The sequence below is a fragment of the Ptychodera flava genome, chromosome 17, assembly GCF_041260155.1.
Source record: "Ptychodera flava strain L36383 chromosome 17, AS_Pfla_20210202, whole genome shotgun sequence".
In the NCBI taxonomy this organism is placed as follows: domain Eukaryota; kingdom Metazoa; phylum Hemichordata; class Enteropneusta; family Ptychoderidae; genus Ptychodera; species Ptychodera flava.
Window position 1 is genome coordinate 21189174 of NC_091944.1, and position 144179 is coordinate 21333352.

At 37.8% G+C, this 144179-nt stretch overlaps 1 protein-coding gene across 2 annotated transcripts; it reads left to right on the plus strand.

Moving 5' to 3' along the window:
- The first annotated feature begins 23434 nt into the window (after positions 1-23434).
- LOC139115755 (prolactin-releasing peptide receptor-like) lies at positions 23435-114113 on the plus strand. 2 transcript variants are annotated; one of them, XR_011548181.1, is made up of 4 exons: positions 23435-23550; positions 108773-109174; positions 111919-112134; positions 113037-113574. XR_011548181.1 is itself a non-coding variant. In XM_070678086.1 (4 exons), the coding sequence occupies exons 1-4, from the start codon at positions 71223-71225 to the stop codon at positions 113187-113189; spliced, it is 1119 nt and encodes a 372-aa protein (XP_070534187.1). In that variant the 5' UTR covers positions 71214-71222; the 3' UTR covers positions 113190-114113. The 2 variants fall into 2 exon arrangements, 1 of the variants encoding a protein (XP_070534187.1); XM_070678086.1 differs by lacking the exon at positions 23435-23550 and adding an exon at positions 71214-71570 and having other exon boundaries at positions 113037-114113.
- Positions 114114-144179: the final 30066 nt, after the last annotated feature.

A 144179-nucleotide genomic window follows, 5' to 3' on the forward strand; every position in this document is an offset into this window, starting at 1 on the left:
ACTCGATGAACAACCATAAAATTATTGGGTTCTGAAATTCATGTTGACCTTCATGAGGCCATTGGAAGAAAAATCTTCGTTTGTCGTTCTTGGATTGTTGTAAAACCTACTAGCCAGCCAGGGAAACGAACAAACACGGACAAAAAAACACAAGTGTATTAACATAAGCCCTTTTTAATTCGGTTTCTTAAGGAAAAATAATATTTTTATTTGTAATAGTGTTATTAGTCTTAATAGTGTTTGTTGTCTTAACATTTCCTGGAAACATACCAGCACGCGGACGGCAAACACAAAATTTTATTTAAAGCGCCTAAAAATAAAGTAAATGAGGCATTTTTGCGAAATTACCGCAATATTATTGCGCATGGGTTCTCTCTTCTTTAATGTGTCATGCAGACTTCAAAAAATATGCCAGTTGGATACCTACTTGTCTTACAATTGACCAAATAACTGTGGCTTTTGAAACGTTAGGCTTATTCGTATTTCAATTTCGTGAATAATCATGTTGTTTTTAGAAAGCGTTCCAAAATGTTGTTGAATTGCGTGGTAAGTGCTTGTAAAGACTCAAGTGTGCTTTGTTATCGGTACTATTTATTTCGTCATTGAAAAGGCGGAAGCAAAGCCCTTTCACCGCTCCTTCGCCAATTACCAAATGTAGTGTTGGATTAACTCATGTCTCCATGTGCACTGTTACCGGTACTAGTTATTTCGTGAAACACGTGACGAACGTACAGACAGCGCTGACACCGTCACTTGGGGTATATAATCTTGCTAAATTGAGTAGACCAAGAAAACTGGTGTTGATACGTATAACATGATGACTCGAAAAAAATTCAGGGCCAGGGGGTCTAAAAACCCTGACGGGCTTTCTCAAGATGCCATCGTTCCTCTCTAGGGAAATCAAGAATAAATTGTAATAAGCAAAGATTTATAACGTACTCATAAATTCAAAGAAGTAGAAATTACAGAATTTATTTTCATGAATGCAGTGGACTCTCCCATCCATCTTTGCAATAATATTTATGAAACTTACCCAATGTCACCGAAGGGAGTTATGACCCGCGGTGTACTGTAAAATAGATTACGCATTATTGTGCTGTAAGATGAAGTTGACTGTCAAACGCAATATGAGAGTGTTCACTCACGAAAAGTTAAAAGCCAGGAATCTTGCAGCACATTTCCTAGAATGTTGCAGGAACAAGAAAATTAAGGGAGTATATTGTTTTGCCACGTGACCCATTGTGAACTCGGAATCGAAGAACGCTCGACTGCACATGTATTTTCCGTCCATTGCTTTCCCCCAAAAAACATATCAGATAATGGTGCTCCTTTAAGAAGCTTTGCTTGAAAGATGTCCTTCTTTTCTGGTTCGCCAGTCGAAGAATATTTGATCGCCTTAAAAGCAAATACACTTAATATGAAATATCAAGCATATTTGCATGAGAGTCATTTTTTTGCAAAATATGTTGAGAGTTATTAGCCACCTATAACGTCGGCAGTGGGGTTCAAGATTATCTTTTGTGACTTGACGATATCTAAGGGTTCTCATACTTGGAAAAAAAAGCTATATGATCACATTCTGCATCGTAGTCACTACATCTTTGGCAACAACAGAATGACCCGTAGTTAAATTTACGACAGACAAACACTTAATATATATTTCCCTATGAAATATACATATTAAATATATAATTTCCATAAGTGCACTGCATACAATTAAATGTTAAATTTACAATGGACAAACACTATATATACCTTATAAAATATAAATATTAAATAAATATTTTTTCAAAAGTTCACTACATATGTAAACATTTAAAATATAAGACTTTTTATATATTTCTAAGCCGCCCTACTGTTATGGTGCAGTGTTTTCATATCGAAATGAGTTCTGTCTGTAAAATGTCACGTATTATTGTTTATAAGTTAATCTAAGCCCGGAGTAACCTGATCATGGTATTGTATACTGTACAAAATGCATTACAGTGGGTATGAATAATACTGGGTATTTCAATATGCTTAGGGAAAAAATAGTAGGAAAATACACATCTTGTTGTATAAAACAAAAATGGTGAAAATATAACACTATACGCATTTTTAAATATACATCAAGAGAAGAGACATCCACAATAACCACATATATCAAATCACATAATTCTAAACATCTCACATTTAGAGACAAACCAACCAGTGGTGTGTCAATCGATTCTACGAAAATATTAGAAATTCCTCTTCCAGTACCACAGAAGATCACCTAAGTACTTTTTGCTTTTGTTGAAGCGCGGTACCTTCACTACACGCTGTTGTACGACCGTCCTGATAGTTTCCTTTTGACGCGCAAGATATGCCTGGCAGAAACAGAATCCGGTCTGTATAATTTGCATCTGCAATTCTTGGTCCCTACTCTATTTTTTTCTGGAATGTCCTTGATCGTCGCCCGCTGTCTTAATAAAACGACATTTCTCCGTACTGTTTCAAATTTCGCTCTATCGCTCTACTAGCCTCGGAGACGCTCTTCGCTCTGTTTCAAACTTCTGTCTACAGTTAAATATTTTTAATAGTAGAGCGAAATTTGAAACAGTAGAGAAATTTTAACAGTAGCGCGAAATTTAAACTGTACTGAGAGTTGTTGTTTTCGTCCACGGTACTTACTAGCTAGAAAAATCGAACTCAGCTAGGTCACGCATCGCGTCAAATTAGTTTTCCGTATCTTCAGCGATGCCCTTGAGAATTCGTCAAACCGTTTTGCTCCCTTCTCGTATAAACCAGTGTCGCTCCATTTGATCTCCCGGATGTTGTAGTCAGACTTCGCACACTCAACGTTCCAGAGCGTGAGCGCCGTCGTGTATACGAAGCACCACTTACGTCATCACTTTCCCTTCTTCCAAGTCGCAGGCAGGTTATCCTTAAACGTTCGACTTCTCTCTGCAAAATACATGTACCCAATATTTTAAAGCACAACAATAACAACAACAACATCAACAACAACAACAACAACAACAACTATTATGATAATAATACTGTCATTCCCAGGCAAAACATACTTGATTTGAATGTAGCTGACCTGCCTTTGGTAATGGCGGACGCAGTGCCTTCAGAAACTGGATCAAGACCACTAATTAACTTCCGGATTCGTTACCCTATAGTTCGGGTAAAAAGTAGTGCGGACCTTAAAGTTTTGATACCTGCATGGATTCTTGTTTGGTTTGAACTTTAATTGCAGTATTTTGTAACGACAATTACCTGCTTGAATCAAAATGTAGATTGTTGTGAAAGATGGCTTTAGCATTCTGTTATAAGGCCCATGGAAATCATAACAATGAGCCTGAATTTGGCCAAAAACACCACTGAGGGCGCTTTTTTCATCATCAACTAAAATGTCCATGGACTTGCCCACACATTGACCTAACACTTGTCAAGACGGGTCGTGTCGCTGAATGTTTTAAAGGAGGAAAACTGAGCTCAACGCTACTGTGGTGGCCTATAGGAAATTAATAAGTGGTCTATGTTCCGCAACTGCAGCAACTGTGCCTGATTTGAAGTCCATATTCAGTGTCATTACTCAATGGTCGGTACATTTTACTAACAGTGAAATCAGATGAATAGTCCCTTCACACCTTTGTTAACTTCATTAATGCGATATATTTTAGCCAAGCTGAATTGTTACTGCACCTCGAATGAATATAAATCGACTGAAACAAATCGCCTGATTGAATGGACAGTCGCTTTCTAGCCTAGGCACACTGACTTCACCGTAACGCAACATAACTGCTACTACCCCAGTTATTGATTCAAACAACCGAAGGAATAGTAACTTCCCTGGCAAACGCTCTCGATTTGAACTGATCTGATTCGCCTTCATCAATGGCGGGCGCTGCCTTCAGACACTTAACAACTGCATGGTGATTGAACAGGTATGTATGCATTTATCGGAGTCGATATATTTCACAGATTGTGACAGCAACAAACTATAACTAGTAATTTTTTACACTACACTCATATCTCTCCCCGCGGCGCATTCAATACAGTTTCAGGCAGAGCCTATGAGTTCTGGAAAAGATTGGAAATTCCATTTTAAAGTGCAGGGAAACTTTTCACGGTCGATGTTATGATGTACAGTTTTGATAATTTCTGAGCGTCTGGTTATATGGCTTCGTCACATCACGGGGGCTGGGGGGGGGTATATCTACCTGAAATACTGCATTACAATGAGGGCGCCCGTACATCTCTTATCTTATCTCGTCAACTTCGCCGCCGCGCACATAGTGCAAAAACGGCAACCCTTGACTCAATACGCATGAGTCGACCAATCAGCGAAAAGACAAATAAACAGGAATGGATGAGTTTAATTGCCTTCACAAAGGTTTTATATTTTCTAGGTCAGAGTTACAAGGAGTGTCAATATGAACAAGCGTTACACATTAAGACAACGCAAGATGGTCGGTAAATGCCAGTACAAGAAAGTAACGATAACACATTTTCACCAGTTGAACTTCCAAGCCACCTACCATCAAAACGGTATAAGACGAATTCATTTGAAATGAAATCAACCCGAAGATCGTATTAATGCGCGAAACTCAAGTAATTGACTTTCCGACTACCGAGAAGGAGCTCTTAATGAATAGGGCGAAATTTTACGTTCACTTAGCACAGAAAGTGGAAGAACTCGGCCGATAACAACGATTCTAGTAAAACAAGGTTGTCATGTGGAATGTCGACGAGTGTGTTGCACAGCTGTATATTAAGGTAGTATGGGCCTCGATTGTGAAAGACTTAAACTTTTGCACGAACTTTCCTCGAGGACTCTTTCGAAAATTCTCTTTCAAAATGAAGAATAAAGATCGGGGTTCATCATGAAAATTTTGGTAGTGGAGGAATAAATTACCCAAGATTTACCGATATTTGAAATTCAAAATGGCTGCCATCCCTGTGTTGACTGTATAGGGAAAAAATTTCGATTTTGGAAGAAGTAAGACTGTAAAAAGCTACAGTTTTCTTACACAGAGAGCTTTCAAATGAACCCCCACGAATGGTATATCAGAAAAGAATTGTAAAGGTTTGAGGGGTCAATTTCTGTCCCCCAGGCGCATTCTACCTTAAGATATTGTGTCCTTGACGACCGCAATAAGAGCTTGTCAAGCGAACACGTTTCAAGATATGTTGTTGCAGTGAGTACTTGAAAGTGCAATCATGGCGTTAAATCAGCACGACCACGTGATGTGTAATAAAAGAAATATTTCTTGACCTGTATTCGGACTATAGCAACGGCCCGTTTTATTACCACTGTAGATGTGAGGTAGGTCTACTTGAAAGAGATCGGTGTTTCCGACAGCTGCGGGCCGAAGGAAATAAAATGTTTGGTAACAGCGGTTACAGCCCCCATGACAAGGCAATACTAGTTTGTTTATCACCCCGTCGTATTTTGAACAAATGCCCGCCAAAAGTTGAAGAAATATGGTCGTGAGCAGTTCTTACCGCAAATCTATCACTCAGAAACATGTACACGAAGGGGTTAATGACCGCATCAGACAAGACGATCCATATGAACAAACAGGCACGCAAGGTCATGGTCAGCTGCTGGCGGGTTTTGAAGAAACTGCTTTTGTAGGAAATCAACACGAGGTTGTACAAGTTGCTTGGCAACCAGCACACTGCAAACAGGATGATGACGGACACCAAAGTTCTGAAAGCCTACAGGAACGAGTAGAAGGCAAATATAAAATGAAAAATATTATTTAAATTCCCGGATTCAGCTGTTGTTTCATTTACTTATAATATTTTAACCCTGAAATGCAAAAGTTTTATCATATTATACTTTTTTATCTCAGCACATGGGTACTTACAAGAAATGAAAATATAAGCTTTTGCTCATTTGATGATAATGTTTAGTCTAGAAAACTCTACAACATGGCTACCCTTTGTTCGTCTCTACTATGATTCGAAATTTACAATTTCTCTAAAGGGCCTTTCAGAAATAAATTTCTGAGTGAAATTTACATACCGAATGACTAACAATAATGTCAAATATCCAGATATTCATCGGAAGATGAAACAGATTGATGTTTCTGACAGCTGCGGGCCGAAGGAAATAAAATATATATATTTATTCCCAGAATCAAAAGCAAAACAAATACAAACAAACACTTTGTGACAAAACATTGAGAAAAGGGGAAAAGGAGAAAGGAAAATAGTTGTCTAGCAACTAGTCAAGTCCATCTCCTTATACAAAAGAAAACAATTATATTCTTAATAATATTCTGGGCAAAACTGTTCACTAAATGTAATACAGAAACGTAATCATTACAAATAAATCAAATTATATTAATATAAAATTATCAAAAGAATTCTGCTTCAGGAATTATCGTTACAAATAAAGATATCAATTGGTAACAGAAGAGAAAGAAAAATAACCTGGAAATAACATCACAATTTTCGAGAGAAACAGAAAAAACTATCACCGAAAATAAAGTTAACTTAGAATGAACATGAAAACAATGCATGACTGGCTAATTTGATGACTGGAGATACATTTTATATTGCCGTTTAAATTGATGTCTATTTTTTATGTCTCTTATACTGCAAGGTATGCTGTTCCACAACTTCGTTGCAGCATACTTAACTGTAAATTGACCTGCTTTGTGTCTGACTTTTGGTATGGCTAAGTCTTTCCGAACATTTTGCCTTGTACTGTACACATGTGTGATAGGGGTGAAAAAGTCTAAAAAGGTATCTGGTAGCCTAAAATTCAAAGCATCGTGTACGAAAAGTGCGAGTTGTAATTTATGTTGTTTGAAAATGTCAAGTATACCTAGTTTCTTGAAAAGTGGTGCTGAGTGTGCTGTCCAAGTACTAAAGGTCATGATGCGGACTAGCTTCTTTTGTATTAAAAAAATGTCATTCAAGTATGTGGGACATGTGTTTCCCCATACCTCTAGACCATACATAATGTGAGGAAGGACAAAGGCATTATATAATAGTACAAGGGTAGACTGTGGCACAGTATGGCGTAGTTTCAAAAACACACCTGTCAGTTTGCTAATTTTCGTTCGTACATGTGTAATATGGTGTTTCCAAGAGAGATTACTGTCCACAATTACCCCTACAAATGACGCACAATCAACTTTATCGATTATTTGATCCTTCAAAACGAGGGACCCATTACATGACAGGTTTTTTCTACTACTTTTTATAATTGTGAAGTTCGTTTTTGTGGAGTTTATGGTCAGTTTGTTAGCATCACACCAGTTAGTCACATTTGCTAAATTTCCATTAACATCGGTTAAATTAATGAGATTGGACTTGTGTCTAATTGTGTGGAAGAGATTTGAATCGTCTGCATACAGTCTGAAATCAAAATTGTCAGACGACTTGGGGATATCATTTATGTAAATGAGAAAAAGAGTTGGCCCTAAAATCGAACCTTGGGGAACACCGCAATTTATATTCATATTATGAGACTGTACACCGTTGATGCTAACAAACTGACTCCTGGAAGACAAATAACTTTGAATCCATTGACGAGGTAAACCTCTGACACCGTAATACTCTAATTTGGAGAGCAAAATACTGTGATTTATAGTGTCAAAGGCTTTTGAGAAGTCTATAAATAAACCTAAGGTGGGATTTCCTTTGTCAATTTCATCAAGGAGATACTGGGATAGGCTGATTAGTGAAAGTTTAGTACTATAACGTGTACGGAAACCATACTGGTGATCATATATTATGTTATGTTTATCAAGAAAATACAGAATCTGTTTATTAACGATTTTTTCTAAAACTTTACTAAAAACTGGTAGAATTGAAATAGGTCTGTAATTTCCCAAATCTTCCACATGACCCTTTTGTAAATAGGCAAAACCTTAGCTATTTTTAACTCGTCAGGAAATTGTCCCCGCGAGAAAGACAAATTTATGATATGACATAACGGCAATGAAATTTCGTTCATGGCATCTTTTACAAATCTAACATTAATATTGTCATGACCAGTTGCCTTCCCAATATCAAGTGAAGCAATCGTGTTCCTAACATCATTTTCAGTTACAGGGCGAAGAAAAAAAGAATATGGGTTGGGACTCTTCAAATAGGTTTTAAAATCTGCCATGGGTTTCGTCGTGGCATCTATCTTGCTAGCAAGGTTTTCACCTATGTGGACAAAAAAATTATTAAATTGTTCGGCTATGTCATGTAAATGAGAATATGTTAATGTTTGATCACCTGAAACAACTTTAATTTGGTGTGGGATGTTCAATTTCTTACATTTCTGTTTACCTAAAATTTCATTAATCACTTCCCACATCTCTTTACTATTACTTTGATTAGCCCTAAGAAGATTTGTGTAGTAATATTTTTTGGCCTTTTTAAGAATATTAGTCAGGATGTTTCTATACTTTTTATAATGACTCAATAACGGTTCTTTAAATTCATTTTTAATCAATTTATTATACATTTTGTGTTTTATATTTATTGATTTTCTAATACCAGATGTGATCCAAGGTTTGCGTTTTGTTTTCTTAACTTTGTGACTAGACTTTAAAGGTGCATGTTTTGAAACAACATTGAGAAATTTTGTACTAAAAATTTGATATGCGTCATTGACGTCCCCATGGCAGACTAGAACATCTTCCCATGTTTCTGCTTTAAGATCATTACTAAAGGCGTCTTTGTTGTACTTTGATAAATCCCTGGAAAAATTATTATTGCCGTCCGATGTCGGCGTACAGAAATTATTAAAAAATACAAAAACTGGAAAATGATCAGACATGTCGGCAACAATTATAACTCCAGCATCAATACGTCTGTCACATAAATTTGTGTAAATATGGTCAATAATAGTTTGGGAGGTACGGGTGACACGAGTTGGGTGTTTAACAACTTGTGTATAATTTAAACAAGTAAGAGTGTCCAAAAGCTTGTGAGAAATGTTAGAACACTGACATATATCGATGTTGAAGTCGCCAACTAAGATACAACCATGATATTTACGATTGATATTACACAATACATTCTCAAGTCCATCAATAAATGAGACTTCATTATCACTAGGTGGCCTATAAATAATACCAAGAACATACTCTTTTCCTTTCTCAACAAATTTTAACCATAGTGACTCGGCATTTGGGACAGAAAAATCATCAAGTACAGTATACTGCAAGGAAGAGTGCACATACACTCCCACCCCGCCACCTCTACCATGATCTCTGCATCTCAATTCCAAGGCATAGTCTTGGATATTGTACATGTCCTTGTTATGGATTTGCCAAACTTCAGTCAGGGCTATAACCTTAAATTTGTTATTAATACTATCTTCAAATACGTAACGGAAATCATCAAAGTTTTTACTCAAGGATCTAATATTTACATGTGAAACTGAAAGTACGCGGTTTCTATTTGAGAATTTGTCATTGAAATCTGAAATATTGTAGGTGCCACTAGATACTTCAAAAAACATTTGTGTCTGGTAACTGCATGGTTGATTATCGAAGTAAAATGGAGGATGGGATTAAAAACCATTTTAATTTTTATAACTTACTTTATTTTGATCAAATCTGTTTCATTTCTGATGACAATTGAAACCGCATCTTGTTCTTTTTTAACATAAATGTTACCATTATATGTCCACAGGTATTTATAATGCAGAGTCTTTGTTTGGTAACTCATGCATATCCTGTCGAGTTAATGAATGGTGGCTACAGCCCTATGTATGCTATTTACAATCATAGATAATTTGAGTTATCCCAAGGAATTTTTCTCTGTAAATTTCTATAGTCTTACTTTAAGAGTGCGTTCGTTTCTATAATAGCAACAACTTTTTACTGACATTTGGTCTTTTGAAGGAGCGTGGAAATCTTTCAAATACCTTTCGTTTAGCTCGCCTTTGCAGTGTATTTCGTCTTTCGTCCGCTAACCCAGGAATTTCGTCTCTTAGCAACTTCATACCCATCCTTAGATAACATCCGAACAGAGTTACCATAGGTACGACATAGGTCACAATGAACAAAGCCCAGATGTATATTAACTTGAAGTCGAGGCTCTCCGCTGCCGGCCAGACCTCCGTGCAGAAGTGCAACAGCTCTCCGTTCACAGGCAGGTCGACAGTCTTCATGAACTTCAACTTGGGGCAGGCAATGAGGAAGGCCAGCGACCATATCAGCAAAACTGCGCAGACTTTCTTCAGCGTTGAGATCTCGGAGACCCAGGGATGCATTACGGCGCGATTCCTGTCTATCCAAATTGCCATCAAACTGAATACACTTGCGATCTGTGAAACCTGATTTGAAATTTACAGGGAGCATGATGAGTTCCAGCTTTCTCGAAAACTACTTAAAATAAAAGGGATTGTCATTTTCTTTGTAACAGTAGAACATATCAGATAAGATGAATGATGGGAAATTGATGTGGTGATCGTTTACTTATATCGAGATTCCATGGAAGTAAGGATACCCTACCCTTCAATTTTATGTCGTTAATTTTATTCGTCTTCGAAGAATTATAAAGCTGTGATTTGTTCACTGTCATTTGGATTGGGCACATAAGCTTATTTCTAAAACGTAAAACGGTTGACTGGCTATTAAGTAATGAAGAGACAGATATCGTTGTAACATTAACGGAGTATATGACACAGAATGAATGCCTAGTCGTAAAGAATATAGGAATGTGGATGTAATCAGCTATTGTTGCCATGGGGATTACAGTACGTTACGGGAGACGCGCTCGCATGGACAGACGTTCATAACTGACTTCATACGCGCAAACGAGCACTGCGCAACAGAAACTCAGTGGAAGTAATATTGTATCTTCTTCCTCATGGATGTTGACATCACACTCAAAACCAAATCGGAAAAATAATAAGCTCGGGCAATGTGAACTTTCTGTTTGGAGCTGTTAGACTGATGGTTACAAAATATTACATTTTCAATGAGAATTTATCGCTACTAGAATGATCGTTCTAAACTGTATCCACCTTAAGGTAGAACGCGCCTCGGAGACAGACATTCGGACTCTTAAACTTTTACAATTCTTTTCTGATGTAGCACTTGTGAGGGTTCATTTTAAAGCTTTTGGTGTAAGAAAACTTTTAACCGTCTTATATTTTCAGGAAATTTTATTTTTCCCATAGAGTTAACACAGGGATGGCGGCCATTTTGAATTAAATATCGGTAAATCTTGGGTTATTTGTTTCTCTAGTACCAAAATTTGCACGGTGGCCCCTGATTTTTATTTTTGATTTAGTAAGAGAATGGCTGAAAGTTTCATTGAGGAAAGTCTGAGCACAAGTTTAAGTCTTTCACTTTCGAAGCGCATACCTACCTTAAGTCAATGAAGACATTAAAGTTTTCAGCGTGGCATTGCACTTACTGATACGGATAAAACAAAAATATGGCACATTGCAACGGATTAATCAAGGAAACGGGCCACTCGAAAGGTTTTATATAACTTTTAAAATCAACCTCGTACTATCTCGAAGGAATCTATAAAAATATACTTATTCTTTTATGGTCAAGAATTTTAATCAGGGGTCATATTCGGGTAACAGTGTTTGTTTTTCCTCAGGCCCGAGAGTCACCCCAAGAACAGGCCATATCCCTCGGCCTACTGCCTGATGAAACAAACTGGTTAGGGCTTACTCTCAGGCCCTCGGGCAATATTCATATGTTTTTACCCTCAAGCAAGTCAATATGTGCACCACAGCTCTTGCGCATGTTCAAGTTTGTCAACTTTGTTTTCTTAGTTTACGCAAAACGATTCCACTTTCTGCAACGGCATAATTTATCAAGACGGTTTTGTGACCAGTCTGTAGTCTGTGATACCAAACAACCCCCCCAAAAAACCCCAGATATGAACTGAAAATGCTCATGTGTTTCATTATATTGCAGTTATGTGTAAATTTGAACCTTTGCCACATGTTTGCAACTTCATTGAAAGTGTTATGATCAACATAATGAATAATATTCACCACAGATTAATTCTAAAGCTAGGTATATATCCCCAATCAGGAAAGTTCATTAAAATATGCAAATTAGAAATTGACTGAAATGTTCTCATTAAATATGCAAGTTAGGAATTGGCTGAAGTAAAAATGTTAAATGACTTTAAATAATGTGGTATCATAGTATCTTTAGTGTAAAAAGCAATTCGTCAACTTTGGTCTAGTCAAGACAGATAAATATCCTTAATTAGGAAAGTTCATTAAATTTGCAAATAAGGAATTGACTAAAGTAAAAATGCTTAATGACTTTCAATGTTGTATCATAGTATCTTTAATGTACATAGCAAGTTTCGTCAAATTTGGTCTAGTCAATACAGATAAATATCCCTAATTAGGAAAGTTCATTAAATATGCAAATTAGGAATTGGCTGAAATAAAAAAGTTTAATGACTTTCAATAATGTTGTTTTATAGTATCTTCAATATATGTAGCAAGATTCATGAACTTCAGTCTAGTCAATTCAGATATATATCCCTAATTAGTGAAGTTCATTAAATATGTAAATAAGGAATTGGCTGAAGTGAAACTGCTTAATGACTTTCAATAATCTTATATCATAGTATCTTCAATGTACATAGCAAGTTTCATCAACTTTGGTCAAGTCAATTCAGATATATATATCTAATTAGGAAAGTTTATCAAATATTTAAATAAGTATTTGGCTGAAGTAAAAATGCTTAATGACTTTCAAAAATGTTATATCATAGTATCTTTAATGTACATAGCAAGTCTCATCAAGTTTGTTTAACTCAATTCAAATAAATATCCCTAATTTCAAAAGTTCATTAAATATGCAAATTAAGAGTTTGATGGAGTAAAAATGCTTAATGACTTTCAATCATGTCAAATCATAATATTTTCAATATACATACCAAGTATTGTCAATTTTGATCAAGTCAAATCAGATACATATCCCTAATAAAAAGTTCATTAAATATGCAAATTATCTATTATTTTTTATGTCACCCCTTAATATCTTTCAGAGCTGATATATCTTCGTGTGATCAACATTTGTAGCGAATCTCATCAAATTGTGTGCAGCTGTTGTCAATATATATCCGTTTTTTCTACAATCATTACTTATGCAAATGAGCAAAAAGTAAGCAAGCCACACCCACCAAAAACTAATCAATTCTTCCCATTTGCAAACTAAATCTATGTACCAGAATTGGTTCTGATCTGATGAACCGTTTTTGAGATATTGAGTACACAGACAGACAGATAGACAGACGGACAGACGGACAGACAGACAGTCAGACAGACAGAAAGACAGACAGACAGACAGACATCGCTGCGACACACACGTGAGCAAAAAAACGGATCGTATATGAAACGAATACTATTTCGAGTTTTTTAGAAAACATTACAGGTTTAGCCACAAGATTGCTATCTGTCAGTGGAAGCTAATTCAGAAATATTTGAAATAAAATTGGTACCTTGTTGTACTTTGTTTAACATCACAACTTGATTGAAATCCCTGAGTTACATTACTAGCCAGTTTTAACGGTTGATGATACTAGCCAGTTTTAACGGTTGATTATAGAATTTCTTGTATTGATGACGTATAACATTTACATGACATCCAGAATTCGGCAGATTTAGGGAAAAAATCATCCCCTGTAGTAGTGAGGCTGCTAACCCAAAATTTTTGTTAGAATTGTGCACTTTGGGTTAAAAGAATGAAATTTGGCGCATTACTATTTCGACTTATTCTGTACATTTTTTGATATGGACCAAATCGGAAGCGCCCTCTAACTGATACGTGCACTGTTGTAACAGCTTTCAGTAACATGCAAAATTACCACTGTTGATTGCTGTTTTTATTAGAAGTGACAATAATTGATGTTTATTCGAATTTCATGCAATCTCTTTCCAAATGATGTAAACTTGCAAACTTTCATAGTGATCTGTGAAATCTTATTTGCAAATCAACCTAACAGCAGATCAAAACCATTTCGTGAGCAGTATTTACAACAGATGTTCATAAGTGTTCTTTCTTACAGGTAAATAATTTATCAGTATTTTTATGAGAAGCCGACAGAAGGCGCAATTAGGCGGCTCTAACAACATTTTGGGCCGGCTGGGATTTTGTAGAAATATTATTGCAAGCAAGAAAATTGACGACGACTTCACGATTTTCACAAGATAGCAATGCAGCATAACAAACAATATTATACGTTAAGGCTAAAAATCATAGCAATTTTTTATTGTGTTCTCGACAACATCACTCCATATGAGGCCAGCTGCATGCAAAGCCACAGCATATATTTAGCTTAGGCTGAATGTACGCCAAACCTTGTAAAAGACAATCTGAATGGACATAATATCTTGCCATTATCCTTTGTATGTGTATGCCATCATGGAGCTACCAAAGGAGTGTGATGACTCCATGATGCCATGATGTGGAGACTATAGATCATATGTAATGCTGAACGAAACATGTTTACACGCTGATAACAGTTTTCTTCTCACTGCTTTAACAGAACTAAAATTCGCTTTGTCCGTCAATGATACTGTTGATATTACATGTATCAATGCTACACCGATATATGCGAAAGACGTAATATATTATCCGTCAGTCCGATAGGTACATGTATGTTTCGGTGAAAAACTAGTTTGGTCAAGGCAAATATTGGGTTTGTTGTTGTTGTAGTTGTTGTTGTTGTTGTTGTTGTTTAAGAACTACGTGAAACCGACGAATTTCTGTGCATGCTTAACGCAACTCAGAGAAATTTCTCAGAAAAATTTCTTCCAAATGTCTTCGGTAAATAAGACAGCAGTGAGAGTTAGCTCTTGGACCGAACAAGGCGTTCGTGAATCGGGCAAGAACTATACTAACTCCAAAGATGTGAAAACCAAGACTATCCAATGCAACAGCGAAGACCTTTCAAACTTTATTAGATTTCATAGTGTGGCAAAATCCTTGAGATATTTATTCCAGAAAAAGGTAAGACCTTATTTGCTAATATTTTGAAAAGTTTGATATTAAAATTGACAGACCTGTCATTTTTAACCAATTTGGGTGCCGGTGCTTTTTCTCAAATTGACAAATTTTTGAAAAATGATCCCAGTTTTCAACACCTACGCTAAACTGACTCCAACCCCTGGCAACGTCCCCCAATAAGCTTATGACCCCCCCCCTCCGCATTCGGGCATTAAAAATACAATTACATAGATGGTATGGTTGGCTTTGTGAATACCCACATTCAATGAGAGTCATCACAAAACTGTCGACATACCATACACGTCAACTACAGCTTTTAACGTAGTAAGCGCCTCGAAAGTGAAAGTCTTAAACTTTTAATCAAACTTTCCTAAAGGAATATTTCAATCATTCTATTTCGAAATCAAGAATAAAAATCAGGGATCACCTTGCAAATTTAGGCACTAGAGAAACAAATTGACCAAGATTTACGAATATTCAGAAATTCAAAATGGCCGCCATTCCTGTGTTAACTCTATGGGAAAAATAAAATTTTCAATTTTCGAAAAACTAAGCCGGTGAAAAGTTTTCTTTCATCAAGAGCTTCAAAACGAGCCCCCTCTCAAGTGCTAGATCAGACAAAAATATTAAAAATTGGAGAGTACGAATATCTGTCCCCGAGGCGCATTCTACCTTAAATGGAAAAAAAGGTTTGGCTTTTACTATTCTTAGAACCACTGTACCATTGCTGCCACAAACCAACGAATTAAAGGAGACTGTGTTGAGCAGGTCTTCAAAGCTAGACTCAGTGCTGCTTTCAGTTCAGTGGTACCACTGGTCTTTGTGCAATATATTCCTACTTTTTGCACAACTTGCCCTCCTTGATGATGTGTATAATAAACAAAATCATTTTGTGTTCCTAATACATCGCCAAATTGTTAATGCTAAGAAGGGAAATAATTGGTTCCATTAAAAAATGTACGGACATTTGTATTCACTCTTTGTTAGGAATATAGATTTTAATCACGTACGAATCTTTCTTCCTTTTTCTGTTGTTGGCATATTTGACATTTTAGTGGTATTTGAGCTGGATTATCAAACACCTCTTGAGGGGAGGGGTGGGGGGAGAATGGGAGATCTTAAAAAAGTTCTCCGATTTTTTCGAATTCCCCCTGACAAACTCATAATGTGCTCAAGTCCCCCTTCTTGCTTGCTATAATTTTGAAGTCCCCCTTCAAAGGAAGGCAAAATGTGGCCGATATAGTGCTTCGTCCAAAAATATCAAATCTTAATACAAGGGAGTCTATATTGGGCAAATTATTAACGTTTTCCTATAAAACAAGCTACATCTGTACATTTATGTAAGCTTAATGTTCGATAATTCACGTAAGTGTTAAAAGTGCATGTGTGTACCAAAAAATTCGATTTTTGGATTTCATCGATAATGTTGATTCACTCTACATGGTAGTCTATGAGAACGCGTATTTTTCAATATAAATTAGCAATATCTATTCATCTATAGACATTTGATAACTGATATAAATGTACCTGATTATCATGGGGTGTTTACAAGTGCACGTGTGTACAAGAAATGTAATTTGGGAATTTCCCTGAAAATGTTGATCCATTTTACATTATACATTATAGTCTATGGGGAAACTATGAATATTTTTTTACAATAGAAAACCAGCTAAATCTGTATTTACAGATGTTTGATAATTGATGTAATGTACTTGATTAGACCAAGGTGGTTACAAGTGCATGTGTGTGCAAGAAATTTGATTTTGGAATTTCACTGAAAATATTGATTCACTATACATTATAGTTTATGAGGAAACTACGAAATACACATACCTATTATCTCTCAAATTGTTATTCAAAGGTTGTTTGATCTGAAGCTCGCAGTTGTTATTTATGACACTATATAGTTTGTATTCTGTCAAAGTCCTCGAAATATGAAATGTAAATACGGCGAAATGAGCGTTTGACACTGACTTAGACCCAATGTATTGTCAATGGCAGAATGTTATCAAATAAGTTATCTCCCTAATTGTCATTGAAAGGTTAAGTTAAAACTGTTAGTCATTAAGGGGGACAGTTTTGCACAACATAGGGGTTAGGTAAGCAGAAATCATAACATACTAAATCTTTTGCCTCAAGGCGGCTGCTTGGATTATTAATAAATCGTTCAATATACCCTAAAACTTGTGCTAGAAGGGCGCTGAAAATGGAAATGGCAGGAAATGAAAGTGCCAGAAGGTAATTGAAAAGGAATTCGATATTCAATGAATTTCCAAGTCCCCCTTTGAAATGTCATTTTTTCAGATCTCCCCTGGCATGTTGTAATTTTTTTCAAGTCTGTCCCTGAAATCTCCCGTCCCCCTTCAGAGGCGGTTGTGAATGCAGCCTTAAAGGTATACAGTCACCTGTAATCTAAAAATGCCCATATGTGGTCAAAGGGGCGTTCCTTGATTTTCAAAATGCCAATGTGAGGGCGCTGTTTTTAAAAAGCGGCCACCCGCTTAAAATCTGTGATTGATTAGATTTTCTCTTTCCATGGTAACTGTGGCAAAATTGGAGCAGGTTACAGTATACCTTTATCCTTCTTAGATTTTGTCGGTTCTATTTAACTAGGTACGGTTCTAATCAGCCTTTGTGAAGGGGAACTGCTGCACGAGCAGTTCGCATGGTATGCAGTTAAACTTTGCATTTATGCAACTTATAGTTCTTTCATTGCTCGAAAGGGGCTAGATCAAAAGTTTAAGACTTTCAATATTCACGACATTAATTGCTCAGCTCTAATACATCAAGGTATACGTAGCAAAAAAGTCTTCATTGGCATTGAGGGATTTGCGATCTGGAGGGCGATTAAGTAGTCGCAAGGGACGTCATGTACTTGGACTGAATGAGTAACATGGTGCATTATTCCAAGAAGTACTGTCATAAGATTAACCTGGCCTAAGAGAAGTGATCGTTTTTGCTTACAGCTTGTTGAAAGCCTTAAGATAGTACGCACCTGCACCTCGAAAGTGAAAAGATTAAACATTTGCTGAAAATTTCCCAAAGGAAACTTTCAACAATTCGCTTACGACATCAAAGGTTAAACCCGGGGTCAAATTTGCGGACTTGAGAAACAAATAACCAAACATTTAACAATATTTGAAAAAAATAAATTTTGGATTTTCGAAAAGTTACGACGATTAAAATATTTCTTTCTCCGAGAGCTTTAAAATGAGCCCAAACAAGTGGTAGATCAGAAAAGAATTGTAGAAAATCGAGAATCCGAATATTTGTCCCCGGGAAGCGTTCTACCTTACGTCAGTTGTCAAGTCATCCGCTGTTAAATGAGTAGAAAGACACCATAACACAATCAGCAATGTTCGAATGTGCCCTATTAGAACGTTACATATTGGTTATCGTGACTGCCATCAAGCCGACAGGTTTCGTGCAGCTGACGCATTTTCACACAGATTTTCTCGAACAAAATCGCTCGCGTCGATCGTTGTCAGTGCGACGCCATATCGATGCAATTGATGCCGATGAAGACAGCAGAAATAAATTTATCATCATAATATCAATACCGAACATTCGCAAAATTTAATATATATGTTACACCTTACAAAATTCATTACTATTGTTAAAATGTCCGGGGAAATTTTAATGTAAGAGCATCTAAACGCTTATGACAGCGTATCTAGTGAACGGGTTTTTTGTTCTTGCAAGAGATGCGGTCCTACCTTCAATATCAAGGGCACGGCAGTGCACATGACCTCGCCGAATTTCCATTCCACAGTCAGAGTCGACTCGAAGAGAAACGGGAGACAGATGGTGCTCAGGGTCCAGTCAGAAATCGTCAGATTGAACAGGAATACATTGAAAGACCGCGACTTGTGGTTGCCTAGGATGATCACACAGGCAACAACGACGTTGCTGACGGCAGACAGGAAAACACCGGCTGCAAAAACAATGCTTAGAGAAAGAACAGTTCCACGTGGTAATGTTGGTAGTTCCACATTTTCGTCTGAATCGTTGGCTGCCACTGTGTAATTTTGAATGAATACATCGGCACAGCTCGTCTCGTTCTTGTACATCTTGCCAAAGAGTTTGCGTGAGCAGGTTGCAACCAACGTGTCTTAAATGTGTGTGGGCACGCCGTGTGCATTATATATATAGAAATATGCTAAATATCCAGGCGGTTAAATGAACATCGCATCGTCAAAGTTGTCAGACCAATAGCGTTCGGCCGCACATATCATCGTTGTCGATGGAACATCAGCGAGCAAACGTTCTGGAAAACGAAGTTTTGAATAAGTCAAGTACATCAGGATTTATGACTTCATTTATTCGGAAGCTGAGTTTGTCACGTGCACGTCGTATCAGTGAGGGACATCTGGAAAGGCGTAAGTTTCTGAGCGTCGGACCTTTGAGACAAAAGTTATCCAGTAACTTTAGGCAATTGTGCATGGATGTATTAAATTATTTCAATTCCAGTTCCGTTTCTTTTAACTTTCAATGCACTTTCCACAATTTTCGTTGTTTTATGATACAGTTTCCTTCCCACTCTATTAAAAATCATCTTAAGGTAGTATGCGCCTCGAAAATGAAAGACTTAAACTATTGCTCAAACTTTCCTAAAGGAATCTTTCAACCATTCTCTTTCAAAATCAGTTTTCAAAATTGTTTTACAGATCTTATCTTCCGACGAATGTTTCCGTTGCTAGGATAAGATTAGTTGAACAATTCGTCTCATGATCGCTACAGAGGACGAATGTCGTAGCCTGAAACTGAGTAACGCCCAAATTCTGATTTCAACTTGTCATCAATTTTTACAGTAAAATGCTCTGCCAAAACAGGTATTGAGCACTATTTAACCCCGTGAAGATTTTCAAAGTTTATCGGCGGGGGGGGGGAGAGAGAGAGAGGAGAGAGAGAGAGAGAAGAGGAGAGAGAGAGGAGGAGAGAGAGAGAGAGAGAGAGAGAGAGAGAGAGAGAGAGAGAGAGAGAGAGAGAGAGAGAGAGAGAGAGAGACTGTCATTACCATTTGTCACAAGAGGCAGAACTCTGTGACGGTGTTAGAAGCTTTCTTTTACCTAAAGGATTAGCGCAGGATTGACTTCTATAAGCTTTCAGACCCGCAGGCCACAAAAGTGGTCAGCAACATTAAATACAGGATATGGGTAGTATTCCCTGTGGAGAACACAGTTTAGAGAATTAGGTCTTAATTCGCATCCATTAGTACTCTGACATATACTTACTCTGACTCATCTGGCAAGGACAGATTGTACGTCAAGGCATAGGGTGTTGTAGAAATGACCGTCCCCAGGGGCAGGGGCGGGGTTGGGGTGTCTTGGTCTCTGCACAGGTTTCTTCTTGCTATGGTTTATTTTAATACGTTTGACAATGATATGTATTGCCAATAAACATTATACTGCCAACCTTTGGTGTCTTGGTCTTATAGCACTGGTTTTGTAACGATTTCTTTTTCTCCGACAGCGTCACTTTGTCACATATTTGTCCTTTTACAATCGTAAGCGAAGTTTATGCTGCATCTATTATCTGATGCGTTTGATTGCCTAATTCGCCAAAGCAAGCAATGGTAAATTACTAATCTGTGGACGCTGTCACCAGATTATCACCGGATTAACTTTGAAAAGGTCAACAACAAACGCACCAGTAAGGTATACCTTATGTTATTATTAGCAATATATGTACCGAATGTCATCAAAATTTTGACTAAGCAACCGTTGATACACAGAGTTATTTAAAAATATCTTTAATTGTGCAAATAGCGGCCGACAGGAATCGCTAAATAACTTTAACTACAGTGATATCTTTGTATCATCAACATTTATGGCAAGTTTCATAACTTTTTGTCAAGTCGTCACACAGAGTTATATCCTTTACAAAAAAGTGAACATTTAACCTTAACATTTACCATCTATAATATTTGACGTTAAAAATGACCGCTATCTCTGTTAAAAAATAATGAAATTTTCGATAAGCACTAAATTAAGACTTTGCTTACTTAAAAATCTTTAAAATGAACCATTAAAAGTGGCAGATCGGAAAATTATTGTAAAAATTTGAGAGACCGAACATCTGTTTCCGAGGCGTATTCCACCTTAAAAGTAGAATAGCAAACGTCTGGTTATACTTAAAGGGAAACAGTCGTGGGAACTGCGCCTGTGCGAGTTTCTTGTTTATAAAGAATGTTATTTCGTGCTCGATATCTAGATGCACCTCATCATCATAGCTGGCAACATACGATGTACTTATGACAGACTTGTAACCTCCACAAATGTAATAATCTCCACAAATGTAATATCAACCACAATTGTAATAAAATGCACCACAAATGTAATATCGCCCATAAATGTAACAAAAATCAACCATAAATGTAATAAAAACACCAACCACAAATGTAATAAATGGTAACCATAAATGTAATAAAAAAATCACCCATAAATGTAATACTTGTCAACCATAAATGTAATAAATCTATTTTGTCGTTGCAATTGAGGAATTAGCCCTTAAATATTTATCTATGTAATAAGGAAAGCAACTCCACACATTATTCATTTCTTAATTGTTTGCGTTTAGTGTGTTTTGCATATTTGAAAGTGTATTTTACGTTTCCCTGTTTTGTGTACAGAACTGATTGGTCATGGCGAGACACAGCTGTAATCTGAACGTCAGTGCAGTCTCTACTCCAGAGTGGGGAAGACTGTATAACACTACGATCCTTTAACGCCGTTTTTTCGAAAATTGCCGTACTTTCTAAATCAATTGCCTCAAATTCGTCTTCAGTGGATAAATTGTGTAGAATAATCGATAGATTGTCTGTATTCCTATGTTGTCCCACTTGAAGTTTGTTCCTTCACTAGGGATGCCAGGATGTCTAATTTTGTTCTACTGTGTTCAAGGTAGTGTTCGTATTGTTTTTTACTAGATTGAAATATATGTTCTCGTCAACATGTTTTGTGTCGTAAGTTTCTGTTATAAGGTTTTATATTTCTCTGTTATTTGTTATGAGTCATCTGTCATAAACTTTGTGTGGTATCACTGGTTGACGAGTTATTTTGACGCTTCCTTATTATGTAATTATCAGTGTCTAGAACTGCTGTTCCACTTCCATTATCTAACGGTTTGATCAGTACCTCGCCGTTTTCTGATAGCGTTCTCAAAGTATTCTATTCTGTGTTTCAGAAAGGAAACCTAGTTTCAGGAAAGTATGCAATAACATTACACTAGTCTTATTAAAGTTATTATTTACTCAGGGCATTGATAAACAAATGATCACATATGCAAGTTCAAGTTTATTACATTTATGGTTGAGTTTTATTACATTTATGGTTAATTTGTTTATACATTTGTGGTTTGCGGGTTGTTACATTTATGGTTGACTATTTTATTACATTTGTGGTTGATTTTATTACAATTGTGGTTGATATTACATTTGTGGAGATTATTACATTTGTGGAGGTTACAAGACTTGTTTTAACTTTCATCATCCACCATCGTACCTTGGATACAGTGTTTACATCGGTCGTATGGTCCCATACGACCTTTGAGCGCAGTTCCGAAGACTGTATCCCTTTAAGGTTGAATGCGCCTCGGGGACAGACGTTCGGACTCTCAAACTTTGACAGTTTTGACGTAGTACTTATGGGGGCCCATTTTAAATCTCTTGGTGTAAGAAAACTTTTCACCACATTTGTTTTTCGAAAATCGAAAATTTTATTTTTCTCCATAGAGTTAACACAGGGATGGCGGCCATTTTGAATTTCAAATATCTGTAAATCTTGGGTAATTTGTTTCTCTAGTACCAAAATTTGCAGTGTGAGGCCAAAAAAATAAATTGTGCTGTTCCGATAACATGGCTTTCAAAAATAGGGTAGGTAAGTCGGCAGTATTTTTTCCAAAATATTTCACAACATTTCCAGAAAAAATGTATCATACATATAAAAGGAATAAAAACATAAACGACATCCTCGTTCAAGTGAAAATCAAATGCTAAGTAACGAACGCGTGATCTTACGGGTTTTTTCTTCTTTTTTCCGTATTTAGGTAGCTCTAAAAAGTTTAGGGTCGGCAGGTAAAGAATAGGGTAGATCGGGTTATCGGAACAGCACAGTTATTTTGTTCGGCCTGACCCCCGAGTTTTAGACCTAATTTTGAAAGAGAATGGTTGAAATGTTCCCTAAGCAAAGTTTGAGAAAAAATTAAGACTTTCACTTTCGCGACTCATACTACCTTAATTTACTTTATTTCGTGCTGATTAGATATCGTCATCTATTTCGACAACAAATAATAACCCTTAGGAATAATCTCTCTCTCTCTCTCTCTCTCTCTCTCTCTCTCAAACCAGACTCCTCTGTGCATGAAAATCATTCCAGTAATTGAAGTAAACTAATACTGATTCATTCAGAATACATTGGTTCGAATTTCATAACATCAAGTGAAAATGTATGAACGCGCTTACGTCATCGGTATTCATAGGTATTTGCATAAGAGGTTCGGGAAGCAATGATATTGCCGTCGCTGAAGCAAGTTGCCCACATTAGGACATTCAAACGATGGCGAGTTCAAGATCCGGACAAGACCGACCAACTGAAACCTCCAGATCTGAAATCGGAAGAAGGTGAGCAGAGACCCTGACTTGACCTGGTAATTTCTATAAGACTCTTCTTTTATTTGACTTACAGTAATGCGGTGGTTACTAACCGCCTGTTGGATGATATAACAAGTATAGAATGATGGAAAATCATGATATAGTCTTACTTACGTACCTAGACGTACGTAAATAGACTCTGAAGCGAGACTCAAGGGTCTATGCTTAATGTAGTATGCGCCTCGAAAGTGAAAGACTTAAACTTTTGCTCAAACGTTCCTCAAGGAATATTTCAGCCACTCTCTTTGAAATCAAAAATATGTTAGATCAACCCGAAGGAAGGCGGCTTATGGAGGGAATACATCTCGCGAGGCCAGAACTCGAGTGATAGCAACATGATTGGATCCGATCAAAGTTGCTGTATTATCATCCATGACATCAAATTCTCATTCAATAATTGGGTTATCACCATAATTTACCAAAACGTGTCACCTCTAACGGACATTGTAACCGTAGGGGTCTGATTTGATTGAAAATAGTGCAGTGCACGTGCTGGTGTTTTAGCTGATCGATGGCATTTGCCCTACATATTTCACGCTGTTTCTGTTCTAGTTATTACCATTACTTGCTGAGTACAACTTGTGGTTTCCCTGTTTCGGGAATTCACAGAATCACTCTCCAGTCGTGACAGAGTACCTTGACAAACACACGTAATTGAAGCCATCAATCCGCGCAAATGAGCGTCTTTGAAAAAAACACACCGCAAACATGCTGTGCGTTTATCACGAACCGACTCCGAGATCGGAACGCTCTCTTACTCCATCAAAATGTCCATGACTCTATCAAAGCATGATAATTCTTTCGTGTTCTTGTTCGCTCACTATGTAGCAAACTATAATCGCCCAATGCCCATTGTGGTAGTTTCAATGATATCTTTAAACTTTGATGTTAGGAGAAATGTATTCTTTTTGATGTTCGTAGCTACAAATTGTGAAAATATAGTTTGAGATTACTGACAGCTAAAGATAGTTACAGCGTTCTATATAAATAACTTTCGATGACTTTTCCAATGAAACGATGAAAACTTAGATTTATTTTGTTTCTCTGGTCACGTTTTTTATCAAAAAACAAATTAGCTTCAATTACATATGCTTCTCTTAGGTCGATGCCTGCAAGACACTCTCCCTTTTCTTCGTTTGAAATTCGTTCGGGATTTTAACTGAAGAAATCAAATCTGAAAATAACCCCCTCGGTTGTTATTCTTGTGCCTTTGCCCGTCATGCGCTGCGACAAAAGTCATAAATTATGGTGCTGAACGTATATGGTGACTATAGAGTAAGCCCGTAAATGTTAGTATGTATTACCGTCAAAAAGATATTGCGGCGATGGCAACAAAATGGACACGTCCAGTGATAGAGACAAACAAAACAAGTATGCATGATTTTAAAACACTGAATAAAGAGACATAATGAAATTATACGGCATCTTTAAATCATAACCACATATGTGTGTATGTATGTATGTATGTATGTATGTATGTATGTATGTATGTATGTATGTATGTATGTATGTATGTATGTATGTATGTATGTATGTATGTATGTATGTATGTATGTATGTATGCATGCATGTATGTATGTATGTATGTATGTATGTATGTATGTATATATGTATGTATGTATGTATCTATGTATGTATCTATGTATGTATTTATGTACTTACGTACCTATGTACTCAGGTCTGTGAATATAGCCTATATAATAGTTAAGAAACGAATGCAAAAATATTTCAGGTTATTAAGGCCGAGATGGCTGACCTTAAAATTGTGTGTCGTAGCAATGTCATATGAAATATGTTTACTCTTCGTAACTCTTCGTAACTTGACGTCTACTGGAGAAAACCAAACAATGATTTCTAGGCTTCCCCGAACACTGAGAGTACACGACATTGGGTGATCAACGATTCGGAATGGCGAGTGCTTCGATCAGACTACCCTAGTTTTCTCTTTAGGATTCTGGGAGCAGTTGCCAAAGACTGGAGACAGGATAGCCAAAGGGACTGTTGTTGAAAGAGTTCGGAATTGCCATGAGTTCGTTCCGCATAATATTAAAAATATAGGTCTTGCTGTGAAATTTACGCCACAGCTTAGGGTTAGCATGCGCCTCGTGAATGTGAAAGACTTAAACATTTGCTCAAACTTTCCTCAAGGAATATTTCAGCCATTCTATTTGAAATCAAGAATAAAAATAGGGGGTCACCGAGCGAATTTTGGTACTAGTTCACCACTAGAGAGACAAATTACCCAAGATTTATCGACGTTTGAAACAAAAATGGCCGCCATCCTTGTATTAACTCTATGGAGAAAAATATTATTTTAGGAAAACTAAGAAAGTTAAAAGTTTTCTTACACCAAGAGGTTTAAAATGAACCCCCACAAGTAGTAGATCAGAAAAGAATTGTAAAGGTTTGAGAGTCCGAATATCTTTCCCCGTGGCGCGTTCTAATTTTTGTTCAAAGTTCAAATTTTTGTCTTACGTTTTCTCATGCAGAGCCCGTTATAACGAAAAACCAAAAAAACCCCAAATTTAATTAGTACGAAGAACCATTTGGGGTTCAACCTTCTACGATTTGATATAGAATGTGACCATTGCAATACATAAACGCGGTTGTTTCGTCATTATTAGATGTTGCATAGGCAAGCATTGAGTAAAGCGATTAGTTAAGATAAATTTTCTTTTATAAAAATCAGTAATTGAATAGAAAGCGACCATACCAAATGTAAAAAAAGGTTGCGATTCGAGAATTGCGTAAGTAACTGTAAAATTTAATTATAATTTATTTCCCCTGACAATATCAGATGCAAGCAGTCGGTCCTTACCGTACATCAATGTGACCGTTTCTAAAAGTTCATTTCATCATGGGATCTTTAATTAAAGTCTTTCATGCTTCGATACCTCGAAGCAAAATATATCACGGATGTTTCCAAGCGAGCCTACCTTGGGGCATACTGTGATTAAATTACGTGCGATTGCCGACTTTTACAGGACTGCTAATCCGTTGCAATCACGGTAGAGCTACTTAGGAGTACCCGTATTGCGACACAAATCGAAAGACAAATTTTCGTTTTCTTCCTTGTCATTCACAGTCTGTTCGTTTTTGAAGAAAATGACGACCGAGTGTCAATTATAACATTTGTAGTCCAAGTCAAAAATTTAAAAAAATATTGCGTGATGCGATTACCCAAACACAGTTCCATCTCGTTTACATTCAGTGCATGTTGCAAAGATTGTATGTAAGCAGTATACTTGTATAGACAAGGAAGCTTGCGAGAGATGAAGGCTACAAGGGATAATAAACCTGGTGCTATAGCGCAAATAAGACAAAATGATAGGTGTTCTAGGACAAACCAAATGTTTACATTGTTATGGCTTTTGATGATTTGTGCACGATGTACTCGCTGTACCACAGGGGACTCGTACTCCTTGTTTATTTGTGTTTGTGTTTGTTTATTAAATTTTGTTATTTTTAATAAAATAACAGCGAAAAGCTGTTTTGTTAATATATGTCAATAAAGAGCAGTTTATTTATTTATTTGTTTGTTTGTTTGTTTGTTTGTTTGTTTGTCGATATGTATTTCCGATGGTTAGGGTTAGGGTTAGGCTTAAGTTAGGGTTAGGGTTAGGCTTAGGGTTAGACTTATTCACTCCCTCTATATATTCAGACAAGGGGAGCAACTGGGATTTCAACATCTGTATTTTCAAGTCAAGAAAAACACACCAAATAAATGCCAGACAATTGAAATATTGGGTTTGTGGCAGCATCATGTCCTGTACTTACCACATCTATCCTTTAATTCGATGGAAAGGGCAAAAATCGACGATATTTAGGATCTTTCTCCTTTGATTCGTACAGTTTATACGGCAAAATTTAAGTGTCACACTTTGGCGGGTTAGTACGTCAGTGAAATTCAATTTGGACCAATCAGATAGCTTGTTAGCCCTGCCTTGGCCCGAACTGGGGACGTTACCGTTGTGGGGCTCGAACCAGGATGAATTTACTTTGGCGCATTTTGCCATGTTCTTTTCCCTTAACGAATCGGTTCACGACAACTTTGTATGCCGCAACATTCACTTTTGACTTATGAGAAGAAGGTTCCACTAGAGTCCTTAAACTATACATCTGTGCGGAACGCACTCATTTCCAATCAGTTCGTGAGATATACGAGCCTATGGTGGTAAATGCAAAAACATGAGCGTAAACCCGGAAGTAAACAAATACAGAGAGACTGTCGCCACGGTTGAATTTCCGCGGCTGGAAAAGTTGTTCTTGGTATTGGTTCAATTCTGATAGTTTTCTAGCTATCGAAAGTAAACTACGGGCAGTAACCTTCCAACTACGAACAATACCGTACTCGTCCGAGTATACTATAAGCCCCCGGTTCGGCAACACTGAACGGCGGTAAACTAGGGGAGGGGCTCTAGCAACCCAATTTTTTCTGCCACGGACGCTTAATTTATGCTAATTTTATACACGATTTTTTCAACACCTCTGGATGTTTCTATCACTTTCCAAATCGACTTTATCAAAAGAAACTGATTACACAATCTCTGAATACAGAAGTGACATTTTGGTGAAATTTCAGCATCGAAAAAAAACCCCAAACTTGAAACAAAGACGTCATGTACATGTATGCTGCTGATCTGAGCATGGATGTGAACTGGCATGGCATGCATATTGCCTACACGGAAAGGCAACTCAATATTCCCGTATCAAAGTGTATACATCTTGTGAAAACAACAACATAGCAGTGATTGTAATAGTCACCAGGAAAAAAGGCTTCACAAATGAAAGGATAATTGCTTCAAACAAAAGCAACTGCATGTTCAGAGGATGAAAACATCGATCGTGGCCGTCAATGAAAATAAATCATGGCAGACGTGAGTGAGACTATTCTATTTAGGCAACGGGGTGAGCAGGGTCAAAGAATCAAGAAAGTACTGGAAAAACGTGTCATTTTCCTTACGTTGCTGTCAAAGAAACTCGAGTTTCCCATTGTTTTAACATCTTTTAATGGTTTCTTTATTATTTTAAAGTATGATCTGTTGTCATGAACAGTGACTCAACGACTCTTTTGTTGCATTCTCGATATCTGCGAACACGTATTAGTCACAGGCATGACTGCATCTTGCTGTGGTATAGTATCTTGAGAACTGGCGTATTGTTGTGAGTCTAAGCTATCTGATTGGTCCAAATTGAATTTCACTGACGTACTAACCCGCCAAAGTGTGACACTTAAATTTTGCCGTATAAACTGTACGAATCAAAGGAGAAAGATCCTAAATATCGCCGATTTTTGCCCTTTCCATCGAATTAAAGGATAGATGTGGTAAGTACAGGACATGATGCTGCCACAAACCCAATATTTCAATTGTCTGGCATTTATTTGGTGTGTTTTTCTTGACTTGAAAATACAGATGTTGAAATCCCAGTTGCTCCCCTTGTCTGAATATATAGAGGGAGTGAATAAGTCTAACCCTAACCCTAACCCTAACTTAAGCCTAACCCTAAGCCTAACCATCGGAAATACATATCGACAAACAAACAAACAAACAAACAAACAAACAAACAAACAAATAAATAAATAAACTGCTCTTTATTGACATATACTAACAAAACAGCTTTTCACTGTTATTTTATTAAAAATAACAAATAAACAAACACAAACACATACACAGAAACAAACAGACACAAATAAACAAGAAGTACGAGTCCCCTGTGGCTGTACGATAAGTTCGCCACGTCACACGGTGCAGTGATCACGGCTCGATGGACATTAAAAGCAACGATAGCAAATATTGTGGCGTCTTCAGCTGCATGCACTTGAACTTTGTTATCGATAAGTTCTTCAGTGCAAAGTTTCTCTCGCTCATCTTGCTATGACCATCTAAGTCTGTTCAAATTCGCAGACGACAGCTCGTTTCTGGTCACATGAGCGGGAACTTTATCATGCAGACACTAGTTCAGGACACTAGTTCCCTCCTACGTCAGATTTTCTCTATCAAGTGCCTTATTGATGTGACTTGGGAGGGGTCACCGCCCTCATCTATTGTCCCGTCATCTTGCTCGTTCTGCATGAGTATGTGGCATTTAATTACGGCCAGTACAACACACCAAATATTCATAGTGTCATGTTAATCGCCAGAACACATCACTTGACGAGAAGAGAACTGAGAAGATAGCTAATAGCGCCACCGGCTCGAACAGTGACGTCAGAGGGGTATTTTAACGCTGGTTTCTCTAGCAAATTGCTTCTTTAAAAGTGACCATGCGCATTGTGTTTTCTGCAGCTTTGCAACGACAGTAGGTCAGGGTAAGTTCACGATCAGCGACGAGCCAAGATTCTGCATTCCAACGGCAAAAAAACTTGAGCTCGTCAAGGACAACAAAGATTCAAATGAAACGCAGGGCGTCAATCTGAATACAAAGAATATTTTGCTACTTTCTATCACAGAGTACCATGGACAGAGTGGCAACACTTGCATGCCTTTTGTTCCATGGTCGTCTCGGTAGACTGTTGGCTTTTCATATTAAAATGAGCTTCAAAGGTGTTAAACTTTTTGGAGGCTTTGTTTGTGGTTGATAATTACACGAGATTATGCGAAAAATACGACGAGATGGCATCGTACTGCCAGTCGCGTAGCAACCATAGTTACTTTGTGAGCTCTCAGGCCAGAAACACTGCTTCACGCCAATCAAAACATAACACGCCAGCAGTTTCATAAACATGTCCTTTCTTGACGCACGTGTAAAAGAGGGTATAACTGACCGTAAACCATTGAGTAAAACCAGACAGTATCGATAAAAGACTTTCAAATTTGGTTCAAACACACTCATTATATATTCATAAAAATATGAGAGGAATTTTTAAAACGGTAAAACCCACTTTCCTGAAGCTCAAAACACTCCCGTTTTTGCCAGCACATCAATTCCGATCAGCACCACACGACAAGAACAACACAAACTTTGTCGAACATACTTTCGCTTAACAATTGGTGAAAATCCGAAAATTACCGAAGGGTGCATGGTCGGCACTCTTCGGAAAAGAGAGCCAAGAGCTTCGTGAGGCGAGGCAAACATGGATTGCTTACGTAACCGCTTTACGCCATAAACAATAGCTGTTGCCACTCTGTCTATGATGTTACTCTGTTTCTATGAACGAAGTTGCACCTCTTTGACTGCTTCGTACAATTCACCCAGTAAACTTCGCACAAGGCATTGCGGGTTGCGTCCTTGTTAGCATATAAATCGACAGAATGCCCGCCTGCGAATAGAAACACATATTATATTGCATCATTTTTTAGTGTTTTAGACGTAGCTTTAACATCCAGAAGGAAAAAGCAGAATAAAAATTTTAGCGACAGTCATTGAACAAAATTCAAGCACCTGGAACCAACTTGACGAGAGTATTAGAGGTATACGTCTATTGCCCAGGCGACAAAAATCAAAATGAGAATACGCATGGTGGAGCGGGAGCTAGATGCTTTTAATAAGGCAGTTCTACAAGGAACATTTGTAAACGTTCACTAAACTTTGAATTATCCCCATGTATTTATTCATTCTGTAATTGTTGTAATGCCGATTTTTCCTGCTGTCTAAACGCTTTTCGTCTCCCATTCCATTGAGTCAATTGACAACAAAGATTCAAGTTAAACCGAGGACATCATTCTGTATGGTCCGGTGATTTTTTTGTTTTTTTTGTCAACAAAGTGGCACCGTTGTGACGCTGTGTACAACTCGATCGGCACACCTCTGTGTGTTCTGTTGCAGTGCATGTACCAAAACAATAACAATTACAAGGAACACCATGAGCATCTGGAGAGTTACAATACACCTATTACCTCGTCCTTATTCTGAATATAACGTCCGTTTATTACCCCCTTCTTGCCGTGCGTTGCCAGAAACAGATCGCAATTTCCAAGGCCGTATATAATAAACGGGCGCTATATCTCTCAGGTGAGGACAGACATATATGTTCAAGAGAAAAAAAAAACGGAACCCTATGTTGGTCTTCTTTGACATTCAGCGACAGTAGGCTTTAGGAGAACATAAAATTCGAAAGATTTTGGAGTGTTACCGATCAAATAGCACACACCGGTTTCTTAGATCAACAGAAAAACGCATGCGTCGGCGAAAAATACGAGAAACCGTAACGGTGTGATTGAAGAAAAATGAAAGTCTTGTTCATTTTAACGGGCTTTAGAGTTAAAGCACTGTACAGGAAAAGGTCTCGAAATCAAGGAATTACAGGGTAATCACTTACGATAGGTCTTTGGTCATTTGAAGCTGTCAGGCGCCGTAATTGATACTGCAATATCATAGAACCTAGGTAATATACGAAACAATATTCCCTTGCGTTTCTTTCCATATGACCTTTGACTTTGTTTAAAACTCATGGGTTGTCGATTGATGAGGGCAAAATTGTGGCTATTTTTGCTCTGCCTGTCATATATTTGAGTGTCAAAAAAGCATGTCATTGTACATGCACATAAAACATTACGACTTGGGTTATGTACCTGCACGGTAAGAACGCATTTAGATGAGTGTCATTCCAGACTTCGAGTGATGCAGCAAGGCTGACAAGAGGCCATCTATTAGCCAAACCGCATTTCAGCTGTAAGGCCAGAGAAAAAAAAATCTTGTTCATCGGATTTTTTGGACCAAGTCCCAGGAGCGGCGAGCGAAATTTTTTTTTTTTTTTTTTTTTTTAGGCCGAAGGTAAACGCGGTGGCATTTTTGCACCGATGCAGACAAAACAAGATAATTGTTTCCCTTTTTATCAGAAATATCTCAGACAAGAAACACTGATGCTGGTAACTGAATTCAATACTATATTTCCCAACAATAACATAGGCCATTACATTCACAGTTAGTGTTTGCACAACATATTCTGAGCATTTCAACATTCTCTCAGAGTAAAACTGAAATGTACAGCAAATCACCGAAATTCAACAATTCAGTATTGTCCTTTAATATTGTCCTGGTGGGACCTAGCATCTGAGTTTTTTCATTTTACTTTGGCCCCATGTTTTGGCCTCTTTACCACTGTCTATATATACACATTTTACATAATGGTCTAACAACACTGTACTGTGATCGGAGTGAAGTTGTATAGTCATCATTCAGATCGTACTTTAACATCGACGCAACCATGTGTTTTGTCATTGCCGTAAATGTTTATACTTTCGATGCAATTTTCATTCAATCGGATGCACAGTCCACCTGCTGTCACGATTTTGTTGAACAAATCGCCGAACGTAATATCAGGACAAACACTGCACTGAATAGCATCTCTGGAACTGTTGGCCATCACGTCGAATGTTGGCGATCAAATTAATACTCATGTGACATGTACTAACCTTTACAAAACGAGCAAATTTCTGGCCAAATCGACCCACTTTGCGTCGTGATTCGCCAAATTCAGACGTAACAACAACGTGTCTGCGGTCAACTAAGTCCGAACACGAATGAAGTTTCATTCAGAATCCCGTGCCCACAAAAACCCGACACAGTGTAGGGCGCCACCAGCGGCAGTACTAAAAATATTTGTAATGCGGAAGTAAGAATTTGCCGCGATCAAAAAAAAAAAAAAATTCCAAATATGCCAAAGTAGAAGCGGCGATTCCGATGAACAATTTATTTTTTCTTCCTGGCCTAAAGTCTATATTTATTGAATGAATCTCCGTGCAATTTGATATGTCTGTGGATGTGGACGAAATAATAACAGTGCATAAATTCGAAGGGGTTTAAAGGCCGATGAGCTGCCACTCTGAGAAATTTGTCCATCGTCAAGGTCCCTCCGATTTCCTCAGATATTAATTGCAATCTGCAAATTGAACGATATAGTCATTAACTATGTATACCTCAACAACATTTGCATATGGCAGAATAGGCAAGAAATTGAACAGATTTTTGTTCATTTTAAATTTGTCGCCATTTTCAAAATCTTACCATGTTATGTAAAAAACGGAAATTTTTTTGTCAAAGTGGAGTGAATCCCTTTCCCGTCCTTTCAGTGGGTTGCCATTTACGCTGTTTATCATGTAGTTGTATGGAGGCGGCCATATTTGGGTGCTGCAGCCGTTTATTATTTGTCTCACTGAAACCTCCCCATGCGATCACACTCTGTTGGTAAAGATCTTTGAGTGAGAACACTATTATGAACTAATTTTAATCTAAATATAAAATCATGAAAATAATGTCAAAAGTTGCAGCTCATGTGCCTTTAAGTACGAATCAATGAAGACTACGTCATTATAACTATATGTCTTTCTCACCAGTCTTTTGACAAAAGCGAACAACAACAAAGTAAATGAAAAGCTTTATAATTGCCAGACTACATCATATGCCACCTACATAATGCTTGAAATACTTCAGTGTACTCTCTCTTTCTCTTTCTCTCTCTCTCTCTCTCTCTCTCTCTCTCTCTCTCTCTCTCTCTCTCTCTCTCTCTCTCTCTCCGGTATTAAGCATATTATATTTATTAAAACTATTGAATCTGAAAGAATTTGTCATGAAAGTAGCGGTTTAGTACCAACATGAAGCCAAGGCAAGGCTGGAGAAGACCAACGATTGTGTATTATTTTCATAATCTACACCTGCACAAAATCATACACAACGTTAATCTGCTGATTGTTCGCAGTTTTACCCGAATGCACTAACTTGACTGTAAAATCAATCAAAGTAGATTAAGTTTTGTATCTGGGAGATTAGAATTGAGCTCGGCAGAACGAGCTAAAATAGCTACGATAATTGGCAGCAAAATATGGGCAGAATTTAGAAATGTTCCCGTCCTGTTATCAGATTGACGTCGCTCCTTGTATGACTACACGAATCAGCTCCAAAATCGATTGTCCGCTCTCGCTTTCAATCTGAAAAGGACACACGGAAACGAGGAAAAGCAATGGCGCCACCAATAATCATTTTCAAAAAACTGGAGCCGCAGGCATGACTCCATGAACCAGCTCCTTCGAAACGTAAATTTCCCACCGTAAATGGATAAATGTAACCGTCGTTTGCATGGCATAAATATCCTTCGAATACGTAATAATACTTGTGACAAATTGAAAGTTACTGGCCCACCTGTGTAATAGCGACGGCGGTACACCATCAAGCGTGGCACTGGGTGACCAGTCACGGTGGTGAAGCGCTGTCAAGAATCATTTCTTCAAACTAAAACACCCAGAGCGTTATTCAATTAGGAATGTGAAAAAAATTATCTATGGGCTTGTTTACTGAAGTTTCTTTCCCTAACCCTTTTTAATATATAGATGTTGCATTTTCGCAAAAAAGTACTGTTCTCATCTAGCACGCTTTTGACCTGGGCAGTTTGAAGGAACGAATAAAGCTAATCATGTAACTACATACGACGTTGGCGTTCGTTTCGTTGGCCTGGGTTGCGCCGTGATCGTTTTAAGCGCTTTCGGCTAAATGTATTCATATCGTAATCTGAAAAATCTTTCGGGTTGAACATCTTCCATCGAAAAGTACGGTCATTGAATGAAGTGATTCGAAGTGATTAATGAATGCAAGCTTCCGCTCTGCTGAAGTTAAACCACAGGGGAACCAGGAAAAATCAAATAAACAAGCATACCAACAAGCAAAAAACCAGATGTGAACTGAATATGCTCACGTGTTTTACAACAGGTTCATTAATACACAGAGAAACATAGACAGAGTCGCAACGGGTATTGTTTAAGGCGTGAAGCGGTTACGTGTTGTTGTTGTCGTGAGGTGCTGAGCGGAATTGACGAGCTGGTTTTATCAACTTCGCACAGTACTCTCAGAGTTTAATCACTGATTACAAAACTTTATTTAATATGCAAATGAGCTGTTAATTAACTTGACACTGCTCAATGCTTCATGGGACAATTAGATATCCATCAGATCAACATTTGTAGCACGTTTCATTAAATTTAATTCTGTAATTTTAGAGTAATATCACTAATTACAAAGTTCATTAAATATGCAAATGAGCCCTAAATTAACTTGACACTGTTCAATGTTTCATAGCACAATTAAATATTTATCAGATCAATATCTGTAGCAGGTTTCACCAAATTTGGTGCCGTAATTTCAGAGTTATATACCTAATTACAAAGTTTATTAAATATGCAAATGAACCCTTAATTAACTTCACACTACTAAATGCTTTACAACACAGTCAGATATCTGTCGGATCAGTATATGAAGCAGTTTTCATCACATTTGATGCAGTTATTTCGGAGTTATATGACTAATTATAAAACTTCATAAAATATGCAAATGAGTTATTTATTAACTTGACACTGCTCAATGCTTCTCAATACAATTGGATATCTATCAGATCAACATCTGTAGCAAGTTTCATCAAATTTAATGCTATAATTGTAGAGTAATATCACTAATTACAAAGTTCATTAAATATGCAAATGCAACCTTAATTAACTCCACACAACTAAATGCTTTACACCACAATTAGATATCTGTCGGATCAGTATCTGCAGCAGATTTCATCACATTTGATGCAGTTATTTCGGAGTTATATGACTAATTATAAAACTTCATGAAATATGCAAATGAGCTATTTATTAACTTGACACTGCTCAATGCTTCTCAGTACAATTGAATATTTATCAGATCAACATCTGTAGCAAGTTTCATCAAATTTAATGCTGTAATTTTAGAGTAATATCACTAATTACAAAGTTCATTAAATATGCAAATGAACCCTTAATTAACTCCCCACAACTAAATGCTTTACACCACAATTAGATATCTGTCGGATCAGTATCTGCAGCAGATTTCATCACATTTGGTGCAGTTATTTTGGAGTTATATGACTAATTACAAAACTTCATAAAATATGCAAATGACCTATTTGTTAACTTGACACTGCCAAATGCTTCTCAGTACAATTAGATATTTATCAGAACAATATCTGTACCTGATTTCACTGACTTGCGTGCCGTAATTTCAGAGTTATATACCTAATTACAAAGTTCATTAAATATGCAAATGAACCCTTAATTAACTTCACACTACTAAATGCTTTACACCACAGTTAGATATCAGTCGGATCAGTATCTGCAGCAGATTTCATCACATTTGGTGCAGTTATGTCGGAGTTATATGACTAATTACAAAACTTCATAAAATATGCAAATGAGCTATTTATTAACTTGACACTGCCAATGCTTCTAAGTATAATTAGATATATATCAGATCACAATTGTTGCAAGTATCATCAAGTTCGGTGCAGGAATTTCAGAATTATCTCACCAATAACAAAAAAATATGCAAATGAGCATATAATTGACATGACACTCACAATATCACGATAATGTTCTGAGATTGTCATCTGTGAAAAATTTCATGAAATTTGTGTAGTATTGTAGTATTCTTGATATATGTCTACACTGTTATTACCGTCTCCGTAGGGCAACCATTGTACGGAAAAAATGATATTGCATAACTTCATTAATTTGCAAGCCACACTAACCAAAATCTAATCAGTTGTTGCAATTAGCATATGGTACCTGTGTACCAAATCTGACTTGAATCCGTTCAGGCGTTTTTGAGTTATCGTGTAAACAGACAGACAGACAGACAGACACACACACTCACTCACACACACATACTGAGAGACAGACAGACATTGCTATGACATTAGCCCACGTGTTCACACACGTAAGCTAATAAACAAACAAACAAACAAACAAAAATCGACAAATATACGAACAAGCATACAAATACATAATAATAAACAAACAGACATACATATCACAAAACGTTGAATACATAACAAACATGCAAACAAACAAACAAATGTATACACATACATGCATGTACATACTATTTTACCAAATGAAACCAAATGAAAATTGAGCTTATGTTAATTCACTTGTGTTTTTTGTCTGTGTTTATTGTTTTCCCTAGCTGGCTGGAAGGTTTTTAAAAATCCAATGACGGCAAACAAAGAATTTTCTTTAAATGACCTTAGTGTATCATTCACCGTCCAGGGTCAGCGTCTTCTAGTTCAGAATTTAAACCCTATAGCTTCAACCAATCACATGGCGTGGATTCAGAATATTATAATAACCCTTAAAAATTACACCGATTGCTTACTGAACTGACGTGTAGTCAGTGGAAAACAAATCCCAGCTATAAAGTTGTCAAGGGTATCTGGCGTAACTCGTCAGCAGTAATCACGTCGGCGCGCCAACAGCATCGATGCTGGAAATGATGTTAGGACTAAGCCGTCGTCAACGAGCATAAAAGAGTCGGTTTTACATCAAAGGAATGTTCAATCTCCACTGAAGTAGAGAAAAGACAATCTTACAGTTTACTTGACAAATGGGCACTTCATTCTTAACACTGTTGTTCGATATTTGACCTCCCTTCTCTTCAGGGCAAACTGTACTGGCTATTTTTGTTTGTTTTACTTTTCTTGGTTATTTGTATCATGAAAGACATTCCAGTAATTGTTTAGTCGCTTTCGTTAGCTTGTTTTTCTATCTGAAAGAGTAATTCATTATAGAAACTGTTGCTATTGATTCTACCACCAACACAATTGGAACTAATTTGGGAGAATGGGATCTTTATAATTTTCAAATTTCTAAAAAAGTGTTGTGTGCTCTTTACTGTTGCAATATTACAAATCCTCATAAAAACAAGTGCATTGTTTAATGAGAAAAGCAGATGAGCTTATATTTGCAGATTAAACAGACATTAATACAATATCCAATTATCCCAAATTAGTTCCAATCGTGTTCACCCTAGACATTGTCGTACTTAGATATTTCGATGGCATTACCCAATTACTATGAATCAAGTATATTTGTTTATGATTATAATATTTACACATTTGTGCACTTAATGAGCATATTGAGTTCTCTTAATTTGCTAGACAGTGCTGATGCCCTCCCCCCACCATATACATCGCTTTCAACTTCATCGAATGTACAGAAGAATGAAAGTCCGCCACGTTTGCTCCGTTGATCTAATGCTCAAAGCGCGACATTACAGAGATTTGTTTTAATTCAACAGTTTATTGTGTTTGATTCCTGTACAGCCAACAGATGGATGAGCGCTTTCCATTCTGAGTCTGTAATACATCTTTTGGCAAGTCGTGGACAGACGTTACCAATTTAAGGTTGCACGCGCCTCGGAAGTGAAAGATTTTAACTTTTGCCCCAAACTTTCCTCAGTGAAACTTTAATCGCCCTCTTACCAAAATCAAGCATAAAAATTAGGGGTCACCGTGCAAATTTTGGTACTAGAAAAACAAATTGCCTGACATTTATCGATATTTGACATATAGATGGCCGCCATCCCAGAGTTACCCTGTGGGGGAAAGACGGTGAAAATTTTGCTTACTTTTAAAGCTTTAAAACGACCCCCCCCCCATCAAGAGGGGATCATTAAAGAATTGTAAAAAAATGAGGTTCCTTTAAATTTAGCTCTTTTGTCAATGTAGATAAAGGATATCATATTATATCATATCATGTTGCCATACACCATTCTGATTGGACGAGAGCTCATTCCACCGATGCTAAAATACTATTTTAGCACTGCCCTAAACTAGCATATTCGAAAATTGCCTAGTCAGTGCATTTGAACGTACCTGTCTAAACTTTATCTGAAACATTCCGCTTTGTTTCAAAGACCGAAGTCTGAATTTCGATACGGAGTATGGGTTTGTAACTCATCTCTTTGTGAAAATAAGTTGAAGTCGATGGTGACAGAATCTCCGAAGCAAATCATTGCATTAGGGGCAACAGCACCGTGCACTTTGCTTTATTCAGCCGGAGTCGAGACGCAACACATATAATACCGCTCATTAAAGTTCGTTCATACTCAAGCTGTTATTCGTCATACTCAAATAGATGTGAAGTTGCGAGGAGTAGTTCGCCAGCTACTTCAAAAAAAACCAAAAACCAAAATATAAACGAACTACATGTAATATTTGGTGTCTGTAATTTACGATATCGATAGCTGTAAGAAAATCTGTTCGCATCTGATTCTTAGCGAGACACAACGCCCTCTTGCAGTCACTGAGCCGAGATTATTCCGACTGACAGTTGAGAAAAAATGGGTGCTCACGTTAACGTTGTTATTTTTGACGAAGTATGGATGTAAAAAAATGATTGAATGTACTGCCTTCACCTTCTGATATACTCCTCCCGTCTTGAGTTGTTCCAAAACAACTTTAATTGGATTTGGCCAGCGTTATGGGAATCGAGATGTGCATATTTTCAACGACGGCATCTGTTACACACGTCATTACTTTCCCCCAGTGTAATCAAACGATTATCCAGCCGTCGACTGTGAAATTTTTCTTTATGGATATCCAGTCTCAGAGGTGATCAGTGCGCTAGCTTTGGGCTACAATCTGCAGTTACGTATTGCGAATGTAATTTAAAGTCATGGAATATTGGTCCAATACAATCTTTCAAAGTCAATGTCGATTGATTTGTTTTCTGTTTTGGCAAGAAGTGGCGCTCCGTTCGGTCTTTGGCCACTGGCATTTTGCTCGCGTTTGAATATGTTAGTACAGCCTTAGGGTTGAATGTCCTACCCAGTTATCGATCGAAAAATATTTCTTCGGCACAGTAACCGGTTTACGGTTTGGTCAATATGATATGATGATCGTTCGTCGCCTTAACTTTCTGTGCTTCACAGAATGGCTCAATGAAGCGAAGGTATATTTTGTGACGGAGGGATCTCATCGTTTGCCTCGTATTATCATTCGCACAATAGACACATGACCGACCAAATTCAACCTTCCTAAGTTTGAAGTTCAACCCAGTGGTGGTGTACATCTTTAACACATGGCAAGCTGGCCTAATTCTGCAGCTTTCGAGGTTCATGATGTTGCTAGAGTCATTCAGTACGCATGCACAGCTTACAATAGAATGTTGTGTACCGTATGCACGTACTACAGCCCTGTAGACCACATTGACTTAAAATTCTGTTCTTAAGGTAGTATGCGCCTAAAAAGTGAAGACTTTAACTTTTGCTTAAAATTTCCTCAAGGAATCTTTCAATTATTCTCTTTCTAAATCAACAATAAAAATCGGGGTAACCATGCAGGGTTTGATACTAGAGAAATAAATTACCCAAGATTTACCGATATTTAAAATTCAAAATGGCCGCAATCCCTTTTCTAAAACTATGGAGAAAAATAATATTTTTGAATTTCGATAAATCCAGTGAAAAGATTTTTTTCACACCAAGAGCTTTAAAATGAGCCCCCATAAGTGGTAGATCAGAAAAGAATTGTAAAAGTTTGAGAGTCCGAACATCTGTCCCCGAGGCTTGTTCTACCTTAATTGTGCCCCAGGAAAAAAAATGTTATAATTTTGTTACAGCAAAAAGGAAATGTCGATGTTCGTCGTGACATGAACAATCTTCGCAACATAAATCATGAATTCAAATTGATCGTTTATAAAATTAAAACAAAAACCCACGCTGTTTCGTACGTGACGGCCGGCTGTTTCAGAAAGTCGTTAATTTATTTATTGCCGATAAATACCATAAATTATTTTACCACTTCCTATATTCGTCCGTCCTTTAAGGTAGTTCGCGCCTCGAAACTGAAAGACTTAAACTTTTACTCAAATTTTCCTCAAGAAGTCGTTCAACCATTCTCTTTCAAAATCAAGAATAAAAATTTGGGGTCACCGCGCAAAATTTAGTACAAGAGAAACAAAGTACTCGATTTACCGTTATTTGAAATTCAAACAGTGACAAGGTTGTGTTTTTTTTTGCACCAAGAGCTTTAAAATGAACCCTCACAAGTGGTATATCAGAAAAAGAATTGTAAAAGTTTGAGAGTCCGAATATCTGTCCCCGAGGCACATTCTACCTTAAGTAGGGCTGGGGGTATCTATTCTGTATTCTGCGACAAAGGCTGGAATTACTGTACTTTATCTTTGGTCAAATCACTAGGTTTACTTGAGGTCAGTGCTTTTGGTATTTGAGTCTAACAGCAAGTCAGCATACACAGGACTTAGCACCACAACTTGTGTCGTTCTTTTCCACTTATTGAGGTTTGTAGAAATGTATTAATTATCACTTAAAGTTGGTAAATTTGTCATGAGTAAAACAAAATATTATTCTGAAACAATTTTTGTCATCATCCAGACACCATGAGATAATCATGGCCTTTATGTCTCAGGAACCTTTGAAGAGTTCATCTTGAAAAGATTTAAGCAGGACGGTAAATATGATAAGGCATAGATTTTGATTTCTCAATCGTGTAATTTCATCCATAAATTTGATAAAGATCGACACACAAGGTCTTGGGATAGTAAACATCTGATTTTGGAACAAATATGAAGGCTCGTTTGGAAAAATCCTGATGATCAGTGTTGCGTAACAGTGTGTCGCAAGATCGATATTTGCGATTAAAAAAATTGCATACCATGAAAATAATAATATTATAAATTTATAATATAAAATGTTCGCTTTCTTTGATTGCAAGTTATCTTACCCATTCTTCCGATCAAAGTACCATTCTCGATTGTATCCAGTGAATTCAAACACGCTCCCCTCCTTGTTCTGACAGTAATTGACCAATGATCGTCACGTGATTTTATCGCCCGTTTCAATGATCACTTCCGCGATGCATCACGTCGTGAATTTTTTCTGATGCCTTAGCATCGGTTTGGAAAATGGGTATCACACAGGGACATGTTATTGATAATGCGCTTCTTGGTAAATACGTAGTCGAGAGATAACATGGTCAGTTCAAGATTGATCGAAAATGAGTACTTATGAAATTCATGTTCACTGCCATCCTTGACTGATTATTGTCATTTACACAAGCCAGAGATTGTGAGATCATCACATTAACATAGTAAATATCTGAACGGTTATCCGATGTCATGTGAAACCTACTAAGTTCGATCGCTTCATTCACTCTAGAGGTCGCTAATTCTCTTCATTTTTAGTCACCAACCGTCACGTGGTTTAAATTCAACATCGATGAATCAAAACACTTTACAGACGTGCGGCGCGTATTGAGTTATCGACATCAATTTAGGTTCGGCGGTCATCATCCATCGCACTGGAAGACCGTCAAAATTAACGAACCCTGCTCCGTAAATTTTATCTGCATTCAGGCATGACGGAAATGCGAAAGCTAGCGTGTTCCGTGTGCGCTCCATCGCGCGCGAATTCTCACACTTCAAAAGACAAAGGCCGAACACCTCTTCGCAGGCGTACTACACCAATACGTATGGTAATAAATATGATCATACTATAGCATTCCTTAAGGTTTCCTCGAATATTACGATCAACAGTCTCCTTCTATGCACATGCAAATAGTACATCCATTATTGAAATGTTTCAACTGATCGCGAGTTCGCAGAAGATAGCCAATCACAGCGATCGACACACTTTCAAGTTTACAGTAGAGGTAGACAGAAATATATCTCTTCCTTTGATGGGCTCGACCGAAAATCGCACCCAAAAGTAATGCTTGGAAGATCGATTTTGATGCAAACAAGATAGCAGGAGGGAATTTAGAAGTCATCCATGCTGGTGTATTGAATAAATTGCGCATGTGAAAGGAGTCTCCGACATTGGCGATACATACGCGTCGCCGCGATTTGGTTTCATGACTTTCATTCTTTCTACGTCCAGTGCCCTTAATTATGAAGACTATCATAGTTAGGGCTAGGGCCCATATTTCCTTACAGGGTCGAAAAAGTGACACGTTCGTGAAGTAATCATAACTTCGTAGTTTAAGTTTTTTAATGGTAAATTATCTATATACATATATATATATATATCATCCGTGAAACAGAAAATAAATGAATATCTGAGCCGTGCAGATATCATTTTCGTCTTCGGATTGTCCATGACTTCATACAAACACACTAAGCTGACCTAACTACGTGAGTTTAAAGGGTCTATTCGAGTTTGTTGTATAAAATACACAACGGATTTCGTATGGAGTCGGATGAACTTTAAAGACAGGGCAAGCGAACTGTAATTCTACATTGTTTTTTATGTTCCACAGGCGATCACCCTGAATGATGAACACTATGATTGGAAGTCATGAAGCAATCCATTTTATACAACCAATTTCCGTATATCCAATCAAACAGCAAATGAGGCATTTTCCTCCTAACAAACTCCTAGACCGCATTTCAAATAGCCACGATGCACCAGCTGTACCTGATTTGGTACTTATATTCTATCGAGAGATGTCTTAAATACGTTACATTACTTTTACTTACGTCGGTTCCATAAAAAAGCCTACTTCTCGAAGTTGACATTCACCAGAGAGAGAGAGAGAGAGAGAGAGAGAGAGAGAGAGAGAGATGGATGCAAGTGCCCCGTTTTTCTATAACACAGTTAGAAACTTTGCTAACGTCCCTTGTGTATAACTGTACAATAAAGTCCAATGTTTGAGAAGATGTTAGCCAAGCCGATGAATATAACCTTAGGGTAATTTCTTAGTTGATAACTTACATGTAGGTAAAGGTTGCGCAAATCACACTAAGTGTCATCGTCCACTTATGCTGGTAACATGCGTTATTTGATTATTTAACATATTAAGCTATTACCATATTTAATGAACATGTTTTATTATATTTCGATTGAAATGTCTCCTTATAAATCGTGTAAGCTGTCGCCTAAAGTATGATGGAAGATTCACGTCTTACGCATGGATTTTTTTTTTTAATTCACAATGATCGAACGTGCAGTTTATATATTTGTCCCAGAAACAACGCCCGCGGGCGTTTACTTTGGCGGTTCTCTCGTCCTCAGGGACTTAATCAATTTATAAGGGAAGGGGTTACGAGAGGTCAAGAACACGTTAATTGATAGTCATTAAATAAGTCAAGAGGGATTTTTTCTTCCAAACCGGATTGTGAGGGTTCAAATGGAAACTTGGCTATTCCGTTAATTGACACTGATTAATGAAAATTTTATAAGGCAAGGCACGAAATTGTGGCTTACGCGACTTCAACTCTATTTACAGGCGTAGTTGAACATATCTTGGCCCGTATCTTTATGTACCGAGCCGACGCAGTATGTTGATCTTATCATCATCAGTACGGACAAATCACAATTTCTATCGCAAGTCATGTTAAGGTCGTACGCGTCTCGAAAATGAAAGCCGTAAACTTTTGCTGGAATCTTTTTGTATGGCAACTTTAAATCATTCCCTTTCGAAATTAAGAATAAAAATCAGCGGTCACCGTGTAAACTGTGGTACCAGAGAAACATACCGTATAATACCCAACATATTTTACCGATGATTAAAAGTCAAAATGGCCGCCATCCCTGTGTGTAACTCTATGGGGAAAAATTAAATTTTTGATTTTTACAAAAATTAACCGATAAAACTTAAGTTTATTCCATCAGCTTTCACAATGAGTCCCAAAAAGCAGTAGAAAAGCATTGTATGAGATCGATAATCTGCATAATCCACGAGACACACGCCTCTTTAACATCACAAAATCATCGGATTACTGATGCCTGAAATACGATGTTTCCAATCAGGGTCGAACTCACAACCTACGGTAGTCACCCAGCGGAGAACCGACAGACAGAACCACTCAGCTGAATCCCCACTCTCAAAATAGAGTGGTTCAATAACCGAACAATTTGTTACATATTTCTGACTGCGACCTCGCCATACGTTGTAGAGTTCATGAAACACTCACGCTCACTACACTCACTATCACACATCGCAACAAACTTTATCTCAACAATGAATACATCGCATAAACCGGAAAAAAGACAGCCTCCGGGACAAGATGTGTTTACATAACGCATTTTCTTTGGTATAGCTAGGAATTGATGTGAGTTTTTTCCCAAAAGTAGCGGTCATCTTATTCTCCGAATGTGACACGGAAGCGTAAAATAATGAATTGTAAGATGATGATATAAATCAACGGGACAAATGCTTATCAGTCAATCTAAGAAAATTATCAAAATTTCCGATTATGTTATATTTATTTTTGCTCCCCAGTTGCTGATGGACCAGCGGTACATTCAAGCGTTTTGCGTTTGTTATTTGTTAGTTTTTAATATGACATCATTTCGGAATTCCCCAGTGGCATTGTGGGAGTTAGCGCAACAGTTAAAGAATATCTTTAAAAACACAGTATTGGTGATGTGTTCACACGAAGTATTAAAAAATAAATGGAAACAACCCTTAATTGAATAACAGCCTAGGGAAACAAGTACGTTGATCCGGCGAACGTTTTGTTTCATAAACTACTGTCAATACTTCAATCTTAAATTTGATTGTGATATAATGAAAAAAAATAGTACCGTCGGTTCATCAAAAGGGAAATATTTTCATTTTTGTTCTCAGTGGAGCAAAAGGATATGGACGATTATTTCATGATTGATCGATGGTGGTTTGCAAAAACACTTCTCATCTCCACAAAACACTCAGTGGTACAGCGGTAATATGTGAAAATGATTATTTGTTAGTTTCTATCTTATTCATCAATCACTCATTGTAGTGAAAACATTACTCTCAACAAAGTTCGGCAAAGTTAGACAGGAAGAGTCATTGTTACTCCTTAAAATTAAATTTTTGACCGCGCAAACACGGTTGGGTCACGCTTTGTTAAAACTATTGAACTTTTACATGTGATCAACTTTGTTTATACTGAGAACGTCGATCGCTTCAAAGCCCAAAGTCATTAAGGTCATACCTTGTCAGAAATGAAAGAATGTTTGCGCAATACATGCCTTGAAGCAACTTGGAAACTCGTTGTTTCGGCACCGAGGATTATACTGTACAGGTTTTCCGTTTAGGAGAAACTAACAAAGGAACTTTCCCGAGGTAAAAATTTTCGATATCAAAATTTAATATTGTCACGTTATTCGTAGTTAGAGTATGGCGTCAATTTGTAAATTTTCTTCTCTCAATGGTTGTATTCTATTCGCCGCTATTTAAACCGTGCCCGGTATATGACACCGTCATTTTAATTTTTTATAAAAGCTTCTGTTCAGTGATAAGAATGTATGCAGGATATCATGGCAATGGCAACCTTATGGTTTAAAGACAACTGCGATTTTCATTTTTTTTTGCTTAGAAACGAAGAAGAGGAATGAAATATCATCATCATCATCATCATCATCATCATCATCATCATCCAAATGGCCACTTTGAAATATGTAAGGGCTAGCTTCACCACCTCAGTAATCCACGAGAAAGCAATAAAAGAAAGCATTACTCTCCAGTCAATGTGATGATCTTTTATGCGTTCTAGTGGATAAGGAAAATACATGGTAGGACAGATATGGACGATATAACAAATGACATATATATCAAATGTACATTACAACTGCAGCGATCTCCGGCAATCAAGACAAAGATTTCTACCTTCTACGTAAACCACTAAACCATAATGCAATAAGTGGTGTTGTTTGATTCGACCTAACTTACTAACATTAAAATAAGTTGCAAATTGGCATAGTCAAAAGATCAAAAAATACCAAAATCTTTTAATTTGCCTGAATACCAACATCCATTACATTTAATTATTTCGGCCTAGTATGTATATAATTAAAGTCTGCATGAAAGGTAAAGCAATGTGGATTAGGTGAATAGTCATCAATTCGAAGGCTGCTTTTGTTCTTATCAGTTTGTCATTTTGCGGCAATATCTTCGCCACCCCTTGATGTTGTCGCCTTGAGTGAATATTTTTGAAGTTAAAATTTAACACACTGGTCAAGCGAATGTTAAAAAATTCCTGGAGGTTTTCTCTCTCCAAGTCACGAATAAAATTCGAGGACTATCGCTCGCGCAAATAAAGGAAGTAAATCATGATATGCGTACTGAAATGTGAAATTCACAATGCTACGGTAAGTGTGTGGGTAAACTCGAAGGGAGAATATTGGAAAAAAATAAATACGATCAATACTTGTTTTTAAATTGAGTCCACATAAGCTACAGAGCAGAAAAATAAATTGTGACGGTGGATATTCCTGAGATGCATCCACTTTAAAAATACATCGACTTTTCACCTTGATATCTTTGATGAGTGCATTACTCGTGACATGAAAGACGCCGAAAATGCAGACATGACACCGGGGCGCGCACTCACAGTTGTGTCAAAATACTTCAAACGTCTACGAAAATAATAATGCACGAAATGCTGTCGCCTACAGGTATCGATTGCACTTTGTGAGATCGTCTGACGTTATATTCTCTAGTCAGACCAAGTCGTGTCTCCTCATGACGAAGTTTGTCTCCAAACTATCAGCTGCACATTATGTCTTCTTGCTCTTTGCTAGCATATGCTCTCAAAGCAATGAGACGGAAGCATCACACTTGAAATATTCCGAATGATGATCGCTTTGGAATGGATCGACTATTACAACCGGACTTCTTCGACGCCGTGAATGATGCCTCGACCGTGTTTTTCGGAGCAAACATAACTTAATGACAGCATCATACAAATTCTGCACGCTCTTCAATATGAAAGCTCCACTGAGTTTCAGCTATGTGTTGCATCCTTCGATGACATATACCTATTTACCTCTTTTCTATAATTTAAAAGTGACATGTTTATGAAATAACCTTATTCTTTAGTAGTTTTTGTTCATGTTTTTCGTTATCGTGTACAATTGTGTAAAATCTCTCTCTCTCTCTCTCTCTCTCTCTCTCTCTCTCTCTCTCTCTCTCTTGTATTTTTTCGCGGAGCCGCATATCTTCTCGCCTTCGGCTCGGAAATGTACGGCTCCGAGGAAAACACTGAATCTCGTATACGATGACGTCTAAGAGAGAAAAATACCATGGGATTTATATATATATATATATATATATATATATATATATATATATATATATATATATATATATATATATATATATATATATATATATCACCTGGCAGTTGCCAAAAATTTGTTTAAGATGTGTCAGGTGTAACTATAAGAAAATATCTTGTCAAATGGCATTAAAATCTGTGCCTACTTCGACAATACAGTTGTAATTATTCCCCACTTGGTCCACTGAGATCTCTTAACCCGGTCGCGATAGTTCGCTCAGATTGGTGGTATTTACTTCTAAATTTACAACAGAAAGGTCAAACGGCATGAAAATCTGTGCCTAATTCGACAATTAAAATATTCCCTACTTGATCCACCGAGATCTCTTATCCCGGTCGCGATAGTTCGCTCAGATGGTTGGTTTTTACTTCTAAATTTACAACAGAAAGCAATCTTACAATTATGTCAGTTGGCATAACAGTTCCGCTCCGCCAACAATATTTATTACCCAAGAATAAATCAACGACAACAGCGAGTACTCACAGATACCCCTGTATTGTACAATGATTGACAACTCGCTAACAATTATAGCAAAGACTGACAGTAATACACAAAGAAATTGTTTCCGTGATGTCACAGTTTGATGGAATAACACTGAAAATATCGTAGCTATGTGCTAGTAAGTCTTAATGTCTTCAAACTGGCAATATATATATAGAAATACACCAGTTCTCTGTTCATATGGTGTATACTCACAAAACTCAGTGGTGTGATAGTGACAACTCTATTCTTGGTCACCATGACAACAAAAGGTTGCTACTTCAAAGTAGGAAAACACTGTAGTAAATTTACAATTGTATAGAAAATAATAGTAGCCAGTAGTAGCGAGATTTAACTCAAAACTGATATTTGAACAGTATAACAGTTCAGTAAAATTCGGTACATACTAAACATCAATCTGAAATTAGTCACAAGTTCTACCAAACTGATTCAACAGTATTTCAGTGTCAGACAACTTGTACAAACACTCATACAATTCTAAGCCTTCATGTAGGGAAATAACAATTGCCCACTTTTCAAACCAATTTCGCCCACGATCCAAACTATAAACGTCCCTCCAAGTGGCGAAGAATCACTCATACAAAATTGACTTACACCTGTGTGCGTGTGATATTATTAAACCACGATTTCGATCGAGCCAAAAGTTCGGATTCGTAAGTAAAGTTTCCACAGTTCGGAGGACGAGGACAGAATCCTTGTTATCCTACAGGCATGTATATCTACTTAACCTGGTTGTTACTGATCCTGACGTACGGTTCAGTAGTGCGGCGTAGCGTTGTGGGTGCACAGAAGTTCCATATGGGCCGGTGAGTTCCCATTTGCGCGAAGCTTCCGTTTTGCCCTTTCACTCATAGCTACGTCACTCGCCGACACGTGGTCGGGGCTCGATGGATCGTTCTGCCCGAAATTGTCTCTCTTACTACGTATGAATGCTCTCTAAATGTTCTTGAGTCTCACCCGTACTAAACGGTGTGGTGTTAAGTCAGTTTTGATGTTCACAACGTTCACAACGTCGAAACAGAAAGTTTGCAAATCAACTGTACATAAGTCGCGTCTGGCCCCATGCAGTCTTCCAGCTTCTTCTTCTACGTCACCAGACATGTGACGTATACGTCATAGTCTGCCAATCATTGGCGCTTAGCAGCTCAAACTTTCTAGGCTAGTGTTCTGTTTTCTGGTTACCACGCAAGACCAACAATAAGTTCTTGAATTCACCATCTCCATCCAAATGTACGCAGATTAATAGAGTCTATATCTCCAACAATATAACATTGTGTATCCTCCGAACAATCTGATTATTATTGTGTAACTGTACTGAGTGCACAAAACACATTCACTCAATCATACGGGTAGGAATTGTCTGACAACATGTAAAAGTCACTTTTTCTCATTGATAATAAAAATGAGTGAAATCACACATGTAATACCCTCCCTCCCCAAAGCATGTCATCCCTTATCCTCTATTTCCACTATCGGTCAATAATCGGCTGACTGGGAGTGTAAGGGGGACATGCCAATAACCCTCCCTGGAATTGTCCCTACTTGGAAATACGTACCACACAACTCTTTACAGTGGCTTTGACTACAATAGCTAAACTTCATCTTAATACAGACCTAATATATCATGGTCTAATGAGGATGCATTTGCTCTTCCTTGACAATCTGGAAGTCCTACCTACAAGTAACCCCCTAGTAATAAGGTATACCAGGTAGACCCTCTCAGAGGTGAGGCATAAATACATGTAGTAAAACAGTTACATAATTACGAATGTTCACAGATATGACCAAGGCTCATCCAAGGACAATCCAGGTGGGCACTGTTGGGGTGTCTCCACAACACTACACTGGTAACCCTGCAAGCAAAAGAGATTGAAGCCATATAGGTAATGAATGAGTGGCTCCTCTGCGCAAAGAGTCAGTGCTGACTACACCTAAAACAAATGTTGAAAGAAATGTCTGTTAACATAAAGGAACAAAACAAAACATAGACTTTGGCAAACACGCAGGCTAGCGACATGATAGGTTGCCGCCATCTATATATTTACACTGCACAATACTTGTTTTACCAATGTTCAATACGCCTCCACGTCAACCCATACCAACACGTCTCTGGTACTCTGTCACTGACCCATGCCACAGCAAACTACCTCTCCGCCGGATGTTACATGTCCCCCAGCTTGCTAAGCCATATGAGAGGGATAAATATTCACTCGAAATCTTGCAATTACGCTAAACTCGCAGCAGGACGGGATTCCCACCAGACACACTTGGTGGCAGGACCCTTTATACTTCATTAAACGGGCTCCTCCTTACATAGTACCTATATGGCACACACATACACCTGTAAATGAATTGGCAAGTGGAAGTGCTGTACACATAACTTAAAATTTGTTTGGTAACATCACTCTATAGTCGTCCATTGTTGACTATTGGTAATGGTATATATCGCCTGTCTGATAGACATGGATTGTTTCCCAAAATAGGTGGCTTCAGCTGTGAAGTTGGCATGCGATGAATTTCGTCCCTCTTGCGGACTCCAACATCGCTTGGCTTTGTCTCAGAATTTCTCATTGCAGCCAGCTTTCTTGCAGAAAGCTGATGACTGTACACTTCTCTTTTTGTTACTCCGGGTAATTCTACTTTCATTCTAGTCACTTGGACCAGAGGGTAGCAAGGCCTCTGATGTAATTTGCATGCCTTTAGTTCATTGTTTGGCATAAAAACTGGTGCTTCTGCATTCAACCTATGGTCGACAACATATCTCTCATTACTATAGCCATAATACTGTGGTTTCTGTCGATTTCTAGTTACTTCAATTCCAACCTTCATGCTAGGGGAATCAGTCACATCTTTACCACATTGACTTGATCAGGACGCCTGACTGGTAATGTTCACCACACCCTCTTCACAATGCACGGAACTCACTGCATCATTCTGGGCAGTCGCATTCACAGTTGGATTGCTGATTTTGGTGTCTGACATATCTGTAGACTTAGAACTTTTGTCGTCGTCAGTACCACTTGATATCGCAGCTGCATTGTCTGGTTGAATGTCTGTACCTGCAATTCCCACATTATCATCGGGTGGATTGGGTAGCGTCACCTTGCTATTTAGGTTGTTGTCTAACGATGCTTCACCCAGCTGTGTTGACTGATTTTGTCGTTGATAGTGAGGTGGACTGATGCCTTCTGCGTCACCATCAGGATGTGACTTTTGTTCTGATGAATTGGCTTCTGACATCTGTTCTTCTGTAGGTCCTGTTGGACTGCTTCATCGTACTCTTATTCTCTGAGCCCAATCTTCATCACTGAAAGAACTTTCACTCTCTGTGTCGTAATACTGTAGCTGCTCTATTTGTATGTCTAGTCGGAGTTTGTATGTAGGTATTTGGTCTAGAGGGTTGTTTCCTTGGTATGCGCATACGGCGATCTGGAGGAATTGCTGGTAGGGCGTAGCACAGCATCAGTAAATTACGACGGACTTTCTTACGCTTTCCTCCAAACTCTGGCTTCACTACGTAGACCAGGATGTTAGGGTTCATCCTTTTCACGACTAGGTAGGGACTGTGTTCCCACTTGTCAGCAAGCTTCTGTTTACCTCGGATAGACACATTACGCACCAACACATGATCACCTGGTTCCAATTCAGCTTTTTTTGCATTCTTGTCATACAGGTACTTATTCTTCTGTACCTTGCTAGCCATTCAGCTATCCTGTAGGCCATTTGCAAGTCTCTTCGCAACTTCTCCACGTACTGTTCATATGTCTCCTCTGCATTATCAGTAGGTTCTAACCCAAGGTATAAGTCTATTTTGGGTGTTGTCCATGCATCAAATACCAGCGGGAATAACCTGTGACCTCATGTGTTGTGCAGTTGTATGCATGAGTCAGCATTTTGACTTGTTGAGCCCAATTCTGTTTCTGTTGTGGCTGCAATGCTAATAAGACCATAAGCCACCACTCTCTTAACATTTCCTTCGTGGACCTGGTATAGTGCAACTCTAAGCCCGAGTAGGCTTGCATCTGTGTGCAGCTCGAAAGGCAGTGAGTAATCAGGAAGGACAGGACAGGTGGAAGGACAGGTGGATTGGTGAGACGCTAAACCAAGGTGTCGAATGCCACCTGACACTTCTCTTTCCAAACTTCTGTCGTACCCTCTTTCCGCCCTTCTTCTGTCATACCATCTTTCCGCCCTTTGTCCTGTGTTTTACGTAGATTCCAGTGGTCAAGTCGTTCAGGGGTTTTCAATTTTGGAGAAGCCTATACAAATCTGCTGTAATAGCCACATAATCCAAGGAAAAGCTTGACTTCTTTAGCTCTGGGAGGTACTGGCCTGGTCTTAAGCACTTCAGTCTTCACTGGGTCTGTCTTCACCCCCTCATGCGACACAATGTGTCGCAAGAAGCTGACCTCTTGCCAGGAAAACTGGCCCTTGGAAGCCTTCACCTTCAACCCGTGCTTCTTCAACCGCTTGAGTACCTCATCAAGACGCTGGCAGTGCTCCTCAAACGTTGAAGTGAATATCACAGTATCATCAAGGTAGACTATACACGTGCGGTTAACCAAGTCTCCCAGGCACTTCTCCATTGCTCGTTGAAAACTGCGAGTGCTATTACACAGCCTCATTCATAAATGGAGACACTCATAATGCCCAACTGGAGTCACGAAGGCTGTTTTCTCGATATCATCTTCATGCATCAAAAGTTGCCAGTAGGAGGACTTGAGGTCAAGGGTGGAAAACCAATCAGGTCCCTTCAAGCATTCCTTACTTTCTTTGATCCTTGGAAGGGCATAGGCGTCCCAGATTGTTTTGGTGTTCAGCCGTCTATAATCAATACAAAGCCGGGTTGTCCCATCTCTCTTTCTAACCAAGGCAATCGGCGCTGCGTATTGCGAGTTGGACTCCCTTATGACGCCACAATCCATCATGTCTTGTATCAATGCAGCTCCGCGTACTTTGCTGGCGGCAGTCGACGATGCCTTTCTCATGTTGGTGTGTTGTCTGTGAGTCTAATGCAATGTTTCACTAGGTCACACTTCCCAAGGTCTGTATCACTAGTAGAAAATGTACCCAAATTCCGATGAAACAAATCACGCACCACTCCAAGACATTCCTTTGACAACAATGTCGGGTCTAGGTCGAATTTGACATCCCTTATAGCAGTGCCTTTAATGTCATCATGTGAGTCTCTGTTGTTATCTGCCTGGATACTGTTTATGGTTGCATCTGGTTGACTTATAGGGACACTTTGTACAGTTGTTACTGCATTGATTTTCGCAATAACACTGCCAGGTCTGATTGTTATGTTGTGGTTGTTACCATTGTACAACCTGACAGGAACTGTAGACACTTGGCAACACATTACTATAACAACTGGACTGGCCGTTGCTGCACAGCTAGGTGACACTGCTGGTTCTACGCTGACTACATATTCATCATTCACAGTTGCGCCTGACAATCTGTTGGTCACTATGACACTATCTTCAGGGTGGATTGTGTCTGGTTTCCTCAGAAGGGCACGTGCTGACCCCACGTGGCCATCCTTGCCAGCGAAACAGTATCTTGACTGAATTCTGTCTTCCTGGGATTGACATCCTGTCAACCTTATTGCAATTTGTTTTTCTGATGACTGCTGCAGCTCGTATACATGGTTCTAACACATTCGTGCCCAGTGTTATAGGTATGGACAACTATCACCAGGGCATCCATTGTCTGTTCTATGCCATATATCGCTAATGACAGTCTCACTTGTACTTCCAGAACTCCTAATACTGGAACTACATGGTCACCGGCTCCAAGTATACGCAAATCATCAGCTGACGCTTCCAATTGGAGGTCTGAAAAGTGTTTGTAATAAAACCATTTGCTCAAAGTAGTAACTTGCAAACCTGTATCCATTAGGCAGTGAGCGTCATGGCCATCCACTGCAATCGTCTCTTTGTATGCTGGTCCAACTACTCTGTGGCGTTAATCTGTCTGCATCATCTGCAGGATTTGGCCAATTGTGTCAACATCCCATGGTGTCATGCAGTCTTCTCCGTTTGACGCATGATACCATTTTCTACATTGTAACCTCCTGCGCTGATACCTAGCAGGTTGGTCACGTTCTGGTGGAACATTTTTGGTTTGACTCCTGTCAGACTTACGGGCCCTACCAGATGCCGATGATGTTTGTTTAGAGTCATCTTTGTTTTGAGGACAGTTGCTCGAGAAGTGTCCTTCCTCTCCACAGCCGTAGCATGTCAAGCTCTGTTGCTTAGGGTTTGGACAGTCTCGCACCAGGTGGCCCACATTGCCACATCCAAAACAGTGTCGAGGTGTTTTGGGGTTAGCTTCATGCTGTCTATCAGTTTGTTGCTTCAGTCTGCATTGGTTGCCGTTGCTGGCGGAGCATGAACCCTGTGTGCCATACCCCTAAGTGGAACTTACTTTCGCCTCTAACATATCAAAGCGTTGCATAACAGAAACAAGAAATGGCTCCGATTGTCTGGCAAACTACCTAGCTACCGTCTACGATGTCCTCTTCAGAAAGCAGTGTCCTCTTTGAGTTGTCTGCCATCTGCTCGTCTTAATCGGCAATCATTTGGTGGGAAGCAGCTGATTTGGAATGCGATGTTGAAGGACAGGGCTGTCTCCGCTCATGGACTTCTTCCTCAGCCTCTCGTGCAAGCCCTACCATTTCGTCAAAATCATTGACCTTATTCAATTTTTCCTCAAAGCAGTTAGCGAAGTCAGCTATACTCTCATTGTCCCTTTGAAAACCCTTACTATAAAAGTTCCCCAGCAAGGTTTCCGCTGATTGAACGTTACCATAGCGTTTGCTTATTTTTCTCAACATTTGGTCAAATGTGATTGAGGTCCCATTTCATCAACTAGTCGGCCTGCACCGCCTTTCAATGACGCTCTGATAGTTCATAACATCGACGTGGCAGACTCCTTATTTCCATGTATGTACATCATGACTTCCCCTTCCAATGTCTGGAAGTCTACATCAGACATACGGTTTACATCACCAGAAAATGTACTTAACTTGTGTTTGTCTCCCAAGTACACTGCTGTATAATTACTATCGCTGTCTCTGTAGGTCATAGGGGTAGCGTCAGCAGTTTGCCACTTTTTACCATATGAGCCCATGGTCATCTTTTCTTTCTCTAATGCATTGTCTAAATGAACATCTTCAAACAAGTCTTGACGGGAAGAGGTGGGTATATTTACTCTCCTGTACTTGGCCTTGCTGATCTTGGGTGTGAAGTCCCTCCTGTAGCAGGTATGAAATTGGGCGATCTGGATAGGTCTGGTCGTGTAGGCGTACTCTCTGCAATACAAGCTCCTCCTACCGCACCAACACTGACTCCATAATCAGCATCTCGGTTATCCTCTGCACACCTATACTGTTCTCTGTGCTCCCAATCACAACGTTCATTTTCTCGTCGTCTGTACTTCTCTTCTACTTCTCTCTGAAAATGGACATTTTTCCCATTCTCTTCTGTCCACATTTGACAGCCATCGCTCTTCGGCCTGGTTTAACCGTTCACTCTCTTCGGCTCTCCATCTGTTTTTCTCTTGCTCTAGCCTCAGTGAAATCTCTCTCTCTCTATATATTTGTTTGGGTAAGGTATTTTGGCTCACTAGCTCTCCAACCAACTGCTGTCCCTGCTGATGGGACGGAAGACACTCCCGGCAAGCGCCTCACTCCCCGGCCAACCATGCCCAATGAACGAGGGGTTGTTTCCTCAGATGCCATTCTAGTCGTTGTGCAAATCACAGTCGTGAACACAAGCCACACGCTCAGTAACATACAGAGAACGTGACTTACAGTAAATCACCTTGAAACTTATGCAACACTATACACTTGATAATGCTATGACATGTTAATATTCTCAGCAACAGACAAAGGTGGTTAAATAATTCTTTTACCAACCGTTTACCACCTGATCTGGATACTGGGCACAAGCTCATTCCAGTCAATGCCCCACGTTGGGCGCCATTTATATGTTAGACCTGACGTACAGTTGCCTAAAATTTGTCGAAGTTGTGCCAGGTGTAACTATAAGAAAATATCTTGTCAAACAGCATGAAAATCTGTGCCTAATTCTACAATATAAAATATTCCCCATTTGGTCCACTGAGATCTCTTAACCCGGTCGCGATAGTTTGCTCAGATGGGTGGTATTTACTTTTAAATGTACAACACAAAGGTCAAACGGCATGAAAATCTGTGCCTAGTTCGACAATTAAAATATTCCCCACTTGGTCCACCGAGATCTCTTAACCCAGTCGTGATAGTTCACTCAGATGGGTGGTATTTACTTCTAAATTTACAACAGAAAGCAATCTTGCAATTATGTTAGTGGGCATAACAGTTCCGCCGACAACAATATTTATTACCCAAGAATGAATCAACGACAACAGCGAGTACTCACAGATACCCTGTATTATACAATGATTGACAACTCGCTAACAATTATAGCAAAGACTGACAGTAATACACAAAAAATTGTTTCCGTGATGTCACAATTTGATGGAATAACACTGAAAATATGGTAGCTATGTGCTAGTAAGCCTTAATGTCTTTAAACTGGCTGTACTCACTATGTATATAGAAATACACCAGTTCTCTGTTTATATGGTGTGCACTCACAATACTCAGCAGTCTAATAGAGATAACTCTATTTTGGTAATAGTAGCCTGTAGTAGCGAGGCTTAACTCAAAACTGATATTTGAACAATGTAACAGTTCAGTAAAATTCGGTAAATACTATTTTTTTATTTATTTAGTTTGCACAAAATGATACAGAAAAAACCACAAAATGAACAAAATTGTGCATGGATTACACAGAAAAGTCTAAAGACTTATTTCTACTGTGGTCCATTATTGACAAAAGACTAACAAAACAATGGGAAAAAAATACAAAGTGAGAAATCCGACAACAGAGAGTTAAACAAGGATTTTCAAAAGATAAGTAAAACGGACTAAAACCCTCTGAAAATCACACCAAATATTAAATGAAATCTCTCCTAACACGATCGACATAGGAATCTTGCAAACGTCGTTTTAACTTTTTTTTTAAAATTGTAATTGGAATCAATATTACTTATACTACATGGAAGACAATTCCATAACTGCGAAGCTGAGTACTGAAAACTTGTTTGAAATAATTTAGCTCCTCCTGGGATAAAAACTGAATTATTGCCAGAACGTGTATTATGATTGTGTACATTTTGTCTGGTAATAAAATTTGATGCTTGGTAGGATGGAGCTTGACCCAATATTATTTTATGCATGAGATTCAGTTTTACTAAACGTCAGTCTGAAACTGATTTAACAGTATTTCAGTGTCAGACAACTTGTACAAACACTAATACAATTCTAAGCCTTCTTGTAGGGAAATAACAATCGTCCACTTTTAAAACCAATTTCACCCACGATCCAAACTATAAACGTCCCTCCAAGCGGCGAAGAATCACTCATACAAAATCGACTTACACTTGTGCGTGTGAGATTATTAAAGTACGATTTCGATTCAGCCAAAAGTTCAAATTCGTAAGTACAGTTTCCGGTTCGGTAGCGGCGTAGCGTTGAGGGTGCACAGAAGTTCCATAGAGGCAGGTGAGTTCCCATTCGCGACGAAACTTCCGTTCTCGCCCCTTTCACTCGTAGCTACGTCACTCGCCCACTCATGGTCGGGGCACGATGGATCATTCTGCCAGAAATTGTCATTCTTGCTACATATGAATGCTCTCTAAATGTTCTTGAGTCTCGTCCGTACATAACGATGTGGTGTTTAAATCAGTTCCGACGTTCACAACGTCGAAACGGAAAATTTGCAAATCGACTGTACACAAGTCGCGTCCGGCCCCATGCAGTCTTCCAGCTTCTTCTTCTTCTTCACCAGACACGTGACGTATACGCCATAGTCTGCCAATCATTGGCGCTTAGCAGCTCAAACTTTCTATAAACTAGTGTTCTGTTTGCTGACTACCAAGCAAGACCAACAATAAGTTCTTGACTTCACCATCTCCATCTAAATGTACGCTGATTAATAGAGTCTATATCTCCAACAATATAACATTGTGTATCCTCCGAACAATCTGATTATTATTGTGTAAGTGTACTGAGTGCACAAAACACATTCACTCAATCAGACGTGTAGAAATTTTCTGACAACATGTAAAAGTTACTTTTTCTCATTGATAATAAAATGGGTGAAATCACACATGTGATACGTATATATATATATATATATATATATATATATATATATATATATATATATATATATATATGTATATGTATATATCTTTGACATTTTCGTTTATATAGCATCAATACCGTTGATAATTTAATTATGCAAAGTCGACCAATTTTCTCCGTCAAAACGACGATAAGTTTGTCATCCGGTTTTTTCCTGCTAGTAGTAATCGCTCTCGCTTTAAGGTGAGAAAATTCGAGCGAGTACACCGATTCCATTCACCATACGACTAAGAGCCTTTTAGTTATTCTTGGCTCCGACTATGTGCATTAAGTCTACCGTTTAGCATCTTTTTAGTTACGACGCATTGGACTCATTCAAAGACCGTCTTGGTAGATCGGCCATAGAGCAGTTGAGTGCACACCTGTCACATGTAAATGTATGTTGTTGAAGGAAGTACGAGCCTCAAAAATAAAAAAATATATATATTTACTCATATTTACAGAGGAAACTTTAAACAATTCTCTTTGAGCATCAAGAAATAAAGATAAGTGGTCGCATTGCAAATTTTGGAAGTAGAGAAACAATTATCCAAAATTTACAGATAATATTTTAATATCAAGATAGGTAGTGTTAGCTCTATGCGGGGAAAATCATATTTTGTATTTTCACAAAAGCACATAGACGAAAATGAGTCCAGACAACAGCAAAGTATTTTTAAAAATTGAGAGTCCTAACATCTGTCCCAAGGAAGAATTCTTCATTGAAACTGAAACTGAATGGTTGTTTGGTTTGTTCAGGGAACGTCCGACGAACCCTACTCAGAGATGATATTTGAGTTTTTTTTATATTGACGTCATTTTAATTATATCCGACGAAACAAATCTTGACCATTTTATCATCATGACTTTTATATCATCATCGTCATCATCATCATCATCATCATCATCATCATAATCATCATTATCATCATCATCATCATCATCATCATCATCATCATCATCATCCTCATCATCATCATGATCATCATCATACGAGTTGGAAAACCAAACACTTAATTAAGGTAGTATGTGCCTTGAAAGTGAAAGACTTAAAATTTTGCTCAAATTTTCGTCAAGGAATATTTCAACAATTCACTTTCAAAATCAAGAATTAAAATCGGGGGTCACAATGCCAATTTTGGGACGAAAGAAACAAATAACCGAAGATGTACCGACATTTGAAATTCAAAATGGGGGCAATCCCTGTGTTAACTCTGTGGTAGATCAGGCAAGAATTGTAAAAGTTTGAGAGTCGGAATATCCATCCTCGAGGCTCACTCTACCTTAAGAAAAATTCATCATACTTATGAGTTTGCTTCTTCTCAAATGCATGAGTTTTCTGTATTCGATTCCTAAACTGCAATGCATGTTGGTTGTAGTAATAATGTCTTGTAGGCCCTATACCTTTCACGTAAGGATACCACCATTTATTTTGAACGATCGAGGAAAAGCTATAAAATTTTCAGTCCAAGTTATCGTCCGTAAAATAGAAGTCGATTCCACGGTGATTCTTTATTCGGCATGCAAATTTATCATGAGGTTATGCAGCGGATATAATCTTGTAAGAGCGAGCGGATGCTTTCAAGGACCGGTTCTCGCAACAATTTCATCCCATGGGCTTTAAAGATTTCATCATATATCTCATATAACAAAAACAAAATATCTTCGGTAAAAAAGAAATTGATGAGACGTCAGATTTTTACTACTAATATGCTAAAAGTCCGAAAGAATTTAAGCTGGGTCACCTGCACGATAAAGATTGAATATATATTTCTATTTTACGCTCAAAGTCGAAAGCATAAAGATAGCAATGGGTTTAGTAACGAGCAAAAGTCCATGTTCATGCCTTATTTGAGCATATACAGCCGGATTACAATAGTGGATCGTTCTAACACTAATTTATACGACGAAGAGTTGTTAAAAGTTTGGGTATATGTTACAGAATATATATATATATATATATATATATATATATATATATATATATATATATATATATATATATATATATATATATATATATATATAGTTAGTGCAGGGTACTTAAACTCTGACTTCAAAGGGCAAATAGTCATACGCCATAAGAACATTCTTATCAAATATTGTGTAGGGATGCGAGGGCGGTAACTTGGCTGAATGTAACAATAGCCGCGTAGAAGGTTTCCTGCCGTGTGACTTCTAAAGTGTGCCACTAATTCGAGAACCGTGTGCATTGAAGCTGACGGTTTCTTCACTTTGAACAGAAGGGGAGTAACAACAAAAGCAGAAAGCCGTCAAAGCTTTCAAAACTTCGTTTATACCTTTCATGTTGATTAAGACAGAATGTGCCTCACCAAGTTCTTTTAGCCCATTACTTGTTGGAGATCATTTTTATTGGGTCACATGTTTTCACCAGGTCAGTTTTGCCAAAATCGGGAAAAAGTGTGTCTTTCATTTTTGAGGCGCGAATTACCTTTACTTTCACCTACGTAAAAGTTAGAACAATCTGCATTTAGCATATCCAACGTATGATCGACTGGCTTTTCCGGTATGGAGATTTTTAAACCTATCTGTCTCCCGAATATTGACATCAGATTTGTCATCGGACACTCGAGAAAATGATTATACACAGAAGGTTCAGTGAACGAACTAACGAGACAAACCATTCGCACATGATGATAACTTATGAAGCATGGAAGTGGTCCAAAATTCGAATGGCCTTTGTTTGTTTGTTTGTTTAATTAATCGTTTACTTTTGCTTGACAGCGGTGTGAATGGCCATGAAAATGACATGTAGAAAACGGAACATGGGTTTCGTTTCTTACAGCAAGGGTGACCATTCTTCAGTCTCAAACAACTGAAGGAAAATAAACACTTTGTCGCGGTGAGAAAGAGCAGGTAGTGAATTCCACCTTGAAATGTAATGCAATTGACTTAAACAAACAGACGTCATAGATCTGCCTTAAATATTTGTAATTTTATTACAGCTTTTCTCAAGACCAGTGATTTTTTTGACGTCATCCCCCAGATTATTACTGATAATGTGTCCAATTATCTAGCACCATTGTGGTTTTTTATGTTTTCTACATCTACAAATTCACTGGCATTGCCAAAACTATTAAATAATAGCGATAATGTACCCCCTCCAGGCTCATAATGGACGAAAGCAAACGTTACACTCCCGAAGCCAAGTACGTTGTGTCGGGCAAAGTTTGCTTTCGTCCGTTATGGGCCGCGGGGGAGTACAGTATTGCATAAGTGATGCATACCTGCCTTCGAAATGTTCGGGTAATTGCACTGAACACAAAGAAGCCAACGCGTTCTCTAGCGTATAACGTTTGAAATAGAACAATTCGGTTCAACGACTTGCGTAGGTTAACATCACATAATTGACTTGAGAATATGCAAAGAATATATCAAAGTGTGGCCACCAATGAATCAAAACATTATCAACGGTAGAAAGTGAAGAGAGTTCCTGTATTGAATATCAAGTCGAAAACAAAGTAAACGCAAAAATCGCCGTCGGAAATGATATACGAGAAGAGTGATTGTTTTCACTTAGAAAGCTAATGCCGTGTTACAAGACAACGTGTGATATCATCGATATCAAAGCATGGCATTTCTTCTATGTTTTACTGTTGCTCATTTTTTCATTGAATTAAGTGGTGTGACAGACGACGAGACTGTCGTCGAGTGCATGCTGTTGATAACATAAGGACATTTGAAATCAACATACGCTATTAGAGCATAAATACATGTAGACATTTCAACGTTTTTATCACTATTTTCCAACTTTGTTAAAAGCAAGATCCTCCAGTCAGTGTAACTGTGTGATGAGTTCATTCGTCTTAAACCGGATGTACAAAACGTTACCCGAGCGGAACACATCCCTGCGCGGCCATTCTGTGTTGCGTTCTCGCTAAGGCGCATTCTGAATCTCGCTATTCTTGTCAATTACAACAATTCCATGACATCGCCTGCGGGATACTCATTAACTAATTTATCACGAGTTTAATCAAGCGATTGGTTATTTATTCATTTTATTCATCTGTCAGAACAGTGCGTTTGACATTTGTTAAAGGCCAGATCCTGAGGGATGGCGATTAATGAACCGGGCTAGACAAGGTAAGGAAAACTTCTTAGTGAAGACAAGGTGAAGAACAGATTTTAATGAGACATTTTCTCACGTGGTGCGTGCTTTAATATTTACGAATAAATAATTTTTTCAGTTGAAGACGTTTTATTGGCAACAGTAAGGAGGGGTTACAGTGCTTGTCAGAAAGGTGTTGCAGGACAGATCTCAATCCGACCATTTATCTTTGTTAGTATTTAATCCATTCCCAGAGCAAGTTCGTGAGTGGTATTTGTGTTTAACTTGGAGCAAATATAGAGCAAACGATGGGTTTGTATCAGTAAAGCGTTTTGCTAAAAGTATTAGACGAGTATAAATAACTGGAGCAAATTTTCCTTTTGATATTGCCATACCTTTTGTACCATACATAAACTGTGTGAAAGTAAAACTTCCATGGTACCCTGTGGGGTCAGAATGAACTCACAATGTTCAAAAAACAAAAGAAATCAACCAAGCAGTTGTCATGTTTTCAATGAATCCAACCTTTATCTAGAATGCATATTTGCTTCCGTAATGGTATAAACGTTTGCAGTGATATTCTATAATGACCGTACAGCTTGACTCCTTGGACTCTCCATTGAACTCACAGCAGAGATATTTATTATGCCTTGCGACTCAGGCCTGAGGATTAACCCGTGGGATCTACCCTTTCTCTTTGGAATACATTTTCTTGTGTGTTTGTCTGCATTAGGAAGAAATCCTCAATTATAAACACATATCCTCATTTCCCCCCTGCCTCGAAGGCCATCAATGAAGATATATCCTCCATTTAGTCCCCCATGTACACCGCGAGTTTTCCATAGCGCCAATCAGTGATATGAGGCCATGAAGGCAAAAGGTAAGGCACTTTTACATCAAATATTTGGGGTTGAGTACATCAAGATGTATCGTGATAGTTCTTTGCACACGAGATTGTGTCTAGTAAAAAAAATAATTTTAAGGAACTGTCAGTGCAAATGCAAGTTTAATATAATTTGTGCATCTCATTTGTCTGATGACATGCTTTACCTCGAAAATTGACGCTTCAACCTTCATCAGTCAACAATTGTATTTGGATAAACGGCTTATTTAAAGCCACACTTCCCCTGTCAGTCAGTCTGGAAAATCTGTTTTTGAACTGATGAAAGTATTTGGCAATCAAAGATATCTCGGTTAAACAACAGAGATAACGGCGTAGAGACAAAAGCAGAGCTGACAAATTGAATGATATCACGTGATAGGCAGGGTATAAGATCACGATTTGCTGCCCGACGAAGGGATGGTGCTCATCACAATGATGATGTCCAGGCCGAAGGCGAGAGTATTATTAATATTATCGTTGTTAGCACCGTCTCTTGGCGGGCAACAAATCGTGATCTTGCCCATGTTAGCACTTGCTATTAATTTTATTACCCAGAACAAACACTTCTGTTTTCGTAACTTTGCGTAAAATATAGCCAAGTATCGATATTCGCTACAGTGAAACGTAACTTCCTTTTCTTGCCGATCGCAATATTTATAACGGAGTTGATGATCATCACATTCTTGATTTGGGTTAGGTCAAGGGCTTAGGCACATTCTAAATTTGACAAAATAGCCTTGTGCTATATTACCAAAGACATGCTATATAACTTTTTGTTCTAAATCACGTGAATAAATGGTTTCAGCCAATCAAGATGACTGAATAACATGTGAAGAGTGATAAAACCGTGACAGAAAGAAATCTTGACACATCAAGCTCTGAAACTTGTTAAGGTAGAACAGAAATTCTGGCCTTCAAATTTTATCAATTCTCTTCTGGCCTACCACTAGTGGGGGCTTATTTTGAAGCTCTTGACGAAAGAAAAGTTTTTACCGTCTTAGTTTTTCAAAAATTGAAAATTTTATTTTTCCTAATAGAGTTAACACAGGGATGGCGGCCATTTTTAATTTCGAATTTCGAGAAATCACAAGTAATTCGTCTCTCTAGTACCAAAGTTTGCATATAGACCCCTCATTTTTATTCTTGCTTTGGTAAGAGAATGGTCGAAAGTTTGAGCAAAAGTTTAAGTCTTTTACTTTCGAGGTGCATATTACCTTAAAGGGCGAAGAGAAATATCACTGAAAGTATATTCAAATTAAAAAACCCGAATCGCCACACTTTTAAATCAGGAAAATAGAATATATGTTTTTTTAATCAATGGTAAAATGTTAACTTAACAGAAACGAGATGCAGGAAAGTGTAAGTATGACCGTGATTTTGTGTCAGCACTGTCATCATTGACACTGATAATTGATCTAAAATTAATACATTACAATTAAAACTGAACTTTAAAGTTACATCAGACGAAACTCAAACATAATCAGATTACTTTAGCACTCAAGTTAATCAAATCAAATCAAAATTTAATCTAATATCTTACTGTTCTCAAATTGTAATTCAGTGAAACTGAATATTATACATGCTTAGAATTACGCACTCAGACCTAAAGTTCTCAGTCGTCAACCTATGTTACATCATGCTTGATTTTTTGAGTTGATTAATTTGTGTGTACAAATTATAAATTATAATTTGAGGTGACTTTGAGGTTGATTTTAGCGTCCGTTTGATTCAGAGTTGATCGATTGATTTGAGTGTACGATTATTATATTTTATTGATAAACTTGAGTGTAGTGTTTTCCAGCGTCTTTGTTCTCTGCCCGTACAGGAGTTCTTGTCCGTCTTCAAAGTTCATCCTGGCGTTCAAATTGTTAATCTTATATCTGTGTAATTCCTAATGATATTCTTTATGAATTTACATTAGTCTGGAATAGAGGGCAATTCTTCATGCTGGTACATGTACTGCATATTGTGCACAAAATGATGCAGTTGTTGGCATGGCTACGGCACTGTATTTCAACACTGTAATGAAATACAGTGGGGTTGCCATGCCAACAAACGTGACACAACCACAGACACTTGTGACGACACAAGGATAAAGAATTTAGGAAAAATATTTGTTTTGTGTAAGAAAAGCACGAAACAAATATCACCAATATTTACAGCTTATGTCTCTTAAATTTAACTTTGCCTTTTTAATCAAATTCATAGTTTCTTGTTAGTATAGATGATACGTAAAACAAAGAGAGTACATCTCATCGATAAATACGTCACCTTAGTATTTTAAATTCAGTTTCAGAACTGCACAGTCATAAATTCCCTTTATATTTGTAATTTTTTCGCTTGTCATGATATAATTAAAGACTTCTTATGTCACCTAGCCAAAGCAGTAACTCACTTTCATTTGGAAACAAACGGAGCCATGTGTGGATTGGAAATTGGCCTATACCTATTATAAACTGGTATGTCAACTGACTACACGGTATGCTCAAGAAGATCGCTAGCATCGTTCACTGTCAAGAGATTGAACTTGGCAGTGTGAACCTTGATGCTGTGACCCTTGACCCTTGGTGCTGTGACCCTTGACCCTTGGTTTTGTGACCCTTTGGAGGAGAGGGGTGGGTTTATGGTTTGTGTAGAATATATAGCTGCAAATTTCTGTCGTTTATAGCTTAACTAATTTACTTCCACTATCTTCTTGATAAGGCTAGATTCACTGACCTGACTGACCGACATAAGCAGGGGTATAGGGCTAATATCCTGCGGTGTCAGAAATCTTTATAAAATTCTGAATACACAGTTGTTCATTGGATATTGTGCTATACGATTTAAGGTAGCGACTCAGTTTCATTGTCACTTATTTTCAATCCTCATTTTCACAAAGAAGAAGTGGTCACACACCCGGCATGTGGTACTTTTTTTATCTGCTTGGTCACCGAAGAGTTCAGAAAATTTGTTAGTTTTTCAAAAACAGTGCGCATACGGCTGTTTTACTCAAAAATACGTGTTTTTTAGTTTTTTTACTCAAAAAAGTGTAAGTACAAATCTCCAATCGGCCTTGGTGATCTGTTTACGGCAATCGACGGCTGGGTATACTGGGCAAAAAACCGTGTCCCGGATTTTTGAAATTCGCTTTTGTTTTCGCACAATGCACCTTCAAAGTGTCAACTTGACGTTTTTTGCATAAATTATCGGCCTTTGTTCACGTTTGTCAGGATATCTTCACTTCCAGGCCTTTTATCGGAAATCTGAGACACGGTCTTTCAGATATATTCATTCACTGTCCACAGGTGAAAAATCAGGCTAATCTGTCCAGGCGCCGCCGACTTATACTCATTTGAATAATGTACGCACTGCCAAAAACCATGGATGTAAAAAATAGATGCAAAAACGGAACTGAGAAAATCGACGATTTGTGTAAACGACCTATGCGTCACACCATGGATGTAACATCCATGGTCACACATCGTGGCCAAGAAGTCCTAGTCGCGCACTATTTTCTGCGAATTTTCTTACACCAGGACTAAGTTGAAATATTTAGAGTAAGTTTTGGGAATTTAGAATATGTTTAGGATTGCAGATCGTGTGAAAATAGAAAGAAATTATACACTGAACTGGCAAATGCTTAGTGCCAGCAGTGGGTGGTATTTACACAACAAACACAGAGGGGTAATTAGCGATTTAATCCATTTTTGGAACGTTTAACTGGTAGATTAACTGTATACTGTTGTCTCAACGGTTACAATCTGGTTACCAGTACTAGTGTTCACAGTCAAGACGAACTGAGACGTCCAAACTTGCGTAAAAAAGTCTATCCGATCGAGACCTGTGTGCTGTTGTCGCGCGATCGCGTCGGGCATTCACTTGTTCTTGACTCAAGTTGTCTACTTCCTGTCTCGCGATCGGCAATTTATGCATGTTCTTCGTGAAAAGTGATTGTCAAGTTCGCGCCGACACTGTGCGAACGGGACGTCACTTTCTAGTTTTCCTACCTCAAGATGAGACGAACACATGTAACTCTTGACAACATAAAATGTCTGTTGTATTTTCTTAGCTTTTGCACTGCACTGCAAACTTGTTGCCGTTCGTTACGACGGGAGAGATTGACTCGTGTTAATTTTTTCAAACTTTATTTATATGTGTTCTTGTACCGATTTTATCAAACTAATAATAATCACGCCGTAGCGTAGAACAGTGCAGGCTGTCATCGACAGCGTGTTACGAGAGACAGAGTATCGACTAGTCTACAGTGGAGTCACTCGACTTGCGCAATACCGCGCAGAAATACTTATTTCGGAGATTTTTACTTTTAATCAAACTTTTGATGACTGACCTCATATAGCAAAAATTGCTAGTTTCAGCACTTCTAGAAGTTGAGCCGGGTTTGTTTTACGTTCAGTGTTGAGGTCCAGCTAGCAGCTGTGGAGTCTGCGGGTAATAGATATAGCAAAAATTGCTAGTTTCAGCACTTCAGAAGTTGAGCCGGGTTTATTTTACGTTCAGTGTTGAGGTCAAGCTAGCAGCTGTGGAGTCTGCGGGTAATAGATAAGTTTAGACATGGAGGTAGTAGAGACAACACGCACTCCTGCACTTGCTTGGGAAACTCCTTGACATAGGCCTAAATGTCGCGTGTTGTCGTGTCGGGTACGGTGTTGTTCAAGGTTTCTCAGAGGATACGAAAAGGCTGCACGATAGAAAGATGAAACTTCGAGTTTAAAAAATATAGAAGAACACGATACTAACACCAAGCATGTACAGCAAGAGTGATAAAATTATCGCAACTAACAGAAGTTTCATCTCGCTCAGGCTAATTTTTGGACTCGGGTATGTAATCAGCATAGCCTAATATAGTCGAAAAGCAGTGTGTCAAATACTTTCATAGTTGTTGAACTGAGCACGTCTCCGTTAACGTCTGCGTCCTCGGCCAAATCTGACCCTTCACTGCATTCTTGATCGGTTATTGCAGGGAGTATGAGCCAAAGTCGGACTGTTTTATAGTTAAATCGACCTTTGCGCACGCTGCCGTCTTTTTCAGGTCCGTTTTTGTGGACCTCGCTTGCTTTTTCGACGGTACTGAGCGCGAGCGCCGGCTTTGGTCTGCTCGATGTGTTTGCCGTACCGATACATGCGGAGTTCAAAACGCTGAGCATAACGTTGAAGATAGCGCATGTGCAGTATACCGCCAAGCCTATACATAATCTCTGCGTGTTTATCAAAGATATCGTGGTCTGTAATCCGCGACCGTTAAGACGAAAGGGAAATAATGGCACGCGGTGTAGCTGATAGTTTGCCATTTTAGTAATATTTCAGGAATTTCCCGGTACGATGTGACCCAACACCTTTCCCCAAAAGAAAGGCCACGTGTCACTGGTTCGAAATTTGAAATAAAAAAAAAAATTGCTAAAATTGACCTTTGAACCTGAGTCGCATCGTTAAACGATTCTGTGCACAGGAAGTTTGTGGCAGGATCCGATTTTATGTACATTTTACATTTTATGCAAATAGTGGGTGCATTTTTAGATGACAATCTTGTCATGTCATACTGAAAACATTGATAAATACTCGATCACGTGCGACATAATATTTGTTCAGTTCAGTTGTCACAGCTTGTATAGCGAAAGTGACCGCAATATATTTATCGCTGGCAATCGAGTCAACCAGACTGTAAGAAGCCCTGTGACAGCAATTTTACTATCACATGGCTTCCGCACGCGGTTTGACCCGAGTGCCTGTGGGTTAAATGGATGCACCGCCTCCACATGCACACCCGTTGAATTTCCGACAAATATATGAAGATTGTAAATAAAAATATGAAATAAAAATAACTGTTGACATACAAGCAGTACCAGCACCTTAAAATTTAGTCGACGTGTACATCGTCCGGCTTACTTCGGCTACACTTGATGGTGCTGCTGGGTGGCGCTTTTTATCATAAATGTTGCGTCGAACGTCATGATATTTCCGAAATCCAATGACCTACCAAATAAGAAATGAACCATATGGCTTCTCTAAAAACTCCTGACTTTGATGAAGTAAACAGCGGGGTTGCATTTTACCATCTGTTGATATTATTTGAATACGGGATAGATTGAAAAGGAAACATTTTTTCGCTTGATATTAAAGGGATGATGGCGCCAATGTGGACAGTATTTCATTATTTTCTAGTGGAAAAACAATTGTAAGTTCCAATCCTTCCTAAGGATTTGTTGCGATGTAAAGTGTTTGCCTTTTAACCACGACGAATAGTGTTTAGCACGCATTGTTTGCAGTTCAAAAATAAATTCTTGTCCTGACTAAAATTCAAATGTCAACACGTTATTGTCGGATATTGCACGCACAGAGTGCGTTGGCAAAATCGAACTCGGGAAATGTCGACATAATTTTGGGAGCGGAACAAGCTCAGAAAAGGCATTTTACAAACAGACCAAAGATGCGGAGGAATAAATCAAGGTGACGGGGCTTTTAGGAATTGCAGTTTTCGCAGAACTTCTTGTGTTATTTTCTGCATTTATGTTGTCTTTGTTTAATGCGGGTCGTGTGCAGTGAGCATGAACAGGATAGCACCATCATAGTTGGTTACCAAAACATCTATTTTAGGGATGGCGAGCTTGCGAACAGGTCTTGCTGATGTTTTATGTGGTCGGCGTCCACGTCTTGCCCATGCCACGTTATGTGCTCGGGGCTCACGCCGCAGACCCGAGTTCGATCCCTGATGCGGCCACTGTTTATCTCAGTAACATCTGAGGATGCGCTTTTCACACAATTACTTGCTTTCCCCTCTCTCGTAAAGTTTCTTTTTACATTCCGCAACCATTCAGGACTGGTTCAAGAGGGGTTGCCCAGGAAACAAGGGGTGTCCGCGTTGTCATTTATTGCAAGGTCATTGGTGCCTGGCAAAAGTGCAAAAGTATTGTTTCGAGAACAGGACTGGGAAAAGAGACACTTATAATTAATTGGTGAGTTGGCAAAATAAACATTTTTGCCAACATTTTATTAGTTCCTTGTTATAAGTTAAGAACAAACATTCGGCATTTCAATGAATTTAAGCGAGAAAAGCAAACTCCTTTTGAGTAAGGGTGAGTTTAGATTCGTCCGATTTTTGCATAATGGTATTTAATTCGAGCGCTGCGTAGGTGGTGTAGAAGTGATCCTATCACGACGCAGAGATGGAACTGAACGAATCGAGTCCAGTCGACGCTTGCGTTGAAAACTGCACGGCCAACAACTCGATTGTCGGTTGGGAACTACCAGAGTTACCTCACGGAACCGTGGTTACGTTGAGCACTGTATTCGCCGTTGGTGTTGGGCTATCTGCCACGAGTAACCTGGTGATGGCGTGTGCTCTGATCGTTGGCAGTCGAAAGAAGCGGTCTTTTAATGTGTTTCTGTTGAACTTGGCGGGTGCCGATTGGACCCTCAGCACGATATGCGTACCGTTTTTGTTCGAATCGGCTCTGACAGGGGAATGGAAATTTGGCGGGTTGACATGCGTAATCGTGCCGTTTATTTTTAAGGTAAGCTGCTATATCCTCGACACCATAGCAACAGCGTCAGAATCTGCCAACTGCAGTTTTTTCTTATTGCATATTTTGTCGTTGAAACCAGTCTTGGTACGTCAATTGCTTGATTTGTGGGCTGACGCACAAGACTTTGTGGAATCGTGATGTCAGCGAGAGGCACATTTATATGTAAGGCCAAAGAAAATCCGATGACCCGACCTACCCTATTTTTTAGAGCTAGGTAAACACGGAAGTAAAAACAAGAAAGAAAAAACCCGCAAAATCACGTGTTCGTCACCTGGCATTTTATTTTTGCTTGAACGACGACGTCTTTTATGTTTTTATACTTTTATATTATGTTTTTATACTTTTATATGTATGATACGTTTTTCTGGAAATGTTGTGGCCAGTGTTTGAGCGCCCTGAATCCCTGAAAAGTGCATATTTAAAAATAAAAATATTTTGGAAAAGAATTCCTGCCGACCTATCTACCCTATTTTTGAAAGCCATGTTATCGGAACAGCACAATTTATTTTTTTTTGGCCTAAGAGAGATGTCTTTACGGGAAATGACCACAAGAACGTGTAAAGATTGCCACGTTTGAACTGTTTGCGGTCATTGCACTTAGAATGGTTTTTTTTTGAATAGCATAAGGGACTGGTCAGTTTCTTAGGCCTGGGGGCGGTGGATTCAGGGGGGGGGGTCACGCTGTTTTTGACTTTGGTGATAGGGGGGTCTCCATGTTTTTGAAATGCCCAATAGGGGGTCAGTGCGTTTTGGAATTTCGACACGAACACGATTGGAACTAATTTGGGATAATTGGATGGTGACGTAATGTCGATTTTATCTACAAATGCTATCTCATCTGTTTTTCATTTTATATTACACACTTGTTTTTATGAGTAATTTGCGATATTGCAACAATCAGCTATATGGCACCAAACACTTTTGAGAAATTTGCAAACTATGAAAATCCAATTTTGCCAAATTAGTTCCAATCGTGTTCACGGGCTCATACTTGCCTCAAATGCATTGTGCCAGCCACAAATTTCATTATTCAGGTGCGTAACTTCACTGAATAATAATAAGACATATTTTTCAGAGCCCCCTCCAAGTGCGAAACTATCATATATCAGACATATATATGTCAGAGATATCTGTACGTTTAAAATTTTTCAGCGCGCCCTTCGGGCGCTTTCCTTTAAAGTAACAAACATACAGACCTTTGCTGCTTACATTCCCGTTTCAATGTCTGGTATGCACACATTGTGAAACGGGGAGGTATTAGCAGCAAAGGCCTGTACTTTTCAGCAGGCCCTTCAGCCGCGTGACTTTCACTACTTTAAAAGGACGTAAGCTGTAACTTATGGCAAGTTTTTCAGTATTCTGCTTCTGTATATCAACTACCGTGTCTGACCGTAATCCATTTGTCATGCTGATATTTCGAGTATTCTTTTTGTCAACACAGCTTGTATTAGTCGGGTCGGAAGGTAGGGTTCCCATGCACCCCATGGATGTATTTTTTTAACCTACATTTTTGTAATCCTTAGGGTCTATATTTAATGAATTTTGATGTTCCCAAAATCAAATAGTGTCCCATGGGGTTCATTTGGCGCCATCTTTGCCGCCATCTTGGCCGCCATCTTGGATTTCAACAATGGGGTAGGGGTCACGTATTTACCGCTCGACGGAAACAGAAACAATAAAATACTATAAACGGTACATTTTTAGAAAGCCAAGATCATGGCCTTTTCATTGATATATAACTTAATAGGGATAAATTAATATTCGAACGTCGATTAGACTTTATATCGGCCATTGACCGTAAATCGTAAAATTTGCTAAATTTCACACCCAATAATTAAGTTCCCGTTCCTCCAAACAATTTTTCATAAGGTATTTATATATTTTTTGGAAGAACTCAGTGCAATAAACAAGAAAAACAACATTAAAAGTATCTGTCTTGAGGTTTAGTGGGTGCATGAGCTTGTTTTCTTATTACGCGGTATGCCACATATCCGTGTGTAACATAAGGGTAGGGGTAATGTTTCCCTTTCTGTTTCGAATCATGAATTATGAAACCATATAAATAATATACTGTTTGAAAGCTCTGAAATAGGCCTTTCCAAACATGTATAGTTTTATTGGGAAAAGTTGCATATTTGAAAGTTACAAAGCTTAAGCCTTTCAGTTTGTGTCAATTTTAAGTGATTTTTTGAACAATATGCACAAAACAGTTAGTCCGTTGGCCAGGTATCGAAATCATCCCCGCTAAGGCATTTTACCCACTATGATTTTCTGTTAACTAGTATTCTCAGCTGTCATAATCTGCGTACTTTCCATTCAACTGATGATGTGTGAGAGTGTAACGACTTGTTTGTGAAGGGCTGTCACGCCCTCGGAAGTAAAATAGGAATGGGTTAGGGGTAACATATTTACCGCTAGTCGGAAACAAAATCAAAAAAGTACCATAAACAAAACATTCTTAGAAAGCCCAGATATAAGCTTTTACTTTTTTGATAATTATTCGACTTTAGACGGCGCCAATATTACGTATGTACATGGTGGTCAGTAGCCGAATCATTCACGTAATGAACGTTGATATGGCCTGAAACTTCGGTAAATTTATTCAAGCAAACTCTTGTTTGATTAAGTTGATAGTTTTCCTTTATTTTTTATTTCGAGTATTTGCCATGGCATGACTTAAACGAACCTGGAAACGAAGGCTGTACGTATCTTTATTAGTCCGAGCCTGAGCAGATAATGCGAACGATCGCAACCGTTACCAACAGACTCATTATGCAGAGTCATGTCCCAAAACGCCCAACCAAACTTGGCACTAATCATGATCCCAGTCCATTTCTAGCCGGGCTTTAAGGGAAGTGCGGTGGCCTTTGAAAGACTCCTTGGTTTGGTTTTGTACGGTAGTATAGGAAGAAAACCCGACCTATCGTCGTTGTTGTGAATGTTTGTGTTGTAGTCTAGTCGGAAGGTAGGGTTCCCATGCACCCCATGGATGTATTTTTTTAACCAACATTTTTGTAATCCTTAGGGTCTATATTTAATGAATTTTGATGTTCCCAAAATCAAATAGTGTCCCATGGGGTTCATTTGGCGCCATCTTGGCCGCCATCTTGGCCGCCATCTTGGATTTCAACAATGGGGTAGGGGTCACGTATCTACCGCTCGACGGAAACAGAAACAATAAAATACTATAAACGTTACATTTTTAGAAAGCCAAGATCATGGCCTTTTCATTGATATATAACTTAATAGGGATTAATTAATATTCGAACGTCGATTAGACTTTATATCGGCCATTGGCCGTAAATCGTAAAATTTGCGAAATTTCACACCCAATAATTAAGTTCCCGTTCCTCCAAACAATTTTTCATAAGGTATTTATATATTTTTTGGAAGAACTCAGTGCAATAAACAAGAAAAACAAGATTAAAAGTATGTGTCTTGAGATTTAGTGGGTGCATGAGCTTGTTTTCTTATTACGCGGTATGCCACATATCCGTGTGTAACATAAGGGGTAGGGGTAATGTTTCCCTTTCTGTTTCGAATCATGAATGATGAAACCATTCAAATGTTACATTTTTTGAAAGTGCTGCATCAGACCGTTCTAAAAATATATAGATTTATGGGGAAAAAATTGCAAATTAAAAGTTACAAAGCTTAAACCTTTCGGTTTGTGTCGATTTCAAGTGATTTTTTAAGAACGAAATTACAACATATGGGGTAGGGGTAATGTTTCCCTTTCTGCCTCGAATCATGAATTACAAAACCATATAAATGTTACACTGTTTGAAAGCTCTGAAATGGGCCTTTCCAAACATGTATAGTTTTATTGGGAAAAGTCCATATTTTAAACTTACAAAGCTTATGCCTTTCAGCTTGTGTCAATTTTAAGTGATTTTTTAAGAACAAAATTATAATATCAGGGGTAGGGGTAATGTTTCCCTTTCTGCCTCAAACCATGAATTATGAAACCATATAAATGTTATACTGTTTGAAAGCTCTGAAATGGGCCTTTCCAAACATGTATAGCTTTTATTGGGAAAAGTCCATATTTGAAAGTTACAAAGCTTAAGCCTTTCAATTTGTGTCAATTTTAAGTCATTTTTAAGAACGAAATTACAACATATGGGGTAGTGGTACTGTTTCCCTTTCTGCCTCGAATTATGAATTATGAAACCATATAAATGTTATACCGTTTGAAAGCTCTGAAATGGGCCTTTCCAAATATGTATAGTCTTATTGGTAAAAGTCCATATTTAAAGTTACAAAGCTTATGCCTTTCAGTTTGTGTCAATTTTAAGTCATTTTTTAAACAAAATTATAATATAAGGGGTAGGGGTAATGTTTCCCGTTCTGCCTTGAACCATGAATTATGAAACCATATAAATGTTATACTGTTTGAAAGCTCTGAAATGGGCCTTTCCAAACATGTATAGTTTCATTGGGGAAAGTTGCATATTTGAAAGTTACAAAGCTTAAGCCGTTCAGTTTGTGTCAATTTTAAGTGATTTTTTAAACAAAATTATAATATAAGGGGTAGGGTAATGTTTCCCGTTCTGCCTTGAACCATGAATTATGAAACCATATAAATGTTATACTGTTTGAAAGCTCTGAAATGGGCCTTTCAAACATGTATAGTTTTATTAGGAAAGGTGCATATTTGAAAGTTACAAAGCTTAAGCCGTTCAGTTTGTGTCAATTTTAAGTGATTTTTTGAACAATATGCACAAAACAGTTAGTCCGTTGGCCAGGTATCGAAATCATCCCCTCTAAGGCATTTTACCCACTATGATTTTCTGTTAGCTAGTATTCTCAGCTGTCATAATCTGCTTATTTTCCATTTAACTGATGGTGTGTGAGAGTGTAACGACTTGTTTGTGAAGGGCTGTCACGCCCTCAGTAGTAAAATAGGAATGGGTTAGGGGTATCATATATACCGCTAGTCGGAAACAAAAACAAAAAAGTACCATAAACAATACATTCTTAGAAAGCCCAGATAATCCCCTTACCATTGGTATACAACTAAATGGGGATAAATCGATATTCAAACATCGATTAGATTTTATATCGGACATGAAATGTAAATTGTAAAATTTGCTTAATTTCAAACCCAATAATTAAGTTCATGTTCCTTCAAACAATTTTTACAAGGTATTTATATATCATTTGAAAGAACTTAATGCAATAGAGAAGTAAAAAAACATTAAAAGAGTGTATCTTCTTGAGACTTATGGGGTGCGTCGATTGTTTACCTAATATATGGTATGCCGTACATCCCTCTATAATATACATTTAAGGGATAGGGGTATGGGTAATGTTTCCTCTCCTACCAAACGCAGCGAATAAGGAAGCCACATAAATATCATATCTCTGAAACACTAACGCAGTTGTTTTTCCACAAGATATGGCTTGATGGGTAAACTCAAAAATTGATGCAGTGACAATGCCTAAACTCAAAGTTTGTGTTACTTTACTGACATTTACTTGTTAAAAGGAACATAGAAAAATACTCTATAGGCACTAATAGCACTAAAAGCTAAAATGGTGGTTAATAAAGACGTTTTTACTCATTTCAATAACTCAAATTAGGGAAAGAAAGTTAACAGCTATAATATGTCAAGAATTATATATTCCAAACCCACAAACACTAAATTGGATGTCATAGTCGTCATGCAAAGTTGATATGACAGCAGCAACAATCAATCCCTTTTCTTTAATTGTATCGCGAGAGATATATAAGCAATAAAGCACCACTTTGAAAGGATACCACACGGTTTCGACCGGTAAACAACATATACGCACGAACTTCAGTCGTGTGTATAAGGAGTGAAATGGTCAAAACCGAGCTCGAGTGGTGTACCCAACTTATAGGGGTTGTTTATCGCTATATTATATCAGTATATTGAAACTTGTGATGAAAATAAAAACAATGTGAAAGAAACCCACTTTGGAGATAGGAATGGCCAACTTTACAGTATATCGTAAATACATGCACAGTCACGTGACCGTCTGGGCAAATCAGAGCTCACTATTAATAGTGTTACTTTTAATACCACACGGGAACACGAGAGAATCTTTTATCGCTCAAAACCAATCACCATTAATCCACAATATAGCTTCTCCATACTAAGATAGATGGATCGACAACACTTTACCTTCCTTACCAGAAAACAAGAGATCATAACCAATTTGTCGAAATTATTTTACAACGCAGAACACTATATACTCCCAATGAGGATTACATTTTCGACTGGGTACTAAAATTCAATAGCAAAATAATTCTGGAACTAAACCCGAAAAGCCAAATGTCACAGAACACATTCAAATTACGCAACTAAATAGTAAACAGAAGGCGAACAAACACTCTATACACCAAGCAATAAGAAGGCGAGACAAACCTCAGAAAATGACTAAAAGGCTTATATTCCCATTGACACCTCAATGTTTAAAATGCCTTGTGAGTGAATCTATCATTAGTTTCTTATCATGGATGACATTAACCAATGTTAGACCCTGACGTCTTTGAAGCAAAGACCCTACAAACGGACGTTTTAGGGTCAATGCTTGAAGATACCATTCCCACCAGCATGATCGAATCAGAGAGACTAGATTGATCTAACTTTCGAGCTAGATCAGCCACCAGCAGCTGAGAAAAAATAAGTCAACATAATCATCAGAGTCAAGCGAGCTAGACAACGGCTTCACACATTATACTCCACAGAGAGGACATTCTTACACAATTCACAAAAAGCGTTCAAAAGCTTCGTTAAAGGCATTGTTCGCGATCCCAGGGACGGGCATGGCTGGTTGCGTGGCAAATGCAAAATGTTAGTCATGCTGAATCAAGGTGTAATCAATGTAATAGCTTATTTATAGATTGGGAAATCCTAATCCTGATAGTAATGATGGAATATAAACTTTGTGAAAAGTTGAGAAAATTTGCCACTTCTTTGATTTGTATGTTTTACATTCCATGTTGTACTAGCCTGTACTATACATGAACAGTCAATACATCCGGCAAGTATTCTGTGCTGTTCTTTTATAGTTAGGTCCCCGCAATCCGAGATAAGTCTTTCTATAGTGTCAACCATTCTCTTCGATTACTGTAATCTACTCCAATAAATTCCCATTTAACTCATTTGTATGATTACAGGGAAGCCTAAGCCTATCTCTTACAATCTAAGATTTGAGATATTTGACAACAACATGTATGCAATTTTCATATTTTTCATAGGCCTAAATAACACACAGAAGAAGTCATACTCAATGTTTTGTCCAAGTGAAGTCAAATTTTCACCGAAACAAGTAGAGGTGGCCATCTGTAAGCCAAACGAGAATTAATATTAGCAAAGATGGATATTAATTAAGCCTTTCCCATTTCCGATCCCAGTTACTCATACAACGGGGTATAAGCGAAAGCCAAGAGTATCGAATGTGTTGAAACCTAAGTGGCCCCTATTCAGTACCACGTAGCCTACAGGTACACCTTAAAGAATACTTACCAGGCCAAAATACCGAGTGTTGAATTCCTTCAAAAGTGGCAACACCTGGAAAGACACTGCGGCAACCAATTTATCACCCTGATCTCTAACTATTTACCTCTACACCCAATAAAGCACCGGGACTCAAGACAGTTGTACATCACAAACTTAAGAGAGCGATCGAAGACACTCGCTACACAGAACGCAGGATGGAAGGCTGCAAAGACGATTCTTCAAATAGGCAAAAAAAGAGGCTAAAAACAACACAAACATTCACAGCAACGACGACAGGTCGGGTTTTCTTCCTATACTACGGTACAAAACCAAACCAAAGGGTCTTTCAAAGGCCACCGCACTTCCCTTAAAGCCCGGCTCGAAATGGACTGGGATCATGATTAGTGCCAAGTTTGGTTGGGCGTTTTGGGGCATGGCTCTGCATAATGAGTCTGTTGGTAACGGTTGCGATCGTTCGCATTATCTGCGGATCTGTTTGCTCTCAGATCACGCTCAGGCTCGGACTAATATAGATACGTACAGCCTTCGTTTCAAGGTTCGTTTCAGTCATGCCATGGCAAATACTCGAAATAAAAAAGAAAGGAAAACTATCAACTTAATCAAACAAGAGTTTGCTTGAATGAATTTACCGAAGTTTCAGGCCATATCAACGTTCGTTATGTGAATGATTCAGCTGCTGACCGCCATGTACGTACGGAATATTGGCGCCATCTAAAGTCGAATAATTATCAAAAAAGTAAAAAGCTTATATCTGGGCTTTCTAAGAATGTATTGTTTATGGTACTTTTTTGTTTTTGTTTCCGACTAGCGGTAAATATGTTACCCCTAACCCATTCCTATTTTACTACCGAGGGCGTGACAGCCCTTCACAAACAAGTCGTTACACTCTCACACACCATCAGTTAAATGGAAAATAAGCAGATTATGACAGCTGAGAATACTAGCTAACAGAAAATCATAGTGGGTAAAATGCCTTAGAGGGGATGATTCTGATACCTGGTCAACGGACTAACTGTTTTGTGCATATTGTTCAAAAATCACTTAAAATTGACACAAACTGAAAGGCTTAAGCTTTGTAACTTTCAAATATGCAACTTTCCCAATAAAACTATACATGTTTGGAAAGGCCAATTTCAGAGCTTTCAAACGTATAAACATTTATATGGTTTCATAATTCATGGTTCAAGGCAGAACGGGAAACATTACCCCTACCCCTTATATTATAATTTTGTTTAAAAAATCACTTAAAATTGACACAAACTGAAAGGCATAAGCTTTGTAACTTTAAAATATGGACTTTTCCCAATAAAACTATACATGTTTGGAAAGGCCCATTTCAGAGCTTTCAAACGGTATAACATTTATATGGTTTCATAATTCATGGTTCAAGGCAGAACGGGAAACATTACCCCTACCCCTTATATTAAAATTTTGTTTTAAAAAATCACTTAAAATTGACACAAACTGAAAGGTTTAAGCTTTGTAACTTTAAATATGGACTTTTCCAATAAAACTATACATGTTTGGAAAGGCCTATTTCAGAGCTTTCAAACAGTATAACATTTATATGGTTTCGTAATTCATGGTTCGAGGCAGAAAGGGAAACATTACCCCTACCCCATATGTTGTAATTTCGTCCTTAAAAAATCACTTAAAATTGACACAAACTGAAAGGCATAAGCTTTGTAAGTTTAAAATATGGACTTTTCCCAATAAAACTATACATGTTTGGAAAGGCCCATTTCAGAGCTTTCAAACAGTATAACATTTATATGGTTTTCGTAATTCATGGTTCGAGGCAGAAAGGGAAACATTACCCCTACCCCATATGTTGTAATTTCGTTCTTAAAAATCACTTAAAATCGACACAAACTGAAAGGTTTAAGCTTTGTAACTTTTAAATATGCAATTTTCCCCATAAATATATATTTTTAGAAAGGTCTGATGCAGCACTTTCAAAAATGTAACATTTTATGGTTTCATCATTCATGATTCGAAACAGAAAGGGAAACATTACCCCTACCCCTTATGTTACACACGGATATGTGGCATACCGCGTAATAAGAAAACAAGCTCATGCACCCACTAAATCTCAAGACACATACTTTTAATCTTGTTTTTCTTGTTTATTGCACTGAGTTCTTCAAAAAATATATAAATACCTTATGAAAAATTGTTTGGAGGAACGGGAACTTAATTATTGGGTGTGAAATTTAGCAAATTTACGATTTACGGCCAATGCCGATATAAAGTCTAATCGACGTTCGAATATTAATTAATCCCTATTAAGTTATATATCAATGAAAAGGCCATGATCTTGGCTTTCTAAAAATGTAACGTTTATAGTATTTTATTGTTTCTGTTTCCGTCGAGCGGTAGATACGTGACCCCTACCCCATTGTTGAAATCCAAGATGGCGGCCAAGATGGCGGCCAAGATGGCGCCAAATGAACCCCATGGGACACGATTTGATTTTGGGAACATCAAAATTCATTAAATATAGACCCTAAGGATTACAAAAATGTAGGTTAAAAAAATACATCCATGGGGTGCATGGGAACCCTACCTTCCGACCCGACTATTGATTTTAGCCTGTTTTTTGCCTATTTGAAGAATCGTCTTTGCAGCCTTCCATCCTTCGTTCTGTGTAGAGAGTGTCTTCGATCGCTCTCCTAAGTTTGTGATGTACAACTGCCTTTGGTCCCGGTGCTTTATTGGTTGTAGAGGTAAATAGTTAGAAATCAGGGTGATACATTGGTTGCCGCAGTGTCTTTCCAAGTGTTGCCACTTTTGAAGGAATTCAACACTCGGTGTTTTGTCCTGGTAAGTATTCTTTAAGGTGTACCTGTAGGCTACGCGGTACTGAATAGGAGCCACTTAGGTTTCAACACATTCGATACTCTTGGCTTTCGCTTATACCCCGTTGTATGAGTAACTGGGATCGGAAATGGGAAAGGCTGAATTAATATCCATCTTTAAATTGCTAATATTAATTCTCGTTTGGCTTACAGATGGCCACCTCTACTTGTTTCGGTGAAAATTTGACTTTCAATTGGACAAAACATTGATGTGACTTTCTTCTGTGTGTTATTTAGGCCTATGAAAAATATGAAAATTGCATACATGTTGTTGTCAAATATCTCAAATATTAGATTGTAAGAGGTAGGCTTAGGCTTCCCTGTAATCATACAAATGAGTTAAATGGCAATTTATTGGAGTAGATTACAGTAATCGAAGAGAATGTTTGACACTATAGAAAGACTTATCTCGGACTGCGGGGACTGTACTGCGGCATTTTGTAATACGACGCATTTTGTAACAACTTACGCAAAATGTAATAAGGGTATCAGCATTTTGTAATAAAATGGTCTACGCATTTTGTAATAAGGGTATCAGCATTTTGTAATAAATTATTGTTTACGCGATTTGTAATAAGGGTATCAGCGTTTTGTAATAAAACGCGTTTTGTAACATTAGTTGACGCATTTTGTAATAATTATAAACATCCGCTGATATTGTATGTATTTTAAAATGCTTTGTGGTTTCTGAATACGTAAAAATGTGATAGCATATAATGATATCGAGATTATATCTCACTACCGGTGCTAGGTTATCATATTAACGCCATATAAGGGGGTCTGAGTTGACATTCAAAATGCAATTGAAGACAGAATGAGATTATGCGATTTATAATTGAGAAAACAAACTGAGAAAGTTTTTGTTGGTTTTACATACAGTACTGTACTTTGAAAAGACAATATACTGCAGACCTTTCTGCATTTTTTATTCAATATTACTGTTGGTGGATGGAAAGAGGAAGGCTTGGAGATGACATGCAGAGCTCAGAATATGATAGAAGACAGCGACATCATCAACATTGACAGTGTTGTATACTACGACCTAATTTTATTATACGAATGATGTACATGCAACAAAACCAACCTTATCCAGAAATGGTTCCCTCGTGACATTTTGAGGGTTTCGGTCTAATTTTTAGGGCGTTGCTACATTAGTTTTATTGTTTTTTAAAAATAAAAACAATAAATATTGTTTTTGGTTACAATAAAATTGTGTATCTTATGTTTTTGCATGTATATTGGATGAAGTTTGCAAAACTCGAATAATCAAATTCTGAGTTTTGCAAAATGATTGTAATATTAGTGTACACAGTGATTTGAACGAAGCTTTTATTGGGTTCATAAAAATGGTGTTACAAACCACCGTCCCTCCACCCACCGGTCTGGAAACGAGACACGTGCGCTATTGTTTAAAGGTCTTAATTGCTCTACCGTTGGTACGAAGCGCGTTACGGATGTAAATGCTTGCTTGGGGACGCCATCAGTAGCGTTTAGCAACATCTTGCGGTGCGGAGTATTTTTATTTATTGTCATGTCTTTGCTCCTCAGGTAACTTTGTTACCATAGCCAGGATTTCTGCTACAACTGAGAAATAAAACTGTGTTTATTGAGAGTAGTTTCTTTTTAGATTTTCGTCTATGATTTTCCGTGTTTTTCCGTCGAATTTTCGCCCACCAAATTTGACCTTGCTAGGTAGGAAGAGGCACCTTATAGTACGAATATTTTCCCCCCTTTCACTTGTAGAAATAAGAAAATCGAACGAATTTGGTCAATCAGCGATGGGGATTTTAAAATTGGTAGTTGCGGTTTTTTGTCGTTTACTCTGTTCTGTTGCAGAAAACGCCCGAGTTTTCGACGATGCATTTGTTGTTAAAAATCAAGATGGCGGCCACCATACGTCGGCCACGCGTTTTTTGAACAACGAAAATTGCCAATCAACCCGTAAATTCCCCGTGAATTTTTGACTTGCGAGTTGTATACCTTCCTAAAAGTTTATTTTCTAGAATCGATTTCATTCTAACATTACTCGAAATTTATGCTTTCGATGTTTCGGAATGCTGTTGAGTTTGTCGCGACGCCATTTTGAAACTTTGATCGCGCACGTTGTTCTTCGGTCACGAAGTTTTTTCCTCCCTTCCATGTTTGAATCTAATCCAACTCAGCATATTTCAGTCTTTGAACATTAAACATACGATATTTTACGAATGGTGAGACACTTATTTTGATGTTTTTTTTTCGTCCGAAACGATGATTTTTGGGATAGTGATTTTGTTTGTGTCTTTGTTTATTCGTTTTAAGACTTAGAGGTACGGTCGCGTACAGTTGTCTAGCGGCGATTCAGTGCAAGCTCAATCTGTTTTGGAGGCCAAAAGAGTAAGCATAAGCTTTGAAAAGAAATGAATTTTTATGTATAAAAATGTGAAAGAACCTTGAGGCTCCCACCTCAATATCGAAACGTTTGTGTTACAATATCGACAAGTTTATTCAGTAAAATCACTGTAGGGTGAAGGGACGGTGTACAAACATTTTCCTGGAACCATCAGTTATAGACAACGGAATCTAATATACATTTAGACATAATTGAGAAATAGGAAGTGATAAATTCTTTAGAATGTCGTCAGAAAGAGAAGCAACATGTGAAAATCATTGTAAATTTAGAATACTGGGGGCTATTTTGAATATTTAATGAGGTCATGTGACCAGTATTTGCATATTTTTGGGGCAATTGTAATACTACAATTCCAAAAATATCTTGTAATTGTGGACAAAGTTTGATAAATTCAATAGTCAGATGTTATAAAATAGGATACCTTGACCTGTCTGACCCCTATTCAAGGGCGCAGTGTGTAATTCTTCACTTATGAGTGAAGACAAGAAAATTTGTGTAAGTTTTATCAAATCTGTGTAAAGTTTTTCATAATATATAAAGTTTACATCAAAGTCCATGGTCATGGCACTATAAATAGTGATTAAGCATTGGGATATGATACAATATCGATTATCTTTTACTGGAAAATTGGAAAACATGTAAAAATAATGATCAATTTATATTGTTGGCGGCCATTTTGAATACCTAATCAGGTCACATGACCATTATTAGCATATTTTGGGACAAGTGTGTCATTGTCATTCAAAATATACATACTTACTGTGGGAAATATTTCATAATATTAGTTGCTGGATGTTATGTTACGTTATGCTTTGACCGACCTAACACTTAATATACAGAGCCTTTGTTTTCATTACACTTAGCAGGTCAAAATGATACAAAATATCAGTGTTTTTTTCAAAATTTTTGTCACAATTTCATTTCAGTCCATGCTGACGTGATAGAAAACAGGTTTCGTGATGAAAAATGATGAATAAATGAGGAATTCCTATGAAAATAAAGAAATTTATTAAAAAAAAACAATATTTTATATATTGGCGCGGCCATTTTGAATACTTAATGAGATCACGTGACCATAATTTGCATATTTTTGGGACAAGTATTTTATGGTGATTCAAAATTATAATGGTATGGTGGACAGTCTTTGTTAATTTAAGAAGTCAGACGTCATGGCAGATGGTAATTCCAAATGTCACTCCACCACAGGGCCTTGGTGTGCAAAGGGTTAAAGTGGAAAATAACGTACGAAAGATTGCAGTATTCTAGGCACTTCTATACGTATGATATGTGATTCTCTAAAGTTGATTGTCGATAATTTACGGTAATAAGATGGGAGGGGCACGTTAATATGTCAATGCTGACAGCTGATATTTTTCAAAATATACTGAAATAAACACTGACGTGAAGCAGTCAATTAAAATACTGAATGATCATTTATTTTAATCATCCCATAACAAGTACAAAATAAAGCTCTATCGACAGACAAGCCACTTTTCCTTGTATGTAAAAGGTGACAATTCATATCTAGCCATGGTTTTGTTTTCATAGATCTATTTCTTTCCCGTTGTCTCCCTCCTTTTAATCTACGCTATCGCCCTATGGTAAAATTTGTCTAGCCAACGAGCTAGGATAAGCTGCCCTGCGATACTAAGATTACGCTAAATTTGATTCGCTATCCTACTGGTTATACCTGCCATCTGCCATTATCATTAAATGATAACAGCCATAGAAAGATAGATAGACAGACAGACAGACAGACAGACAGACAGACAGATATATAGATAGATAGATAGATACATAGATAGACAGACAGACATACTCAGGCACTCTTTCCTCTCTCCCTCCCTTCCTCCCTCCCTACCCACGTAGATGCATGCATACATACATACATACATACATACATACATACATACATACATACATACATACATACATACATACATACATACATACATACATACACACATACACACATACATACATACATACATACATACATACATACATACATACTCAACAGGTCAGATATACTTCCGCTTTAGTAGCTAAACAAGTCATCGTTGATGACACAGTCCCCGCTTGTCCATTTTGTTATAATCTTTGGTGTCTAGGTAGCTGTGGTCTACGTAGCTGTCGAATGATATTGATGCGGGGTGCATCAGGCCTGTGACTTGCATAATAAAGTAATCTGAGGAACGTTCAATAAAATTGACCCCTCTCTGCCGGTAATGACCATTGAAGGAACTTTTGATTATATCACACATAACGATGCCCTCACTGCCTCTAGTGTCTTGATGGCACATACTATACACATGTTTTGGTGGAATTTTAGAAATAGTATGGGATCGGGTATGCTGTTGTAATTAGCCATTTCGGATCATATAATGAAACAAATTAATGTGCACAAGAATGCAGCCATATCACGTTTAAACAAAATCAGTCCATCGAAGGACAGTGACCTATGTTTATGTTTTAAAGACATAAAAATCACACCAAAATTGAAATTAAATGACTGTCTATTGACCATATGGATCATAGCAGAAAATTAGTAGACATGCATATGTATGCCATAGTACTTTATCTTTGTACCAAGTCTCAACAACATTGGATAAGGAATATTTGCATATGATTAAGCCTCAAAGACAAGAAGAAATTCAAAAATGACCATCTAGCAGCGATATTGGGGAAAAAGGACAATCTGGCAACAATATTGGAACATGTCACGAAGTACATTGACATGTACATGTATGCCATAGTGTATGATCTTTGTGCCAAGTTTGGACAAAATCGGTGTTATGACCTTTGAATTAAGCTTCAAAGACATGCAAAATTCCAACAAAAAACGGCAGTTCTGCAGCCATATTGGCTCCTATCGCAAGGTTAATTGATACATGGATATGTATGCCATAGTGCTTTGCCTTTGTGCAATGTTTGAACAAATTCGGTTCAAGAATGTTTGAGTTATGGTTCAAAGACATGAAAAAATCGCAACAAAATAGCCGCCTCACGCCCATATTGGATCGTATCGCAATATAATTCTACATGCATATGTAGGCTATAGTGTTATGCCTTTGTGCCAAGTTTGAATAGAATCGGTTCAAGGATGTTTGAGTTATGGCTCAAAGACATGAAAAATCGCAAAATATGGCCACCTTGCGGCCATATTGAATCGTATCGAAAAATAAATCGATGTGCATCTGTAGGTCATAGTGCTATGCCTTTGTGCCAAGTTTGAACAAATTGGTTCAGCAGTGTCTGAGAAATGGCTGCGGACGAACTGACGCACTGACGGACGGACGGACGGACGCACAGACGGACGGGACCCAATCTGTAAGTCCCCGCGGACGAACAAGTCAAATCACTAAAACATCAGATTATTCTGACTATTTAGTTTAGTTTAGTTTAGTTTAGTTTTAATTTTGTTTACTTTAGATACTTCAGTATAGTTAAGGTTATTATGAAAATGACGCAAAGAATGTATAACGACACATAGATTTAGTCATTAGCGCGTTTAGCGCGTCCGGCGATGCGTTGCACTAATGTCTGAATGCTTACTTTGCGGTATTTTCGTAATAGTTATTATATTACCATGCCCTGCCCGTCGCATTTTGATTGGTCGAGCTAAACCACGTGAGTAATGGTTTGATTACATGCCCGTGAATATGAATAATAAGATTAACGACTCAAAGTATCGTAATTTTACAGCTCAAACGTAATTCATAATCAATCACAAAATAAAATGGTGCACTTGTAGGTCAAGTTAAGATACTTTTTTCTGAAAACATCTCCGGCTTTGCCGATTTTTGACAGCACGCGTGACAGTGCGTTGCGTATTGCTCAGTTTCTGGGGCCCAGTTGTCGTTCGCTCCTGAAATTTTCGGAAATTTTGACGGTTTCCTTGCGTTCGATGATAATATAATGGAAATAACAGACTCCGATCTGAGCATTAACGTTTATTTGTGGGCGTGGACTCGAGGAAAGCCAAATTAACGGGCTCGGCAAGCCTCGCCCGTTAATTTTTGGCTTTCCTCTCGCCCTTGCCCACAAACAAACGTTAATGGTCAGCGCGTCGCCCGGTATTTCTATATCATACATCTCCTTTTTTATTAAGAATATATGCACCCGTCGTTTCCGATGCATTATTCCATACACTTTAAAGGCATATTCTGCGAGCGGGTTAAGGGTAAGCGCCATCTTTGTTTACATCGCGCGCTCATCCAACATCGGATGTACGAGCCGAGCAGCGATGTCGTGCCAGATTTGTACAGTGCCGTCTTGGTGAACTGTCGTTATTACCTCATAATATTTTTCACCTTCAAACATCAGTAATACATTTACTTCTGTTTCTTTTATCAGAAGTTATTTTCAAAGTACAGAATGGAGTTTCAGTATGGAGCCATTCAATGATGCAATGTTTATCATCAAATATGAAAGTAAAGGGGTTACTGCATGCCCGTTACGTGGCCGTTTTACGGAAGCTCGATTCTATTGTTTGCGAAGGCAGATGTATAGTAATTTATTTTATGTTATTGTATATTATTTTATCTGAGTATCTACCTGTTGACTGCTGGTTGTCTGCAATACATGTACATCAGAAAGAATGTTGTTATCCTCTATTTAATAAATCAACTGACTGTGTATACCAATTATTCTCTCAAATATATGATAAAAAACTAGTCAAAATCTAGTAGTTACCTGCCTCAGATGATCAGTTGGAAAAATACTGATGACAGCTATCTAAAATTAAGTCATTCTAATTTGAAATGGAAGTCAGGGAGCGATCAATTTTTGTACTTATTAACGAGTAAACACACACTTTGTAATACCATTCCAAAGTCAAAAAATATCTGTTAATGCTTTAAGACTGGGAAAAGTTTTTAAAATTATTACAAAATGCGTTAACTGTTATTACAAAGTGCGAATTATTACAAAATGCTGATACCCTTGTTACATTTTGCGTAGACAATTTTTTATTACAAAATGCTGATACCCTTGTTACAAAACGCGTAGACTGGTTTATTACAAAATACTGCAGACGTTATTACAAAATGCGTCAGTTATTACAAAATGCTGATACCCCTTATTACATTTTGCGTAAGTTATTACAAAATGCGTCAGTATTACAAAATGCCGCAGTACAGGGACCTAACTATAAAAGAACAGCACAGAATACTTGCCGGATGTATTGACTGTTCATGTATAGTACAGGCAGTACTGTACAACGTGGAATGTAAAACATACAAATCAAAGAAGTGGCAAATTTTCTCAACTTTTCACAAAGTTTATATTCCATCATTACTTTTAGGATTAGGATTTTCCCAATCTATAAATAAGCTATTACTTGATTGCACCTTGATTCAGCATGACTAATATTTTGCATTTGCCACGCAACCATGCAGCCATGCCCGTTCCTGGGATCGCGAACAATGCCTTTAACGAAGCTTTTGAACGCTTTTTGTAAATTTTGTAAGAATGTCCTCTCTGTGGAGTATAATGTGTGAAGCCGTTGTCTAGCTCGCTTGACTCTGATGATTATGTTGACTTATTTTTTCTCAGCTGCTGGTGGCTGATCTAGCTCGAAAGTTAGATCAATCTAGTCTCTCTGATTCGATCATGCTGGTGGGAATGGTATCTCCAAGCATTGGCCCTAAAACGTCCGTTTGTAGGGTCTTTGCTTCAAAGACGTCAGGGTCTAACATTGGTTACATGTCATCCATGATAAGAAACTAATGATAGATTCACTCACAAGGCATTTTAAACATTGAGGTGTCAATGGGAATATAAGCCTTTTTAGTCATTTTCTGAGGTTTGTCTCGCCTTCTTATTGCTTGGTGTAGAGAGTGTTTGTTCGCCTTCTGTTTACTATTTAGTTGCGTAATTTGAATGCGTTATGTGACATTTGGCTTTTCGGGTTTTAGTTCCAGAATTATTTTGATATTGAATTTTAGTACCCAGTCGAAAATGCAATCCTCATTGGGAGTATATAGTGTTCTGCGTTGTAAAATAATTTCGAAAAATTGGTTATGATCTCTTGTTTTCTGGTAAGGAAGGTAAAGTGTTGTCGATCCATCTTATCTTAGTATGGAGAAGCTATATTGTGGATTAATGGTGATTGGTTTTGAGCGATAAAAGATTCTCTCGTGTTCCCGTGTGGTATTAAAAGTAACACTATTAATAGTGAGCTCTGATTTGCCCAGACGGTCACGTGACTGTGCATATATTTACGATATACTGTAAAGTTGGCCATTCCTATCTCCAATGTGGGTTTCTTTCACATTGTTTTTATTTTCATCACAAGTTTCAATGTACTGATATAATATAGCGATAAACAACCCCTATAAGTTGGGTACACCACTCGAGCTCGGTTTTGACCATTTCACTCCTTATACGCGCGACTGAAGTTCGTGCGTATATGTTGTTTACCAGTCGAAACCGTGTGGTATCCTTTCAAGGTGGTGCTTTATTGCTTATATATCTCTCGCGATACAATTAAAGAAAAGGGTTTGATTGTTGCTGCTGTCATATCAACCTAGCATGACGACTATGACATCCAATTTAGTGTTTGTGGGTTTGGAATATACAATTTTTGACATATTATAGCTGTTAACTTTCTTTCCCTAATTTGAATTATTGAAATTAGTAAAACGTCTTTTATTAACCACCATTTTAACTTTTTAGTGCTATTTAATGCCTATGGAGTATTTTTCTATGTTCCTTTTAACAAGTAAATGTCAGTAAAGTAACACAAACTTTTGAGTTTAGGCATTGTCACTGCATAATTTTTGAGTTTACCCCATCAAGCCATATCTTGTAGGAAAAACAACTGCGTTAGTGTTTCAGAGATATGATATTTATGTGGGTTCCTTATTCGCTGCGTTTGGTAGGAGAGGAAACATTACCCATACCCCTATCCCTTAAATGTATATCATAGAGGGATGTACGGCATACCATATATTTGGAAAACAATCGACGCAACCCATAAGTCTCATGAAGATACACTCTTTTAATGTTTTTTTTTACTTCTCTATTGCATTAAGTTCTTTCAAATGATATATAAATGCCTTGTAAAAATTGTTTGGAGGAACATGAACTTAATTATTGGGTTTGAAATTAAGCAAATTTTACAATTTACATTTCATGTCCGATATAAAATCTAATCGATGTTTGAATATCGATTTATCCCCATTTAGTTCTATACCAATGGTAAGGGGATTATCCGGGCTTTCTAAGAATGTATTGTTTATGGTACTTTTTTGTTTTTGTTTCCGACTAGCGGTAAATATGTTACCCCTCACCCATTCCTATTTTACTTCCGAGGGCGTGACAGCCCTTCACAAACAAGTCGTTACACTCTCACACACCATCAGTTAAATGGAAAATAAGCAGATGATAACAGCTGAGAATACTAGCTAACAGAAAATCATAGTGGGTGAAATGCCTTAGCGGGGATGATTTCGATACCTGGCCAACGGACTAACTGTTTTGTGCATATTGTTCAAAAAATCACTTAAAATTGACACAAACTGAAAGGCTTAAGCTGTGTAACTTTTAAATATGCAACTTTTCCCAATAAAACTATACATGTTTGGAAAGGCCTATTTCAGAGATTTCAAACAGTATAACATTTATATGGTTTCATAATTCATGGTTCAAGACAGAACGGGAAACATTACCCCTACCCCTTATATTATAATTTTGTTTAAAAAATCACTTAAAATTGACACAAACTTAAAGGCATAAGCTTTGTAACTTTAAAATATGGACTTTTCCCATTAAAACTATACTTGTTTGGAAAGGCCTATTTCAGAGCTTTCAAACAGTATAACATTTATATGGTTTCATAATTCATGGTTCGAAGCAGAACGGGAAACATTACCCCCACCCCATATGTTGTAATTTCGTTCTTAAAAAGTCACTTAAAATTGCGAAAACTGAAAGGCATAAGCTTTGTAACTTTAAACTATGGACTTTTCCCAATAGAAACTATACATGTTTGGAAAGGCCTATTTCAGAGCTTTCAAACAGTATAACATTTATATGGTTTCATAAATCATGGTTCGAGGCAGAAAGGGAAACATTACCCCCACCCCATATGTTGTAATTTCGTTCTTAAAAAATCACTTAAAATTGACACAAACTGAAAGGCATAAGCTTTGTAACTTTAAACTATGGACTTTTCCCAATAGAACTATACATGTTTGGAAAGGCCTATTTCAGAGCTTTCAAACAGTATAACATTTATATGGTTTCATAATTCATGGTTCGAGGCAGAAAGGGAAACATTACCCCTACCCCATAGGTTGTAATTTCGTTCTTAAAAAATCACTTAAAATCGACACAAACCGATAGGTTTAAGCTTTGTAACTTCTAAACATGCACCTTTTCCCCATAAATCTATATATTTTTAGAAAGGTCTGATGCAGCACTTTCAAAAAATGTAACAATTTTATGGTTTCATCATTCATGATTCAAAACAGAAAGGGAAACATTACCCCTACCCTTATGTTACACACGGATATATGGCATACCTCGTAATAAGAAAACAAGCTCATGCACCCACTAAACCTCAAGACACATACTTTTAATGTTGTTTTTCTTGTTCATTGCACTGAGTTTCTCCAAAAAATATATAAATACCTTATGAAAAATTGTTTGGAGGAACGGGAACTTAATTATTGGGTGTGAAATTTAGCAAATTTTACAATTTACGGTCAATGGCCGATATAAAGTCTAATCGAGGTTCGAATATTAATTTATCCCTATTAAGTTATATATCAATCAAAAGGCCATGATCTTGGCTTTCTAAATATGTAACTTTGTAGTATTTTATTGTTTCTGTTTCCGTCGAGCGGTAAATACGTGACCCCTACCCCATTGTTGAAATCCAAGATGGCGGCCAAGATGGCGGCAAAGATGGCGCCAAATGAACCCCATGGGACACTATTTGATTTTGGGAACATCAAATTCATTAAATATAGACCCTAAGGATTACAAAAATATAGGTTAAAAAATACATCCATGGGGTACATGGGAACCCTACCTTCCGACTAGACTATATGTGTGTAGTGATCATTGTTTATTGTTTACAAATGAATTCTAGTCCGGACTTGAATAAAAGTTTCAACAATAACAACGTAGATTATACTCTTATAGGTTTTGTTGATATGCTGAATAATTGGCATTAAATTACAGTTTAGGGATTCAATGCAGAAAGTATAGGGAAACCTCAAAGCAAAAGTTCTGTGAAAATAGCCAAAAGATACAGCTTATGGAGCTTTAATATATCAGAGATATATGTCAGAAATATCTTGATGTCTATAAATTGAAAGTCTGTATTGCAAAGTGTACTAATCATTGTGAAATCTGCAGTTCATATGAACAGCATGACAAGTTCCTGACACTTTTCTGTTTTCTCTATGAAAATTCAGTATTAGAAAGCAACATGCACTAATATTTCACAATCACATTTTTCGTACAATAGTTCTGGACATCTGGTTATACATAAAAAGTGTGGAATACATTCACAGCTCATTCAAAACACTGTATTTCAACTTTAGATTATACACTTTTAAGTTCCTATGTTACAACTGTCATGAAAACAATTTCATTAAAACACAGAATGACGGAATGTTTAAAATGTACCCCTAAATTATATATATATATATATATATATATATATATATATATATATATATATATATATATATATATATATATATATATATATATATATATATTATATATATATATATATATATATATATATATATATATATATATATATAAAGTGACTTATTGAATTTATATTCCACCTTTTATATTTATAATTGTCGCGAGCAGGGAGGGGGTCACCCTGTTTTCGAAAGTTGGAATAGGGAGTCACCCTGTTTTCGAAAGTTGGAATAGGGAGTCAACCTTTTTTCGAAGGTTGGAATAGGGGCCGGGGATCAGCCACTTTTTGACGTCTGCAAAAATTAATCCACCGCCCCCTCCCCCGGCCGAAGAAACTGACCAGTCCTTAACGCACTGCACTATCATGGTCGGTTTCTGGCGAAAGCAGGTCTAACAGCTAAAGCGATATGACCGTTATTAGGTACTAGAAACTCAAAAATGCATTTCAGTAAACATGTTCCGAAGTTCAACATAGTTGTGGCTTGGAGCCTGTATACCTTTGAAACAAAGAGGTTCTTTTGGGCGTACAGTTACGGAGAACGCTCTCGGTGGATCACTTTACAAATGTATTAGTTTTTTTCTGCAATGTAACACATCGGAACTGTTAACATCTCGAAGTATATTTATGTTATCCAGAAATTTGCAAAAGTTGCTGTGTACAAAATTAAACGTGATAAAAATACGCCGCCCGATCTTCTGAAAATTCTTCCAATACGTGCATGTATTTTGTATCATGCACATGTATTTTCTTCGGACTATGTCACCGGATGGTAAATGCTGCGTTCTGAAAAGGGAGCAGTTTAATAATCTAGATAAATCATTTGGTCGACGGCGGGAGTAACTGTTGGGGTGTTTAGTTCACGAATGTGAGAATGTATATTGACAAAGTAAAATCAAAGTGTTTTCATCATAGCACCTAAAGTTTGTCTGTGATGTTGCATTTGAAATAATAGGGAAATCAGAGAATGGAATCGTTCTCAGACAAGTCTTTCACTTACAAGCGATCACCCTTTTCATGAACTTCTATTACTTTATGAACACGGTTACACTGAACAACACACAGTTGCTAGGCTACGTTTACGGTCATGAGTTCAATTCAAATCGCCCCTGTTTCGGGTAACCTTAAGAAGGCAGTTATATTTTCTTGCCTGCGCCTATCGATTGTGATTCCCTCAAGATATTTCAAATTTGACACAATGGTGCATGTGACAAATTAGCTATCGACTATTCCATAGCATAAGCATGCCATAAGCTGAATCACCAACACATTTCGTCAAGGAGCATTGCATATCCTACAGATATTCACAATCTGAAAATCCATCAGTATTGGAAGCAGGGGATGGCGGCAGATCGAGAAAGTCGGCGGCCCGGCGTTTACCTTCATCCAATACACCACTGTTGGCAAGCTAGCGATTAAAATTGACGGCAGGATGGGTTATTTTCAAGACACACGCTTGAACGACACAGGCCCGCTTTCCCTCATAGATGGACATTGATAACGATTGTAAAATATTTCGTCTTCCCGGACATGGATTTTTAATGGATACTGGGCAACAACTTTAACTATGTTGTATGATTGGTATTCGACATGCTGTTGATCAAAGGAGAGATCCGATTCCCGCAAACGTCTGTGGATGAATCACAAACCTTTTCCCGATGACAAACGATGACATCAATTCACACTTTATCATTTGAATAAAAAGATCTCCATGTTGTTTGGAACAAGAGTAGCAAGAAGTCAATTTGTCTGAAAAAATTAGATGCAGTTGATAACTGGTTTTCACAGTTAAAATGAATTTATACATCAGACATGCATTGAATATTTTGTTAGCTTGCCTATTGAAGATTACGAAAATTGTGAAAATGTTTCGAAACTTATTTGCGTTTGTTTGTTTTGGCCAAAATGTGCGTTTTTGAGTTTTGTCACTTAATAAAGTATAAGTACGAGTAGGTAATGGCTGTGGATAAGCTGTTACCGTGGTAATCAGCATGGTTAAGTGTTTGAGAAACTGTGTCTTAGATTGTTTGATACTCTGCTTTGTTTACGCTAAATTAGGCGTGAAAGTGAAAAGTGGTGGATTCTGAATAAAGTAACGGCTTTTGTTCACGTTTGTCACGATAGCTTTTGTTTTCGAAACAGTCACTATTATAACTACCACCTGGCCATTTATCGAAAAACGTGTTAAACAGTTTAGACAACCGGGTTGGATGAACGAAGATGTACTAAATGCTATACGTAAAAAGGATCCCCTTTTGAAGCTCTCGAAACGTGATGCTAGCAAACTTGCCGATTACAGACTGGAAAGGAACAAAGTTGTCCATCTAATCAACAAAACAAAGAAGGCTTATTTTACTCAAGAACTTTCAATTTCAAGCAAAGGCTCAAACCCAACGGCAGTTTGGAATATTTACAATAACACAATAAAACCAATGGAGCATGAACATATCCCTATAGTTGTTAACAATGCTATGATCACAGACTCTTCTGCTATTGCAAATGCCTTCAATTACCATTTTGTGAATATTTCAAAAACGCTTAACGTTTCAACAGATAAGAATATCGATTATTCCTCTTTAAATAATAATTTGAGAAATAAAGTCCTTGAAAATTCATTTCGCATTCCACGTACGTGCGAAGACTTTGTCACAAAAATGTTATTAGATGCTAAATCGACAGGTACTGATAATATCAATGCAAAGTTATTGCGCTATGGTGCCTCTATCATTTCACCGTCCCTTACAAATGTGTCGAATGCTAGTATTGACAATGCAATCTTTCTATCCACATTTAATGTACCCGAGTAACTCCCATTTATAAGGTTAACGGTAGTGTGAACGAGATGTCAAATTATAGGCCCATTTCAATCTTACCAGCTGTATAAAAATGATTGAAAACCATATACACAATACGTTATATGAATATTTGTCTGATAGAGGCCTTCTTTACTACAAGCAGTCAGGATTCAGAAAGCAGCATTCTTGTCAAACTGCCCTTCTCCGTATTTGTGACGAATTATTAGAAAATACAGACGCAGGACGAATCTCTGGAATAATGTTCCTGGATCTTTCTAAAGTTTTCGATCTTGCATATCTCAGTTAAGAGATTATCTTTAAATGGTTTACATAGAGATGTAATAGAGATGTCATAAATTGGTTCAATTCATATTTGTCAGACCGCTCCCAAATTGTTTGCTACATGGGCAAACTATCAGATATGGAAAAGATAAATATTGGTGTTCCACAAGGATCCATTTCAGGTCCTCTTCTCTTCACAATCTTTATGAATGACTTACCCTCTCTTTACAAAATTCAAATCTTGATATGTATGCTGACGATTAGACCCTTCTAAGGACTGGAGCCTCAATCTCCTATGTAAATCGTTCACTTCAAAATGAAGTTACCCCTATTTCCAATGGGGTAAAGGCCAATGGCATGGTTATCAGCGAACGTAAAACAAAAGTAATGCTAATTGGCTCTCGGCAAAAACTATACGATGCTGAGACACTGGAGAACGTTCTTGATATATCGATTAATGAACATCAAATCTCTTGTGTGTTCCTTTTAAAAATATCTTTGGAGTATCTTTAGACAATGTTTTGGGATAACCATATTGATAAGGTCTGCGTTTCATTGAGTAAGAGAATAGGCCTACTTCGACGTTTGAACAATTCATTCCGCTCCACCTCAGTAAAACTTTGTACTTCGGTTTGATACAATCAGCCTTAGACTATTGCTGTGTTGTAAGGGGAAATACGACTGCCAAGAATATTAACAGTGTGTATAAATTACAGAGGAGAGCGCTTAGAGTTCTTCTCGATGCTGATTTTATGACTTTAACTGATCTCCTTTACGAGTTGGCTGATGTTTTATCTATCAAGTTACATGTTTTTTTATTTTAACTGTATTTTAACATATAAATGTATCATAAATTTAGCGCCACCTTACCTTATACAAGCAATCGTTCCACTCAGAAATGTTCATGATTATCACACACGTGCAGCTTCTACTTTGAAATTGCTTCTTCCGAAATTCCGCACTGCAAGTGGACAGAGAACGTTTGCTATTCGTGCTGCAGAACACTGGAATTCATTACCATACACTATAAGATGTAGCACTAATCTTAATGTTTTTAAAAGTCAATTAAAAACCTTTTATCCTGGCAAATGTAGAAAAATAACATTTCATGTTGCTTTTATTCGCATTTTTATTTTTTAGTCCTCAAAGTTTATATAGACTTTAACCTTTATTGTTTGCAGTTATTGTTTAAAGGACCCAATGGAAGATTACAACCTTATTGGGTTATCTCCCCGATTTGTGCTTGTAAATTGGAAATCCTTCATCGTGAATAAATAAATAAAAATAAAACTAATCCGTCAACGTGGCACCAAGTTACACTCTCCAGAAGTTACGATGCAGTGCCAAAAACGGAACGAAGTAAAACGCAGAAATCCGTATGCGACCCATGGAGTCCCATAAAGTAATTCAAAAATTCGATTCGCTCACATTTTGGGGGAAATTTCAACCTGTGTAATAAAGTTCAATACTTATGGCACAATTGTGTAGATTTGTAGTGTGAATGCGTGAAAATTTGAAGAAAATGAACACTGAAACGGCGGAGGCTTATCGCCTTGACCAACCTTATGAGCTGCTAACGAAATATTTGGTCTGTGCGATAAGCCCCTACGTAGGTGATCGGCAGAACGAATTAATGAAGGAGATTAGGGTGGGCAATTAACAGATATGGACTGTTTTCTTTGAAATACTATACAGAGATAGCTATGGTAAGTAATAGTCACACATTAGGCACAGGTAACGTTTGCACAATGAAAAAAGTTTTATACATGATATGTATTGATCATATTCATAACTTCCAGACGAATATTGCTCGCGATATCCTGTGGGCTAACAAACAATGTCGTTAGGCTAAGCTAAGTATAAATAACTGAACATATGACCAAGACTTACAACAGAATGCGTCATTCTTAAACCGCTGCTGCCTTTGAGGTTAGTACAAGTAATGGTATAAGTGTAGTGTAGGTGAGATCACATACGAATTTGTCAAAATCTTCATTAGGATATTTATTACAAAACGAATTTTGAGAAAAAGGTGAAGTAAACGAAAGCTATATCATTAATGAAAATGTTGATAAAATCCCCTGTACGTGAATGATCAATAATTTTATCTTCCACAATTGTGATCTAGTACATTTGAGGGATCGTACTTTGCATAACCGAATTTTAAAATGTCTGTGATATCAGCTACAAAATCGTATAGACTTTATAGACTGTGATTTTCATTAACAAGGCAACATGGTATCGATAAAAGGGATAATCTACATATAACATAAATTTAAAGGTAATAATCAAGAAAACAAAAATGATGCAATATCTTCAAATTTGTGCCGACATTGTACATAAAAGTGATGGCTGTTTTCATAGTAATAAAGATGATATAATATACTTTCCTCACAAGGAATAACTTGGGCAAATTTATTTGGGCAACGTAGTTCGACGAAAATGTAATGGCTTTGTACGAATCATATGCCCATGTCGACTAGTAAAGAGTTATCTTTTTGTAATAAAATGTGACTTCGGCAAACTTGTCTCAATATAGAACATTTGACACGAATAACCTATATCTCCATTGATGTCGCTTAATAGAAATATTTAATTATTATTATGTCAACCAGGTCGGAAGGTAATAGTTCCATCACAAATTAAACACTTATCACGTCAAAAGTTTTTCTGAAATCAAATGAGGAATTTAGGAAAAACCAGGTTTAGAAGTTCATTTTCTTCAAGGAAAAAAAAAGAAAAGGACGACATTATCAGACATGTGCGTAAAAAGGATAGTGGAATGTCTTACTGTCATTACAGAAACAATACTTTAATCAGCATTATTCTTGAGCAGGAAGCGTTACTACTTATTTACCAAATTAAAAATTTTGTACGAATTTTACATTGCTTTGAACCGGCAAAATGTGACCGATTGAATAAATTATACTTTCAAAGAGATGCATGTACATTTTTCGAGCTGTCAGCACCGGAATGCGATGCTACCCGAGGTGATTGACCGATGCGATGAAACGTATCCTTTGGCGGCGACAATGATGCGACCAACGTTTTTTTCCTTGTCGATGCGATGCGTATGCGACGTAAGAAAATAATGATGCGATGCGATGCGATGCATCCTCCGTCTGCGACAGTGATGCGGTCTACGTTTTCCCTAGTTGATGCGATGCGATGCGACGTAGGAAAATAATGATGCGATGCCGATGCGGTGCATATGCGAATGCGATGCGACGCCGATGCGAAAAATGCGACTGGTTATGCAATACGCGTACTGTAGCTGTCACCCAGCGGAGTAGTCGCATGTCGTGAGTGGGTTTCGATTTATAGAATTCTCATCGGCTAATGTAAACCTTCAGGATTTCACTTTCTTTCAGTTCAGTTCACGCCAATCTCAGCAGTTTTTTTCCCTGTCAATAATGGCAATTTCCCTCTTTTGAACAACGTTTATGCCAGAGGAAGAAAAATATCAGATGGAAGCTATCTGATGATTACAAATGAGATAACGGGTTATACATGATATTAATCTTCATTTCGATTTACACTGTGAAAGGCTTACAAATTTCTATCAGACATGGGTTTCACACGTTTTCAGATTATTTGGCGATCACTAGCCCTAGGCTATAAATTTAATGTCGAGCGGTATTGTCTACACTGTAAAGTTAAATGTTTAATTACACGCCTTTTTGTAACATTTTTGAACGCGTCTGTACGCGTCTGGATGTTCTGAAATTTAACACTATACGTGTTCAAATATGTTTAACACCAATGTTCGATTTTTGAACACACGCGTGCAGATTTTGCACACTACGTGTTCAAAAAATTGAACGCATTTACGCTTTCAAAGAGCTGTAACACTTTTTGAACGTATGGACGACGTTCAACGACAGATGTGTTAATGTCTATAAGACACACTATATGCACTTCTTGAACACCTTTAATTTAGGCGTTCAGGGGGTGTTCAAGCCTTGAAATAACAAAACAGACTAGTGATATTGATTAGCGTTATTTTATTCTAAAAATACACTATGTCTCGAGTAAAATACAAACATTTTGTATAAGACGGACAAATGCATATGACAACTTTGTTAAGCTGGTCTTGGGAAAGCACCAACAGAGTTAACAACTCTCCAATCAAAACATAAAGAAAAGAAAAGTTCACGTAAACACTGTAGAACCTTTTTCAAAAAAATATATTGTAATCAGCATGGAAAACTACTCACAAAAACAGGCTACTGCACCTATACTAATAGACCGTCATATGTGTTGGGTATACCAGCCACTGAAAGAAAAAAAGGTTTCTTCACGTATTTTAGCTATTTCAAACAACGATACAGTTAATTTTACAAGATAATAATACAGATTTATTTTTTATTTTATTTTTTATTTACTTACTTTGCACAACAAGATACATAAAATAACCAGCAAAAACAAAATCGTGCATGGATTTCACAGTCTGAAGACTTATTTCCACTGTGGTCAAAAGATGCTTTAAAATTTAACACCTTTTTTGGAGCGAATACGTACCCTTTCTGGTCTTGCTTCCGCTCGATAACGACTGCAGCGTGTGTTTAAAAGAAAAATGTCGCACCTTCCGCTTTAATGCAGGATTAGAAAAGGTGTAAAATTTAAATACCAAGTGTTTAGGAGTAGAACGCATCTTGCACGTAGATGTTAAAATTAAAACCTTCATGGTGGTTTTCTTATTTTCTTTTCAATGTTTCAAAATCTCAACCCGTACAAAATGTGCAAAATTATTTTGTATTGCTTTTTTTTCAGAAAAAAAAACATGCTTTCAGCAATTATAGACCGGAGATATTTTTCAGTTAGTGTGAAATTCGTCAAATCAAAATCTGTGTATGTTTGCCTGACAGAAAGGCAGCAGTGAATTTTACGTAACCTCAGCAAAGTAAAAATCAAAAGATTGTTATTTATTTCACAGTATTGTAAAATTCTGTATTGTCGAGTTGTTGAACAATTGAAGGAGATGGTTGTTAACACTAGGTGTTCATGTTTAGAACATCAGTGTTTTTAATATTTAACATGGTATTAACGATATGATCACTAGTTCAAATTTGAACATCGGCACCTACATTTTGTACGCGTAATTACGTATCTGGCGTCCTCTATTTTACAGTGATTTATTCGTCTTTGAATGTACTCTTTCGTAGCAGTGTTAATTAAATTTTTAAGTAAAACACGACATGTATGTTCATAATCTACAACGGAATCGACGTATGAGTTGCACAGGATTTAGAAGTACAGAACAATTTTGTTGAACAAGTTCTGTTTTTATATAATAGTGCATTATGTAATCTTTTTATCTCAGCTGTCGCCCATTGAAAACCGTGAAGATCACAATGATACGTAATGCTGTTGGCTGAAATTTGTGGCAAAAGGACATTCAGGTTAAGAAAAATAACGAATAAACTATCGCCAGGAAAGGAAATATCATATGTTACGTTTGTAGCTGATGTTCGTTGCATATAATAACAAATCAATGATCAAGCTGCTTCTGTTCAAAGCACGCCAGGCATAAATGCGTACCTGAATCCTCAACGAATTTCAAAGTATAAAATGCTCAACCACTAGAATACGGTACATTGTTTAGATTAAAAGAATAACTGCAGTTGTAAACCTAAGGCGGCAATTTACCAGCGAGTCATTCTGAAACTAGGCCAAAGCCTCATTATAAGTCCCCTTAATTTAACACCAGTAAATAAACGAGGTATTAAAAAGCATATCACACAGCTCATAGGTCGTTGCATATGATTACAGTGATGTAATAAGTGAATCCCGCTGACATCTATATCGTCAATTAAACTCCTCCTGCGAAAAAAATCTCCAGGTGAGCTTCGCGATCGGTGTGGCTTGCGGAGTCAGCAAAATAATAACACAAGTACTGTAAACCGGAAAATATCGATCTTGGATATTTGCCCTGTAGCTCTCTTGGTCAAAAACCTATTATAGGCGGTTATCATTTAGGTTAGTTGGCGCCCCGGCAATGAAAGCCGTAAACCTTTGTTCAAACTTTCCTCAAGGAAACATTAAACCACTCTCTTTCAAAATCAGGAGTAAAAATAGGGTTTCACGGTGTAAAATTTTGTTACCAGAGCAACACATCAGCCAATATTTACCGATACATGAAATTCAAAATGGCCGCCATCCTAGCTGCATAGCCTTGGTTGGCCGTGAGGCTTTGGCTTTTGTCGTGCGGCTCGCGCTATGCCCCAACCAAGCTTGGTTCGGTGTGGCTTGCGGAGTCATCAAGCTTGGTTGCATATAGCACGAGTCGCACGACAGGAGCCAAAGCCCCACGGCAAACCAAGGCTACAATAGGGCCGTTCACAGTTTACGTCACTGTTCTCTAATTAATATGCAAAAATAAATATTTGTCCGCATTTTCAGATAACGCTTTTGAAAATTACGCATGCAAGAACGACGAAAATACATCTCAGTGGGTGACTGCTAGTGTAACAATGAATACTAAAAAACATATTCACGACTCTGAGTATTAGCTGCAAAAACGGCCATGTATGCAACATTGATAAAATTTGTCCGCATTTCAAGCTGCGTGTGCGATGTCGCGCGCGTACAGCTATATTTAGAAACAAACCTGTAACCGTGAACAGCGCTATTATTGCAGCTAGCCGCCATCCCTGTGTTCACTCTATCATGGAGACAAAATTAAATTTTCGATGTTCATAAGCGTGTTAACACTTCATTTACCCCATGAGCTTCAAAATGAGCTTCCATATTGTAAGAAAATGTAGAGTCCCAATATCCTTTCCAGAGGCGCATTCTACGGTAACTACAAAATGCAACTTCATGGAGCATATATGTGGCATCGGAGTCAAGTGACAGACATATGCCTGATAAATATGTACATTCCATACAGTCTCCTAGCATCGATTGATGAGATGTTGATAATGAAACTGCCTACGAGGACACGCTGAGGTATTCCCAAACTGTGGTCTAGCGGGAGCGTAATGTCTTATCCTATCAAGAGCCCACAAGAGGAGTTTACATGTAATTTTATTATTTGTTTCAGTTGGCAACTTTGGTGAACTATCGGATGAGTAGAGGGTAGGACACCGTTTTCTGCTGGCAAGTTTTCGAAACTTATTCATCGGAAGAGTACGATATGTTGTCTGTAATGATGAACTTCTTTTAACTTAATTAAAATGATTATCAAGCCTGTGTGGTTCGACGCCCCGTACATGTGATGTAAGCAAGTTTTAAAAAGTAATCGGGTAATGATGTGTAATTATGTGAGAAGGAATCCTTCACGAGAGGTTGGACAGCAGGAACTTACTTGGCGCAGAGGGGAGGGGAGTGGGAGCTAGGGAGCAGAGGGGATTTTCGCAGAATGAGGCGTAATGAGAGGGCAACTGATAAATGCGGCAGAATACTTTGCAAATTGCTGTGGGAGGTAGTAAACGTTCAAATATTGCAGTTTAGTGTAATTTCAATGCAAAACAATGGTTTGTATACATGTATCAACGTCCGCTGGTTGGCAGAGGATGAACCCAACCTACATGATAACCTCTGACCTCAATGAGATCATCACTCTTTCGATAAGTCGAAATCTGGAAATCTGACGTCAACTTGTCAAACAAATGTTCAACGCGCTGTGTTGCCCTGTCTGTTTAACGATAACATTTCACCTGCAGAGTCAAAAATATGCATTGCGGAATTCCGTTTTGAAGAAGACGGTTTGGATGTAAAAAGTTGACAGACGATGCCACACATAAACCCATTTGACAGCAAAGCTGAAAAAACAGTTGTTAATCTTGAACAAAAATACAGAAACTTCAAAATTCAGTTACTGTCCCTTCAATGTTTAGATCTACATGGGAGATGGACTGAGGTTCTTAGGATTTACACTCGTCCTCTTCAATTTCTGTACCGTCAGCTTCTGTAACAACTCTTCGATTTCTAGTTAAATCCAATTTTTCACATCCTAAAAATAATACAACAACAGCTAATATGGCGAGATGAGACTTTAAATGAAAGACAAGGTGACCGGGGTAGGTTAAGGAAAAGGAGATATACGATGATATACGATGCCTTTTTTTCTATACTGTTACAAAACATTGACAACTGATTAGCGCGACAGAATACTTTGCAAATCGCTGTAGGAGGTAGTAAACGTTCAAATATATACAAATGGTTACATGTACATGTATCAACGTCTGCTTGTTGGCAGAGGAGGAACCCAACCTATGATAACCTCTGACCTAAATGAGATCATTACTCTTTCGATAAGTCGAAAACTGACGTCAACTTGTCAAACAAATGTTCAACGCGCTGTGTTGCCCTGTCTGCTTAACTAACATTTCACCTGCAGAGTCAAAAATATGCATTGCGGAATCTCATCTGAAACCCTTCTCGTCTCCGAAGATACAAGTAATCGGAGACAGAGATCAAGAGATCCCTTCCTGTCATGCCGTCCACAAATGTTTCATCAATGCCCGTCAAAGTGATGCTAACGTGTGTATTGTCTAAGATGAACCCAACTTTATTAATTGGGCTTCCCTCAGCCAAACGTGTACTATTTGCCCACAACAAAATAGTAGTGGAATGCAAGTATGACTGGTTTTGAGAGAGAGAGAGAGAGAGAGAGAGAGAGAGAGAGAGAGAGAGAGAGAGAGAGAGAGAGAGAGAGAGAGAGAGAGAGAGAGAGAGAGAGAGGGAGGGAGGGAGGGGGAGGAAAACAGACAGACAGACAGACAGGGGACTGATTGAGAAACACAAAGAGACAGACAGAGACAGAGATAGAGAGATTGAAACAAAGACAGACAGAACGAGAGAAGACAAAGTAGGGACAAAGACAGACATATAGTGTCACAGACAGGAAAGAAGGGGAAGGGAGAGAAAGAGACACAGCTAGATAGATGAGAGGAGATGCTGGGACAGGGAAATATAAAAGGGAAATATTGATTTTTTTTGTATGTGTTCGTTCACTCTTCGAAGACTTTCATAGAGAAATATGGTAAACAAACAAGACAAATTCTGCTTTCAAATATTTCAATTTGGGAAATTTAAGAGTTATAAGTAAGAAACGACTCAGGGAAGTTTCCTTTGATTTTGATAAGTCTAAGCCTCGGCAATTTAGCAGTTCGTGGTTTGATGTCAATATCCGGAGCAGGGTCTGGTTGATGGGGTGTCAAGAGTAAACAGAGCCCCCCTCTTCCCATCCCACTCCAAGATTGCCAACAGACAGAGTTTTAGGCTCTCACCTCTGAGTATTAAGTCGGTCAAAATATTCACTACGCCGGCTGTATGAAAGTTTGAACACGCCGCGAAGAAATTTGATACAGTTATCCTAACTCGGTGTGTTCGGTAGGGAACACGGCATAAATTTCGTTAAATTCATTCTGGGAGTGTTCTCTGGACTTATGTTTCATCGATTAAATTAATGAATCCTTCCATACACACTCGTAAATGCCAGAGTGTATAATATATTTACATTGTAAATGCCCGAGTGTCAACTTTGTCAACTTTGAAATCTTCGGAACAGCGAGGTCTTCAATCAGTGCTACACAGGGTTTTAAAACGATCACCGACCCTCAACTTTTAATTACCCTTAGCAATCTACCAGCACAAAATGACTTCCTTGAAAAACAAGGGCTCTTTGATATTGTATCATTTTATTATCAAAGTTGACTGAACTAAGTTGTTATGAAACATCTATTACGATATTCAACTATTGAATTTTGTTACAAACCTGTCATTATACCATCAAAAGTTTACTTGAATTGAGTTGTAAAGGAACATTTATTACAATGTTCAACCGCTTATTTTTGTTTGAAAAACTAACTTTTAGTACTTTTACAGAATAAGAAGCCGTATTGGCAGCTTTGCGATAAATTTCACACATTGGTAAACCTGACTCAATAAGTCTAGTTGCCTGGTTCTTATTCTGTTCTAATATTTTGTGATGTGCATAGATCACTTTAACAATATAACGCCTTATTTCAAGATATTATCTTTTCGACTATGAGTGTCCGCCATAAATTAAAATGTGTGATTTAAAGCGGGTTTCCTTCATTACATTGACAACCACATTGAACATGGGGTGGCCTGAAGGTTATTTTTGCATCAATCCTTCAGGAAGTCTCGGGTAAAGAGAATTCGTTAGGTTGCTCCTACCCAACAAATAAAAAACGTTTGGCCAAAAGCAGTAACTGTTTCTCATCCTCGCACGCGTCGATCTAGACTAGTCACATCATTATTTTTTTCATGTCTACTTGAAAAAAATGTATGTAGAAACGACAGTGTGGTACTATCGAGGAAAATGTAACATCCATTATCTGTAGGATCACATGCAAATAATGTACAGTTCTGGAGAGATAAGTTATCACAATCATCAGGCCGGATGCCAGAACTAAATGCATGTGAACATTCTTGATTAGTATTTTTCTTTTCATGTCGGGAGTTGGATCTTATGAGCTCCGAGAAAAAGGATAAAAAAATAAAAAACCGCGATAAGAGACCTAGGATGAGTAAGAAACCTATTATTCTTATGGTCTCATCGATATAGACATTGTATATATATTTGATTGGGTTTCAGCAGATTATAACATAGGAGTGGTTATTTCTTCGTTGTTATCGTCATCCGTCTCACTGACTCAATTTGAGCAATATTATCATCACGCAATAAGATAGTAGGCATAATTTAAATCAGGACAATGGATGATTAAACAAAATTGCATAGTTTCTTCATGCTGAATGTAAAGGAGGTGTGTTCAACCGTAAATGTATGGCTTTGTATGTCGGAGTTTTGCATTCTGTGCAACTTAATACGATGAGATTCAGAGCTGTCAACCCAGATTTGTGGCAAAAAAGGTCACTGCATGAAAACCCAATAATAGTTAATTTATTAGCAAAAATTATTGCCTGTATTTTAGCTGAACAGTCCATATACAGATGAATACAGTCAAGAATCCGTTGTGTTATCAGCAAGCCTGTATTCATGTGTATTCACGTAAATTCACGTATATTATTCTATAATACGGGCAACTCATTAGTGTGAATTCATCTGTATTATTACGTTTTGATGCAGTGGGTAGCGCCGGCCGAAGCTCTGCTCTTTGCGATGGCCAAACTAATCTCAGGGTCTTAATTCATACCGAGGCATTCTTCCTTTCCTTCATTTGTCTTCGTTAAAGACGTCCGGCAGTTTATATTTACGTGTAACACTCACGCCATGGAAAAAAACAACACTTTTTTTTGCCAGACGAAGTCATTCTAGAAATGGTAAATTAAAGGTAGTCTCATATTAAACAAATGCGCCGTGTCCTTGTATTTCTCTTTCTTGGTTTTTGCAAAACAGTAGTTTTACGTTTCTTGAGAAAAGCAAGAACAATTTACAACTCACGTTTTCGAGGACCCCGCTACTTAAATATGTGATACTTGGTGTTAAAATATGTTACATACGTGTCGTTTCGTCGTCACTACACTATCGGTTACCAACTCTAGGGGTTCCATATCAACTGACAAGTCGGTGTAAAGCAAATCAGAAGTGACATTGAGAGCAATTAGTGTGGATGAATGCCCTAGGATTTTAAACCCTGTATTACTTGTTTGCTTGCTTATACATCGGGCTCCTTGTTATCCTGTATCCATGGACCGTTGTCTGGGGGAACACCAGCCAATCTCTAATAACTCTGACGGTTTATTCTATGCCATGTTTTGTTCTTTTAGGTGTCAAAGATTGTCAGCGTCTTCAGTTTAGTGGCAATTGGAATAGATCGATACCGAGCTGTTATGTATCCTCTTTTTCCATCCATCACTCCTCGGAAGAAATGTGTCGTCATCTTCTTCATCTGGTGCCTGGCCGTTATCTTGAGCTGCCCTAAACTTAAGTACTTGAAGATGCTGCAGGTTCCTTATAAGGGAGAAATTCTCCATTTTTGCATCGAGAAATGGCCGAATCGTCGCCTTATGGTGGTGTACGTCTGGGGTATGTTTGTCCTGACATATTTCGTTCCAATGGTGATCCTGACGGTATGTTACGTCAGAATGGGCATCAGATTGGTAAAGGGTCAACTTCCGGGATGTGCCAATGAACGAAGGGATAAGCTTCAAAAGAAAGCAAAACGAAAGGTAAATGAAAATTAAATTTTCGATGACCATTAAATATTTACACACTGTAATTAACATGATTGGAACTATTTGGGATAATTGGATTTTCACATTTTTCAAATTTCTCAAACGTGTTAGGTGCCATATAGCTGAATGTTGCAATATTGCAAATTACTCATAAAAACAAGTGTGTAATATAAAAAGAAAATCAGATGAGATTACATTTGTAGATTAAATCGACATTACTTCACCATCCAATTATCCCAAATTAGTTCCAATCGTGTTAAAAGTATATACTGCTGTTCACTTTATTGCACCCTACCTCGTCTTATTGTCCCGTATAAGTCAATAAAAATCACGATTGAGTACAGAAAGAAAATGTTAAGGAAAGAAAGTTTAGCTGGTTTATAACGACCTTAATGAGCTACCGAGAGAATTTAGTAACGAGGTTCATTTTAAGATATGGCAGCAACAACTGAAAAAACAAGAAAACCGTAATTTATAAATGCACCTTGGACTTTACTGGATAAGCAATCAAGGTAGACATTTAAATGAAAAATGAAAAATGAAAAATGTCAATTAAACTATTGCAATGTAAACTTTACTTTGACCTCTGTGTTTACGAACTTACGTTATCAGTCAACATAGAGTCTGGAACTTACTTTTAACCGTCGTTGATAGATGTTTAATGTTTTTTATCGGTAACAGCAAGTGAGTAAGACTGAGAGACCACCATCTCGGCATTTGATGGATTAATTGACTGATGCTAAAAGGAAAAATATTGACTCTGTCACAACATAAATAATAAAAGTCTGGAAACGTCTATTACTGATTACTGCCAAATGTTAACACGGCCTGCCTGGTTCACAATAAGCAATTAATCTTCTATGGTACTAGATGTATTTACCATTTCATTTGACAAAGAAGAGGTCGTACCACTATTTTTGAAAATGGCAGGAAATCAAAATGACCATTAAAATTTGAATTGACTTGCCAAGTGTTTCACAAAGTGGTTTCCTTATGCAGTAAAAGCCCATGTCCCTTCAGAGGGTAGAATTCAGAGAACCAGGAGATGAATGAAATCACATGTCGTGGCTGTTGCCCAGGAAAAAAATGATTGCCCATTGCATCAGCTAACTTCGATGTCGGCCGTGACGTTTTTTAGTTTATTACATGCCTCGATGTGAGGCATGTAATAAAATCAAGTCAGTGCATTGATTCGAATAGGAACATCCGGGGAGTAAGCGGGCCGGTGAACGATGTACTGACCGGTTTCCATGGTTACCCGGTCCAGTGAAGCCCTTCAGTTTTCGCAATCAAAGTAGACGCTTAACGCTAGATATAAAATATCCATGCGCGCACTGCTTTTTTGATTTTCGTTAAAATCTGTTTGATGCTGGTCAATAGTGGCAAAATTGTCTGAAAATGCCCTGCATGTAACTAAATGTCATATAGCATTTACTGTAAAGAGGAATGTAATAAAAATATTATTGCCTGAATACATGGGTTTATGTTCCCTCGCAGTAGGTGACAAGTTGCCCTCCTGGCGTCGGGCAACTTGTCACCTGCTCTCGGGCACCTGAACCCATGTATTCACTATAATATACACAGTAGCGATGTGTAGATCTAAATATCCTTGAAGCTGGATTCTATTAAATAGAGCATTAATATATTCAACACCGTTCGTATAAGTATTGTACCATTATCACTACTCGAGACAGTATTTTTAGAAGAATGAATAGAATATCTTGGAACTTAAAAATACCTATCCATGACTTCAAATAATCTGGACCATTCTGCAATGAAACACTGCAACGTTAATAGTATTAGAACTACTTTAAGATACCATCAAGAATAAAAATTGCGTGTCACCGTGAAAAGTTTGGTACAAGAGACACAAATTACCAAAGATTTACCGATATTTGAAATTATAAATGGCCACCATCCCGGTGTTTACTCTATAAAAAAGATTCGATTTTCAAAAAAACTTTTCCGGTAAAAAGTTGTCTTACACCAGGAGCTTTAAAATGAGCCCCAACAAGTGGTGGATCAGAAAACAATTGTAAAAAAAAAACGCGATTGGAACTAATTTGAGATAATTGGATGGTGAATTAATGACTGTTTGATGTTGAACGTCTGAAATGTACCAGTAATGTCTGCAGATGTAAGCTCATCTGCTTTCCTTTATAAGTTACACACTCGTTTTTATGAGTAATTTGTAATATTGCAACAATCAGCTAAAGAGCACCTAACACTTTTGAGAAATATGAAAATCCAATTATCCCAAATTAGTTCCAAACGTGTAAAAAGTTTGAGAGTCCGAATATATCCCCGAGGCGCGTTCTACCTGAACTTTAATCTCATTTGACTAAGAATATCAACATACGCTCCAGAAATGAACAAGATATAGGAGTAGAGAACAAAGGGTCATATTTTTAATATGCTATATGTCAAGAGGGAGAAGTATAAATACCAATCTTAAAAATCAGATGTAGAGTACGGCGACGTCTTAAAATACGCGGTATTCTCTTGCTGTCGCCTCACACTAGTCGACACTGAGCAAGAGAATACCGCGTAAGTAAAGACGTCACCGCACTCTACATCTGATTTTAATCAGATTGTATTAATACATAAAGATTTCATCGATGTGCCCATAATAACACACTTGAGAAAGTTCTTTGACCAAATTTATAGCGCTCAAGTTACCAATTTTAAGGTAATCTCTGTTACTGTGTACTATGACGCGGTATATTTCTCTCTTGCAGGCTTTCCGAACCCTTATCTCTGTAATTATCCTGTTTGCGGTTTGCTGGCTGCCTATAAACCTATACAACATAGTCATCATTTCATACAACATTCGTTTTCTGAAGACCCATCCTCTGCTGATCAGAACACTGCGTGCTTGCGTGTATATATGGGTGATCTCCTACGGCGCGGTCGTTAACCCTTTTGTCTACATGTTCCTCAGTAATAAATTTGCGGTAAGCTTTCTCACTTTTATTAATGCTCCCTTCAGGAGGAAATGTATTTTATTCCTGAAATATAGACTGTTGACAATCGTTTGCCCCATCTTCGCCGCTGCGGTAACACTGCACGGTTGAGTCGTATCCGAGGGTCGATGTCTTAGCGCAAGCCTTCGTTGATGGATGTTTAATGATTTGCATCGGTAACAGAGAACAGCTAGGCAACAGAACCGAGATCATTTAGAAATAGTCCTTCAAAGAGGAGACCGGCCCCTTGGGGACTCGCAATCATGTCTGATGCATTCCCGACTCGTCCTTTTGGCGTTATATACGCTTGCGAATCCCCCACCCCAACCCCATATGTGCGAGAGACTATACCAATAATAGAAAATAAGGCACAAGGGACTGTCGACAGTCTACCTGATATACAATGTTTTCTGCAGCTCGACGTGGTACTTATTCTATTAGCTTTGTGTAGCATCTAGCCCCTAGAGATTATGTTGATTATAAACTTGTTCTATTTGGGTCCAGCTTTCTTCAGTCTTGCTATAATTTGAAAAGAAATACTTGCATTTCTCACTCATCAAATGACTCGTAACCTGACATCGTCTCGATGTGGAATGGCACAATCAGAAACGCTTCTTGTTCTAAGACAAATACATTAAATCTAATCGAAATCAAGCGTGAAATTGGCTTCCTTTTTACCTACTTTCATATTGCTTGTTCGGTTTCTCGTTCTACAGCTCTCGCCCTTTGGTGAAGAGTGAGATTTAAACGAGGTTTTTTACGAGAGTTGGTCAACTTTATAATAGTTGTACCGTATACTTAAAAGATTCATGTTAGAGGAGAGTTTAGATGACAGTAATAAGCCTGGCCAGACTTTTACTAAAATACGGCGTTTTCATTCGTATTTTTTACAGCGGGACATCAAACGAATCAAGATATTTTGTCTGAAACGGATGGGACGCAACTACACTTGTGAGCTGTCATCAAGTACCACCAATAGAACAACACTTATAAATTCACATGCAATGCAATCACTGAAAAAACGTGGGCCAATCACAAGCAGCTAAGCGGTATTTCAATGGAGTTTGCGGACGGAAACAAGAGACCAACATCGAATGAAATCCAGTGACGCTACCAGTGAAGTGTAATTCCGCGTTCAACTGACATTGTATATCGGCAGCTGCAACGTCGGACAATATTTGTACACATTACTTCACAATATTTTGAGGGGGTTTGACGCCCCGGGAATATACGCATCGAAGAGTATTTCAACTTTGCTGCTGAGAATGTCGCAACATGAAGACGATTGGCTAACTACGGGGCTTATAGCTCAAACTTCGACAGCAAAACCAACAGCACACTGTTCCAAGAATACAGTATCTCGTACCGTTTCCACAGTTTCGTGCTTTTGATCAAGCGATGAAGCGATGCAGACGTGGGTCTCAAACACGACGTTGACGCATGTATACAATGCAAGATCCGAGGTACATGAATATTCCACATGATTAAGGGTCATTAGCATAGAATTTTAATACCGAAACAATGCTCATTAGTGCAATCTGCATATTTGAATATCATTATACCTCGCATCTTGCACTAATAGGAAGCATGGGTATCATGAAACTGTTTTCAACACTATTATTCATCACAGATCGGTACCAAGTTCCTTTCTTTCCCAAAAGTAACGCTGCACATTGAAAGATCAAAATAGAGTGGAGCAAAACGTACAACTGACGTAACTGTTGGAAATGCTTACCTTGACTTTGCATTTTTTCGGATAGTAACACTTCAAACATTAAATTTACAATACAACTACCTATCTACCTCCCTCTCTTACCTTCCTCCTTCCCTGCCTACCTACCTACCTACGTCCCTCCTGTGCCTACTTACCTAGATAAAGTCTATTCATTGACAATCACAGTGGTTTGCTTTGAACCATTGCAATACAGGAACTAGACATACTCTCTATGAGGAGCTGCAAACTTTGTCAGGTGTAATTTCGTCTACATGTAAAATGTAGTTATATCCGTCAATATCGTCTAACGTCCTTCCATACAATGTTTCAACTTTCACAGAGTTAATTTCTTTGTGATCGACTGATATTACAGCTAGACGATAGTTACACCTGACAGTGTTGGCAACTCCTCAATTTAGACAGATGTCTAGTTCCCATATTGCCAATGGTTCAACGCAAACCACTGTATTAGTCAGCCTGTCTGTCTGTCGGTCGTACACATCCCCAGAATATCTATAAATTATTTCAACCTATGTACATCTAAATCATGTAACATGTACTTGCATCTCCAAGTGTTAAGAATCGTATGTCACTATAATATTGTTATTGTAAAATAGTGGCTATAAAACCTCTACAGTGGTTTGCTTTGAAGCATTGGCATTACGCGAAGTAGACATATTGTCTAAATTGAGGTGTTGCCAACACTGTCAGGTGTAATTATCAGCTGAGCAGTAATTCAAGTCGATCACAGTGAAATCAACTCTGCCAAAGTTGAAACATTGTCTTACAGCAGGTCGGATGTAGTCAGAACAACTACACGTGAAAGCAAGTGAAGACTTGGACAGTACTTTGATATATGTGTGGTATTGTTTAGATTACGTCTGCCCGTCTTCTGGAGAATGTTTCAACTTTTGCAGAGTTGATTATTTTTATGATCGACTGATATTACCGCTTAGCTGTTGACTGCACCTGACAGTTTTGGCAACACCTCGATTTAGACAATATGTCTGTTCGTCTAATGCCAATGCTTCAAAGCAAACCACTGTAAGTGCAATTTGCAAACAATGTATATTGAAAACCGGTTACAACTGGAGTCGTGTACAATATTAGTATTGACGTATTAAAAATACGATGTGGCTTTTAACGTAGAATGCGGGGACGGATAGACGTTCATCACAGAACACACGGAAGAATATTCGGACTATCAAATTTTTAAAGTACTTTTCTGATCTACTACTTGTGTGGTCTCACTGTGGAACTTTTGGAATGAATACAGTTTCCACCGTCACGTGATGTTAGTTTCGTGAATATCTAAATGTATTTTTTCCCTTAGACTTGACACAGGGATGGCGACAATTGTTTGAATTGCAAATATCGGTAAATTTTAGATAACTTGTTTCCATAGACCAAAATTTGCATGCAGAGGTCAATCCGAATTTTTATTCTTGATTTTGAAACAGAATGGTTGAAAGTTAATTTTAGGAAAGGTTTAGCAAGTTCATAAGTCTTTCACTTTTGTGGTGCATGCTACCTTAAGAACGTTAAAAATATTAAGATTTTGTCATCTTAGCTTATTTTCCTTATTGACGTGTAAATAATATATGTGGTGCATATTCTGAAGACGTAATATGTATATCTGTGTACGTTTCATGTTTGTATACAAATGTGTACATACAGAAAAAAGTATGATAGCTATGTGTAGTGAATTAAAATGGTTGGTCAGCGCGGCAGGATTCGTTTGATAGATTCTGTTGCAAGATTTATGAATTCTGATATATCTTGACATATTATATCATACCAGTATGTTGGTGGCGCAAATACAGCTATCTGATTGGTCGAGACGTGAAAAGAACCGTGGTATTTTCGTGATATACTACGGCTGGCACAGACGCGAGCTTTCGGCTTGAGCAGAACTCCTTTTTTGACGTTTCATATCTGAATTCCAATATAATGTTTTGATATAATACTACTCAATTTTGACCAGTTCACTTAATATATGCACGAGCGATAGCGAGTGCATATATGAAATGAACTGGTCAAAATCGAGTGGTACACAGTCGCAGGGTGTGCTTTATTGCTTAAATAACCCATGGAATTTCTATATCCGATATGGATGTCTCTTTGCTGCCGCCATGTTTTGATTATTTGACTGGTGCATTTAAATTCAGTTGAATATATGGAACTTCTGCATTCACACAAATCACCGATAGTCCTCTTTTCACAGGACAATTTTGGTTTTTTTTATTTTTTCCAATTCACCGCACACCGGAGGAGACAAAGTAACCAAACGATTTACAGTAGCACCTTATAACGTAAATGCACCATTGCTCGAAATTAGTTCTGACATATCTCTACAAGTGTGTGAACACTATGTGCAATGACGCATGAAGACGACGTTACTTAATATCATAGATCATCGTGACTGTACTTCAGTCAGATGAGCTGCTGCATGTTGGAACAATAAACAAGTGTCTTTTCTATCTCAGAGGGGGCATCTTGTTTCAGGTCATCAAATTGATATTCTTGTCTTTCAAAGCTGAGCATGTCATTTAAGGTCTTTATAGTGTGTTGTGCGTTGTGCGTTGTCAGTCATTTTTGTTGTTTTGAATTTTTGCATTGATATTCATTGATTTTCTCGTTATTATTCCAAACTTACATTATTATTTTGATGGTTTCAGTATTTTACAATCATTATACAGTTACATCATCGGCAATATTTCTTGTAAGCATTAATTTACACTATGTTTTATCAAGAAGTTATATCAGTGACTCCGACGATCTTTGGTCGCAATACCGCCATTCGATTTTACCCGCTGTTGATGGATTCTTTAGATGATGCTTTGTAATGGAATACTTGCGCATGTTTATCTATAGAAAGTTGACTCCGGACTTCCTTTCGCCAACAGTAGCGTCAGATGCGGTAGATTGTATCTCGGTAGGCTATATCGAATAATGTACATTTACGAAGCGTTGTATCCATAGCGACATGTAGAATGTACGTGCGTGTTTCGCTTGATAGGTTTTCACCATGAGCAATCTGAATACTCCTATTTCATAGTAACGAGTCAAAGACGATTAATACCACCAATTAATAGGTAGCCTGAGTTGAGTCAAACGTTCCTTGGAGATAAGCACCGGATAACGTCATATTAAGCTTATCAAATACTCGTATTTATTAAGATCGATGTCGCTTTTAAATTGTATTTATTCTAATGATATTGACTTCTCTCACATTTAACAGTCTGTTTGTTTAATCGCAGTTGAAGAATCTCCCCTGGCTTTGTGCCGTAGGGTAACGTTCGTTAAATATTTTTCACGTTCCACTGATTTGATTTTTTGTCATTCTATTACTTTGTTAGAGTGTACAGAGTATTGTGTCTTCTGATTGTTTTTTACTATTTTGTGTTTTTTACTCATTCCGTTAGTTGGCGTCGCCTGTGCATGCGGTAAGAATAAAATTAAAAAACAAACAATCAAACAAAAAACGACATGACTACCAGTTGTATTCATGTAACATTTTAACTAAATGTTAATAACGACTTTTAGAATATTACTTACTACGGATTGAAAAATAATATTAATTTTTTATCACCATTTCATTCTATTCTACAAAAATTGTAATTTATTGAATTAGAAATAAATGTTGCTTTATTGATTACCATTAAAAATCTTTGACTTTGGAATCAATAAACATGCTCTTGAGCACAATTATACCGCCATGATTGGTGTCAACAATTCTGTATTGTCATCCATTGAATGCAACTCAAAGAAATATCAGAGTGTAGATATATGCACGGTCGAATGAATGCACCTGCGTTAACCCTTTGAGCGCCAAAGTCAACTTTTGTCGCCTACATTTGATGTACCCAAGTCAATTTTTTTCAGAATTTTGCCAAAATTTTGATGACAACCTGTAGCCAATGAAATGTGATGCCTGTTTGGTCCAAAGTAATAAAAAACATTACGGAAAAATTGATAATAATTGTTAAAATGATGCACTAGAATTTTAGTGGGAAAAAGTACAGCACTCAAAGGTTTAAGGTAGTATGCACCAGGAAAGTTAATGGTTTAAACCTACACTCAAACTTACCTCAATGAAACTTTCAACTATTTTCTTTCAAAATCGTCAATGAAATTCAGAGGTTACTATGCAAAGTTTTGTACGAGAGAAACAAATTACCAAACATTTATGTGAAATTCAAAATGGCCGCCAGCCAAGTGGTAGTCCAGAAAACGACAGTAAAAGTTTTAGAATCCTAATATCTGTGCCCGAGGTGCATTCTACAATAAAACGTCTATTGAATGGTTTAATCATGCAATGATTTTCAAAGAAAGAATTTGATCATGTGCGAATGTTAGTATAGGAGGAGACAAAATACCCTATTCTTGATGGCCATTTAAAATTTACCCGAATGTTGTTGGGTCCTAGCACCTTCTCAGTGAGCCATAAACTTGACTAAGGTATCATGAAATCGGACAAATACACAATGTGTGTGATACACTAATTTGATTTTAATGCCTCACGATTTTAAACGCCCTCGAAGAAGTTTTAAATTTGCCCTTTCTAAGAGAAAGATATGCAGATGTAATGAATTCCAGACTGTAAGACGTTTGTACAACTTTTGGCTCGCACTCGAGATTCAAATTTTGATTTGTGAAACAATGTGAGGCAACTCTTTGCCCTAAAAGTTAAATGGTTTTGTAATCGATCCGAGTAAACTGAAAAGGGTTGTGAAGCGAGAAGGGGCAAAATGTCATATTGTTGCTACTTACTGGCTCAGCTGTCATAGGCATAACCACTAAATCTAGCGCTAATTATATTCCAGTTTCGTGAGCTGATAGTGGATTTTGATTGTTGCATTTCCGTTCTAAGTCTAGTGGAAACGAGAAACTTGCAAGTAATGCAGAAAACGTGATGTAAACTGCATTACAGTGTTCAGCTAAGTTTGTTGTCCCCGACCTATCACGCACGTTTGATATTTGCTGTCTCGGTATCGATCGGAATTGTTACGAAAAGTTGTTTACCGATTAAATAACCGAGGCGTTTAATGACATCCCCAACGAGCAAAACTGGGAACCTTATAAACGCTTCCTGACATTTCCATACTCATAACAACGCTGTCCATTTGCAAGTCTGTGTCTATGATTATCGCGCCAGTTCGTTGGTAATAGGTCTAATGCATTTTCAGCGGTGTGTGCACGTAATCCGTACACACTAAATGGCTTCAGTTGAGTAATCCAATTTGCAATAAGTGTTGGTCATGTAAAGGATAGAGGAAATCCGTAATTCGCTTATTTTTAATGTTCCGTTAGCCATCCTGCGGAACACATTTTCAAAAATTTGTGTTAAGAAAAACAAACTGTCTCCGTACATAAAAGCAAGCCGGAACACAACATTTGAAATACGATAACGGCGCCATGTTCACGTTAAGCTTAATTATGGCGAAGAACCACTCACATCCCCTGATACAAATTTGGTACGACGTGTTACTGTGTGTGTACTAAAAATAATGCACCTCTTTGGTTCACCTCACCTTTGATCTCACTCCTTACCACCTTTCAACGTCAACTTAAATCATTCATGACAAACAACCAAAAAGACAATCAGTAATTTTGAATTTTGATTCATCACTTCTTCTTTCATGCATACTTTTCTCCGCTGACATCCATATACTATTCAACCGATGCAGATCGTAATTTTAGAAGAAAGGCCAAGAAAAATAAGAAGTTTGTTTCTCATTCTGGACACATGGCAAAATGATGCGGTGACGCGGGGTTTTTTTACTCTCAATTTTTTTTATTCTTCAATCAACAATGAGTTAACGCGCCAAAAACATGAAAATAACATAGGAATGCACGCAGAGATAAATGCACAGCAGTGTTGTTTTAGTATTTTTGTATAGCAACAGTTCTGCGGTTTGACTTTTAGGGCAGCAATGCAGAGTTTTGACAGCTGATTATAATTATTTTGTTTACAGTTCTGTTTTATACAGTACTGTGTTATGCACTATCGTCGCGTATTTTTGCATTATTATTATTTTTTTATTTTTATTTTCTCAAGACCAGAAAAAAGGTTGACGCGGCGGGTCTGAAATGACGCGCTCGAGGATGAGAAACAAACTTTCTAATTTTTCTTGACCTAACATGGATTGTAAACTGCCCTACACATATGTTAATTAACGGGCCTTCCTGTCAAGACGGACGCTAGCTTTTTCGTTTACTGGTAAATTAAAACGAAATTTAACCAGAAAAAATGAATCACGGCATTGTCAAAGCTGGGGGAATCGTGTTTTAATGACAATTTTTAGGTCGTAAAATAAATTCAAGCAGGGAATTCCAAAGAGGGCAGAGGTAAAGCATTGTGCAGTTTCAGAACTGCTCGATCATCTAAGACAACGCATTTATTTATTCCCGTACAGGTGTCAAAACACTAGAGTATTGGCACTTACGAATTAATCATAAGAACAAACAAAGGAAAAAAATCGATAGTTAAGCTTGCATAGCTGTACATCTCAAATGTGAAATAATTAATAGTGAAATTTTACCCAAACCATCAGACATATCGATTATTTACGTCAATATGTATGTATGTATGTATGTATGTATGTATGTATGTATGTATGTATATATGTATTTATGTATGTATGTATGTATGTATGTATGTATGTATGTATGTATGTATGTATGTATGTATGTATGTATGTATGTATGTATGTATGTATGTATGTATGTATGTATGTATGTATGTATGTATGTATTATGTATGTATTATGTATGTATGTATGTATGTATGTATGTATGTATGTATGTATGTATGTATGTATGTATGTATGTATGTATGTATGTATGTATGTATGTATGTATGTGTGTGTGTATGTGTGTATTATGTATGTATGTATGTATGTATGTGTGTATGTATGTATGTGTGTGTGTGTATGTATGTATGTATGTATGTATGTATGTATGTATGTATGTATGTATGTATGTATGTATGTATGTATGTATGTATGTATGTATGTATGTATGTATGTATGTATGTATGTATGTGTGTATGTATGTATGTATGTATGTATGTATGTATGTATGTATGTATGTATGTATGTATGCATGCATGCATGCATGCATGCATGCATGCATGCATGCATGCATGCATGCATGCATGCATGCATGTATGCATGCATGCATGCATGCATGTATGTATGTATGTATGTATGTATGTATGTATGTATGTATGTACGCACGCACGCACGCACGCACGCACGTATGTATGTATGTATGTATGTATGTATGTATGTATGTATGTATGTATGTATGTATGTATGTATGTATGTATGTATGTATGTATGTATGTATGTATGTATGTATGTATGTATGTATGTATGTATGTATGTATGTATGGTTATTGTCGTTCAAATGCCATTGTCGTTTTTGCGCTACTGTTGGTGGTTGATTTTCCAAAGTACATTGACATTATCCACAATTTTGAGTCCTTTCTATACTCTGCTACGTTTTCTTGAACAAGACTGACTTGCTGCATAATGACGGTGTACACACTAATACTGTTGTATTAGTGATGGAAAAAAGAGCTACAAAATACTAGGAGGAAGTTGTAATATTCCACCGCAACACTGTGTTTGCTTTTGCAAAACCTAAGATACAGTACCTCTGATTGATGATCGATGGATGACGCGATTCCCGGCATGGAATCGTCGGAACTGAATAGCCAGCATTCTTGATATGTATGCTTAGGCATTCAGTCAGTCTTATTCATCACACTATTAGATAAAAATGCCAATTCAGCTGCATTCGATACACTGTATTGGCATATGTGTATTCAAAACGTTTGTGCATGAATGAACTCGTAGTTCGAGACAATATTGTGACTTTATTTGTGAAACGTGATATAGCATTCGGGGACGACATCAGTTCCACTTGGTATTGATTCTTTAAGTAATTAAGTTGACTGTCGATTGTATGTTTGAACACTGTCTGCAAAGATGTTAAAACTCTAACTTGCGTTGATAAAGTTATACAGACGCGAATGGGTGCAAAAATACGATGACTTGGTGTAATGTCTTGGTGTCAGTGTAATCATGCAATGCGTTGCATGTTATGGCTACATCAAAGATCATATCACTATATATCTGTTCAGTCAAAGGTTATCACAGCTGAGCAATGAATAATCTTACGAATGCCTTGAAATAGAGGAAGATAAAGAATATGAGATGCTTCTTTCGTGATACTGGCCAGGATATTGTACCATGAAGGGCGTAATCGAGATTGATTATCAAGACAATTCGCTCTGAGCTCAGCGCCAAGACTTCGGAAAGGATAGCCTTGTACTTGAGGTTAGCATATTACATACAAGTAGTTACATGTAGAGTCCGTTGGCTTATTTAAAGTCAAGCCGGTCCAACTTTGTAAATCCTACAGCTGAGAAGGTACAACATCATTAATCCTTTGAGTGCTGTAATTTTTCCCTCCAAAATTTGAGTGCTACATTTTACCAAATTTTCAAGAATTTTTCTGTAACTTTTTTGATAATTTTGGAGCAAATGGACATAAAATTTAATTGCCTACAGTTTCTTATCAAAATTTTTGCAAAAATCTGAAAAAAGTTGACGGGGTACATTTTATAAAGGCTACAAAAATTGACTTTGGCGCTCAAAGGATTAAATAATTTGACCATGTGAACGACAGGCATGTTTTACATGTACGCCATGCTGTTTCATACAATTTTCGAATGTTTAATGGTTTTGTGAATTAATCCGAGACTACTGTCGTAGCAGCTGAATGGATAATATATTTATGTAAAGTGTGCGGGCATAAAAAAACTTGCAGTTTGAGCGATGATAGTGATGCTTTGTTTGCGAAACGAGGTATAGCATCTCTGGACGACATCAACTTCTTTTGATTTCCATTTTTAATTCATTTAGTTTTGGTTTTATGTTTGAACATTATCTTCGAAGGTGTCAAAAGTTTGTGTTAATGAAAGTGCTCGGATCGGAGGATATGCATTTAACGTTATAGCTTCATTGAAGACCCAGTCACCGCCTGTTCAATCGAGGTCTATTCACAACCAAACATCGGAAGATTTGACGGCTTGTCTTAAAATCGAATTAAAATAGAATGTACTTGGCTTCTGTCACGATGATCGCCAGAAGATCGTGCCAGGAAGGGACTAATCTGGATTGATAATCAAGAAAATTAACTTTGAAATCCACATCAGGTATTTGAGATTACGGTATTATATACGAGATAAGATACACAAGCTTATTGGCTCATTTGAAGGCAAAACCAGCTTAACTTTCATCGTAATTCTGCTGGTGAAAATGTTTCATTTCCTGATATCCATTGGTCTAAGAGTATTAAAGTTTTGGGCAATGAGATCTATAGGCATGTTTTGTGTGTATAAGCTTTGGTGTTTCATCCAATTTCGAATATTTGATGGTTTTTGAATTGAGGAAGTACTATGATGCGCCTCAAAAGTGAAAGACTTAAACTTTTGCTCAAACTTTCTTTAAGGAATCTTTCCACCATTCTCTTTCAAAATCAAGAATAAAAATCAGGGGTGAAATACAAATTTCGGTTCTAGAGAAACAAATAACCCAAGACTTACCGATATTTAAAATTCAAAAAGGCCGCCATCCCTGTGCTAATTTTCTGGGGGGAAATAATATTTTCGAATTTTGAAAAAACTAAGCCGCTGAAAAGTGTTCTTACATTAGGAGCTTTGAAATAAACCAAAACAAGTGGCATAGCAGAAAAAATTTTGAAAGTCTGAGAGACAGAATATTTGTCCCCGAAACGCGTTCTACCTTAACAACGGCACATCCTTATCATTCCGACGTGCAATATGCGCTTTGACGTGACGCAGGTGCAGCAAACGGAGCTATTCATCAAAAAAGCTATTCCGGGAGCAATATTTTGAGGACAGGGGTCATTTTTGAAAAAACTAAGCCGCTGAAAAGGGGTCATTAATTCATAAACTTCAGTCATATGGTATAGGTGGTAATTTGTTAACCTGGCTTTCCACATATCTTCAATGTCGTTTACAAGGGTAGCTTTTGACGGGGAACTGTCATCATGGGGACATGTCACATCAGGTGTACCCCAAGGGTCTATTTTGGGTCCGCTCCTCTTTGTACTTTATATCAATGACATGTCTGAATGCATGAACCATGCAAATTTATCTTTGTATGCTGACGATTCCAAGTTATTTATGGCCATTACTGATATGTCCGATTGCATCAAACTACAACAAGATATCAACCAGGTTGTGAAGTGGACGAGCAAATGGAAGTTGTCATTAAATGTTAAAAAATGTTCATGTATTTCATTCACTTTGAAAAAAAACGTCAAAATATTTCCTTACAGATGTGCTAAGCAAACTATCTTGACTCGCACCAACTTTGTAAAAGACCTTGGTGTATTTTTAACAAGTAAACTTAACTGGAGTATGCACATTAACCATGTTGTTTCAAAGGCTTTTAAAATGCTTGGATTTATCAAGCGTTCTTGTAAATATTTTAATAGCATCAAAGTTTTAAAAACATTGTATGTCTCCTACGTCAGAAGCCACGTTGAATACTGCTCACCCATCTGGTCCCCTCATCAATTATATTTAATAAGGAAATTAGAAAGAGTCCAAATAAAATTTATCAAGTATCTTTGTTTCCGAAAATCGATGGCTTACTCAAGGGCTCTGTATAGTAACCTATGTTATGAATTTCGCCTCCCCACATTGGAGAACAGGCGAAAATTTTTAGACACTCTTTTTCTTTATAAAATCCTTCACTCAGTTTATAGTGTACCAGATGTCCTTGCACAGATTCATTTTAACGTTCCTGCTTTTACATTGCGTCGTGCTGTTCTTTTTAGACCAGTGTCAGCACGTACGAATATCTTGAAACACTCATTTTTATCACGATCTCAGACATATTTTAATTCTATCTGTAACAAGCAAAATTTAGATATTTTTAATAACTTAAGTAATTTTCGTCATGGATTATGTAAGATCCTTTTTTCTGAATGATTACTTTTATCTGGATGTTTTTCTGTGTGTCTTTCGCTGTGTTGCTGTTTTTTGGTTATTTCTTATGTGAATTCTCCTGTCTGTTTGTTTACGTTGTAACTGTTATATATTTTTCGTTTTTGTATTATATTTTTATTTTCAAACGAACCTGTTATTGGGGCAACCTGTTGGTTCGAGATTAATAAAATAAAAAATAAAAAATAAAAAAATAAAATAAAATTAATTTTGCTTGGGTAGGGGACATATTTTTAGCTGGCAGGGAATAGATTTTAGTTGTTGGGCAGGTCAGATATCGGTTGATTAGCCTTTGGACCAGGGTTGGGGAAAAACGAGAAGAGGAGAGGACACTTGTTGATCTTATTTATAAAATTTAATGGGAGAAAATCGACTGTCTTTTTTCATCACAAGGCAGAGGAGTTTCATGTTTGCAAGGGAAGGGGAATTTTTTCCAGGGCAGGGGAAATCGACAAGTTTTTTTCGCCACAGGGCAGCAGAACTTCTGAAATTCACAAGGGAGAGGGGGACAGGCAAAATATATTGGGAGTGGGTAAAATTGAAGGTTGAGTGTGGAAGGGTAAGTCGAAAAATTTATAGTTGGAGGGCAAATAATGAACAGCTAATTAATCTAATTTCACCCTCTGGATTTAAAATTAGTCAGTTCACAGTTCACAATCCTTTTCCTGCACAATATCATAATAAGGATCCTTTTAAAAGTGCAGTGTTCGTTGGCTGCACCTGGTGAGGCCTGAATTGAAAAAACGATGGAAGAAAGGGACTTCACAAGTCAACTCGGCGAATACATTGGAGAAATTTTGGGACGCGTGTAGATGTAACAGACGCAAAAGTGAAAGAAAGACAATCAGAGACAGAGACAGAGAGACCGACACATACAGGAAAGGGGAGAGAGTGTAAAACTGAGACAGACGGAGAGAGAGAAAGACAGAGGAAAGTTATAGACAGGTATAGACAAAAATAGACACAAGAAATTACTAGACAGAAAGAGGCGAGGTAAGGGAAAAGAAGAATCATTAATATTCTATCTTGTAACAGGAAATATTGAACTTTGAAATTTTAGGCGCGCTCCAAGCATTCCAATCCAGCCCGTCGTTTTAAAGTATCAGGCAAGTTAGCTGTAGTCAATGGCATGCTCAAAAAGCTAAACGTTTGACATCGGAAGTTTGCAAAAGCCTCTAAATTACATTTACATATTCATTGTTATGCCTTTGAAAGTGTTCTTCGCTCGCTTATTGAATATCTTACTTTCTCGACTCACTGACGGTTTGAATGAATGCTAAATCAATACTAATAGAATGTCGAGCACTGAGAAAAGACATTCATTTCGAAATTTTGCTATGTCCCTTTAAAATAATCATATGTCCCTTCATTGTTTTTTTAACACTTATTGGATTTTAATTCTGTGTGTTTAATTGGGACCCCATGGGAGATTACAGCCTCATTGGGTAATTTTAACTCGATTTGAGCATGTAAATAGGTAATCCTTTAAATTCAAATAAATAAATAAATAAATAAATAAATAAATAAATAATCATTTTTCCCCACCCCGTTTCGAAAGGAACACTATCTTGAAGGTTTTCCTGATATAATAATGATTGATATAAATCCTTTGAAGACCTTTCTTCCCTAGCATTAGGATCTCCGATGCAAAGATGTACAGCCAGTTCGTCAGTTTCTACGCATGTATACGGTCGTCTTGGAGAAACATATCGCTGCACCATATATTGCATTTTGATCGAAAACGACAATATCTTTAATACGTCATTGATCGTCACGGAGCCTTTTGATCCCTTATTTAGATTCTTGACACTTTCTCCCGTGCCGAAGTTATTTCAACTTGAATCGATGATGGTGTAGAGTCTCTTATATGTCTTTTATGACCTTTTGGAGAAAACTCAATCTCTCACTTCGCAGCTTTTCAGTTTCGTTTTACAGGTCGTATTCTTGGCAATATAAAGATGGAGTTTTTTAAAAAGCTAACATTATCACCGACGCGAAGCAATTGCAATATCAATGGCCCTTAACCTGAAATTAAAGCTATAAATCGACCATGGCTCCATGTTCAGAGATCCAGTGAACGGCGAGCAGACTATTTGTACCTTTATATTATGCCAGTTGACAATGTTAACGCTGTCAAAATATGGAGTCTCTTGCAGTGTTTTTATTGACTGAAACAAGTCGTTTTGCAAATTAAAATTAATGAACCACTCATCACGAAGGGACACATGTCACTGCCTAAAGCTTTGTGGCTTTTGGTGTATTTCACAGTAATTTTGTTCTGTTTATAAAGAAGTGTCTCATTACAGCCTTCAAGTATATATGTTTTAATTACATGTCTCGTATATCGTACGTAGCGCGCTCCACAGGTTTCAATAGTAACTCGTTGATGACGTCACGGGCTGCATACAGTAGTCATCATTTTTGACTGAAAGTGACCCGGAACATTTTCCACTTGATGACTTCGGGATTTAAAAATATTCAAATTGCATGTTTTACATAGGAAATCCGGTTTTTGCAAAATTTTGCATATCAATTCGATAAACTGCATAACAGGGATTAAATATATCAATGCGCCGTTCGATGATGATAATCGTTCTCTTTTTTTACAACAAATTTCCATCTAGAATGGACACAAAGCATATAATTGTCATTTTTATGTAACTCCTAAATTTTGGAGTGAAAACTATTTTAGAGAGGCATGTAATAAACTCATTATAGCCCGAACAAGAGAATTTGTACCCTCGAGGCATGAGACCGTTTGCCCTCCTTTCGGTGGGGAAATGGCCACCTACCCTACTCGGGCACATAGTCCTACTCTTGGGCTATAATATATAATATTAAACAGCTGATAACCGAATTTAGTCCGGATAACGATATTTCATTTAAACGTCAACAATAATATTGCATATTGCATGCAGCACGTTGTAAATATTGCAAAATTCTAATGATTTGTTGCATTTCAACATACCTTTCACAGAAGAAGGAAATGAGTCTAGTTTTGTGTGTAGAACAAAAATAATGAAACAATGCCCAAAAGTTGCAGCTGTTGTAATTTAATTTTAAAGCAACAAGTTCAATAAGTTTCCTGGAGGCGCAGTATATAGTAAGGGTACCGGACTCGCTATCAGAGGATGGTGAGTTCGAGACCTGGTAAGTCTAGAGTTGGGGACTCAGTGTCAGGGTATGGAGAGTTTGAGACCCGGTTCGAGACCCGGTAGGTCTAGAGTTGGGAACTCAGTGTCAGGGTATGGAGAGTTTGAGACCCGGTTCAAGACCCGGTAGGTCTAGAGTAACGGAGTCATTGTCAGAGGATTTTGAGTTCGAGACTCCAGCACGGTGTTGTGTCCTTGAGCAAGGCACTTTACTCCTCAGTGCTCCATTGGATAGAATGGGTACCTCACCCATTCTGTAATTGGGCGCGCCTGTTGAATAAGAAATAAAAATTAAAAAAATCCTACCCACTTGATATATTTGTGCAAGTGAATATAGTTACATTATTTTATGTGCAAACTTTGTTAAAGATGAAGAACTCGTGGCTATACGGAAACTTTCGTCGGTTTAGGAGTTGTTTGCTTTTCTCTCGCCGCGTGCCTTTGATTTGCTTTTAAAGTAGATCAGATTGGTTATGAACACATTCCACCGTTTATTACCCTTTTCAGAAACACGTAAAGTTGTATTCCGATCAAAGTTCCGAACCGCCGCAAAAGGAGCATGTGTGACACAGCTTTACGACTCCGAAATTGTTGTTCTGAAACAGTTTGTTTTGTGCGATCGCGTCTAGTAAATTAAAGGCTAGAGCCTAACTCAATCAGATCATAATTTCATGTTTATAATGCCGGAGAGACTTTCAAAATCTTGTTCCTTAAATGGGTACCAAGTTATACTTCGTGTACTAGTACCCTGGGGGCTACAACGATCATTACGAGACTATAAACATTTGACCAACTTTGATGTAAGGTTGTAATACCCAAAGGTGAAAAGCACTGTAATTTTCCAAGCAAACGCAATGTGAATTTACAATGCCAAGGTCAGCTGGGCGGGTCATGCTTAATTTAGAAACGAAGTAAAAGCTAACGACGTTCGAAGCAAAAACTCATTACCATGTGTAATTCGATGAGCCTTCAAGTTCAAACGTTAAAATGAGAATTATACAATATATTTCTGATAATCTGAAATACAGAAAATATTACCGACTTGAAGGTTTTACGTCTTGCCAGGGTCTTGTGTATCCATCTTAAAATACCTGATTGTATTCATAGCTACTTCACAACAATTCAATAGGTTTGCAAAAGATATCGCTAACAAAATCATATTTGACTCGTGTTTTACGATAAAGTAGTTCGTTAAGATGTAAAAAAGTGTAGTTCTTGGCAACTGTTGTTATCTCTTGTCAGCAATGTGGACGATTGAACGCAAATCGAGCCAAAGAGAACATTCATTTGATCGTATTTGCTCTACGATTTTGGAACACTTTGACATGCCTTGCCCGGCTCGTCTTTCTGCCATTAGGCATCACGATGACTCGAAATCGCTACAAACCTCAAACTGCCACTTTGAATGTGCTTCGTTACTCCCGGACGTCAGGTCACCTTTTTTCGGGAAAAATATTGTTCAAATGATAACTTGTAAAAACCGGGTCACCGATATTGCCCTACTTTTTGCTGTAAGGTCTAAGACGAATGGCTCGAGTAACGCAATCTAACGCATCCATCCCGGTAGATCAACATGCGAGAAATGATCAAACGGCCTTCCGAGTAGCAAAGACAATTTCCTTGCTCGCAATGAGAGGAAAAGGGATCATCCCTGAAAAAAAAGGTTTCCGCGCTGGTAGTTCAACAAGCTGTCACACGTCATCTTTTGCGCTTGAATAAACGAACTTGGTAAGAGTTTGTCGTATGGACGACGATAAATACGATACTTGGTAGTCTCCTGTCGTCCGCAGCGATCTATCACAATTCGTCTTTTCTTTTGAAGCAGCGCATAGCGCCACGGATCGATGACATGAATAACGAGATGTGGAGTCTGTTTGTTTTGGGAAAATAGAATTATTTTATTGCACATTTTATACGCTAATATGTTACAACATATCCATAAAATCTACTAAGCGCAAAAAAAAGATCACGTGACATTTAAAGGGACGGTAGCGGTAACTTTTTGAAATTTTCCCACAATTTTTATTTTATATGTTTGTTCTACTCCTCAAAGCATGTTGAAACACCCTGCTATTCAGCTTGTTAACAAAGCGTTTATACGTGTAGTTCACTGTTATTTTTTACATTTGAATTATTATAGTGTGAGCAAGAATTCACAGGTCAACAATAATAGTACAGTTTATATATAGCCTGAGTATCTCAACATGATTTGGGGACAAGAAACTGTAGTGACATAAAAAGATTCTGAAACAAAAATGGTGAAAAAGAATCATAAAAGTCAAAACTGCTATCCCTTGAATATATTCATATGCATGTCGTGCCACCATTGCCAGTCTTAAAATGTTAAGGCGAAACTTTATTGTTGATTCACTGCAACATTCGGTTCGGTTCTGAAACAGTTATGAGAGAGGTTCTTTAGTAGGGATATGACTTTTTCTGTCAGAAGGCTTTTCTTTCTGTGTGTTACATCTACTTTCATCAAGCCAATTACTCCTCCATGGATTGCCGAGTGCCGAGTCATAATAGAAAGCACAGTGCATATACCATCCTTCCATCACTTGCAACCAACCATGAATGGTCAAATGATGACCAATAAATCAACCATTAATTATCGTTGTTGATGATAGTCTTGTAGTGTGTGAACAGCTTACTGCCCGCCATCTCTCCATGGCCGATTCCTACAAGGAATAATGGGAAGTGCATTAAGCAGTCGGCAGAAAGTCGATTTCTCACATTCCTGGCCGCTGGGAATGCGGGACCGAGAGTGTGGGAAAAATCGATCACACACTCTCAGAAACCGTCCCACACTCTGCAGTAAATATTACACGAGCTCTAATTGGATGATAAACAGTCTGTTTTGTTCCACGCGCAAAATATTATCCAATGGCACGACGAGTAACACACAGGCTAGAACTACAAAGTAAGCAGGTCAAAGTACAGTGGCAGACGACAGACTTGTCACGATTTTGGATAACGTTGTACATGTCCAATGTGAATTTAACGCATCTTGTGGTCATGTGAGAAAAAGAATCTCACACACCAAGGACCTGGGATCAGATTTCTCACACTCGTTGGGGATATTTTGTCTCTTGTGAGACAAAATATCCCCAACTCGTGTAAGAAATCTGACCCCAGGTCCTTGGGGGTGTGAGATTCTATTATTCTGGTTGAATAACAGCAGTCCTGTTTTACCCTTCGTTTTTTCCTGACGCAACTGTAAATACAGACGGACAAAAGTTCAATCAACTTAATTTTGCGACGCATGCCTGGAATGATCGCTACAACTTTACAGCGGGTTTCTTTCCTTGTCGATTATGACTCGGTTCGATAGTTGCCCTGAACGAGGCAGCTGACCCATTTGGCTACAACAGCATCAAGTCATTTTCAGTCTTTCATTGCAGCTGTATATAGTCGGCTTTTGAAAACGTACCGGCCTAGCTACATGTACGTATCGTGTTCGGTCGGTCGGTAGCATTAAGGTAGTATGCGCCTCAAAGGTGACAGACCTAAACTTTTCTTGTAACTGTCCTTAAGGAAATGTCAAATTATTTTCTTTCAAAATAAAGAATAAAAAGTAGGTTCATCGTGCAATTTCTGTACGAGAGAAACAAATTACCCTACTTTTACTTATATATGACATTCAAAATGGCCGCCATCCAGGTGCTAACTCTATTGAGAAAAATGAAATTTTCGATTTCAATGAGCTCAGGCAGTATGAACTTTTCTCACTCAAAGAGCTTTAAAATGAACCCTACAAGACCACAAAGGTATTGAAAAAAATTGAGCTCATTTTACCTTTAAAGGTATACAGTCACCTGTAATCTAAATATGCCCATATATGGTCAAAGGGGCGTTCCTTGGTATTCAAAATGACCATGTGAGGGCGCTGTTTTTAAAAAGCGGCCACCCGCTTAAAATCTGTGATTGGTTAGACTTTCTCTTTCCATGGCAACTGTGGCGAAATTGGAACAGGTGACAGTATACTTTTAACCGAAGTTCACTTGCAAATCAGGTAACATAATCTGTCAACCAGACTCTTCAATCTTACGCTCACCTTCATCAGCTTAGTTTGTTGCTCACATCAGACATCAAACTACATGTTTCTGAAGCTTGCGAAGAGTTAACTACAGTCGGCTCGGAATACAACAGGGAAAAATAATCCGCCACGCATCACGAAATTCATATCCAATTCTTCTGTTCTAACCAGACTGCATTGCCCTAAGTCTGCACCTCACATTGATCATCGGGGGGGGAGGGGGAGAGGGCAGAGTCAAAGGTTCTTATGGAATACAAATTCAAAAAATCCATTATCTTTTCCCGCGACATTCCTCTCCTCAGAAGCTAGTCGCGTAATATTGAACCTGCCGTCAGGCTCTATTTGACGGTGTGCAAAACGCACAGAAAATGAAGGAGATAGTGGCGTATTCAGGGGTTATAGGCAGTCGCGAATTTGACGCATTTGGACAAAATATCTCTCACTTGTCTATAGAAGTCATGACAAGCAGGCGACAGATTGGCTTCCAGTGGGTCACAATGTGGCTCATGGTCAGGGGATCGACTCAAAGGAAGAACACTGTGATAAACAAAATGAGCGTCACATGAGAGTATAAAGACAACAACAAGAACAACAACAACATGACCTTCCAATGCAGACTCCAGAAGTGAAAAAGATCGACTTTATTCCAATAATAGCATTATCATTACACTCAGTCTTGTGAGAAACAGACGTGCGCATGAACAATCACTGTGTAAGCCACTTTAAGAAATCATCCTGTATCTAATGCGACAAGTTCCATCTTCACATGTTTTGCACTTGACCTGTAGTCACCGCGTGCGAGCAAAGCCAGATCACATTACGTCAGCATAGTGTGTGTATACTTCGATTGTCCGTGTAGTACTTCTCATCAAGGTGTAGGATAGGTATGACTGACAATATTTGCCGACTCTTTCGGTTTCTCAGTTTAGCCACAGGCGACCCAATAAGTACTACTGAGTTTTTTAGTGTTTCTCTATCATTTTCTCTTCTTTCTTCATGCTCTGAATGATCGGAATAAATAAAAAAATGGTTTATATAACATAACCTAGCCTCTGTAACTCTTTATTTATTTTACACTCCATTACAAGGACGTATATCTCTCATACACACATGCTGTAATTAATTAGTCAACACAACTAATTATGCTAATCCGTGGACTTATCAGGGATTTTACGGGTTGGTCAACATCGCGAAAGATAGGAATGGTTACTAAAACGGGAAGGTAAGAAGCTCTCCTGAAATGTGTCCAGAAATTACTAAATTGCGGCCAGTCATGACCATTTATCCAAAATCTACTGCAGCCAATGTATTTCGATGGCCGAGGGGAGCCAGCTACTCTTATTTCAAACGTTTAAATGGTCGCGAACAGTGCAAACCCTGCCAGTGCCTTGCCTGCAGTTCATGGCATGAGGACGTCCGTAAAGCAGGAAGTCGGAAGTTGAAACCTTTGACCTTTACGTTGTTTATATGTGGGCAAACTTGTAAACATATTTCCCAGGGACAAGCCTGATTTTGACTAGGGTCAAAGTTCGTGTGGTTAAGCGTGGTTCTCTCAATCGGGTGGTGTTGCTAAGGTTTTGTCTGCCCACCGTCCGTGGGTGGAGGGACGGTGGTTGTGCCTAATGTCTGCTGTGCGTTCTCGATAATTTTGCTGTATTTTTTCTCACAAACATTGGAAATTCGTTTAAGTTTTAAGAAACATTTCGTTCATGTAAGGAAATCATATAACTTAGCAAGTACTTCTTGCGCTGGTGCAAACTCTACGAAATATTATGATATCAACGATGTTTTCCATGATAGTTTACAAGGTTTCTTGTCTAAATTCGCGGAAATCATCAAGAATATCTAAAAAATAATACACGTAATTATGACTACATTTTGTATGTGTAGAGGTATTGTTTGCCGTTCCGAACGTATGTTCTACACGTACGCGACGTATGGTTATCACTGATCAGCTGATGATGGAACGTAATTACGTGTAACTAAACTTCTCCATAACGATATGTTACCGGCAGACATGGAGATAATAGCGAGTGAATAGAAATGACGGTGACTGGTTTAAAAAATTCACAGTGCTGGTAAAAATTCTCACAGGCTTCTTAACGTAGTGGCCGACATCATCGGTGATGTCAGTTTGTGTTTCGATGTTGCGAGGTCACCGCTCAGGTGACTTTAGAGACGGGCTACACTGAGCCTCGTCAATCGCTTACAAGTACGCCAGAAAAAGAACGGTCTGCGAGTAGCCATGTCGGAAAAAGCTGGAAAAACGGCGATATTAAACTTGGTGATTTTCGAGCGGATTTCTTGTAGTGGTAGGCTCCTAATAACCATGTTGTCGATGAGTGTTGGCAATTTGGGTGGAAATATGGACCCAAAGCTAGCCTAACAGTATAAACGAAGTTTTATAGCCCGTGCGCCGCTTCTTTCGGGAATTTTGTGCACTAACACTGCATAAGGCACGATTGAAAATCGATGAATTCCTTAGACTAGTAGCGACCATGGAGCTAGAAACTAGCTCTATGTAGCGACCAACTCTCTTTTACTATGCGAAAAAAGTAACCGGCGACATTAACTCTTTGACGCCGTACAGTCATTCTAGTCATGAGCTTGGTTGCTACCGTACACCAGAAAATAACCGACTTTGACGTCAAAGGCCTGTTGCTGGTACGTACTTTGAGACAGAAAATAACGATATGTTACCGGTAGACATGGAGTTAATAGCGAGTGCAGAGAAATGAAGGTGACTGGTTTAAAAAATTCACAGTGCTGGCCAAAATTCTCCAGTGTGTGCTCCTGCTAATGTGTCACCATTGTGCCTTGAATCACGACGCGGTTTGTAAATTATACTTGGTATATACACTCCCAGAAAACGACGACGTGAAACATACATCTATATAATTTTGTTGAAAAACTCATGAAACGGCAACTCCGGCGATCTTTTTCTGCTTGGTCGGTCGATACTTTCTGGGTGGCATTTGTTACATGGAGCAGGACCATGTCTGCTTAGTTATGTTAGAATTTGGCGCTTGGCAACGAAAAGCATGCGCGTTTCCAGTGTTCCTTTCGATCTAACTTCCCGTTTATTTTTGAATAATGAGCAGTGTTTGTTTGCGCATGTCATGAATATATAAGCGTCCACTAGGTTTACGGACGTCCTCGGGACACGTTTCCCAAGATCTTCATACCTTCTCCTATTTCATTAACATCACTATCTTTCCGATGTTGACCAACCTCTGATAAGTTCACGGATTAGCATAATTAGTTGTGTTGACTAATTAATTACAGCATGTGTGTATGAGAGATATACGTCCTTGTAATGAAGTGTAAAATAATAAAGAGTCAAGAGGCTATAGGTTAGGCTATATAGTCATTTATTTTATTTACTACGATCAGTCAGAGCATGAAGAAAAGGAGAGGGGCTGACAGTGACAGAGAAAACTGAGAAAAACTCAATAATAAGCTTATCAATATGTATGGGCCGCCTATGGTTTAGCTCAGCGCAAAACATGGTGCCATAGATTTGTCAATGATCGTTGAAAATTCCAGTAGTGAGCCGCGTGTATGACGGACTATACAACATGACACCAGTATTTGAACGCTTTAAGGTAGAATGCGCTTCTTGGCAGATATTCACACTCTCAAACATTTACAATAATTCGTTGGTCTACCAAATGTTGGAACTAATGTTGATGCTCGTGGAGTAAATAAAGTTTTAAGAGGCTTAGTTTTGTGAAAATCAAAAACGCATTTCCCCATACAGTTAACACAGGGACGGCAGCCATTTTGAATTTCAAATATCTGGAAATATTGGATAATTTGTTTCTCTAGACCAAATTTTGCACTATGACCCCTGATTTTTATTCTTGGTTTTGAAAGGGAATGGTTTAAAATTCCCCTTGCGACAAGTTTGATCAAAAGTTTAGGTCTTTCATTCTGCAGGCGCATAGCTGAAAGGGACAGAGCTAGTGTGAAACAGAATTTCCCCAACAAGCGTGATACATTGCATCTCAGGCTATTGAGGTAAGGGATTATTTTTCTCACGTCCCTTCCATAACTGAGAAAATTGCATTGATTGTATTTTATGCCGGAAGAAACATTTTGAGAATTTTTGCGAGACGCATTACCTGGCTCACAACTTCTATAGAGCCGTTTGGCGTCGCGCGCGTAGGTTGAAATAACATCGTCATTATTGTTTTCGCTTGGCAACTCTTAGATTTGATTCAAGTCGGTGATTGTGTAAATTAAAGTTGTTTCGGCAAGTTATTGCGCATTAATGTTACTTTTTATGTGAAATGCTTTGACCTGGACGACCGCAATGCGATCTTAAGCTCTATTTACCGAGCTGCGTAAACGTATGCAATCTGAACAAGTGTGTGGTGAACGCGATAGGTAGGCTATAGGTTTCAATTGGAATCAACTGAAACCCCCACCGCGTCGCGTTAACTCTACTTCATCGTATTCAAAAAGTCGAAATCACACTAAAAAAGTTTTATTAACAAACTTTTACTTTTTATAGTAGAGTAGTATCTATGCTTGTACCAAGTCTATAGGTAACAACCTCTCAGGGCGCATGCTGACTCAGCTTTTGACACTCAATTGTATTGAAACCTGCATAGATATGTGAAGACGGATTCGATGACAGGACCCAAAAAGGTAAGGTTAATGATGGCACGCAATCTGCATAGCACCTGTTCACACTCAAGCAGCAAGTAGTTCCGTCCCGCGATTACTGTAATAAATAACCTTGACAGCTACATCAGTAATTTCTGTCGACAAGGGACTCTCGCGGATCGGAGATATACACAACACACATTGTTCTTGTAAAACTAAAGGTGTTAGGGCTACGTTAAAAAACCGACTCCGAACGATTGCTTAAGGTAGAATGCGCCTCGAGGACAGATATTTGGACTCAAACTTTTTCAATCCTTTTCTGATCTACCACTTGTGGGGGTTCATTTTAAACCCTTTGAGTACGAAAAACTTTCTCCATAGAATTAACACAGGGATGGCGGCCATTTTGAATTTCAAATATCGGTAATTATTGTGTACTTTGTTTCTCTAGTACCAAAATTTGCACGGTGACCCCGATTCTTGATTTTGACAGTCAATGGTTGAAAGATCCCTTGTGGAAAATTTGAGCGAAAGTTTAAGTTTTTTACTTTAAGACTACCTTAACGCTCAAGTATTGCTAGATACCAGAACAGATTCGATTTTAGCAGCGTTGAAGTGGTCAAGCGTCTAAGTGTGAAACTGCGCGTTTTCAATGACATTACTCGTATTCGATTGATGTATATGTCTCGATACTGATTGTGTGTTGATCGAAGAACGCTTAAGTGTCGTCTTGAGAACCCCTTTAAGCATCTACTGTGCGAACGCTGGTTAAGTATTCCTATTTATAGACGATAGCTTGACGTCATCGTTAACTAGCACTATTTCTAGGACATTTTGAATGCCTAAATGCCATGATTTTACGTAGGTCGTCGACAAAGGTGAAAAACTTTACCAAAATCATGTACTAGTCCACAAAAATCCCGTCAACACGCCCCTGGCATGCTCATTTAAAAATAACACGCCTTAAATTAATGTAGTTTTCGCGAACAAAACTCATTTATACCAAAATACGATTATTATAGCTCTCTTTATCGCGATGGGCTTGCCCTGAATAAATATTCATGTGAACTAGAGTTGATTTATTGATTAATTACATACAGTGTATGGATTTGCTGAGGGACAAAACTCCTGAAACATCAAGGTAAAAGCATAACGTAGAACGCGCGTCGGAGACAGTCGGACTCTTACATTTCTACAATTCTTTTCTGATCTACCACTTGTGGGGGCTCATTTTAAAGCTCTTGGAGAAAGAAAAACTTTAACCGGCTTAGTTTGTCGAAAATCGAAAATTTAGTTTTCCCTTATGGAGTTAACACAGGAATGGCGACCATTTTGAATTTCAAATATCGCAAAATGTTGGGTTATTTTTTTTTCTTTTCGCTAGTGACTAAGATCCAAACTTGCACAATGACCCCGATTTTTATCGTTGATTTGGTAAGAGAATGGTTGTAAGTTCCGTTCAGGAAAGTTTGAGTAAATGTCTTTTACTTTCGAGACGCATACTACCTTAAATAGTAGGACAACTTATTTTATTGATGTATAACAACCGAAGGTAATGTGACCTTTCCATACCTGATGTTCCTCGATTCAGATTTAAACTTCCGCAATTACGATATCACCTGTGAGGTAGAAATGTAATCAAACTGTTCTCAAGGCAACGCAACTTGACCTTTGCCCGAGAAATATTGTCTCAATGCACAGCAAACTTAAATACGCCTTCAATTTTCAATTTAATAACGTTCTGTTTGTACCTTTCCATCGGGGTGAATATAACCTATGCCCTGTTGCCGTTCGATTATTTTGAATTTTTTTGAAGAGGTTGAGCGCTTTAATTGCAAAGGTATGAAAAGGAACATGGAAAGACTGGTATTTCCCACGATACTGAAATGATAGTCTCGTTGATGGCATGACAAAGGCTCCGTAAACGTTTCAAAAATTAGCTTTTGCTTCTGAACTAGAAACGGTGTAATTTTTTGAAATGTCGTCATTGGCTTGAAAGCGCAAGTTAAAGGATTACAGGAAAAACGATTTCCTACTGCTTTGCAGAAAATAGCAAGTGGTCGGTTTATTATTTCAAATTTTTGTATCGTTTTGGCTGATTATGAATATAATATCTCAAAATTTTTGAATGAAATTTTACTGTGGCCGCTACATTTTGAGGTCCTGGACGTGTATCCCACGATGTTGAAAGATTAGAGACAAACAGACAGACATCTCTCATTGAGCGCTACTAAATGATCCAACACATAAGTTCGAATCTAGAATTTTGAAAATTATAAATGAACTTTTTCTCGGTTTTTTTTGTGTGTGATAATTCTATAGTCCTTATCAGCTAAGTCTGTAGACAATATTTTCAACATTTTAATTCCTAATAAATAAAAATTGAGGGAATTTTAAAACGAGTCCAACAAGCTGCAAATGAGCAATTAGAAGTGTCTGTTGTCTCTATTGTCCTATTTTAGTCATAAATAATTTGGAGAATGCAATGTATATGAAGTAATCGAGCATCATTTTGACAAATTTGTCAGACATTGGTAATTTCTGACACGATTTTTTAAATATTTAGCTGAAGGTTAAAATAGTTGACTGCAATGGTTGCATATTGTATTACGCGATTTAAAGACACATTACTATTTTACGAGAAATATGGTATGACTTACTTTTTGACGTTTAGTAGGGCTGTGAATTCCGTTAAATTAAATTTACTTGACGTTACTAACATAATAAACCACGCTTTCTTGCATGTCGTGAAAGTTTACAGGGAAAATCAAATTCACGCGTTTCATGACCGAAATGGCCTCCTGTGCTACTCCTTCGGAGCGTCTTTTTGTCGGTTTTTCCTTTTATTTTATGCACTACAATAATGGTTATTACAACACGAGTTACGACCGCAACAACACTGAATTGGGTTATTTGACCTTCGTATTAAATAGCCGCTGGGTAGGACGCTGACAGGAGTCGTATTTTTTGTACGCCTTTTTCTATTGACAGCATATGTGGAACCATATTTGCGGATAAGGTTTTTACATCTTGTTGAAGATTAAAGAAATCCTTTCCCTTTAATTTCGCCACGATATTGAGTCTTCTACATTGACACTAAACTTGATAATTAGACATCGATAGTAACCTTCCCTCGCATGAACTGTTCTTCTTAAACCTGAGGTAATGCCAAATATTGGAAATATATCTGGCATTTTCCGCGTTGCAGACAAATGAAACACGCATTGGACCAATTTTAAAGCTTTGAATTCCAAATGTCAATAAATATCATTTGACTTGTTTCTCTTATACACTTACCAACACTGGTTTTTAATTTCTGTTTCTAAAGGGAAATGTTTAAAGCTGCCTCACGAAACGTTTGAGTAAAAGTTTTAAAGTCTTTCGAAATATTTCGAGGCGCGTATCACTTAACAGAGAGCGGTCCGTGTGTGTTTTAACTGGTGTAGGACGATGAAGTAACAATAATTCCTCGTTGAAACTGTCAGCATTGGCGTTACTTTGTTGATTATCGTGATGCTATATTTCGTAGGAAAAATTACTCCTTATGCGGAAGCTCTTTATGTTATTGCACTGCAAATTTGCGTGGACCTCTGTTTAAGTAATTTACAGCACCCGAACAAAAAGGAGATAAACTGGTGCACTGCACTGAATTTCAATTGATGCTCTTCATGCAACTTGATATGCCCATACGATGCACTGTCGCATGCAGTTATAAAAGCTATCACGCAAACTGAGTAACTCCACAAGTAAATATCTTGATGTCTAAATTTAACCTTTCCACATATGAACTTGCATAACAGTTGGCCGGGTATCATCACAAATACGAAGTGATCGAGGTCTGCAGCTCGTCAACCGATTGCCATGTCCGTGCAAGTGCCTGCCAAGGTGTAAAAAGGAAAGTTTGTCGCTTATAGTGTTAACTGGTGTCGTATTTAAATGGGTAGTTTTCCAAATTACGAATCTGCAATTACGAGCAACGGTATATCATTGTCATATAATGAACACTTGTACCAACTTTAATCAATTTGTTTGCTAATTTACTTAAAATATTGCCCTGTCCGGTAAAATGATTTTATGCAAAGGAATCTTAATTATGCATACTTCGTGCACCAGTCACCATCATCGATTGTAAGAATTATATCTTTTCATTGATGTATCAATACCCTGCGATCAGAACATCGGTCTCATCTCTTCTTGAGTTGTAAATAGTTCCATGAAAATCTGAAGTTTATATGCATAATTCGTTCATCATCTTTGTACGATACGTGTAGCTTTTGAATCACAACCGCTGATATGAGTAGACTGTCGACGCAAGGTCGGACACCTCTAAAACGAAGGCCTAATTGTATGGCAATCTCTATTAAAATAGCTATTATGGCATGCACCCAGAACCAAACTTATAATTCATTTGATTTTTACTGTGTCTATTCTTGTGAAATCGCGCCAACAAACAGATACGACAGACAGACAAACATATATATTAAATACGTCATTACGTGTACAAAAAACAGGAGCTAAAATACAGCGAGGGTAATACTACAATTTCCAGCCTGAGGCATTCGCTCTAGGCTACTTAAGAGCGTGGACGTCAATATTTCGTGAGTTAGATAAATACACTCGCCTTTTTATCAAATAATGCTTATTTTGAATGTGGTTGCGTTACACATACACAATGGTCAAATGACATGTCGCTGTTACTTGGATATTTGATATGATTCCTTGTGTGAGCATGTAGACATCGTGTCACTTCGCCTTTGTTTTGCGGATTTTCTGAACAATCTGTGGACTAGTGCTTTTTGCTTTATGAATTCAATAAGGGCGCCGTTTCGTTTTTAATGGTCCGGGCAAACAGAGACAGGACGGTGTTTTCGCAGTGACCGTGAAATGAGAGCCTTTAAAACATACAATGTACCTGTCAGTCGTATGGTGGGCCGCGCTGTACACACATCTGAGTGCTCATGTGAATTGACACGCGTAGAAACACTATGGATCGAGTGAAAATGCGTATGGTACTCCGTCTGCCGTGGCGATTAATAGCGGCTGAATAAACAGTTTTTTTGAAATTCCCTGCATCTCAAGTTTTGTAGACTTAAACAAATTTTAGGTATGGGTCGTAATGAACTCTACAACGCAATATTAGTGCCTATGCCATGTTGACAAATTATTTTCCTGATACACAGATAGATGGACATAATAATAGTACAGCAGTTAAGTCAAGGCTGGCTTGGGAATTCATCGCACGTTATAGCAGTAGGGTAGCGATATTCTTGTCCCCGGAGATCTTTTTGAAAACGTATTTTCGCCATCCAAAGATCGTTTCTCAGCAAGCTTTAGGTAGATTGAATTAGCATTTTATAGATTTTCTCTTCGAGTTTTTTGAACACTTTCCTTCATCCTTCAAAATTACCACAACTTAGAAAAAACAACATGAAATTGTTTAAAGAGCTGTCAACAGCACATCACTTTTTTGATCTTGAGCTCTCTGGTACGGCTCATTTCTGACAAACATTGCTAAAGAACAAGTACTATGAGCATTACAGTTATGATATGTCTTGACAATTTTGACACCAAAATAACACAATTTACAATCTTATTATGTTTGCACTCGTACTTGCAAATGTTTTTTGCAACGATGAAATCCCAAAATATGTCTAAATTTGTCTATTTCTTTACAACGCTTATACAGGAGAGACTCAATATCTAAAAGCATTTTACGAATTTCACTATGGCTAGATTGCTAGGAGCAACACATGATCTCAGTACCAGTATTATACCTTCATTAAAATTAGGCTGTAACAGAAAAGAAAACATTTTCCGCGTTTCTTGTTGGTCATCAAAACTATTCTTAACCATATAAATGTTATAGGAAGTGTGATTCGTAAAAACGTGGAATACTTAAGCCAGTCTCTCTCTCTCTCTCTCTCTCCTCTCTCTCTCTCTCTCTCTCTCTCTCTCTCTCTCTCTGGGACAGTAAAGAGTCATTTTCTATTGAAATATCAACGAAATTTCTCTTTACCCTGAAACCTAGGATGTTAGCGGTCTGAGGTACCCTGCATTTGATCATGTAGAGCGCCGCGACAACTTACAGTGTTGGGGTAGAATGGGTATGGGGACAGATTGTTGGACCGTCAAATTTTTCCATTACTTGTCTGATCTACCACTTAGAGAGGGCCTCATTTGAAAGTTCTGGGAGTGAGAAAGATTTCCACTGTCTTTATGTTTTGAAATTCAAAACTTCATCGTCCCCAATGGAGTTGACAAGGGGGTGGCGGCCATTTCGAATTTCGAATATCGGTAAATGTTGAGGTACATGTAAGTTGTTTCTCTAGTGCCTAAATTTGCACGGTCAGCCCCCTCCCCCTATTTTTATTATTGATTTTGAAAGGGAACTGTTGAAAATTTCAAAGCGGAAAAAAGGTCTTTCACTTTCGAGGTTCATTCTAACTTAACGTTATGGCGAACACGAGTTACCGGTTTTCACACAAGTGAAATGAGTGAAACTAGCTTACGTTTTTTTCTCAAATTAGTCCATGTCAGTGCAGTGAACACTCGCAAACCTAATCAAGTCTGTTACTTTTTGCTCGTAGGACCGGAAATTCATACATCTGCCTTCAATCCCCATGCTATCTCTGGCAAATATAAAGATAGTACTTGTCTTTTATGTAATCCCGGGTAATGACAGGTGAGATCTGACTGGCTACAACCCATGACCCCCAGGTCACATCGGGATCAACCAATCCAATTATCGACATGACAGTGACAGGCTGTGACAAGACTACGTATTCCAGGTATCAGGATCAAGTCATGGGTTCAAGGCCGACGATTCCGATACCGACTGATACTCATGGCGAGACTTTGATAGAGAGCTACGATCCCTCAGCATGAATATGAGAAAGTAATGGGTAAAGAATTGTAGTGGAATTCTTAAAAGCCGATTATTTGAGAGGTAGAATGCACGGGTGAGACTAAAACGAAGGAGAGTGAAGGACTACGAAGGAGAATATTTCTGAATAAAGAAAGGAGAAGAACAGTAGTTTCAGTCCAGAATTGAGTGAAGGACAGCAGAATCTCTTAGGAGTATGGCGATGGACTATGTTGTCCATACAAAATGGGCTCAAGGCCAGCATTTTCACTACACGATGGTGTAAAGGACATATTTTCAGTGTAAAAGGGGCGAAGGGCAACGTTATTAGCGCAGAGTACGCTGACGGACAGTATTTTGCACTGTATTTATTTATTTATTTATTAATTTATTTTTTATTTATTTATTGGGAGAGCCTACTTGATAAAGTCTTTTTCACAGGTTCTAAAAATGAACTCAAAACTACAATTACAGACAAATACAGTAACAGAACGAGTCACATAGAAAAAGAGAGGTAGATACAAAATGTGAAATAAGAAAAACACAGGAAAATGAAATTAACTGAAAATTAATAGGGCAAAGGACAATGTTATTGGGACAAAGTGTAGTTT

Coding starts and splice junctions, on each gene's coding strand:
- LOC139115755 (XM_070678086.1), top strand. CDS start 71,223: ATGGAACTGAACGAATCGAGTCCAGTCGACGCTTGCGTTGAAAACTGC. Junction 71,571..108,772: donor TCGTGCCGTTTATTTTTAAG/GTAAGCTGCTAT, acceptor TTGTTCTTTTAG/GTGTCAAAGATTGTCAGCGT. Junction 112,135..113,036: donor TCCTCAGTAATAAATTTGCG/GTAAGCTTTCTC, acceptor TATTTTTTACAG/CGGGACATCAAACGAATCAA.